This window comes from Zootoca vivipara, chromosome 6 (genome assembly GCF_965207765.1).
Source record: "Zootoca vivipara chromosome 6, rZooViv2.hap1.1, whole genome shotgun sequence".
Taxonomy (NCBI): Eukaryota; Metazoa; Chordata; class Lepidosauria; order Squamata; family Lacertidae; genus Zootoca; species Zootoca vivipara.
In genome coordinates this window covers 59,003,686-59,137,306 of record NC_142589.1, presented here as the reverse complement: position 1 = coordinate 59,137,306, position 133,621 = coordinate 59,003,686, and the positions used below count along the sequence as shown (strand labels likewise).

Below are 133,621 nucleotides of genomic sequence, written 5' to 3'. Positions count from 1 at the left end.
TCCATTGCACCAGAAACAGTTTAGTGCTGCTGGCCACATTACCCGGAAAGCTGTCTGTGGACAAACGCCAGCTCCCTTGGCCTGAAGCAAGACGAGCGCCTTTGACTGGACGTAACCATCCAGGGGTTCTTTACCTTTTCTTTTCTTTTTTCTTTTTTAACCTTTTACTGGCTTTAAGTATAGAAGGATTGGAAAATCCAGCTAAACGAGCCAGAATGGAACCAGTTCATTAAAAAAACACCAGGTGACATTATTTCTCTCATAAAATACAGCAAAAAAAGAGAGAGAAAAAGTCAGATATAAACTGCTTAAGGGTGGATGGTTAAAATCCCAAATATTTGCAGTTGTTCACTACAAAAGTAAGAGAGGAGTGGTGGTCATTATAACCAACAAGTGTCCTTTTGCAATCCGGGCGGGGGGGGGGGAGGTTTTGTGCAATATACCGGTAAGCAGTCATATGCTATTTACATTAGAGATACAGTTATACCTTGGAAGCCAAATGCCTTGGCACTCCTACATTTTGGCTCCCAAATGCCGCAAACCCAGAGGTGAGTGTTTCACTTTGCAAATGTTATTTGGAACTTGATTTTTTTTTATAATAATTTTTTATTAGTTTTATACAAACAAGACACACAAAACATATAATATAACACTGTCCCTTCAATTTCCCTCCACCCACCCGTCCACTTCTGCCACCAGTAGGACCTGTGGGCATTGAGAATCAAAGGGGGTCCATTGTAAGCTGGGTTTGACCTCCCCCCTCCCTCCCCCCCTATCCCCTCCCTGCCACTGAAAGGACAAGGATGGAGGAGCTCTGAGAGTTGGTTTTTCCCCCAGCTTTTTCAAAAAGAAAAACACATTTAAACAAACACACACAACAGTAGGGAAAACATGAATTCCCAAGTTCTTATTGTCTTAACATTGTAATTGTGGCTTCCTCAATACTCTTCCTCCTGGTTTTCCTAACTTCTCAAACTAATTGTGGCGGGTTTTCTATTCCAATTCAAAATCTTTTTCTTATAATATTGACTTAATCCTCCTCCTTTTCCATGCTGCCCTCCCACAGGCCCCCTTCTGCCACAAGAGGGACCTGCAGGGCACAGCACTTCCAAGGTTCCATTTTTTGTGTCTGGGTTTCCTTCCACCCCCTCCTCTCCCCTCCGAGCACCCCCTGCCACTGGGTGTCTCCAAGTAAAGAGAGAAGGGTAGGCAGCTCTCTGCCCAGACACCTATCCTCACAGAAATTAATATTAAACTATAAAATAAAATTCTTTCCTCAGCCATTCTTTTAATTCCCTCCAGAAAACTCAGTTTTCCCCCCCTTAACATCAAATCTCTACACTAAATCTTAACCATATACTTTATTACCCTCTCCTTCCCCCCTCCCTATGTCTTTTCCCCCAATTGGTTCAGCATTTCCGTTAACAAGCCAAGATTTCGAAGACCGTCATTCAAAGCAAAAAAAAAAACCTTTTAACTAAAATTTTCACCCCACACCAGTTCTTTCCCAATTCCATCTCCAGGCCTTTATTCCCCCCTGCCCCTGTCCTTCCCATCCCTGAGTAACACCACTCCACATAATAACTCCTCCAGGATCTTCCATTCCATTAATCTTCATGTCCCTTTGCTTCTCATTTTCTTGCTTTTCTTGTTTTTCTTCCTTTTGAAATCCATGCTTTGCTTCATCCAAAATATATTTTTTGTAGTCCAATTCGCCTTCAGAGTTCTCCTCAGGTTGTTTCTCCTCACACACAGTCTCAGAATCAAAGATCTCAATATCCAAATTGTCCTCTAAATCCTGAACTTGGACTTCAGCCTCTACTGATGATAAATTAGGATGTTGCCGTTCCTTGTAAATGTCCTCCCATATTTGTAGGTAGTTCAGCACAGCCTCCTGGAAGGCTCGAGAATGCTTTGTTTTCATAGTTCTCTTAACCACAAACGAACAGGAGATAGGGAGCAAAGGGTGCTAGAAAATTCCTTCCTGTTTAGACGATCGACTCCATCTTGGCTGATCTTTTCCTTTGTCTTTAGCTCAATCACAAATCCATTCTTAATTCCAATTTAAATAGTTCTACCTCATTTTCAGTCAATTTTTACTTTTCGCAGCAATACAATAAGTCCACCCGGTCTTTTGACAGTTTGACAGCTTTTGACAGCTGTCAAAACACTCTTCCCCTTAACAATGCTGTACCTCAAGGGGTGCCGGACTCGGGAGCTGAGAAGGTTCCGAAAAATCTTTCTTTCTCTCGGGTCTACCGTCCCTGAAACTTTTTCATCATTCGGCTTGGATTTATTTAAAGCGCCTCCCGATTTGCCATTAGGAAGAGATCGACTTCCGTTTCTTTAGAATCTCTCCTATTTTTCCAATTGATGATTTTAAAGTCCAAATAAGTCCAAATAAAAATTCCACTTACTTTATGGAAATCTTTTATTTTGTTTGGAAGAATCCGCCGCTTGCCGGGTCAGGACTCGGAGCTTCACTTCTTGGAGGTAAGATGTAGCCCAAAATGGCTCCCGCGGTTCCACCCCGCCGGCTCTCGATCACTCTACTGAGCTCTCGGGCAGCGGGGGATCCGCAAAACGGAGCAGCCGCTGGGCGTGTGAGTCACCGGGACTCTCTACCCGGTGTTTTTACGGGGAGCCCGCTCGCTCTGCGGACTTCCCCCCCCTCCGCGAAGCCAGGGACTTCGGCACGCGAAGTCCCTGCGTCCTTCTCTCCGCCGCGACGGACCGGAAGCCCCGTTATTTGGAACTTGAACGTCCGTTGCGCCTTGGTTTTACAAACGTTTTGGAAGTCGAACGGACTTCCGGAATGGCTTCCATTCGGCTTCCAAGGTACGACTTGAATATATATCTATGAAATGGTTTTGGTTTGAGTTCCTGGGAAATAGCCACTACCACCTGAAACCTGGTTGCCTGTCTACTTACAAGGAGCCCAATCTATTGGAAATTCCCGTTGTGCTAGCTCTACTGAATTATTAAGAGAACAGCTCATTCATTTTGGTGGGGCTTATGCTGTGCAAGTTCCCTGTCAACTGTGCAAAGCTGCCCATTCCACTTCGGGAAGTGAGGAATTCCATAGTTAAGCAAATTTAATAATAATGATAGTACATGTCTGTCAATATCTACACCTATTCTAATTTGAATTCCCCTTATAAGGGAAATAAAACCTTGAGCTAAAATTTAAGAGCAATTGAAGCAGCCATTACTCTACCTACAGTCCTCAGTTATTCAATACTATGGCAGAATGCCATAGCTTCAATTCAGAGAAAATTAGGTTTTAATAATTCTAAACATAATTCTGTACTAATAATCTTAGGTTTCACCCATTATCCTTTATAATTTGTGTTAGTCTACTGCATTCAATATTTTAGTTATGCACTGTATAAATAAGTAATTTCTTTGACTTAAGTTGATCTTCTATCTATATTAGCTTAATTGCTAGCCATTTTTAAAAACACACACACAAAGGATCTCTTCTGGATCTCTTTTAGAACTGAAAAGCTTGTATGAATTAAAGCTGCCTGTAGCTTCTGAATTTTGCACTTCTCATGCATTGTGAATGCCATATTTAAATAAAACACTTTGAGTGTAATTGCTGTCTTAATTTCAAATTGGGATTTTGCAGAAAGAAAATGCTTTGCAGAACAAGCTAAAAAGATATTTACCCTTGTACTGCTGTTCAAAACTTGCAGCTGCCTTAGTTCAGAATTTTAAAAATTATGAGTTTTTCATGGTTGGACACTTAATCCTTTCTCCATTCCAATTCTCCACTTTGATGCCCATCTCATATTCCTACTCATGCTGGGTGTGGGTAATATGACTGGAGAATTGCCAGAGCCCAGAGTTATGGCAAGAGCCTTTGGCACCTAAGAACTAAAAACTAAAACTAAAAGTAAACCCCCCCCATCCCATCTCTGATTCTCCCTTATAGGTAGCCCCTGAGTCACTCTAATGACAAGCTATAACAGCAATCTTATCTATACTTCCTTGTGAGCTATGCAGAAATCAGTGGGACTAATGAGTAAATGTGGTGTATTTGGGCTGTCAATATATTCTGTATTCATATTATACAAAGTTCATTCATGCTCTCATAATATCTAGGTTAGACTATAGCAACATGGAGCTCCCCTTAAAAAACATTTGGAAACTTCAGTTTGTTTAGAACAGAGCAGTCAGAATACTAATTTCGACATATGAGTTTTAACCTATTTCACCTGTGTCAAAACATCACTGATCATTGTTGTATTTCAGGGCAAAATTCAAGGGTTATCTCATACCAAGTGATCCAGTTTTTAATTAATTTTTTACTTCATGTCATCCAATTGTCTAAAAATTTTGTACACTTACTGAATGATCAAAACTAAGTTTAAATCTAAATTATTTAATTTTTTTTATTTCATCCCATTTTTTTAGTTATAAGGGTTTGAAATTTCAAAAAATTGACAATTTAGACCTTGCTGGACTATATAAAAACCTTAAAAGCTCAGCCCAGAATTGAGATATTTCAAAACTAAAAACACAAATATGATATAGTACATAATGGACTTATTTTAAAGTTAAGTTACAAAATTTAATTTTTAAAAAAATATTTAAAAATTTAAAATCCCCCCCAAAAATGTATTGATTAGTTCATATTCCTAAGAGCTACCTGCAAAATTTCAAATCGGGATCTTAATGGGATCACATTAAAAAAATATTTTTTTACAAACATGTCTTCCTTATTCGGTTCTATTTAGGATAAATGGGTCTTCTTGGAATAAAATATAACAGAAGAAACAAAACTTCAAATGATATTATCAGTTACTTTAGGCATTTCTTTTATTCAGTAAAAGGTATCTGATAAGGTAGCCAGGCTTTTCTTTTAAAAATGAGTTTCAAAGCAGAGTAATAGCTTGCTATTGCATGACAGAATTAACACGGTACATTCAGATCTCAGTTTGTCTAGGGTTGCAATATTTCTAAAAGTGAAAATCCAGAAAATTGTAAAAATTGTGGACCATTCATTTAAGAGGAATCTCAAAAAACGAAAAGAATTTTTGAGCTATTTTTAGTGAAATTCGTCAAAATCGACATGGGCTGCCAGACATTTCCGTGATTTCTCCCCAGACGCTGTTTATGAGGGCTGAATACTGGCTATGTCCGGGAAATTCTGGACACATGGCATCCCTAAGTTTGCCAAATATGCAGATAGTCTCAACAACTCCTTTTCATTTTGGTTTTTAAAAAACTGAGCCCACTTTATATAGCCATGTTAGTTTCTGGCAGCAAAAGTCTTGTAATGCCTTGAAGCCTAAGAAATTAATTGATGGTAGCATAAACTCTCATAGAAATCCCCTACCGCCAAAATATACAGAGCGCTCAAGTGAAATTGGTAAAATATCCAAAGTGTGTGAGAGAGCATGATCCACTCCCAACTTGTAAATAATTGGCAAAACAAGATGATTGGTGTGCCTGAGCAATCACTTCCATGCATGCCTCCAATTACTGTATGTTTTCATCATGCATTTGCTTCCTAGCCTGCTTCCCCCAACCCAGATTATCCTGTTTAGCTCTGCTTGACTGGGGCCATTTACTGCTTTCCTTCCTTCCTTGGGAAGGGGGGTGGGGAGAGGTCGTGGCTCATTTTAGGCCTTTGCATTTATTTTCTGAGACCCCTGGCTTGCCTTGGCCTATTCAACAAGGCATCTCCATCGCCGCCTTTGTCCCCTCGTTCCGCCCAGCCGCTCAACTGGGTGTGGAGGGAGTTCCCTTTTGATTCTTTTCCCATGCCAGGAGCCCTTCTCAGAGCAGCTCCCTGACTTCAACTTGCCTTTCTTTTGAGAAATTAGCCCTTCTCTTGCTTCCCCTTCTCTGGCTTGCCAGCCATCGGCATCTGCTGCCATCAATCAGCTCACTCCTAATGGATGAAGAGACCCCCAGTTTTCCTACCAGAAAAAGAGAGAGAGAAAAAAGTCCTGAGGTGCTTATATCATCCTTGGCTGCAAAACAAGGCCACTTTCAGTTGCAAAAGAACCACCCACAACCCCACACAATGGGCCCCCTGGCCTGTCAACTCGTCTTGCCTGAGGTACCCCAGTCTTGAAGGATTTGCCTCAGCTCCTTGATTAGCATAGGCCAATGGCTTTGCCCTGTTCCTTTTGGCCCAGCCAGGGCTACTTTTCACTCTTTTATCTGGAGGCCAGTCGAGCATTTCCATCTGAGGGATAATCCCTTTTGTCGCTTTTAACCCACTCCTCATTCCAGCCCCTTCGCTTTGTTCAACATTCAAACAGCGCATGAGTCATCATCTGTGCACCCTTCCCATCCACCTCCAAGAATTGTGCTCTGCTGAGGCTAATGTTACCCTTCTGAACTTTTGGGCCATGGGAAATGTTGCCTCAAGGCTGCCAGAAAATGGGGCTAAGGATTCAGCCTTTAGAGCTTTCCCCACTGTCTTGTGAGGACAGATTTCCAGAATTCAACTTCAACTGGAAAAATATATATCTAGAATCCAAGTTCAATTGGAGAACTTATCCAAATATCTAGAAATCAAGTTCAGCTGGATATCTTTTAAAGAATAACCTCGGAAGTTGAACGGAATCCATTTTGGAAGTCCGTTCGACTTCTGAAAAGTTTGGAAACCAAGGCATGGTTTCCAATTGGTTCCTGATTGTGAAGGCATGCCGGAATCAATAGCAGAAGCTGCGCCGGACATCCGACTTCCAAAAACAGTTAGAGAACCGGAACACTCACTTCCAGTTTTCGATCGTTCAGGAGCTGGAATGTTCAACTCCCAAGACGTTTGGGAGCCAAGGTATGACTGTATGGCATAGGCAGGGCCAGCCCACCCATGAGACAAAGTGAGGTGACCACCTCAGGCAGCATGATCCACAGGGGCAGCAGATCTGACCATACGCTGCTACCACCGCCACCACCACAGTGTCAGCAACACCTGTGGCACATTCCTTGGAGGCTGGTTCTGCTGCCTCCTCTGTAGCCTCTTGTTGGGAGGACACCATCCACTCTGACGCTCACCCAAAACACAGGGCTGGGAACGACCATTCATTCATGACTCCAGGCAGCCAGCACTAGCAACCCTGGACCAGATGAACCAACTCACCCAAGTGTAGCATGAGTGCCTAAGCACAGGGCCAGCTGACCGATCCTTACTTAATTTGCCTGGGTTCAGTGTCAAGAGATTCTGATGTATAATTCCACTATTGCCCTGCAAACATATGTCACATTTAAGTACAGTGAATGGAATTTAGCACCCTGATCATCTCTCTCTTTTTTTCCTTCTGTAAAGAGCAAGTTTCTAGCCGCTATGGCTATTTGAAAGGATATATGGGTGACGCCAGGTGAACCTTCAGAGGCTGGCTGAGTAGGACTTCAGCAGAAAGCAGGCAGTGCTTCAGGCCACAAGCCTATACACACTTACCTGGGAGTAAGTCCTGTTGAACTGGGTCTTCTGGGTAAAGATGTGAAATATTGCACTGTCTAAGTCTTGCTTAGGGGTTTTGCCCATCTCCATCACTAGCGGAAAAATAAATTAGGCCTATATTTGAAGAAGTCTTCTGTTTGAAGGGCTGCCAGGTATAAAAAGAAAGCCCTAAGAAAGGGAGAGTAGGGATGGCCCTTGGAAGTTTCCCATGAACAGTTAGCACACTGCAGATGGTGGCAGCAGTCACGAAATTAAAAGATGCCTGCTTCTTGGGAGAAAAGCAGTGGCAAACCTAGACAGCATCTTAAAAAGCAGAGACATCACCTTGCCAACAAAGGTCCGTATAGTTAAAGCTATGGTTTTCCCAGTCAGACACAACTAAACAACAACAACAACAACAACAACAACAACAAATGACGGGCTACAGCTTCTTCATTCCTGCTCTACAGCTGCATGCATTTAAAACACATTTTCCCAATCCCCCCAAATCCTGGGAACTACAGTTTACTCTGCACAAAGCTGTAATTCCCAACACCCTTAACAAACTAGTTCCCAGGATTTTTGCATGTGTGCTTTAAATGCATGGTGTGTACAGTCTATATGTGATGGATGGGGAGAAGGGGGTGTGGTGCCAAGGACCCACTGGAGGAGGTCCAGTCCTCACCACTGACCCCGGAGATGAGCCTGCAGCAGCTGCTGTTCCTCCTTCTCCATCTTTGTGGGTCAGGGGCTGGCCATGAACCCGCACAATGGGCACTGGAGCCTTAGCAACTGCCCAGAGATGCCAGCTAAATGATTTGGTGCAAGGTGTTGACTCATTAGGATTTTATTTTTTAAAAAAGCGTAGAATATGCACAGGCTAGCTCTCATTCAGGCTGTGAGAAAGAGCAAGGCTCTCTCCCCCTCTGTTTCTTAATGACATCAACTGTCCCATCTCATCCTTCTCAGAGACTCCCCCCCCCCAGTTCTTTGTTGTTGTTGTTTAGTCGTTTAGTCGTGTCCGACTCTTCGTGACCCCATGGACCATAGCACGCCAGGCACTCCTGTCTTGCACTGCCTCCCGCAGTTTGGTCAAACTCATGTTCGTAGCTTCGAGAACACTGTCCAACCATCTTGTCCTCTGTCGTCCCCTTCTCCTAGTGCCCTCAATCTTTCCCAACATCAGGGTCTTTTCCAAGGATTCTTCTCTTCTCATGAGGTGGCCAAAGTATTGGAGCCTCAGCTTCACGATCTGTCCTTCCAGGGAGCACTCAGGGCTGATTTCCTTAAGAATGGATAGGTTTGATCTTCTAGCAGTCCATGGGACTCTCAAGAGTCTCCTCCAGCACCATAATTCAAAAGCATCAATTCTTCGACGATCAGCCTTCTTTATGGTCCAGCTCTCACTTCCATACATCACTACTGGGAAAACCATAGCTTTAACTATACGGACCTTTGTTGGCAAGGTGATGTCTCTGCTTTTTAAGATGCTGTCTAGGTTTGTCATTGCTTTTCTCCCAAGAAGCAGGCGTCTTTTAATTTCGTGACTGCTGTCACCATCTGCAGTGATCAAGGAGCCCAAGAAAGTAAAATCTCTCACTGCCTCCATTTCTTCCCCTTCTATTTGCCAGGAGGTGATGGGACCAGTGGCCATGATCTTGGTTTTTTTGATGTTGAGCTTCAGACCATATTTTGCGCTCTCCGCTTTCACCCTCATTAAAAGGTTCTTTAATTCCTCCTCGCTTTCTGCCATCAAGGTTGTGTCATCTGCATATCTGAGGTTGTTGATATTTCTTCCGGCAATCTTAATTCCGGCTTGGGATTCATCTAGTCCAGCCTTTCGCATGATGAATTCTGCATATAAGTTAAATAAGCAGGGAGACAATATACAACCTTGTCGTACTCCTTTCCCAATTTTGAACCAATAAGTTGTTCCATATCCAGTTCTAACTGTAGCTTCTTGTCCCACATAGAGATTTCTCAGGAGACAGATGAGGTGATCAGGCACTCCCATTTCTTTAAGAACTTGCCATAGTTTGCTGTGGTCGACACAGTCAAAGGCTTTTGCATAGTCAATGAAGCAGAAGTAGACGTTTTTCTGGAACTCTCTAGCTTTCTCCATAATCCAGCGCATGTTTGCTATTTGGTCTCTGGTTCCTCTGCCCTTTCGAAATCCAGCTTGCACTTCTGGGAGTTCTCGGTCCACATACTGCCTAAGCCTGCCTTGTAGAATTTTAAGCATAACCTTGCTAGCGTGTGAAATGAGCGCAATTGTGCGGTAGTTGGAGCATTCTTTGGCACTGCCCTTCTTTGGAATTGGGATGTAGACTGATCTTCTCCAATCCTCTGGCCATTGCTGAGTTTTCCAAACTTGCTGGCATATTGGGTGTAGCACCTTAACAGCATCATCTTTTAAAATTTTAAATAGTTCAGCTGGAATATCATCACTTCCACTGGCCTTGTTATTAGCAATGCTTTCTAAGGCCCATTTGACTTCACTCTCCAAGATGTCTGGCTCAAGGTCAGCAACCACACTACCTGGGGTGTATGTGACCTCCATATCTTTCTGGTATAATTCCTCTGTGTATTCTTGCCACCTCTTCTTGATGTCTTCTGCTTCTGTTAGGTCCTTACCACTTTTGTCCTTGATTATGGTCCCCCAGTTCTTAACAGGCGCTTAACAAATGACTTGCCTTCATTTCAAAACCACAGCCCAAACTTCCTGCTTTGCAGTCCAAAGAAAAGGACCTGACCTTCACCCCTTCAGTAACCATAAAAACAGGGGTGATAAATCTAATCTGCCTCCAGAGGCTGTTCCACAGGATCCAATCAGTCCTTCGTTTAGTTTGGATAAGGGTTGTAGAAGTGCCTTGTGTCAGGGCAAGGTCAGGTTCATGGGATTTCTTCCCAGCCTCCCTCCCGGTTCTAGCTAGGGCACAGCTTGGAATCTCAGCAACCGGAGCTGTAATGGCATTGGGGTGTGTGTGCGTGTGTGTGTATTTTACGAGCATCTCGAAGAATAGGAGCTTTGTTGGAGTCCTGAAGGCCTGCGCTGAGAGAGAGTCAAAGGGTTAAGTGAACACACCAGCACATTAATGGGGGGTTGGATTAAGACATTCCAGTACTCCAAAGCAAGCGACTGGAGGCCGGCAGAAGGAGGTGGGCTGCTGCTCAGTCTTATAGTCAGTTTACTTCTACATGGATAATAAGGGACCATTGTTCAGTGGTAGAGGACTTGCTCTGCATACAGACGGTCTCAGGTACTTCCACTTAAAGGGCCTCCTTTAGCCAAGTCTTCTGACTGCTTGTGTTTGATTCTTGCCTTAAAAACTTCCCCAACTCCCCGCAAAATCACTACCAAAACTCCCTGCTTCCTCTAAAAACCTCCTCTTCTTTATCTAAAATGGCCCAAGTCAGCATCCACTTTCCTTGTGATACTACCTCCAGCCAATTCCCCCAGCCCCCATCTCCTAGTTTCTTTCCTCCTCTGCCCTTCTCAGTCCCTTACTAAGTTTACATGTTTCTATGTTGGTCACTTGAATATTAATTCCTTTAAAACTATGAAAGCCTATGCCACTTCACTTCTGTTTCACATATTTTAAATAAAGATGCTCATTCCCTTTTACTTGTTTGATTAATTGGTAATTTTTGTATGTATTATTTTTACTCCATAAATCTTTAAAGTGCCAGTTTTAGGACACATCCAGCTCAAAAGACCCTAAAATGGATGTCAGGGTCACGTGCAAGAATTGTAGGCTCATGTGCAAATTGCTCAGTTCATAAGGAAGCAGCTTTCTAGGCTTTCAGACAGGAGACATTCCCTGCCCTTCCTAGAGATTCAGGAGATTCAGCCAGTCCCTATACCAGAACTGGACTTGATAGCCCAGGTTCAATAGAAATTGTAGCTTTGCTGGAAGTTAGAGTGGAGACACCCTGTCCCCCCAAAAAGGACACAAATGTGCACGTGCAAACTTTATACAGTATGTGTAAATCTTAGAATTGGAAGAGACCACAAGGGCTATCCAATCCAACCCCCTGCCAAGCAGGAAACACCATCAAAGCATTCTTGACATATGCCTGTCAAGCCTCTGCTTAAAGACCTCCAAAGAAGAATAATCCATCACACTCCTTGGTAGCAAATTCCACTGTCGAACAGCTCTTACTGCCAGGAAATTCTTCCTAATGTTTAGGTGGAATCTTCTTTCTTGTAGTTTGAATCCATTGCTCCGTGTCCACTTCTCTGGAGCAGCAGAAAAAAACCTTTCTCCCTCCTCTATATGACCTTTTATATATTTGAACATGGCTTATCACCCCTTAACCTTCGCTTCTCCAGGCTAAACATACCCAGCTCCCTAAGCCGTTCCTCATAAGGCATCGTTTCCAGGCCTTTGACCATTTTGGTTGCCCTCTTCTGGACACGTTCCAGCTTATCAGTATCCTTCTTGAACTGTGGTGCCCAGAACTGGACACAGTACTCCAGGTGAGGTCTGACCAGAGCAGAATACAGTGGTACTATTACTTCCCTAGATCTAGATGCTATACTCCTATTGATGCAGCCCAGAATTGCATTGGCTTTTTTAGCTGCTGCATCACACTGCTGACTCATGTCAAGTCTGTGGTCTACCAAGACTCCTAGGTCCTTTTCACATGTACTGCTCTCAAGCCAGGTGTCACCCATCCTGTATTTGTGCCTTTCATTTTTTTGCCCAAGTGTAGTACTTTACATTTCTCCTTGTTAAAATTCATCTTGTTTGCTTTGGCCCAGTTGTCTAATCTGTTAAGGTCATTTTGAAGTGTGATCCTGTCCTCTGGGGTATTAGCCACCCCTCCCAATTTGGTGTCATCTGCAAACTTGCTCAGGATGCCCTCAAGCCCATCATCCAAGTGTATATATCTTTACTGTCATTTAAATAGGAATAAAGTGGCAAACAGGTGATCCCATTTCCCAGCTCAGTCTTCTGTCCAGGTACCCACTGCTGCTGATGCACACCTCCAACGTCCCTGCTTTCTCTTCTTCTGGTTCATCATCTTTAAACCCGAAAGCCTAGTAGTGGCACTTGGGGGTGGGGAGTCGCCAGTGATTGGTCCCTCAGGGATGGAGACTGACTGGGATGGGGGAGGGGTGAGGAAATACAAAAACCTCTCCATGCCCCTTGACCCAGCTCCTTGCTGCAATATTTTAGTTATTCTCTTGGGAAACTCTGGGGATGCTGAGGGAAAGTTTGAACCTGAAGCTTCAAAGCAGATGTTGACATCTGGCAAACAACTATATTTCCCTCCCCTATAATCTTGGATTTGCCTAAAGGCACCCTTGGTCAATGATGTCTTGTTCTCTGCAACAGTGGAACTTGGGGCAACCAGAAAAGATTCAATCAAATTACCCAAAGTTATAATAGTTAAATAACAATTTGTTCGGTTTCAGTTGTTCTTTAGGGAAAGACATAACAAGTACAGGTGACATGTCTGCATTTTAATGTAAATTAATATTAATAGTTCCATTGTCTTCTTTCTGTACAGATATATACAAATAGGTAAACATAGCAGTTTTATATTTACAAAATAATTAAGTTATTTTTATTAATTAGGCTCTCTGTATATACAAATACACATGTACATAAATAGCACCAGCAAAAGATGCTTCAACATTAGTTGTGTCTTATTTACAGTTGAGAACAGTACGAGGTTGTGTTTGGCAAGGTCATGCCAATGGTGTAACATACACCAACAAGCACCATCTGGGTCTGTGGCAAGATAAAATTTTAAAAAAGGCGAGCGGGGGGACCCTTAACAGTACAGTACTGCAATTTTCTTTACCACACTTGATGCCATTGGTATCAGGCAGATTAGAGGCAGCACGAAGCACACCCAAAGAAAGTGACTGCTCAAAAGGTGTTTTGCATAAAATAAATGTAAAAATAAATAACGATTGTGGTGCACTTATTCCATCAAGAGGTCTGTTCCTGCAGTACTGCACATTGCCCTGCATGCACATGCAGTTGGTGCTCCTTCAATTCCACGTAAGCCATAGCATGTACCAGTGTTTGCTCTCCAGAGAAGTCTGGAAGGACGTCATAGAGCACTCCCTCAAGGAAGTAAGTCAGCATCCCTCCTGCACAGCAGATGGCCCCGTGGCAGCCCCTCCCCACCTTCAAAGGATCCCAGTGTGTAAACAGCAAACCAAGGCAAGCCGATGTCAAACAATGCTGGCCAGCTCTGTGGAGTCTGACTCTGTGCTACTGTTGTTTTCTTCATCTCTGGAGAAGTAAAAAAAGAAAAATATATGATAAGCACACACACAAACAGGTTTGCAGTAGGCACACAGAATGCAGCTGCTAGTGGAAGCCCACGCAGGACGTCTGCTAGTGCAATAGGGCTTCCCCCCCATCATTCCAAGCTTGAGTTGTGTAGGGGGGAAACCCAGAACAGTGCGTGAGCAGAGAGGAGAGGGGAGATTGTTCCTTCTGGTTAGCTAACATGCTTCCGCTGATGGAACAATTGCCATAGCACACTACAATGAATTCCTAACTTTCCAAACAGGGATTAGGTGTTGCTGCCAGAGGCAAAAGTGTCTCTTAAGGCAGCAAAAGTGTCCTTAAGCTGTGTACACACCATACATTTAAAGCACACACCCTATCCCAGGAATCCTGGGAAATGTAGTTTATTAATGTTGCTGGAAATTATACTAGTTATACTTTTGTGAGGAGTAAACCACAGTTCCCAGGATTCTTTTTGGGGGTGCTTTAAAGGTTTGGTGTGTACCAGGCAAGGTGAGATCAGTACCCAATCCAGTGCTCCTGTGTGTTTGCACTATGCTGACCTTGCTCCTGCCTTGTCCCTCCTCCTCTACCTCCTGGGAAGCAGCAGGGACTGCTACTGCTTCAGCAGACCCTCCGCTATTGCCTAAAAGGTGACCTTTAATCTGTCCCATAATGAAGATGCAGGTTGCTTGTTAAGATGCAGCTCATGACTCCCCTAGTGCCCTCTTCCAGAGAGTGCACAGCCTGCTGCTTATGTGACAAATGTCCCTCCCTCTGGGGAATGAAAGAGGTTCACAGTATTGGAAAGGGCTCAGAAAAGGAGAGAAACAGTCTGGTTGGTGGGCCACTGCGACTCACAGGTCACCAGTTGCCTATCCTTGAACTAGAGCTACCCCTACTTCTGAACTATCAGGCAGTTATGTGCCACCACTAATCTTGGAGCAAAAAAGGTACCCGAGGCAACTCTAAACAGTCAGGAATCCCAGCAAGTGAAGATGACACAGAACTATCAGGAAGCCAAACAGTGATTTGTGCATAAAGGGCCAACATTTAGGATCACTCAGCATTTTATATTTAGCTCTCTACACCCTGCCATGGAGTGCTGCATCAGAGAAACTAGACACCCATTTGTCCCAGGGCCATAAATGCCTGCTCTATTTTAAGTTTTGGCAATAAACGAAAAGGGTTATCTGGAGAAAGAGCCACCTGTCCTTGCAGGATTTGAACCTGTTGCCACACACAGGGAATTTTGAAAGAGTGGTGGGGAGATTTTTTCCTGATTCTGGATGGAGCATGAGATCGCATTGTCCCCTTAACTGCAGCATCACACAGACACAGGATTCCAGATACTTTGAAAGCCATCCTTCTCTGGAGCCCCTCCCATGCTCAACCCATGAAACTACAGTGAGCATTTTTGTTCAGAAGGGCGCAAGGAGGCATAGCATCTGTGGCAATCACTCCTGGGCCAACAGCATCCCTGTAAGTGAATGTTCTCCTGCAACTACTGGCTACGGGGTGATAGCCCATCCCATGAGAAAAGTCCCAGTCTGATAGTTGCTCATCTTTGCCAAGTTATAGATGCACTAACCCCTGCCCCACCCCAAGTGGCCATCTGGGGTCTCACCTTAAATCCTGCAGGGCTTTCTTGTTTTTCCGTCGCCTCTCCTCATCAATAGGGTACAGCTTGAAAAGGAGCAGGCCAAGGATGATCAAAGCCACCGGAGCAGCTGACACCAGTATCTTCAATGTCAAGTTCACCTCCTCTGGCTGGGAGCACCCTCGGGTCTTGTAACCAGCAAAGCTACACACCAAGAAAAGAACCGTTATGATGACCAAGTAAAGTGTCCAGTAGCCCAGCGTCGCTCCTTACCACGCCGCCAGGTTAACAAAACCAGAATAAATTAAACAAAATAATAAATTATGCAAATTGGCTCAAATTGCAACAAACAAACCAACACACAAAACAGGTTTCATTACTCTTTTCTTGGGCTGCCTGGGCACAGAATTTTAACATTCTTTTTAACAACATACACTCCTGCTACAGCCCCCGTAACGTCTTTGAACAATCTAGTGAGTTAAGTCTCCATTTTAGAGAAGGCGGACTGCAACTAAGACAGATCAAATTGCCTAATACAGCACACAGGTATGTGACATTAATGGTGACACAAGAGTTTCAAGCCCGGGTATTCCAGGGCTCCCAGGTGATACATTCTAGTCACTGGATCTCACTAGCTCTCCAGTAGATCCATCAGGATCCTCCTCTCCCTAAAATGTCCCCATTCCAGCCATCATGATGAAAACTACCACGCAATTTTAAAGAAAAGGTGTTGGCATTTGATAGTCTTCTTCTCCTTCCCCATTTCCTCTTGCATCGTATCTTTTTTGATTGTAAGGGCAGGGATTGGTTTTGCTTTTATTCAAACAAAGCCACCCTGGAAGCCTTTTTGGCTGAAGAGCAGGGTAAAAATAATGCTTCAAATGATGGCGTTCTGCTATAGATACCACCAAATCCAAAAAGGGAGAGGGGAGAAAGAGACAGGCAGGCAGGCAGACTTACTCTAAACTGAGTGTGGAGATCCCCAGAGACACCCCAGATGCAAACTTGATGAAGAAGACGTAGAAGGAGAAGAAAATCGCTTCATGGCCAGTGGAGTCTGGGTGCTGCAGGTTGAAGTCATCAATGACATCTGGCAACATGGACCTAAATGGAGAGAGAAGCAAACCAGTCAGTTCCATTTCATTCTCCCCAATTGTCCTCAGCTTCCAAACTGGAGATTACAACAAATCAGTAAGATGTCCAGGTACATAGGGCTGCCATACACCCAAGTTCTCCCGGACATACCCAGGATTCAGCTGCCGAAAATAGCGCCTGGGAAGAATTTCTAAAAATTGCAAAAATGTCCGGGAAAACCTGGACGTATGGCAACCGCATGTTGGAAGTGGATTTGGGGGGAGGGGAATTTCCTTAAAAAATAGGTCAAAAAATTAATTTGTTTCAAGATTTTGAAAAAAAAGCTCAACATTTGTCACTGTCTGAAATATGGCAACCCTAAATTACAAATCACACCTTTTCACTCAATGATAACCAGAAAAAACATGTTTTGGAGCTGCCCCATTATTTGCCACTCACATTTCAACACAGAGTTGGGAGTTTCAACATAACATAGTTATTGAGGGTGGGTGTGTGGAAGCATAATCTGCTTTCAGGACTGAAAACACAGTACTATGTTTACTAAACAAACAAACACACACACACACACACTTACCAGGGTAAAAGAAAAGCAGCAGCGACACTGATTCCTGCTGCAACAGCCACTATATAAGTGATAATAAGGTTACTTTCCATGATTATGATCAAGAGGAGGAAAGGAGTTGCAGACTGTGGAATCAAGAGAGAAAATGGTCAAAAAGATAATCATTCGAAGGTTTTCACTGGCTCAAGACATAGTGGATAAAGATTTTTTTAAAAAAAACACATGGTAGTTTAGGCTTTAATTGTTTGCACCTTGAAAACAGTATACAAATATTCATTTATATACCTGCAATACATGCAATATATATTATTAATTTTAAGGAACAAGGTGGGCTAATATTAATAGAGTCACCTCACAACTTACACGTGTTTATGCAATTTCAGCTTTACACGGTTGGTGGCCAACCGGTTAAAACTGAACAAATTAAATGCACAAAAACTGGTGAGCTTAAAAGTTCTTTTTGCACAGAGTTCTCCTGGTGCAGTTACCAGGCTCTGGGAGGCTCTTTCGCGGGCTCTGGGAGGGTCTCGAAAGATCTTGGAAAGCCCCCTAGCGTCTGGTAAGCAAGGCAGAGCGCTTAAAAGCTCTCTGCTCGTTTTTAAGACTCATGTGGTGTGCTGGTTCAGGAAAGTAAGACTGCAGTTCCAAGGAAGTGGTATGTCTATATGGATTTGTGGGTATCCACGCCATCCCCAGAACATAATCACCACGAAAGATGTGAGAAGACTGCATTTCTTGATTTGCAGGCCAATTGCAACGTAGCCCAGCCCTGTTAATAGACTTAGTAACTTACAGGAAGAAAATAGCAGGTATAGGCCAACACTATGTCAGTAGGCCTCAAGCACACGTCTGTTACCCCATAACAAGGCCTTTACACATTGGAACAGCCTTGTTCTGGGGAAAAGTAAAAGGGCCACATGAGGCCCCAAGTCCTGTACTGCCCATAGGCCTTAGATCTGCTGCAAAACAGCCATCTCAGAGAAGAAAACACACAGCGCTAACACTGCACCACTAACAGGCCTCTAGAGAAAACCGTAGAAGAGGCCCAGTGTTTACCCATAATTCCATGGCATGTTTAGTTCTTGGACTTAATCGTTTTATTGAGATCTAGACCACCTCATTTAGAAGCTGCTTGGCAGACCACTTGGGCCACGTCGTTTCCTCGCTCTTGTAGGCTTAGCAGCGCCAAGTGCAAAGACCTGCTCTGTGCGCTACGTTTCCCTGCATGGCTTGGCAACAGGCACAAAACCTCAAGTCGGCTTTGTGCTTCCCCTTGGAGATTTTTCACTCACCGAGATTCCAATGTAGACAGCCGTTTTCTTCCCAAAGCGAGTGAGGAACCACTGCCAAAAGGGGATGGTAAGAGTGGCAGAGAGCTGCAAGAGAGCAACAAGAAGGGGACGGGAGGAAGAGTTGTTACTCGAGTCAGCCAGAGTCAGTCTTTGCAACAGCCTCTCCAAGGGAGCTCTGCGGGAGCCTCGGGCACTTTGTATGCAAGTTCACACGCTTGGATGTGGCATTGATTAACCTGGACTTAAAGCCCTGATTCCCAACACAATCATGCATATGGAATCCACAGTTCGTTCATAAGCATGCACAGAAAGAAGGGGAAATGCTTCTGACAGCAACCATAGCTAAGGACCCACCCCAGGGTAGGTTATGATCATGGGAGATTTTTTTTTTAGGCAGTCGCATAATGGCAGGGAAAAAAACATGCTCAAGTTACATGATGCCCATTTACAAATGGCTGCACCAGCTCCTTGGCTTCTTTCATAGCCAGCACGAATGCCAATTCTATCCCCAGCTGTCCCACCATAGCCTCCTGTTCTCAAACAATCATGTCCAGTCTCCTTCACTGCCCCCTTACGCCTGGAATTCCCTTCCTTTTTTATAATAACTGTTTATTAGTTTTCAGTTAAAGTCCAATAACAGCCTTGTTATAACAATTTATAATACAATTTTTCATGCAATTCGTTCAAATACCGAGTTACAGAATTTAGATAAAGTGCCCCCCCCCTGCATGCTAGATTTGATGGTTTGATGATTTTCTTTATTTCTGCGTTCTATAGCAATAGTGCCAGAACTCCTCAAGGCTTATAAAGCACTGAGTTTCCCACAAGGACTCAGCCAGGGTCAAGCTCCTTTTCCTCATGAAAGTTCCTCTCTCAGGGCAGCGTCTCTGCCCTTTCCCCTTTTAGGACAGGGCAGGAATTTGTTGGTGGCATGTCAAGAACATGCCCCTACGTTCCTTTGCAGTCAGAAAGGGGAAAGAGGAGAGGAGAAATGAAGGGTGGCAGCGTCCTCCGGACTGTTACTTAACAGGGATTGACGTAACTTTTGATTCTGCAAAGGGGGCGTGAACTGGATGGAGTCTGGCCAAGAGAGCTGGCCATGAGGACGACCAAACATGCTCCACACCCCTCTCTAAGGGACATGCAATGAGGGGCTGAGGTCATGGCCGCCTCCGGCATCCAGCAAAGCTAAGCATGTGACTAGAACTAAGGGAAGCTTGAATATCCTACTGAGGGCAAGCACAGCCCCTCATCCATCCTCTCTCAGCAGCACTGTCCCAAAACACCACAGGGAGATGGCACTGCAAATTATAATTACAGGTGAAACTCTGAAAACTAGAATATCGTCGAAAAGTGCACTTATTTCAGTAATGCAACTTAAAGGGTGTAACCAATATACGAGATAAATGCGTGGCATGCAAAGCAAGATATGTCAAGCCTTTATTTGTTGTAATTGTAATTATTTGTCGTTAGGCGGCTCAATTACAAATGGAATGTAATTAATGAAATGTAATAGTGATGTTTATTTTTGTATTATTGTAACTTTGTTTTATTACTGTGGAATTTCCAAAAGAAAGCATTTGTAAAATTTTAAAGAATAAAAAATAATAAGTTGCATTACTGAAATAAATGCACTTTGACGATATTCTAATTTTCCAAGTTTCACCTGTATATAATACAGCTCCATCAGTAGACCCTGAACATAAGCAAAAAAAGTGACTTAAGTCCATGTTCTCCTCCCTTTCCCAGGACAGCACTTGGGTTTGGTTACAGTCAAAAGGATTAAAGGGTTTAAGCCAAAGGCTTAATGGAAAAAGGCGGGTTTTGTGGAATGATTACGTAACAGCCTTTGCCAGCCTGGCACCCTTCAGATGCTTTGGATTACAACTCCTCTCATTCTATGGGATTTGTGCTCCAAAACATCTGGAAGGCACTACGCTGGCAAAGGCTGTTCTGTAAGACAGCTGTGTGTGATCTCACTAGGCAAGGGGCATATGGGGCGGGGAGCATGGGGTAGTGCTGCAGGTCATTGGGCTGGAGCCCATGAACACTCCCTCTCAGGTTTAGGAACACACACTATTTTATGAACTTGCATGGCTCTAAAATAAGATACGGCATGAGTTTTTACTTTCTTCCTCAAATTTGACTTGGCCACGGGGTCCTTAAAAATAAAAAGTGGGTGGCCTAAACTCTCACTAGATAAGCATACTATGAATTTGCTGCAAATGCTCAGGCCACATCATTTGGGTGGGGAGAAAAGACTAAGAATGAATATGCCATGAAACTGCAGGAGACCACACACTGATTAAGCGGCAGCTTTTTGAAAACATAAAAACAAACACCATACTTTTCAGGACTGCCTTATAGAGGCCACACACACACGGCACTGAGAGTCACCATCTGCTATTCAGATACCACAAGGCCCTTTCTTACCATAGCCTCCCTCCTCTCCAAAATATTCAGAGCTCTTCTCCAAATAGTCCAGAGCCCTGTTCATGTTATTCTCCCACAAGAGGCCGGACACACACTCAGCATTCCATGCAGGGTTTGTAATGGCTCTTTGAATGGAAATGGATCAGGTTTCCCCCACCCACTTCTCTAGCATTCATCTCCAACCTCTCCAAAACATCCAATTCATCCTGTTCGGCTCCAGGTGGGTGTGCTACATACGCTGCCCCTGCTTAACTTCAAAACCAGCAATTTCCTTTAGGAACTGTTCTGCAGAATGTGGTCTCTGAAATATGGAATAGTGGCGGCTGCCATTCTGAATGCTCCCCCCTGACGGTGGGGGAGAATGAATCTGAGCATGTGGGAAATTAGCATTATCAGGCTCCATCTGTATTATGCATTTAAAGCAGTATCACACCACTTTAAATAGTTTACTTTAAATGGTTCCACCCCCACCCCACAGAATCCTGAGAAATGTAGTTTCTTATAGGTGCTGAGAATTGTTAAGAGACTCTTATTCCCCTCCCAGAGCTACAATTCCCAAAGTCCCCTGGGAAGAGGGATTGCTTGTTAAACCGCTCTGGGAACTCTGTGGGAGGAATAAGACTCATTCCCCTCCCAGAGTTTAACAACTCCCTGCACCTATAGGATTATTTGGGGAAATCCATTATGGTTTAAAGTGGTGCAATAGTGTCTTAAATGTATAATATGCATAAGGCCTCAGTAATGCACATTCCTGAATGTGTCATTTTAAAATAAAAGAAACTCCCTTGTTTTTTTAGCAATGTGGTGAATATCTATCAATCATCTCCTGTCCTCCTGTTTGAAGTCGTATAGTCCAAGGCATGGCACCTCCTCTATACCATTAATGTGCAGAATTACTTTATATGGAAAACAATGGCACCTTCAAAATACACCATTTCCTTTTGTGTGTTTTGCATTTCTAGGATGGCTTAAGAGTGAATCACTGGATCTGGTACCAGATCAAAAAAAGCTGCCATTTTACCTGCCCCAAGTCTTTAGCTTTTTGTAGCCACGAGAAAACAAACCATTGGCAGGGGGCGTGGAGGAGGTAAACAGAAAGGCAGACTGTGCTCAGGATTTGGCCTATCCTGAGGCTGCTTCACAGAGAAAGATGACAGAGCCCCTTCATCCCCGACAATGAGCTAAATGCACCATTGCATGGTAGTCAGTACCACGCTGCCAGGTTGCAAAGAAATTTTCTTTTTATCACACCATCCGATGAATGTATGTGGCAGTACAGTTGTCTGCAACCAGTGCAATCAAACCTTTTTGTAAATGTGACACACAGGAGAAGGAAGAGGAAGAGAGCAAGTTATTGGTGGGCCTTTACTATGCTACAGTGTCTGCATCAGGCCACAGTTTGACTCCTTTGTGAGCTTGGAGAAGCAGAACAGGGCCTCTTCGCCCATCGCGCTATTACTGCCTGAATTACTTTCAAGTCCCTGTGTTTCCTAAAGGCGTAGATAGGAAGGGGGTTCTTCCCTCTCCCCTCAGTTCACTTACTTTCTAGCCTGGCACAACACAATGCCCCCCCCACTGCCTGCTCCCCACCCCACCCCCTCCTCCCCACATCCATCAGCCTGGAAAGGCTTTCCCAGACAAATCGGCTCCATTCCTTTCATTCAGTGCCTCTCTCCGATAAACACTCAAGGCTCCTTTTTTCTCATGATTAAGGGTAAAAAAAATGGCCGGGTTGGGACAAAAGGCTCACATGGCTTTTATTCTCTGTCCCTTTTCATGGCCTCCTTCAAATGCCTAACAAAGAACACACTGTTCCAGGAACCATGTAAAGGGACTGCCCTTCCCTTCCCTAAGGTTGCCCATCCTTTAGCTTCCTCCAACTCCTGCACAATTGTCAGGCAGCTTAAATGCTTCTATGGTGGCTCTCCAAGGAGTGTGCAGCTCAGTTCTCCAACTTCCACATACTCCTTAGACTCTTTGTACCCTCGCAGCTCAAGACCGGTTCACTGCCGGATGCGCCTCAATTACTTATTGGTTTGCAGTTCCAGCAACTGGTGTTCAGTTGCTGCTGGGCATACCAAATCAAAGCTCTTCAACATTTCCCCAAGATGCCTTAAACAGATACAGAGCTGGATAGTCGGAGTACAACTGTCCAGTTACTTCTGCTCGGAAGGAGAGCAGCATTTTCAAAACTTAGCATCCTTTACCTTCCAGTACTCAAAGCGAGTATTAGGTAAGTAAAATAATGGGGAACCTACAGCCCTCAATAAGATTTTAGACTCCTTCTACCATTAGTTCTCGTCAGCTTGGAAAGCTACAGCTTTCCCCAACACAGATTGGCGTGCATGAGTATTTACAAAATAACCTGGGACACCCACACATAGGATGTCACACCATGTTCATTCTGCACATGTATGAAATTGATTTTTTTTTTTTAGTGTGGAATTCACTGCCTCTGCTGTACTCTTTTTGGCACCTTCTTAAAACCTTTTTTTTTTTACGCAAGTCTATCCAGACACACCACTGTTTTAATCTCTTTTTAGTTTACTACTGATTCTAATTGTTTTCTAAATGCTTTAAATGTTTTCATCTATTTATTGATCATTTTAATTTTTCCGGTAAACCACTTTAGAGGCTTTGTTACAACTGAGCAGTATATAAACGTTGTTAAATGTAATAAAGAAATAAAATGAAAAAGAATTCAATTTGTGAGAGTCCTCTCCCTCATCACACTGGGCAGCTACAGACCCTCATTTCTGTGCTGCTGTATCCTCCTGACTGCAAAAACTGATTACCTGGAGGTCAACTGCTGCCACTTGGATTCTAGCTGGAAATGTGGGCCTTCCCTCTGCCATGAAACTACGCTGGTACAGCCATTTACATGACTACTAAGGAAGTTGCCGGTGGGGACAGGGGACAGGAGAACAACGTTAAAAGCTTGTAAAAAGCAACTGTTCTGCATTAACCTGAACAGAATGAGGGCAGAGGTCAAGATGAAATGGATTCCCCAAAACTACTTAGCAGGTTCTTGATAGAGCTGAATTTTGGACCACCACCAAATCTCCATTTGTGGGTCTCCCCGCCCCCGTCCATAGAGCTCCCCTTTGCAACAGATAATAAGCAAGAGAGAAATGTGAGTAGTATTCATGCTGACTGCCATATACATACCATGATGGCCAGGAGAATGTTCTGGAACTCATTGCGTAAGCCCAAGGTGTACGTACAGAACAAAGCAAAGTTGCCTTCCAGCAGCTGAAAAGAAGTGGAACAGCTGACATTAAGAGAAGAGATCCCAGGAACTCTCATTAAATCTCATTAGAAAGGAAGGGAGGTTCTTGACTTCTGCCTGAAGTAACTTCTTTATCCTGTCTTTCCTCTCTGGAGCTCACAGGAACATACCTAGCTCTTTCCCCCTTATACAATCTATTGTCACAATTACCCAGTGAGGTAGGAGAGAAGGGGAGGGCTGTTCAGTGAGCTTCAAGGCCAAGCGGGGATGTGAACCTGGGTCTCCCCAGTCTTAGTCTAACCCTCTAACCACTATACCTCACTGACTTGCCAACATCCCATAAGGGGTGGAGGTTCAGCTGCAATGTTAAGTGCACTTATGGGACAGGTGGAGAGAGAGCTCCTGAACATACCATATTGGTATGAATGTAAGTCACCCCCAATGATAGGCTGTCCCTAAAGAGTGCTGTAAATTAGCCAGGTGCATTTTGCAACTGGCATGGGTTCAATTGCGGCCACACAGAGATCTCTGGATATTAGGTCAGCAACTAGGGAAAGCAAAATGTCACTTAGAGAAGGGTCTGAAATATTTCCCTTGAAGTATGAATTAGTTTTACCCTGGATTGTTTTATTTTTTTTTCTTTTTAATGTGTTGTAAACCGCGTTGAGATTTGTTCTTTAAAATATGAAGCTGTATAGAAATGAAAGAACAAGAACAACCTTCATCGTGTGTTTGTGTGTGTGTGTGGGGGGGCTACTAGACATTCTATTGTTGTGACCGTAACCTAAGTTAAAGGTGGCATTTGGTAATTAGAATTATATATCTGAGTTTCTAACACTGGCCCTAAAGATATCTTAAATAACAGCTCCTCTATCCAAGAGTGTGCGGAGGTTCATACAAACCAGATTTTTTTTGGGGGGGGGGACAGGGGAGTACAGCCTATATTCAGACCAATACGGTAACTCCAGAAACAGAGGCATGTAAAAATAAACCTCTGTATTGGAACTTGGAGCAGTGTGGTGTGTGTGTGTGTGTGTGTGTGTGTGTGTGTGTGTGTGTAGGGCGCGAAAAAGACGAGAAGTCTACTGGATGACTGCCACAGTCAAGGGGAAGGACGGCTAACAAAAGTGGAAGAATTCAGCAGATTCCCCAAGGCCAGAGAAGAAAAGTCACTATTCACAATTGAGCTGGAAGCTAAAAAAAAAAAAAGCTAAATGAGAAGTATTCAGCCAAGGAGCTAGTTCAGCATTGCTGCTGTTACAGCTTGTTGCTACTAGGGCAGATTCCAGAAAAAGTTAAGAAGTTTGCCTCTTTAGCAAGAATCTGGTATTAAGGACCCATAGACACCCTCTGGTAAAGTTCTTCAGCCTTGTCCGGTGATTGCTTCTATACCAATGCGTCTATAATCCAGAAATAGATCTAGGTCCGAGTTCATTCATTAAGCCCAGCTGTTTTCCTCTGCTCCTCCTTTTGAGGGCAGCCCATTTCATAGCACTCTTTTTGTTAAACCTTAGTCCTTAATATGAGGCCTTAGTATGTATTAACATTCTAGCTAGTAGACATCTTGCCCTGGGTTCTGCCTTATAGCAGCTGCCTGTTTCAAACTAATTTACCTTGTCATTTGCTCAGTTTAGGACACTATCTTGTATTACTGATAGAAAAAGAGCTGAATGGTCCTTCCCCAAATCTAGTCAGAAAAGTGCCATAAACTCAATGGGAACTAAAATGTTATTCTTCTTTTGCAATCTGGCTTCTAACACCACACTTGCTTTCAAGGAAACAGGAGACACACTAGGACACATAACACACTTCTCTGTGGGTGTCTGATCAAATTTAATGATTTGTGGCATTCCTATTACCAACTCAGGTTTCCAAAAGACAACCAGGGTATTATTTAACTAAATGCACCAGGTTTCATTCTTAACTCAGATTTTGTGGGTGTTTTGTCTCCATTTCTGGAAAGAGTTCCAACAACAGTTGTCATAAAAACCCTTCTGGCAGATTATGGTTATTATAACTTATTCCCTTTTTAACAAGAATACTCCTGAACCAATCTATTCTGTCTAAAACAGCACATGACTCTCTGTTATGGCCTGTACTAGGCAATAGAGCTATATGTCTGACTTCTTAGCTACCAATCCCAACATAGGGTCCCAGCAAAGTTGACAAATACTGTAAGACTTGCATTTTATTTTGCCAGCCTGGAAAGAATCCACACGGCAAGGGAGCAAAAACAGTAAGTCTGAAGGCTGCAATGAAATAAACCAGCCTGTGATCTTTGGATGAAGGGCAGTATATTAATTAATTAAGCCAGCCAGCCAGCCAGCCGGCTGCCTGGAGACATCATATAAAATCATCATCTTAAATAGAGGTGGTCAAGGCAGCCCTTGACATAGGAACAAGCAAATTCCACACAGGGCTCACCGATGCAAATCCCAAGTGCCACCTGGCTAGGTGTTGTGGTGGATTTCGGGATTAGGATTCTCCCATCAAGGACACAACAACGTTCTAAGCACTCGGGGAAATGGAAATTCTGTGCTCACCTGGGAACTTCTGTTCTTCTCAAGGAGAGAATATCACCAAGGTGGGGTGGCCTCAAACAGACAGACCTCACCTCAGTTTGGGGAGAGAAAGGACCCCACCTCTGAAAGCTGGGTAGTAACAGTGTGAGCATGTAAAAGATGGTTTCCTTACCATAAAGGCCAGAGAGGTAAAGAGTAAGCCAGCGATCAGCTTGACGTAAGGGCCATAGTTCATCACCAGCTTCAAGCTTTGGAAGAAGGAAACTGGCTCTTCTGGCTGGAGATCGGAAGACTCTGTGGGGAACAAAACAGAAGCAGGCTAGGTCAGGTTATTTCCCATCAGAGAGGCCTTATGCTGCTTTCATGCTAATATTGTGCTGCTGCAAATTTTTTGATTCCCATTTGATTTAGTGAATTGCCTAGAGGACTTGGTTAGTTAGTTGGGCGGTACATAAACACCATAAATAAATTTGAATGCAAAATAAAATGCTGTGAATGAATGCCTTACAAAGCCTTCATTATTTACCTTGTTTTGTGTCATTTCATCATTTTGCTCCTGGTTTTAGGATCTGGCTATGAGGAGCAAGGAGCCCAAGGCTAAGCAGAGAAAAAAATTGCTCAGCCACCTCCCTAACATGCTTCCCACTATCATTGCTGTATAAGGGCTAGTGGCTGTCATCTCATAAGAGCTAAACACTGACCCCCCCCACTATCAGATCCTACCGTATATCCACACTACTGTGGAATTGTACCTTATGTGTTGCTGCATTTTAGCGAGAGAGAGAGAGAGAGAGAGAGAGAGAGAGAGAGAGAGAGAGAGAGAAAGCAAGAAGGGCCAGCCCTCAGAATGCCATGTATGTGGATTAGAAAATAAGTAAGTTATGTAGCAAGGCCAAAAGATCAAGCAATGGAAGTGATAGGTATCTCACAATACTACAGAGAACGGTAATTAATTTGCAAAGGCATAGAGAGAGACAATTTATTTCCTGCAGTGAGCAAATCGTTCCCAGTTCCTATAAGCTCTAGTCTGCGAATGAATTAGGAACACAGGAAACTGCTGAGTCAGACCAGGGGTCCTTCTAGCTCAGTATTGTCCACACTGACTGGCAGTGGCTATCCTGGGATTCAGGATTCCCTTCCAACACTACATGGAGATGCCAGGGATTGAACCTGGGAACTGATTCATGGCCCTTCCATTAAGTTCTAGTTTAGCAGCTTAAAACCAGAGTTTGAAACCTTTCAGGTGGAATACGGCAAAGGGAATGTCCATGCCCTTGCAATATAGTCTGATGGCCAAGGCACTTGCTCTTTGATACTTTCATTACTTGCATATTTTGGATATATATTCCCCCTCAGCCCTACTCACTACAGTCATACCTTGGAAGTTCAACGGAATCTGTTTCAAAACGTTCGGAAACCAAAGCACGGCTTCTGATTGGCTGCAGGAATTTGGACGTTTAGCTTCCCAAAATAGTTTGCAAACTGGAACAGTCACTTCCGGGTTTGCAGCGTTCAGAAGCCAAAACATTTGACAACTAAGCTGTTTGAAAACCAAGGTACAACTGTATTTAGGCTAATAAGTCTATTTTACAATTTGTCCAGGACCCTGCTACATCATGTTGGGGGGCAAGGGGAACGAAAAAGCAAGCAAGCAAACCTATCAGGGAAATCTCCTTGTCAGCAAAACCTCCTCTTCATCTTAAGTTTAGGTCTGTTGACAGATGGATTGCAAGACTCTGGCAGGACTTCCCCTTCAAAGCTGGCTAATTATCATTTCTCGAATGTGGAGTGTTTGGGTGATGATAGGCCTAGTTATTCAAGAAGAGGGACAATATTTTATAGCCGTGGGTGATTCTTTTGATAAGCCCCCTGTAAATGTGGCCTCCAGGACACCTTAAGGCTGAGTGGATTAAAAACCTCAAGAGGAACTTGAGTGACAAGGAGGCCTTTGAGAATGCAGAACAAAGATCACAAAGGCCAGCTTCTCTCCCCAATGGCTGGTTTCAACCAGCAGAAGTCAGGGGCTTTTCCACAAGGAGCTGGAGTTACGTAGGTGACGCTTGGTTTATGCAACGGGAAATTCTTGCAATGGAAATTCTTGCCCTGTGTGTCATTTGCTCTCTTGAAGTCAGCCCATGTATTAAAAGGGATTGGCTCATGTACAAAGAGGCACAATAAGGACATCCATCCCCAAGAGGCAAGGAGTAGATTATTTTGCAACTATCAAACCAGCCTGATTACATGTCCAATGGGAAGGAAAGGCAGAAAGCATGTCTCCTTTTTCTAGCGGGGAAAAAAAGAGATCAGATGCTTATATACCACATTGGGAGTGCACAGAATGTTTCATGGATAATCCTAGTTCTCTCAAACCAGAAAAAAATTATATGAATCGGAAGTATGAGGTGGGTGGAACAGAAGAGGAATGCATGTGAATGGAAATATGCTTTTGAAAGCCAAACCATGGTTTGGTTGTTGCAGATGTAAAATAGGTCTATGTAAGTAATGGGAGGGGGACCTAGCTCCGTGTCAGAGCACACAGTTTGCATTAAACAGGTCGCAGGTTCAATCCCTGGCATCTCCAGGTTGGGCTGGGGAAAAACACCCCACCAAAAACAATGTAGCACTGCTGACAGTCAGAGTAGACACTACGATGTTAAGCAGATAATAATAATACTGCTACAGTGGTACCTCTGGTTAAGAACTTAATTCATTCCAGAGGTCCGTTCTTAACCTGAAACTGTTCTTAACCTGAGGTACCACTTTAGCTAATGGGGTCTCCCACTGCCGCTGTGCCGTGATTTCTGTTCTCATCCTAAAGTAAGTTCTTAACCCGAGGTACTACTTCCGGGTTAGCGGAGTCTGTAACCTGAAGCGTTTGTAACCCGAGGTACCACTGTAATAATAATACTCAGCTAGATGAAGTAAAAGGCAGGTTTCGATGGACTCCTTTGGTATCAAGTATGAATTCTGCACTACTCAACTTGCATCCATCTTTGTCACAAGCAAGTTGATTTCTTGGCAGATTATGCCTGGCCTTTTCCTTTTGGAGCCCATCCCCTCCACCCACTTTGCAGAGATCACTTAAGCTATCCTCCTTGCTCACCTCGTCTTTCTCGAACACCCACAGATAAGACGATAGCACAAAGAATATATATCCCACCGATGACACCAGCTGCGATCATGTAGGCATTTCTCTGTACAAGGATAGGAAACAAGGGTGGGGTGGGGTGGGGAGACAGAAAGATGACACATCCAGATGAGAGGTGATGCTTCATATGGACTTTTCCCCCCAGCATGGCTAGGCACAAATGCATGGGCATCAGGAGAAGAGATTGTGGCAGCTTTGCTTCTCCCTGGCTGCTCTGCAGTTGTGCTGTGCTGAGCTTGGCACATTTCTATAAGCCCGGGCTTATGGTTTAGTCAGTGCTTCCAAACCAAACTTAAGCTGTAAACAATAGGGCAAGCCTTGGTTACAGCTTGTGGTTCGCTTGAAGTCTCTATGCTCTTGCTGAGCCTTGGTTTGGCATGGTGTGACGTGCAAAACAGGCCATCATATGCTTGCCTGACAATGGAGTAAAACAAAAGTCACCATTCCAGGAAAAGCCAACAGCTTTTACCATGTTTCTCCGAAAATAAGACACCGTCTTATATTTATTTTTCCTCAAAAAAAACCCACTATGGCTTATTTTCAGGGGATGTCTTATATTTTTCCTCCTCCTCCTGCCACGGCCGGTATTGCTGTTGTGCCTATCACTATGTCTTATTTTTGGGGTATGGCTTATATTCCTTGAATGCTTAAAAATCCTGCTATGGCTTATTTTAGGACTACGTCTTAAAATAGGAGAAACAGGGTATTACATTTGTATTCTGCTCTTTGCCTAAAGCACATTGAGCATTAAATTAGCACTATGAACAGGCTGAGATGAAAGTGTAGCTTTCCTTTCATATAACTGACCTGGAATTCAATGGGGGGGTGGTATTAAAGCATCAAGAAACAGCATCGGGTTTGATTGCTGCACCTCCAGTTAAGAATGGTTCTATGGAAAAGTTCAATTTAATCAGGGCAAAAGAAACCTGGGATGATAGCATAAGAACGCAAGAACCCAAAGGTTCATCTAGTCCAGGCATGTCAAACCTTCGGCCCTCCAGATGTTTTGGACTACAATTCCCATCTTTCCCAACCACTGGTCCTGCTAGCTAGGGATCATGGGAGTTGTAGGCCAAAACATCTGGAGGGCCGCAGGTTTGACATGCCTGATCTAGTCCAAGGATGGGGAAACCTGTGGCCCTTCAGATGTTACTGGACTGCAACTCCCACCAACCACCATCACTGAGTAAGCGTGTTGGTTGGGGCTGATGGGAAATGAAGTTCAACAAGCTGGAGTGATGCAAATTCCCCATCTCTTTTGTAGTCCATCTTCCTGTTCCACACAGTAGCCAAATATATGTCTCTGGGGAACAAAATAAGACATGGAGGTAAGACATGGAGCCAAGAGCTCTCTCTCCTTTTACTTCTGCCTAGCAGTTGGCATTTGGAGGTATGCTATCTCCCCTGAACCTGGAGCATCAGTGCGTATTCAGCCTGGCTACTAGACAGTCTTCTTGACGAAGAAGCAGGAGGAGGAAGAGTTCTCTCTCTAGCCCAGCTCCGCAGCCATGAGCTTCCACTAAACCCCTTATTATATTATCCCAACCAAGTAGAATTAAGGAATGCTCAAAAGGGATCTGTACCGTGTCCGTGAGTGAGCCAGTGTCATGGGTGATGTTGACCTCTTCCATGGCCACTGAAGAAGTATTGCCAATGTTCAACAAGAGCGGGTCTGGAATGCAAGGTGTGCCCACTTTGCCCACAATTTGCCCTTGGATGGCTGTTCCCAGCACTGTCCCAAGCACTTCCACCGTCATGCCTGCAGGAAAGGGATGCACAAGCTGTGGTTAGGCTAATAAGTGTACTGTTGATCCAGTCTTTACCAGAAATGGCATATGAGAACCTAGTTCACCCAACAAGTTTAACCATCACAAGTTGGCTAAACAAGCCCATTTCTGGTTTAACCCACTTAGCAACTGAGCCTATTTTGCAAAAGGTATTCAGTCATCTCCTGACAGTTTCCTGGGAAGCTATTTCCAAGTAAGCATCTACTTAAAATGGATATTCCCAAATACCCGATGGGGTGTAGATGTTTGGACCAAGAGGACTCAGGTTCAAATCGCCACTTTGACACGAAGTTCACCATTGCTCAGTCTAACCTAACCTACCTCACAGCGTTGTTGTGATGATAAAATAGAGAAGAATTAAGTATTATGTCTTGAGTTTGGAAGAAATGCAGGATACAAATATGGTCAATAAATAAATAAATAAATAAATAAAGTAAATAAATATGAACAGAATCCGGCCCCTCATTTCCTAATCAATAGATAGAATTCCTTTATAATGTAGAAGGAAAATTGGATCCATGAGGAATGTGAACTGCCTCTGAGCATCACCCTTATCTTGTAGTTGCTCAAAAGATCCTCGAGTGAGGTTACATTTTGGTCTCTGGTCTAAATATTAAAATTGTTGAAAATAACTCTTCTACATGTTACGATGTAAAATCTGGACAGTACTACTGTAGTGGGAACAAAGAATTTAATTTTTAATGCTCCCCCATGTGAAAAATTGAGTGGCCTACTTTACTACATATGGGAAGATTGCAAGTGAAGTATGTGAATTACCTCCTCAATGTCCTCCCTACATTTCTAAATGGCACAGCCAGAGTTCTATTGCCCCAGAGCTCTATTGATCTGGGGCTGTTCTGACTAATAGGGTTGCTGGACTCAATAGAGGACGGGACTTCTGTGCCTTTAATTGCCCTGCTCTCTTTTGAGTCTGGAAACCTTAAAGAGAAACCAGCAGACCCTTTGCTTGGAAACTAAACAAAGGGTCTGCTGATTTCTCTTTAAGGTTTCCAGACTCAAAAGAGAGCAGGGCAATTAAAGGCACAGAAGTCCTGTCCTCAATTGAGTCTGGCAACCCTACTGACTAATGTGCAGAACAACCCCAGATCAATGCAAATATATATATTTGTAATCCATTCCAAGGAACTTAACAGTGCTGAACTTCCTGAAACTTGGAAGAGAGCAGAAGTGTAGGACATCCCGGGAATCTTAATGTCCAATTTCCATTGGGGAAAAAAATCTTTTGAATGCAGCAGCAACGAAGTGCTCCTGCCCTGTGTTTTCCAAACTGTCCTGCACAATTCATCCACAATCACTAGGCACTGAGCACTAGCTTTGCAAAGGTGTGTTCTTCCTGTCTTAAGTAAACACTCGGAAGTGGACAGGAATAGCCTGAAAAGTCTCTCCCCTTTTCAGCAAGTTGCTTCCGCTCAAATGCACACCTTACTGCACGTAACAACGATGACGCTCAATCATCAGCAAATGTATAGACCTCCAGTCATAGCAGCCAGCCGCACACACCCAAAATTTCAAGCCTCCACATGCAACTGAGCAGGGCATATGAGCAAATTTCATGCCGAAGTCCCACCAATTCACAATTAAAACACAGATTAGTTGGAGCAAGAGGGCAGGCGGTGGGGGGAAGAAGTAGACAGACTCTCAAATGAATGGAGCAAAAGGATTTCAACATTCAAGGAAGTGGCGGTTCTTACGGTAGGCAGTGGCAGAATCTCTCTCACTCTGCTCCCGGCTAATGAACATGGTGAGGGCCGAGTACGGAACATGGAAACACTGCAGAGGAGAACAAACAAATAAGGAAGTGAGGCCACAATCCCCTTGTCCAACCTGCAATTACAATATACAAAAGGAGAAACGAATGCAAAGCGGATGCTATTTTAGGAGGGTGCAGTGGGGATGGGGTGATGTAGAAGAATAGTTAAGTAAGGCTTCGGGGCCTGACGTGTGCTGAGTTTCCCAACCTGAAGAGGATTGACTCCCTACTGGACAGGCCAAGCCCTCAAAATAAGATAGGGTAACTTTGGAGAACGCTCAACCTGCAAAAATAGAGCATAACTTAAAAACTGCCCAAAACTGTCTAGATCTACCAGGATCCTGTCTTGTGACAAGCAGGAACCCCTCCTCCTCCTCCTCCTCAGGCATTTAAATATGAAAACCAGACCAAGAGGCACAACAACATGTGGCAAGCACATGCCTAGCTAGAAAGGGCCTTAAATCCTTCTCAATGGTACTAGACTATTCCCATTTACAGAAAGTTTTACAACAGCACCTCTCAAACTATCTGATGTGGTGGGCTGGCATCCCCTCCCCAGTGTGCCAGGGGCCAGTAGCATATTTGGTCTCTGAAGCACACACCCCTCAACCTTCTCTGTGGTGCAGTCGCTGCAGACAGGCAGCCAATGGCTCACGGACCTGCTGCTTAGAGGCAAACAAGACCAACAGACACCTTCATACAGTGCACACTTGTTCAGTTTTATTATTTAAGATTAGGGCTGGGCGATATCGGCTTTTCAACATTGCGGTGTATCACCAGCCAAACATCATGGTTTGGCGATATACCAAGGAACTCTTGCACTTGGGGAGTACATTGCAAGGGCTCTGCCAGACCTACGTTCCGCAAAGCACCAAGCAGAGAACTGGCAAAGCCGCTTTCTGTAGGCATTGACGATATACGATCAAGTTGCCCCACAGCAGGGATCCCCAGACTTACCTGGCTTTGGGCCAGTGCCCGCCGCGCCGATTGCGCAGCAGGCTGGAGGACAGGGAGTGTGCGCGCAGCGGGCCGGAGGGCGGGGGAGTGCGCGCCCGTGCGCATGCGCACACACACTTACTGGCGCGGTGGTGCGCTTCCAGGTCGGAAAAAATCACCGAAAATCGTTTGTGCGCATGCGTATGGGCTTCCCCCGACCCGGAAGTGCACCGGAAATGACCTCTTCTGGGTCGGGAGAGGCCCATACGCATGCACACAAACGATTTTCGGCACTTTTTTCCAATCTGGATGCGCGCTGCTGCGCTGCACGCCGTAAAAGCGGGCGGCGGGGGTCATCGCGAGCTAGATTGGGAGGCCAATTCCCCTGCCCCACAGGGAACTCGATTCTGCAGCTGATATGGCCACATCACATATATGATGTCGGTTGTGAGGTAAATGAGGTACAGGTTTGGGGGAGAATGGCCTTCTGGGCCAAATCTGGCCTGTGGGCTGGAAGTTTCCAACCCTAGCTCAAAAGCAAAAGGTAGGCTGTGCACAAGAAGATGAGAGACTCACTGTCACGAGGGTCTGGAAGATGCAGTAGAAGAAGAGATACCACATCACTTGGCCTTGAGAGATGTCGGGCACAAACCATATCAGGAAGTAGGAGATCACAGCAAAAGGAGTGGAGAATATAATCCTGTTGAAAATTAAAGCAAGATGAGAAAAACTTGATATAGTTTGGAGAGAGGAAAAGGAAGAGAAAAGGTATAATTTGATACAAATTAGTCTGGTTTTAAATGCAAGGGACATAGTCCATTGACCACCTCTGCAGAAGTTCTATTGGTCTTGGCCTAACAGGCTTTTCACCTTCCTGTTCCTTTTAGGGTTGCCAGATTCAATAGAGGACGGGACCTCTGTGCCTTTAATTGCCCTGCTCTCTTTGGAGTCTGGAAACCTTAAAGAGAAACCAGCAGACCCTTTGCTTGCAAATTAAACAAAGGGTCTGCTGGTTTCTCTTTAAGGTTTCCAGACTCAGAAGAGAGCAGGGCAATTAAAGGCACAGAAGTCCTGTCCTCTATTGAGTCTGGCAACCCTAGTTCCTTTCAATGGCTGCTGGAGACCAGACCACAGCAGTTCTCATTACCACAGAGGAGTTAAAGCTGATGTCAGTCGTGAACTTACTAGGCCGCCTTGGAAAAGTCACCAGATCCAAGTCCCTGACCTGAATCATAAAGGATAATTACACTGGCCTACTTTTAGGAAGCAAATACTGACACAATCCTTGGGAAGCGATTAGACAACTGGAAACAAACCAAGTATAATTGTTATTCTCTTCACTGTATGGCTGTGGTGTGTATCCCTGTGAGCCCCGCCTCATGGTCAGAACCTTTGGTTCAGCTCCAAGGGATTAGATGGCCTTCAGATTCAGCTTGCAGTCCTACAATCTTATAATTCCAGGCTTGTCAGTGCTTGGGCGGGATTGGGTAGGTAGGAGGAGAGAGAGAGAAGAGGCAAAGTTCCAGAGAGCATAAAGAGCTGAGTAAGGTTTTGTGCAGTGGGGCTTTGACCACACAGTCTCCCTCAATGAGGCAGCAGGAGCAGGCCTGCTGAGCTTTAGAACCTGTTGTGAGCAACAAAGCAGAGATTTGGCAAGAAGGTCCGTCTACTCCAGGAGGAGCTAAGCATTTTGCAGGACTGGGAGGGAGGCAGGGGAAGTCTACATGCTGTGCGTGTGAAGCGAGGAAAGCTAAACCAAGGAACTAAAGTGCCACCTTCTCCACCCAAAGAGAGGAATTCACTACCTCCCTCGCTCAGAAAAGAGAACTGAACTGGCTTTCTTTGCGTATCTACTTCCCATGCAGGACCACATGATAAGACAGACCTTTAAACAGCCACTTGGCCATCCAATGACAAAGAATTAGGTGTAGGCGGCCAGCCTATTTTAAGCCACAGAAAACAGCAAATAAGTGTGGCTTGGCAGGCCAAATATTTCTGCAAGCTAGTCACTCAGGTGGGTTTATTTCCACAAGATACGCGTTCCACGGAAGGAAAAATGGCAATGCTCAGAATTCCTCCCCCAGATAAGCTAAAGATCTGCATACACCCCAGAACAAATAAAAACCCAGGGGGGAAAAATGCATGCTGGAAAGCAGTGGCGTATCCTGCAACGTAGGCAACTTGGGCTACAGTTTTTGTCCTTAACTGGAAACCTAGTTCTTTATCATTCAACGCCTCTGGTCCTCCAGGAAACCAGAATGCGTTGCTGTATGTTCTCTGTAGCAAGGATACGTTATCAACAGGACAGAGGAGTACATAGAGACGGAGGGCGGGAATTGGGGTGAAGAGGCAAAGAGGAAAACATCCATTTATTCCCTAGGAGAGAAATTGCTAAATCCTTTTACAGGAAAGGACCTGGTGAACGTAAGAAAAGCCGGCTAGATCAAGCCAGTAACTGAGCCTCCCGTTCTCACAATGGCTTGCCAGTTGTCTGCAGGAAGCAAGCAAGCCAGACCCGAGCACAACAACCCCTCTCCTCTGCTGTGGTTTTCAGCAACTGGTATTCAGAGGCACAGTGCCTCCGACAGGGGAGGAAGAACCATATTCCTCCTAAGTGAAGTTGGCCCAATGCTCGTCAACTTTTCCCAGCTCTTCAAATCTAATAAGCATGGAGAGTAGGGATCCAACCAAGCAAAACTCCCCCCTCAACACTAAAACAGAGGCTAGCATGAGAAGAGCGGGTGCTCAATCCCGGTGAGGTTGGGGGAGGACTGGCTGGCTCATTCTTGCCTTTCACCTGCTAGCTAACGCACAGAGGCAAAAATCGAAAGTGGCAGCAGGTTACACACATGTACACACCCTTTGATAACTAAACTCAAGGTTGCCAAGAGAGATCTAGAAGACACAACCTATAATGGGAATGTGCTCTTGCATAGGCCTCATTAAAATGAAGAGGACCCTTGCAAGAACACATTTACTGATCTCTAGGTGCAGTTCTCATTCAGTTCAATAAGCCTTTGTGTAGGACTTCTCTGTGGACTGTACACGCTAGAAATGTGTGTACTGTCATTTGGATTTTCTGCATTCTCAAAACCTTCAGCTTGTAGGCCAACCTTGGCCCTCCAGGGGGTCTGAGTTGGTCTGAGAGGCAACTTCCCCCAGAAAACACCCACCCATTCTTCAACTGACTTCAGTTATCTGATGGGCAGGAGGGGGAGGATAAATCCTGTGCTGGCTGTTCATGAATGTTTCTCATGTAGGAACATGGCAGTACAGTATAGCCGAAATGAGCAAGATTCCATACAAACCCCTTCCTGATTCAGGGATGTATTTGAATGGAAACCCCTGGGAAAACAAGTTTTAGCAGTGCCTTGAAAGGGGCTTTGAAGTCCCAACTTTAGCACTTCAAAGCTCTTTGCACTTGATGTCATTGTGATGCCATGTGACCGATAGCTATTGTGGAGAGCTAGTCTGAATTAGTTTCTCTTTTTTAAAAAAGGTGTCTGTGCGCATTTTATGTTGGAATAATAATAAAATGCATGGCCATGGGCAATCCTGGCAGAATTCTTAGGAATCTGATTTCTCTTTTGGGGGCTGCAGCCATGTGGCCGAAAATTAAATTTATCCCCCAGGGTGTGTGCAAGACTACTTTTCTCCATCTGGCAAGGGAGGAGAGCAAGGCAGGCAGACGGAAGAGAGAGAGAGAAATTATTTTAATATGACTCATGGGCCGTTTGCCCCACAGCATGCCAATTCCCATGACGCGGAAAGGAAAGGTGACGTGTGTAGGAAGCTAACACAGTCACAAGCGTCCTGGTATTCTGAACTGCTTCTAGATACTCAGTATTTGCATAGCCTTCATCTTGCTCCTGGGCTTAAAAAAAATCCCCATAAACTCTACATAGCTTGATGGTGCGGAAAGTGGGGGAGTGTTCACACCCTACAGTGGGGATGCCCTTGTGGAGATCCCCGTGTAAAGAACCTTTTAAGCAAGAATGACTGCTACAGAGTTCAAGACCCGGCGGCCAGCTTCATCCGTTTCCTCCTCTTCAACCCATTATAAGAGTGACAGAGTCTCCCAGCAGTTTGACTTCTAGTAACCCCCGATCTGCAGAGATATATGAAACAGGCTAGACAGGCACACACCCTGGCTCTCCATTGGCTGAGCTCCGATGGTGTGTTCCACTGCAATCTCTTCTCCTTCCCCGCCCACCGGCTTTAACCGTTTCCTCTGCCATGTGTGAAATAGCTTCCTTCCACACACATTGCTCTTGGGGAAAGGGGAAAGCGTTTGATTTTCAGCTCTGCTTCAAATCAGAATGGAAAGTGTGAGGTGGGGGCAGGGGGGGAGGAAGGAGATACTATTTTTTTTATAAAAAAAGAGCAATTTTTCAAAAGTAAGTCTCACTTCTATGTTGAAGTGTTTAAAAGCAAACTTTTCACTGTATTATTATTGTTCTATTTATTTATCATTATTAAGATTAAATTTCTATACCAACCTTCATCCTAGGAGCACAGGGCAGTTTACAATGTAAAAACACAAAGATGCATAACATAGTAACAAGCAACAACACCGCCCAGCCACCCAGTACTGTACTGTACTGTACTGTACTGTATTATTATTGAGCAGTAAAACCCTGGCTCAGTTTGCATGAAATGCTATGCTAAACCACAGCTTAGCACAAATGAGCAAGTTTCCCAAGCAAAGATCGCAGCCACAGTGCTTCTTCCGCTGCTACCAGAACCAAACTGGGGCCAGACAAACCAATAAGCTGTAACCCAGGCCTGTTCTTGGTTTACCGCTTGTACAGAGAAGTCCTCAATCACAGAACCCCTGCAAATGATACTGGGGAACCTTGTAGGGTGCATGGAATCAGTCATTGTCTGCAAATTGAGTGTGTGTTCCAGAACCACCCCCCCCCCACACACACCTGTGTTTCTCCTTGTGGCTACTTCTTGGAGAGGGAAGACTCCCCAAAGCCACTGCAGAGAACACGCTAAAGATGTTGTGGGCAATATTAGAATTAGGCTACAAGCCTTCATATGCTAAGCCCCATCATGTGTATAATTTGAAATATTGAATGTGATATAATTGGTTTTAATTGGAAAATTAATAAAAATATTTTTTTTTAAAAAAAAAAAAACATATGCTAAGCCCCATCAAAGACCGTGGGACCTACTTCTAAGGAGATGTGCACAGGATTGCATCGCAGGAGTGAGCCCTGTTCCTTGTAAGCCTGACAGGAGAGACGTGCAATGAAGAGGAAGCCAATTTTAGAGAGGAGCAAGCCGACTCAGGCTGATAAGGACACGACCTCATAAGCCATCTGATCAGCCCACTTACCGCATCAGAAATCACTAAACTTAACTGCTCTCTGACATGTTGCTATTCTGGACTTTCAATATTTGCAACTCGCCATCCGAGATGCAAAAGTGAGGGAGAAGCACTGGTGCTATGGAAGCTAATTAAGCACACTCACACAAACTTCAACTCAACTATAGGAAGCCTTGCCCTTTGTCCCCAGCAATATCTCAGCTGCAATAAACTGCCAGGCAAGTTATTACTAAAATAGGTTTAAAAGAATCAGTTCTAGCTTGACAATGGCCTAGAGACGCTCAATGTCACTGCTAGGGAAGGCTTTCTGTTCTGCAATGAACCCACTTACAAAAGATTTCCATGAGATCATGTACAGGTGAAGATGAAGTCACATTTGTTTCTGCATATTCTTAACACATTCCAGACACTACTGGCAACCTTCTGTCTTTGTGAGTCATATATACTAGCGCCAACAAGGTATCTGGCTGAGCCACTCTCCTAACTGCAGAATTTCATTTGCTTCCCAAGAATAAACTAGTCCACTACTCCCAACAAATTTAATTAGCCCCCACCCACTTCCTGCTGACATCCTGGCCAGCATATCATAAAAAGCCAATGAGGATCTATATTATAAACAGCAAACACGGGGAGCCTGGGCGCTCCAGGGGATGTTGGGGTATAAATCCCATTACAGTCGTACCTCAGCTCCCAAACGCCTTGGGAGACAAACGTTCCGGCTCCCGAATGATCGAAAACCAGAAGTGAGTGTTTCAGTTTTCGAACGTTCTTTCGGAACCCGGACATCCAATGGGGCTTCCGTGGCTTCCAATTGGCTGCAGGAGCTTCCTGCAGCCAATCAGAAGCTGTGATTTGGAAGTCGAACGGACTTCCGGAACGGATTCTGTTCGACTTCCGACTGTATTCCATCGCTGCTATAAAGTATATAAATGGCTAACTGCTTCTTCAATAGCCAATCCCTATACAGCAAAAACAGAAGTACACCCTCACCACAGATGGCATACTTCGGGGAGTGGGGGGTGGGAATAGACGTAAGGACCCTAAGGCCTACAGAAGTACCAAAACAACCACCACAAGGACAACCCGGAGAAAAACCCAATAAGCACTGAGCAGAAAGCTGACCCAGAAAATGAGGAGGCGAAGGGGATAGGAGATGGGAATGAAATGGAATTACATGAAAGGGGGCACAGTTCACTGACAGGTACCCTGAACAACAACATTCCACACAGCAACATTTTGTTGTAGGCCCCTCCAGTCTATGTTAGACGCCAACAGGAGTTTTTTCTGGCTTCTGACTGGCCTGCCTGGACTGAACCCAAATAGCATCATTGCATGCTGGCTGGGCAGACACCCGCCCTTTATTCCAGTCCTGGAACCTCAGCAAAGGCAAGGGCAGTGGGGGAGGGATATTTTGGGCCTGGCTTTAAGGCCAACAGAAGCAAAACAAAAAGCACCAAGTTGCACCAGCAAATTTAAGAACCCCAAAGGGTGGGGTGGAGAGTATAATCATGCCCTACCAAGGAAAGGCATATCTAATTTCTCCCTGGGCAGTTCCTCCCCGCCCAACCCTTTTTTATATGTTATCCACCGTTAGGCTCTTCAGCCAGTGAGCAATGCAATCCTAGTAACAGAAGCAAATGCTTCCCAGATTCAGAGGCTGCCACTATACCTCAGCCATAACTAGCTATTGCTGACTATCAGCTGAAAGAGGATTGGGAGAGTTCAGACACAAGCGGCTGTCTCCTAGGATGCTTTTCCTTATAAATCCCAGGGTGCTAGTCAGCCCTTTTTTTTATTTTGCAGCAACTTCAATTTATCAAGAAGTTCCACTATCCATAGGAATCTGAATAGCCACAATGGTTTCTGGCCCCACTGCAAGTGCTAATTTAAACACATTTCCACCTTTCAGACATCTACTTTCAGACAGCCTCTCTCTTCCCTAATTTCTCCAAGTACTGAAAACAGGAAATATTAGGGTAATATACTGCCTTCCAGATTCTTCTGCACCCAATGTGTGAGGAGTATTGTGGAGACGTAGGCCTGTTAGGAAAGAGGTGGCAGCACTTTCCTAGTCTTCAAGGGGGGAAAGGCTGCTGTTTGCCCAGGCACCAAAAGCTTTCCAGTCATTTACACTCTCCAGTACTAGATGGGAAAAGCTGTAGTTTGAAGGTAGAGCCTTTAAACTTGCATGCTGAAAGGTCCCAGGTTCTATCTCCAGGAAGAGCTGCAACCCTACCTGACAGGGAACCTCTGACTATCAGTGATGACAGTATTATTAAAAGGATCCGTTACCCAGTTTTCACCTATACCAGGGTGGGGAACCTCTGGCCTGGGAGTCACATGTAGCCCTCCAGACTTGGCTATCTGGCCCTCAGGACATTCACCACACCCCTCACTGCCCCTGCATTGCAATGTGTCCTTGTGCTGGGAGATGGCCTCTTGCTTGCCTCATGAGTTTCCCCTACACGGAGACTAGAATGACCAATCTCTGCCATTAAAATTCCACTCTGGGGTTCTTCCTCAGCACGCAGTTAAAAATATCAAAGCCTGTTCACAAATGCAAACTCTTGCCAGAATTAATTAGCAGCCGTTCATCTTCTTACTCTGAATTTCTCCCTTACACTCCTGGTTTAGTCCAAAGATAATTTAAATAAAGTCCATTCAACCTTGTTCTGGGGGGGGGGAGTGCTTAATAAAACATTGTTAAATCCTTTGTTGGACATAAATCAAATGTCTGCCCTCTCTTTTCCTCGTTATCAGACAGAATAACATAGCTACAACTACATACGGCTCATTCATTTTGCAGGGGAGGCTAAGAAGGAAAAGGCCATTTTTCCAGCCTAGGAAGAACGGTCTGAATCCAGACTGCAGAGAGTTAATCCAAAAACTTCTATTCCTGCAGCTGGTGGGGTCCTTTCCTCCCTGCCGCTGATTTAGGGTCATTTGTCCTCATCTCAAACAATGCCTCTTGCTTGCCTCAGGAGTTTCCCCTACACAGGAGACTAAGCCAAGGGGGCGCAGAATTGAGAAGATTGCCAAATTTTGGCTTCATGTGGGGAGCCATATTATGAAAGATCTGCCCCGAGACAGACCCCCCCTCTCCATTCACAAATGCATGTGCTTCTCAACATAGGGACAAGCACTATGCACTGACTAGCTGTACAAATCCCAAATTTCGGCAAAAACCAGCTTACCAGGGCATCAGGCGTCCCAAGCGACTCCATGTCGTCTTACTGATGAAGAAACCCACCAGTGGATCAGTAATGGCATCCCATGCGCGGCCCACAAAAAGGATGATGGATGCATAGAAAGGGTCCAGCTATGCGGGAGAGGAAGAGAGCCAATTCAGGTCGAGCAGTTTAAGACTGAAGGTGTGGAAGCACGCGAGTACAAGATGAGGTTCCATCAGTTATGCTTTCCAAGTGCACCATTTTTCTTTGTCAGGCATCCCCAAACTTTGCCCCTCCAGATGTTTTGGACTACAATTCCCATCTTCCCCAACCACTGGTCCTGTTAGCTAGGGATCATGGGAGTTGTAGGCCAAAACATCTGGAGGGCCGGAGTTTGGGGATGCCTGTTCTTTGTCATCTCAGGTGGTCTTTGTCTGCCCCCACTAAGCTTGAACAACTTGTGACCTGCCACACATTACATAAGCCCAGCAGGCAGGGAGAAATGACACCATAACACAAAGACCAGCAGCTCCAAAATTGCAGCCTGTCAGGAGCTTGGAAAAACCCTTCAAGGCAGGCATCAAAAACTGGAGGGCCCAGGTGGCTAGCAGGGCACATTTTCCTTGGAAGAGAAACGTCCATCATGAGATGCTACTCCTGCGAACAACATAATTTACACAGGAATACAGAAAGCTGCCTTATACTGAGTCAGGACATAGATCCATCTAGCTCAATATTGTCTATTCTGACGGGCAGTGGCTCCCCAGGGTATTCAGACAGGAAGTATTTTCCAGCCCTACCTGCCAGGGATTGAACCTGCCACTTTCTGCATACAATGCAGATGCTCCACCACTGAGCTATGGGCATTCCTCCAACAGTAGAACTCAACCGCTCTCTTATGCTATATCGTTAGCTACAGTATATCCAAAGGCAGCCTTCATGCAAGGGCCTGTCAGGCATAGCGAAAACCCTTCTCCTGAAATGCCAAGTTTTTGTTTTAATTTGCAGGTTATTCAGTGGAATGCTGCATTCCATCATGTTTGGGCCACCCCTCAAAAAGCAGACATACAAGCAGGTCAGACTTACCTGAGCCACATCCAACAGGTAAATCTGCAGAAAGAAGCCCAAGGCGCAGCCAGTGATCTGGTAGGGCGCTCCGCCAATGGCATAACACACTTTGTTGCATATCGATAGCTTTCCTTTGCTTTCTCTCTGGAAAATAGAGGACAGGACGTACTAAATTAGCCACCATCATACCAAACATCTGATATGCCCAGAAGAATGTGTCCCAAGTACCCAGAGAAACTGCCTTTCTTCCTCATGAATCCACCAATTTAAAAAGGCAAGCGATTTCTGTAACATTTATTCTAATTCTTTGGGGGGTGAAGGATAGCAAGCTACACCACTGATTCATCTAGCCCAGTAGCGCCACAAATAGGGTGCCAACATTCAACAAGTGTACAAACTGTGTACACAAATAGTTGAGTTGCACACCAGCACAGTTATCCAGCTGTAATGTTCAATGAGTATATGGTCTGTAGAGAAGTTTTTAGTGTGTGCCCAGAGTTGTTATTATTATGCATTCATAGCAATTTAGCTATACAAATCAGCAAGCATATTGTTTTTCACACAATCGTTTGTACATGTGTAGAGACAATGTGTACCTGTGTTCCATGTAACAGGCGAGTGAGCTTAAACACACAACTAATCCACACAGATCAATCTTGAGAGTGCATTCAGAGAGTTGAGTCCAACTTAAAAGGTTATTTTCAAACGCTGCCTGCATAAAACACATGCAAATCATTCCTGGGCATATTCAGCTTCTTGTGGGAAGGGAACAGCATGGCAACCTAACAACTTTGCAACTAGTTGAGGTTGTTGTTTTTTTAAAATCACTTTCTTGCATTAATCAGTCCAGAGCCTTGAATGACTTCCAAGCAACTTGTCATATCTGGTTGTATTAGCTCAAGGCATATTTGAGTAGACAGCTTTACTACTCCCCACTCTTACCGGTACAAGCAAAGATTTACATTGCTCACTCAATGTTTGCAAACAGCTCTGCCTCAAATGAACAATGGAGATGCATCAAGGACGGACAACAGAAGTTGCCCAGAGTGGGTGTGTTGCTTGCTCGTGCGTGGCAATGCAGTCCACACCACAACACTAATTTCCTGCAAACCAAGTAAAACTCTCCCTGTCTTTTTGTTCCCTGTCTATTCAGGGGGTGGGGTGAAATGTTTATTTTATATATCTTTTACAGGCTGCAGAATATTTACCGTACTTTTAAAAAGCTCATCACGGCATACAAAACTATGGCCATGACAATCCTACTTCTGAAACAGGTAACAATTTCAGAACCGACCAATTTCCCAGTGGTGCAGCAATATCATCATCATCACCATTCATTAAAATGCTAGCACATTTGCAAAGCTAAGCAGGGTCTGGTATGATTTCAAATTGGATGGGGGGGGATGCATGTTGAAATTCCTGCATTGCAGGGGCTTTGGACTAGATGACTCTCAGGGTTCCTTCCAGTTCTATGATTCCATGACCACTGCTTCCCCCCTGCTAGCCTATACCTTGTTCTCTTAATGTTGGGGTGACTGAAGCCCGGCAACATCTGGGGAGCCACAGTTAAACTTCCCAACTGCCAGTGGCTCTCCAGGGTTTCAGAGGGGAGTCTTTGCCAGCCCTACCAGGCGATACTTGGGATTACCTGGAACCTTTTGTATGGTGCTCTCTCTATGCAGCAGCCCTCCCCAAAGGTAGAGCAGTGGACTTGGAAGACTACCTGGTGAACTTTGGTCAGTCACATTCTTTCAGACTGAGCCTACCTCACAGGGTTTTTATGCAGACCAGACCAGTTATGCTACCCCGAGCCTTTGGGAAGACTGAATAACCCTACCCCACACCCAATCAGCAGCAGCAGCAGTCCCAAGTAAAACTGTGTACAGAAGTTCTCAACTTGAGGTAACTCTCCCAGGTTAGCGGAGTTTGCAACCTGAGGCATTTGTAACTCGAGGTATCACTGTACACATGATTACCTTTAAAGCACACAAATCACATTCTTTCCTTCAAAGAATCCTGGGCACAGTGGTTTACCCCTTGCAGTGTTATCATCCCCAGCAACCCTTAGTGAAATGCAGTACCCAGAATTCCTTGAGAAAAAGAATGAGCTTTGAATGCATAGTGTGTACGCAGCTTTGAAGGTACAATCCAAAGAGATCCATCTTGTTTGCTCCTTTCTCAAGAATCAGGGTCTTACAGTTAATCATGCGCACACACAATATCTACTCAGAAGGAAGATGCATTGAGTTCAGTGGGGTTCACTCCTATGGAGTTTGGGATAGGTGTGCAGCCTTAAAGCTTCTGAATATCATGTACCTGCTACAGTTCAGTCTGTGGTCAGATAACGCAATAGTACTCTAACCAGTTACATGAAGTGCTTAAAGATATTTTTTTAAACCCCACATAAAATGGGTTTCCTTCTCCATGAAGCATCTGATGAAGAAGAAGGAGTAGTAGTTTGGATTTGATATCCCGCTTTATCACTACCCAAAGGAGTCTCAAAGCGGCTAACCATCTCCTTTCCCCTCCTCCCCCACAACAAACACTCTGAGGTGAGTGGGGCTGAGAGACTTCAGAGAAGTGTGACTAGCCCAAGGTCACCCAGCAGCTGCATGTGGAGGAGCGGACTTAGGAGTCTACCGCTCTTAATCACTACACCACACTGGCTCTCATGACGACACACTCTGCAGGTGCTGGCTGTCTAAACCAGGACTCCCACCACAAATATATAGTATTTAGCCATATGAACCTTTTCTGGAGAGAAGCACCACAATGTTTCCATCTTAAGTACAGTACCACCTGTGATCCAAGTCCTCATTTCCTGGCGGTGGTGCTCTTTTTAAGGCTGCACTCCTGAAATGCATTTCCTTCCATTAGAGTAAGCCCCATTGATCTCCATATACTTCTGAGTAGATATGTATAGGTTTGCACCACAATTGTTTTTAATCACTACACTGCACTGTACAGCTGGGATAGGGAAACTGTGGCCCTCCTGGAGTCCAACAACACAAGTTACCTCTGCTTACTTCAGAGCACTGAAAAGTCATTGGCTCCCCCAGAAAAGCTTCAGAGCAGCCCCATAAAGCAGGCCAGTATTACTAACACCATTTTTCAGGTGGAGGCACAGCTGAGATACAGAGGGCAACCCACAAAAGCCTACCTACTGAATCTATGGCAAAAGTGAGATTTGAATTGGTGGGCAGGGAGTACGCAAACACACATTTCCTGCCTTACTCTTTCAGTAAGATTATTCAGCATAAGCTCCACGTGGCTGCCTGACAATGCAACTGCTCCATCTATCTATACAGGAAACTCGGAAGCAGAAAAGAAGAACAATGCGCACAGCTCCCTGGATCCACTGGTCTGAATTTAATCTAGAAGATTAACAAAGGGGGATTGACTTACAGATAACAAGCAAACTTCTCTAGAAAGCAGCAAAGCCAACTGCTTTAAATGGAGCCAGTGGACTAACACAAGCCTAATTCTGCAAAGCAATCCAGCTGCCAAGTTTAACGGCACAGCTGCATTCGCAGGGAGAACAGCTGGGGCAGCTACCCGCCCCCCCAAGCCCCGGAATTGGCAATTGGAAAGGGAGAGGCCCTGAAAGAGACACGTACTTCAGCGGCACTGGTGTACACTTTCCCCAGGAGGCGGGCTCCATCAACAGCGCCCTGCGGGAAGTTCTGAGCTACCCCATGCAGCACAGCACAAGGGGCTGCTGTAACAATGAGTCTCCAAAGCCTTTGCAAGGAGTGAGGTCTGGGCTTTCCACTACCAGAAGCCAATCCTGATACTAATTCAACAACAGGCAACCTTGAGCAAGGCACCTCTGTGCTTCTCGCCTTTCCTTTCTGCTGCAAGGAGTCAAACTCTTCAGTAGGGATGTTGCAACTAAGACTGGAAGAAGCCTGCAAAGCATTTCATGGGGTGAGGGATGCTTTTGCCCCCACCATCAGCTGTGTGGCAGGCTCCGTAGGATTGCTCCTCAGGAGCACTTTTACACTATGCACCAAACAATTAAAATGGGTATGAAGCGTGCATGCCAAAGGCAAAAATCCCACCACCCTTTTTAATAACTCTGACCTATGTTGAGTGATAACATTGCTAACTCTGAAGCAACCACACATGCTCTTGTAGCATATTGACTTTTTGCAATTCAAGCTTGAATGAGTGGACCTTTCCCCCTTATAGGGGGGGAAACACACACTGCAAAATAGCACCCCTGCTTTATACAGGCGGCTGGTCCCATTCAAGAAATATTGTGTTTCTCTGCTTTTAACCCAAGGTTCACTGAAAGTCATTGTCTCTAATCCTAACTCATGTGCAGTTCCAAACCCCTTAAATTACACTCCTTACTTCATTCATTCACACAAGAACCTTCTTGGGTAGGTGAAATTTCCACATACATTTTGCACCCATTCAACATACTGCAAACTGTTCAACGATACCCTTTCGAGTCCTGGAATAAGGATCAATACTATCTACTACCAGCACTGGCAGTTTTTATTTAATGCCCAGCTTCTTTTGACCAGCTTCATCACACCTCTGCCCCAGATTCTCCAGAGTTTTCAAGAGTCATAAGAGGAAGCCAACAGGTCAAAATCCCATCTTGGAAGTCATGGTTAGAACTCAAGAATAGTCCTTCTGGATCAGGTCAGTGGCCCATTTAGTCCAGCAGCAAAACTCCCCCCACTTGTGATTCTCAGTGTTCAGAAGAACATTGCCTCTGACAGTGGGGGAGAAGGAACATAGCCATTTCCTCCAAAGTTTAGACTCTAAACTTTAGAGTTAAAAACTAGACATAGAGTTTAGCTTACAAAAACAAATGTATTAAGTTTTTGCATTAGTACAGACACCCCATAAATCAATTACTTTATGCTCCCCATCCTCTTTACTTCCACCTGGACCTCCCACTCCGCTGTGTATATGCATATGACAAAGCGGGAACCAGTCTGATTTTCTAGTTGCCAGGAAGTTAAAACAGCGACCCCCACCCATCGAGAGTAAAGGGAACGCGGCGCCTTTAAGGAAAGTTTGCCCTTGTCTCTAATGAATGAACTTGAACGGCTCGGAGGCCTTTAGAGCCCATTTACTACCATACAGAGGTTGTCTGGGAAAAAAGGCAAGGAGCGCAGGGGGATCCAATGCACCCCTCGCGCAAGAGGCGGTGAGAGACCGCGCTGCGTCCCGCGCACAGAGCTCAGCCCGGAGTAATGGGCCCGGCCCTCCACTCCAGCTGCGCTCGCGCGCTGAGGCGCCTCCCGAGAAAATCCAGCCTTGACAAAGCCGTTCCCCTCCTCTCATCTGGACGGATAAACCTTACAAGGAGTCCTCCCGTCACCCCCCCCCCCACGCCCCAATCCCGACGGGATTCGGATATGCCACATCGCTTTGAAGCCACGATCCTCATCCCGGCGTTAGGGGAATCGCAGGATCGAGAGTCCGGTTTCTGCTCCAAAACCTCTCTCTTGCACACACAATGCACGGCCCTTTGAAGAAGCAGAAGAAACTCACAAAGGCCATCCGGATCCACTCACGTGGACGTGGCAGCCCCGGACTTCCTAGCCATGCCTCCTCGAGAGTAATGCCCGATGGAACTCCCCTCCTCCCCAGCGTGCGATGATCGCGGCTTCAAATCCCTTGGGGATTTCTAAACTCCCACCCCACCCCCGGCCCAACCTCCCAAAGAGGACTCCCCCTCTCCCACATTTTTCCTTACGTACCTTGGGACGTATCAGTTCCTCTTGCTTCAAGATACTTTGCTGCAAAAGACCCGCAGTTGCAACGCTCTCCGCTCCTTCTCCTTTGGCCATTTGGCAAAAAAAGAAAAAAAACCAACCCCAAACCCTGCCCCGATCCTTTCACTGGTCTTTTCTTTCCTTCGTTGCTTGCTTCCTTCGCTTTTTTCGTCTCCTTGTTGCTCGATTGGTCGCTCTTCGCTTTGCCTTTTCGCAGGTGAAAGTACCCCGTCGACAAAGCAGCACGACGTACAGTATTAGATGGCCAGATAAGCGCGCTCGCAAGAACAGAGCGGCGTGGCGTTTCCTTTCGCTTTTCCCAAGGCGAAGATCCCGCTCGAAGCCGCCCAAAAGTGAGTGAATGAATGAACGGCTCGAAGCAGATTGAATTTCAGTCGCACGCTGCTAGCGCAGGCCCCGCCCTCTTACACATGAGACCCGCCCTCTCCCCTCGCCCCAGGGCTGGTGGGTGTGGGCTGGCAGCTGCCCAGCGCACACCCACCAGCCCTGATCCGCTTTTGCTCCTGTACCCATAATTGGAGGCGCCACCCAATATAACGCGAGAGCCAATCAGCGGCTGCGCCGGTGCAAACACCCCCCCCAATTTACCCATAGCCTTCTGCCTTGCCTCCTCCTCGCCGAAGCAGACAATCTCGGATCCTAATTTTAGCCCCTCCACCTGCCTGCCGTTTTTACATTGTGATCACGGCTTTCCGAAGTCCCTGAGACATTATTCTTAAACTGATCTAATCCCATCCGTATCCACTGCTGCTAAAAGCGTCAGGCTTTACCAGATCGCTTACACTAGCACTTCCCAAATTTGGGAGGTGCAAACTGCTTCCTGAAATAAAGAAAAGAGGCACGTCTCATTCGTATCCTCCCCACCCCCAAATATTCATTTATATAGGCCTGGAATGGGGCTGCAGTTGTGGGGCTGCAGACATTGTTGTTGTTGTTGTTTAGTCGTTTAGTCGTGTCCGACTCTTCGTGACCCCATGGACCATAGCACGCCAGGCACTCCTGTCTTGCACCGCCTCCCGCAGTTTGGTTAGACTCATGTTGGTAGCTTCGAGAACACTGTCCAACCATCTCATCCTCTGTTGTGTCCCCTTCTCCTTATGCCCTCAATCTTTCCCAACATCAGGGCTGCAGACATTGCTGGACCACAACTCCCCATCAACTGGACTCATCAACCGCATCTTCTTTAGGCCCTTTGAAAATAGACTTTGTTTCTAGTGCACTGATTATGACATAGGAGCCAACTCCAGGGGGCAGTGGGTGCTTGGGCACCCACAATAAATATAATTGACTATAAAGTTGCAGCGGTGCTATAAGCGGTGCTGCCCCTGAGAGAGAAGCAGTTCAGCTCCACCCTCCTCAGCCAGTCAAAGAGGCACCCTTTGGGGGGGGAGGGGCTCAGATGTGGAGGCAGAGTCTCTCTGCCTCCAAGTCCGAGCCTGTGGAAAAGGGTGCCTTGGTGGCTGTGGAGAGGGGGAGGAAGAGGAGCTGCCGCTGCTGCTAGCTGCAGCAACACAGACATGCAACATCACACGCGCACGCCTGTATGTGATATATAACTATGTGCAGGTATGTGACATCACACGTCCGCGTTGCAGCGACGGGCACCCACAATCTTGAGGGTAAGTTGGCACCCCTGGGTTATAAGGTGAAGTGAGGTGTGTTTGTGTGTGGAGCCACTGTTTGTGCTGGCTCCATTAGGGCAGCAGGGCCTAATGGTTAAAATTGGGAGGAGTCAGGGGTGTGGCCTTTGGATGCTTTCATGGCAGCCCTTCTTAGCCTGGTCCCTTTCAGATCTTATGGGCTACAAAAATTTGTAGCAGCTCCAAAGGAGAATTTCAAAGGAAGGTGTTCTATAATAATAATAATAATAATAATAATAATAATAATAATAATAATAATAATAATTTATTTATACCCCACCCACTCTGGGCGGCTTCCAACAGAAAAATAAAACACAGTAATCAATAAAACACAGTAATCTACTAAAAACTTGACAGAAGTTTGCTTCCCTTCCCCCACCCACCCAGTCATCGTGGCACAGGTGGTTAGGCCTGACCATCTTACTACTGTGTTATGTGTATACAATGTGTGTGTTTACGCTAAACATCTTCCCTATTGTTGAGAGCATCAAGGCTGCTTCAAACATGATGCATTCACTACACAATAGCCTGGGAACATAGGGAGCTAACTAATTCCTGTTGGAAGGGGTTCATTCTGTTAGTGTTAAAATCAAGTAGCCAAGAGGGAGATGAGTGGAGGTGTTGCTTAGCAACTAGGCAGACTGGCATTTGGTCTGATTGGCTGTGCAGTTTTGAGGGTTTCTCTCCCACACCAAATATGTTTGGTTAACTGTCCCTCTGCCCTGAAAAAGGCCTGAACTAAGAAAGTCAAGACCCCCTGGGAACCACATGTTCGCTTCCTTGAATTCCATTTGAGCAGAAGGACTGAAATGTATAACGAATAAATAAATCCAGGTCCAATTCAAACTGTAGCTTTTAAAGACTCATGAAGCTCAGGAGCTCGATATGAACCAGCAATTGTCATCTGAGGCCCCCTCCATGGGAAGTCTGGTGGGTGGCAACACAAGAACGGGCCTTTTCAGTGGTGGCTCCCTGCTTGTGGAGTGCTCGCCCCAGGGAGGCTCGCCTGGTACCTTCATTACATATCTTTAGGCACCTGGCAAAAACATTCCTTCTTCAAGAAAAAGGTGGGGTATTTTAATATAGATTTGTGGGGGGGGGTTTTTTGCTGCTTTCCGTAACTATATATCTTTGTTTGTTGCTAAAAATATTGTATACTTCGAGTTCCAGTGGTAAAGAAAAGGCTAATAAATTTAAATATTAACTAATGAATTAATTCAGCCACATCTCCATCCAAATGCTGATAGGAATGTGCATTACGATACCTACCTGAATGTGCATCCATCTGATGTTGATGACTTACGGGTGCACATCTGATTTACTGCTGCCACTCCTGTGACATATACATCTTCTTTGTACTTTGGACCAGTGCACTTATCCAAGCATTTTCTTCATCTACAAAAATGTAACACTCTGAACAAAAGCTAGCTGAGCATGAGAACTCCTTGTTCTCGAATATCTCTGACAGCTGGAACAGAGTGCTGGAATTCAACAGAGGACATCTTGGGAAGAAAATGACTCTAGGTTATCTTTGCGCATGAGCCCTTGGGAACCTGTTGATCCCATTTATCTGCTCCTTGCACCTGTCTGGGCTTAGAGGGGAAATTATTTCTAGCATTTGGTCATATCAAGTCCTTTATGGGGGGAGGGGGGTGAGTTGCCATTGGGCATTGCTGTCACCTAGCACCAAACCTCTTTTCCTCATTTAGCAGATGTTCCATCAGCTGACCAGATTGATTCCATCTGCCGTAAGATTGATCTAAACGTTCCTCCACACAAAAGTCACTCACAGTCTCGGCAAAACGACGTTATAAAGGCCGGTCTCTTTGAGAGAAGACTTTCAGTGCAGAAACCTGGATTTATTGCTAGAGCAGTCGATGGAAGGATGGAGAAGGAATGTGCGTAGATTTAAATCACTATTCTCTTCCTTTGCGATGTGGACTCTTCCTCTTATTTCCTGGTCACCAGATGATGACTTCAGACATCATGCATGGTGAGAGTTGATAAGGAAATGCTTTAGAATTACATAAGCTGTGGTCAGTTTTGTCAATGCAGGAAATAACAGTACATTTATGGCAAATATTTATTTTAAAGGAAAACGCCTACACATGCGCAGACACACACACAGGTTTCCATGTAGATTACTACTTAATGTCCAGGTAACATAACCACCCCATTTTTATACTTAAGCCTTACGTAATTCTGTGAGCTTTTATTTATTGCATTATTACTACATTTATACAGGGCCAGCCTGCGCATGAGGCAGGCTGAGGCAAAACAGGATGCACCTTGCTTTCACAAAGCTCTAGGTTCTTTCCCGTTCATATTATCCTCACAACAACCCTTTGAGGTAGGTCCAGACTGAGCTGAGGTCACCCAAGTGAGCTTCATGGCCTGGTGGGGATTGGAACTCAAGTCCTAATCTGATACACTAAACCAGGCATCCCCAAACTGTGGCCCTCCAGATGTTTTGGCCTACAGCTCCCATGATCCCTAGCTAACAGGACTAGTGGTCAGGGGAGATTGGAATTGTAGTCCAAAACATCTGGAGGGCCAAAGTTTGGGGATGCCTGCACTAAACACTTTAAAACTAAAAGCAACTGACAGGAGGGAAGAATGAAATTAGGAGCAGATATAGTACCCTAGTAAGATATAGGGGTACTATAGTACTATAGATATAGTACCTATAGTAAGAAGACAGAAGACAGAAAAACGGTAAGTTGCTTAACTCTTTCCCTGCTATCTGCTCAAAAAATCCCTCAACCCAACCAATTTATCCACCCACAGAGGGGGGGGGGAAATGGGGGAACATCTAATCATCTTTTTAAATATTTGCACACTTTTTATATATAATACTGGAGTCAGGCAAAGCTCCCTAGTGATCGATTTCTCCATTTCAAAACCACTGCTTTAATCACAGGGCTTATTAACCTAAGATATATCTCCCTCAAAGTGTGTTGACTCTTGCCAGTAATTTTAGAGGAAGCTAGCATCAGGCTAGCTAATGCTAAGGAGAGGAGGAACAGCTGAGGTTTTATAGGCCAATCATAGCATCCATAACTCTTCCAAGGAAGGATGACTGGATTCTCAAGATCAGCTGACAGGAACAATGTAGAGAGGAAATTCCTCTGGCGGACAGTAAGCCTTTGTTTCTGTAAGAGCTGCGCAACCTTGTTTCAGGTCCCAAGATTGCTGGGAGGTGTTCAGGGTAGCCAGATGTCCTGAAGAGGACAACCCTCTGTCTGCTCTAAGCTCAGTTTAGAGATAAAGAACCCCAAGAAGGTAGAGAAGGAAGGGCTTTGAAGTTGCACATCCACCTTGACAGCAGACAGAGCATGGGCCCTGATCACCCTTAAGTCACAGACCTCTCCCATCAGCTGCCTGGCTGGTGCTGACCCATGACAGGGCCTTTTCAGTGGTAGTTCCCCAGTTGTGGAACGCCCTCCCTAGTGCCTGTCTCCATCATTATTAACTTTAAGGATAAATTTGAAAACATTCTTATTTATGCAGACATTTGACAGCAGAACAAAACTTTTCCAGCCCAGAGATCACCGTTTGCAAATGTTTTAATAGAAAAAGTTCACATGGAAATTTGTCAGCATTTTAGCGCAAATTTCTTATAATATAAACACTCTTGCAAATTAATGTTGCCTAAAACAATGCAATTTCGTTTCACTAAGATATGTACTTTTATGCACACTTTACGTGGCTGGAGGACCCTATTGCTAAATTCGGAGAAGTGCCCACTGAAATCATCATCTTCTAGCCCCTGATAGTGAAGATGCATCCTGTAGGTACTGAGAAATCAAAAGGCACGAAGGTGGTGTCGGTGGTGAAAAATCGTCCTGTCACTTTGCCTGACCTGTAACACTGTTATGGGTTAATGGCTCTCAGCATCCTGTCATTTCCCCCAAAATGTACATGCCTGCCCTCCGGCACACTACATAGGTAACACAAACTTAACCTGCTCCACAACCTTTACTATCACTTGTGATCACACATCATTACACAGTTCTGCAACACACCTACAACACCTCCTGATCGCTGGCAGATTGCGCAGGTCTAGCTCACCTGACAAACTTCAGGGCTAGCATGAAGCAATGTGAAACAACCAGTACTTGGGATGGCAGACTCCATGTGTGTGGTGTGTGGTGTGATCTGTCTCCATCCAATCTCCTTTTTAGTGCCCTTCTCTTAAAAGTCTAGATTAAAGTAGAGATGGCATTGAGATGAATGGACTGCCTTGCCCAGCTCTTGGTGAGGATGCAATTCTCCCCCTCTCTCCCTGCTTATCAGACTGATCATTTGCATGAATTATTGGGGGGGGGGAGCTGTGTATTTGTGCACATGAGAGAGAAAGGGTAGCGACCACACCCACTACTGGCATGTGACCCCTGGAAGGTTCAACTGTGAAGGTGGCCCTTGGGCCCAAGGGGTTAACTACCCCTGGTGTACACAATCACATAATAATCTCATTCGCAGTAATCAGATGTCCAAACACACAATGCAATTATCTCAGGTTAGGGTTGCTCCTGTTCATAATGTCTGTGGGATTGTGATATACTTAATAGCCTTGCTCACAGTAATCAGATGTCCAAACTCACTATGCAATTATCTCGAACCAGGCAAGCAAGAAATATTATCAGAGTTCAAGGACACATTCCAGCCAGGCAAAAACTCTGAAGGAAGGTAGCAGGGAGTGTGGCTCAGGAGAGTCCTGCAGGCAAGACAGGGAAGACTGTGTTTGACCCCTGGGCCTGAGGTTCTTCACCCCTGCCTAAGCCATGAATTCAAGGCCCATCTCTGTGTTTCATGTAACTTGCTAGATGGCTGTTTTATGGAAAAACAGGGTTTTGTGTGTGTGTGTGTGTGTGTGGAGGGCAATTTAGAGCAGAGGCATGAAGAGGCAAAAGCTGCATATGGTCCTTCCTCTGGTCTGATTTTCTACTCCTCTGCAGAAGTCACTTTGCCGTAATTGAAAGTCAGTCGGAGCAGAGCCAGGGAATCCTTCTCAGCCTTAGGACTGCATTCCTTGTTGGGGTACTACCTTCCAGGGTCTACAGGCCAGGGGGTTGGGTGGGTGGAGCCAGAGGCACAAGGAGCAGAGAGTCTGATGTTCTTACCTTTGCAGTGACTTGCCAGCCATGTACGTAGAAATCAGAAGCCTACCAGTCCTCCCTCCAAGTGAGCAGGAGGCATTGTCACAGTTCAAGACACAATTCAAGGAGGTGGGCAGTCAGAAGGCCTGGGAGGGCTGTGGGCTGGTGAGACTGAGAGGGTGTGGCCTAGGGAGTGCCCCAAGGACCAGACAGGCTGCCCTGGGGGGGGGGCTGAATTTGGCCCAGAGAGCCAATGTTCCCCTCAGATTACGTTACCAGATCTTGACTCCAAAGACCCAGGTTCAAATGATGCTAACTGGGCATAGCTGTCAAGTTTTCCCTTTTCTCGCAAGGAAGCCTATTCAGCATAAGTGAATTTCCCTTTTAAAAAGGGAGAACTTGACAGCTATGTAACTGGGTAACCCAGAAACAGACACCTCCCTCATCTACCACACAGGCTTATAGTGAGGATAAAGCAAGAGGCCCTGAGTATATTGGAAGCAGGGTTGGATAAAAACAAAATGAAAGAAGTTACTGTCGGGGTTTCCTCATGCACTTGCTGTGATAAGTATTTGCACCCCCAGGTGGACATTGTTTGGAGAACCAAGGGTGATGTAGTGCATAGTTTGATGCCCATCAAAGGGGCAATCAGTCCCGTCTCTTATCCTGTCTGTCTTTTCTGCCATCAAAACAGTTGTCTGCCCTTTGTCCTGATGCTTGATAAAGGTGAAGATGTGTACAAGTGAGTGGTCCCGTTTTTATCTTAGGAAATGTTGGACTAGGGCTTGTTTGTAATAGCACCTGAGATCAAAGACCTGTGTGTGTTTTTATCAGAGAGCACTGCTGTTTCTTTCCTTCTGCGGGAATTGGAAACATTAATAGCCACAGCGATGCAACCTCTGCTCTGCTCAGACCACCTGCAGTAGGTCCAAAGGTTCTGGCACGTGAAGCTTCTGGCCAGAGGTGGAAACCAAACACCCAGCGTGGCTGTCCATCATAAAGCGTTGAGAAAGATTGCAGTGGCATTTGAAAACGGTAAATATGATTAGTAGGACTCAGGTATCAAATGGCACCAGTGCTGGGTCTATACATTTTGCTGTAGGAAGCCAAAATCTGCACTGCCATTCTCCCCGTCCCCCTCACTCCCGATTGTGATCTCCAAGTAATGTTTTCTTTTTTAAAAAGTGCTACCCAGTGCCTTTGAGAGCTCCTACAAATGCTTCATGCCATTCCACAAGTGCCAACAAAAAGGGCCACCCCCAGGACCCTGGGGGAAGCGCCCAAGCCCAGTTTGGCTCCTGCATCATGATGACAGCGCCCTTTTCCACCAACAGCCCTGTCATAGCTCCAATGAAAGCAGCCAATGTACCCCCAAGTAAGCCTGGACATCAGAAATAAAAGGAACACACCAGTGACCTCTCCCAACAGTGGAGCAAATTCCTATTCAATATTCAATATTCAATAGGGATGGTCCCTATCTTCTGCTCTTTGTCAAATTGCTCTCTCTGTTTTTTGCCTTTCGTGGATGTCAGGAGAATTCATGTTCCTCAGGGGGCACTGAGGTGTGCTCTATGGTCAGTTCACTCCAGCTCACGTTGGTTGGCCCTTGACATCTTGCAGCTTACTAGGCAGAAAGGTGACAGCTTAGCTCAGCAATGTCTGGGACAACTGTCCAATACATCCAACGCATGGAAATATATTAGGAGCAATTTTAACAGCATACAGATCAAACGGAGAACAGTTGTGTTAACTTGGAGGAAACGGCATAGTATTTGGATGTCATAATTCTGCTGAGCTAAAGGGGGGGGGGACAATGACTCAATACACCCTATAAGTGAATCATATATCCACATTTAAGTAAGTAGATTTGTGATGAAATCATGGTGAACGGCACATTTGGGGACTCCAAAACGTGTTGTAATCACAACTCACCATTTCCTGTCTCAACTGAAGTTTCCCCCCTGGGGTGATTGTTCAGGTTTGCTAAAAATAAAATAAAACCCAACAGCAGCAGCAGCAGCAACAACAACAACAAATAAATATAAATAATATCTTTATTACGGTCATAGACCAGCAAAAAAAGAAAAAAGAAAACCAATAATACATAAAATGGATAGTTCTTGAGTATGATCTTTGAACAATACTGTTTCATAATCCTATTTTAAATTAAAAATGGGTTAAAATTTAATGAGGGATAGTTCCCTTTAACTGTTGTCCGCTGAGAATTAATAGGCGGCTTTATCATTGTTATTGATGTCACGGCGTGTCTTAGTCTTGACGCGTAGTAACAGAATTTAGCTACATTCTTCGTGCACTGGGTTAAAATCTGCTAGAAGGTATCTAGTAAGCGTTTCTGTTGAACGGCCTGGTAACAACAAAACTGAGGAGGATCTGAGGAGGATCAGAAGAATTTGAAAATGTGAATGAGAGTTTTGGGACCTTGGGAGAGTCTCGAGGGCTAGACAGAAGGGCTTGGAGAGCTGTGTTTTTCCCTTTGTTTGAGGGTTCCTCCAGGGGTGTGGCATCGGGAGTGCCAGAGGGGCCAAGGACCCAGGTGTGGGTTTCTGAGGGGGCACAAAGTTGGTGCCCCCACACTGGTGCCCCCAGCACAGCACGTCCTCCTCTCCTGGCGTTGGAGGAACCTCTGGGGAATGATGGAGGCCAAAGTGAAGACAGTCTGCTGGAAAGTGTATGCAAAAAAAGGCTCACTGCAGAAATGCTCAAGGGGAGGGGGAGCTCAGAATTCCCCCACCCCACCCCAAGAAATGTACAGCTTTTACATTTAAAAAAGGTTCTGAAATATACATACAAGCATGCTTGACACCCCCTGCACACCCCTTGCTTGTTTCCACCCATTTCAAAATCTGATGTAAACCAGTGGAACAAGATCAGCTGCCTCTTGCTCCATTTGAAAGATTTGAATTGCCCCATTTGCTACTGTCAGCAGTACCCACGAAACCTTACACACCCTCCACTATTGTGCGCCTAAAAATAACTGCCTCAACTCTGCAGCACAGTACTCACTGAGGTGGGAAAACTTGTGCTTGGGCATAGACACAGGTGGAGGCTCACATGTGAGAAATATGGTGGCACACATTCAGGTCTTGAACACATACCCTCCAACATTCCTCAGATGAAAATAGGGACATACCTATTAACCTGAGGAATGTTGGAGGGTATGCGAAGGCTGTGTGATTCAGTGGGTGCTTTACTTGTTAGTAAACAGGCACCAGAAAGGGCTAGAGCCCCACCCCACCCCACTACACAGCCCTCCAGAGCAGGCTGCAGGTCTTCCTCACCCTCCGTACTTCCTTGTCACATCTTTTGTTCCCTATTCAAGATGCCACCCACTGACACACACACACCCACTCCACAGCCCCACCATCTCTCTAGCCAGCACTCTTGAGTTACTTTCCTCACCACAACAACTTCATGTAACTTTTTTGCTTTTGGGTAATTTCCACTTTTTTGCATTTCACGTGTATATTTGCTTTTCATTTGAAGATTGCACTTCACACGTCTAATGGGCTGTGGTCTATGAAAGCCTATGGCAAGCTCCTCAGGGTGCAGAGAGCCAGTGTGGGTTAGTGGTTAAGAGCAGTAGACTCGTAATCTGGGGAACAGGGTTCGTGTCTCCGCTCTTCCACATGCATCTGCTGGGTGACCTTGGGCTAGTCACACTTCTCTGAAGTCTCTCAGCCCCACTCACCTCACAGAGTGTTTGTTGTGGGGGAGGAAGGGAAAGGAGAATGTTAGCCGCTTTGAGACTCCTTTGGGTAGTGATAAAGCGGGATATCAAATCCAAACTCTTCTTCTTCTTCTTCTTCTTCTTCTTCTTCTTCTTCTTCTTCTTCTTCTTCTTCTTCTTCTTCTTCTTCTTCTTCTTCTTCTTCTTCTTCTTCTGCCATAATAAATTTGTCAGTCTTTAAGATGTCACAAAACTCTTTCCTGATTTTCCTTCAAAGAGCAATACAGCGACCCTTTGGCAAATTGTTACACTAGAGGTGTCTTTCTACCATATACGCCAACTGTCCTTATTTACCCTATTTTCTGCTAAGTAGCTGGTAAAATCGATGTCTGTTTTTGCCTGACGAGGATGCCTTGTTAAATAGTTTTAGGGAGAATACCTAGAGTTTTTCAGGGTTCTGCCCCTTCAGCAGGGTCTAGGAGCAGATAACAGCTGCAACATCTCCTGTGAATGATCCCAAAAGTACTGTCCGATACACAAACATTCAATTTCACACACTACAGCTGCTGAAGTAAATTTCTGAACTTTTCATTAACACTTGTAGGACAATCTAGGAAACTCTAGTTCACCCTTCACAGAGCTACAACTCCCAGCACCCTTACAAACTACATGTGTAATAGTGTATGTGTGAGTGTGGGAGAGAGGGAGGGAGGGAGAGAAAGCAGGAGAGAGCTTGGTGTGGAAATTAAGATGTTACAATCATGTCCCTATTTTTGCTTCTGAAATGTTGGCAAGCTCCTCAGAGTGCAGTATCCTGCTGTTGCAGAGAGAAAAAAGTGTCTCTAACTGAAATATTCGTGGGTGGAAAGGGTCTCTCTCTGTGTGTCAGATACTTCCTGCCTGTGCCACACACCAGTGTCTGAATGTCTGAACATGAACATTATGAATCAGAACCACATAACATTCTGTCATTGGTTGGACTAGATGACCCTCAGGGTCCCTTCCAACTCTACAATTCTATGATTTGGCATGCTCCACTGATGAGGCTTACTAATTTCACACACACACAACACACACTTCTGGGTCTTATCAAGCTCTTGTGCTTTTACTTTACTGATATTTCTTAAACAGCATTAATGATACTCAGGATAAGACCTGTTTGAAAGAGCTTTTCTCTCTTGCAATTCAGTTTATGGGTCAAAGTGCATTATGTTAAGGCCCAACAAAGTTTTGCAAATACAGCGCAGCAGAAGAAAACAAAGGCAATGGGGGACCTTCAGTTTATGCTTAAGCCTTCAAAGATAGCATCCACAGGGACCAAGTTACACAATCAGTTGTCTCCCCGCCCTGCCCCCCACAAACACACACAGTCTGACAGGTTTACTCCAAACTACACAAGGGTAAATAGCAGGTCTGAATTCTCCCACGTGGAAAAAAAGATCCCTGCATATAGAAGACTTGCTTGCCTTGGTGAGATCTAGCTTGAACTTTCCTAGCATGTTACACATCTTTGTGCAGTGGTTCTTTGTGCAGCGGGCTTTTGTGAAAGCAAGTGCGTGCTCCTGGGAACCCTCACATAACTTGAGGGCTTGTGAACCAGCCCTACCTTATACGCCCTACCCCTGTATGCCAAATTTGATGTGGTGGATAGGACCGCACACCTGTCCATCAGCTGACATCACAGTGATGTCAGGGTATGTGAAGCCCCTGTGAAGAAAGGCCCTGATCTGCCTTACCTCTAAGCCAGTTTGTCATGTACCTCCTGCAATTCCCTTTCAATGCAAAAAAGGGTACAGTACTTAAGAGGCCATGAAGGACCTGAGCAATTAACTCTGACTGCTTATTGGTCAGGAAGAACCAGGGTCACTCCTCCCATGAGTGGGGAGAAAAGCTTTTAAAAGTTGAGCTGCCCTTGCATCTGTTTCCCCCTGGGATCCAGGGTTCGCTTTTCTACCACCAGAGATCCAAGTTCCCTTTCCCGCAAAAGGGATCCAGGTTCTTTTTCAACATCAAACTTTCAGTGAAGAACAACTACTCTAGGCTAGGATTAGTCCAGTTTTAGAGCGACCATACGGTGGTTTATTTTGTATTCTGTTTCAACCTTCTGCCTGCTTTCCTCCTACTTTTTATTCCCAATAAAGTTTCTTAATTTGTCCAAACCTCAGGGTTTTAGAAATCCCCATGTGCCTAGATCAGGCATCCCCAAACTTTGGCCCTCCAGATGTTTTGGACTACAATTCCCATCTTCCCTGACCACTGGTCCTGTTAGCTAGGGATCATGGGAGTTGTAGGCCAAAACATCTGGAGGGCCGCAGTTTGGGGATGCCTGGCCTAGATGCTTGAAATGCCTGCTACTGAAGATTTAGGACTGGAATTGTAAATTACCAGCACGCTCTTCTGAAGTCTGGGAGAGGCCCAGAAAGTGGTTGGGCTGCCTTTACACTCTGTGTAACGCATAATGGAAGCTTGAATAATAATTTATTTAGTGCATCCCAGTTCCCCTGCCTTCGGGGCCTCAGGAATAAGTGTGACGGTGGGGGCAACAAATACTGGAGAGTAAGACCCACTAGAAACACTGCAGGGCTGTTGTGTTGCAGTTGGGCAATGAAGAGGGTGTGAGAGGCTTATTCTGGGTGCCCCTCCTTCATCACAGCCCCGACAATCAGCTGATGGTTGGTGCTTCAGAAGCCCAGTAAGCAGTGCTGCTGAAGTACTGCTGATCAGTTGATTGGCAGCACTTCAGAAGCCCTTTTAGCCCAGCCTAGCTGCCTTTTAACCTGCCCACACCTGATGCAATATATGATGTTAGGTGATTGGCAGGTGGGCATGGTTTGGCCAAAATGGCCAAATGAGGAGACCTGAGAGGTCTAATTAGGCTTCTGGCCTGCAGGTTCCCCACCCCTGACATAAGCACTCTGCCGGACAACCAGTTTATTTATTTCTAAATAAATAAAATACATTTCCGTTATGCACTTGAATCCCTCCTGCCACAGTAGAGACAGACTGGGGGCATGCAAAATCCAGAAGTGTGGGGCAACAGCCTTGACTCTCCAGCTCCTCTTTGGGGTTTCAATCTGGCAAACTTGGTCTTTCCTTGGCCTCTGCATGAAAGCTGAGGACGCTGGCCTAGCCTGAAAGCAGAAAAAAGACAGCACTGTGTGTGAGACACTGTGAGTGAAGGCAGGCAGGAGATCTATATCCACAGCCCTTCAAGGAAGACTGTGTGTGAATGGGAATGTGGGCAGGCAGAAGGATTTTGGAAACAGTGAAAAGAAGGCCCGGGGTGGGGAAAACAGGATATGTGGAGTGTGCTGGCCTGGGAGGATTCCCCGTGGCCTATTTAAAGTGTCGGTTGCAGAGCGTTTTCCTGACGATGAGGCAAGAAGCCTCTTGGGGTCTTGCTTGGTGGAAATTGTCGATAGTCTTAGCATTCCTGTGTTGTGCGGCCTGAAAAACCCAGGGAAAAGGTGAGTGGCTGCCTCAGGTCTCCCAGGCAAAACCAGATGTGAAATGAACTGTTATGTATTAGTGTATATAGTTTTCCCTCAGGTCCTTGACAGTTGTTTTAGGAGGGAACTTTAGGGGGGGACTTTGAATTATGTTTGATACATTGTTTGAGCCAGCCTCTATAAAGCAGGCCAGCTCGGCAATGCAGTTCTGTTCTGTTCTGGCTTCCGAATGAAGAGCTTCTTGAAGAATCGCTGTGTCGTCTACCCACTATTTAATATGAACAATATCTGGAATAGGGAGGGTTTGTTGCTCTCTTCCCTGGGATCATTTCCAATTTATTCAGTGGCTCTAGATGAAGTTATTATTCAATGCAACTAGGGATGGAGGAAGAATTCACCTTACTCAGATTCCAAACCAGGCTCAACTGATCTAATCCATCATTGACCCAGATTGGCTCAATGGTCAATTTCAAAATCTGCAGTCCAATGGATTCACTTCCAGGGCACACTGAGCAATGGTAACTGATGGCCATTGGGACTGGTAGGGCAGAAGGCAGAGCGACCAAGAGGTGGTGGAGGCAGAACCAAGGACAGCCAACTAATTCAAAGTTTTGCCCCCACCCTCCTCTGAGTTCAACAGAGGCAATACTGAGAGACTACAGAGGAATAAATTAATAGCCAGTGCCCCAGACTGGTTATTTATTTATCTAGTTCTATATATTGCATTTCTATCCCACCTTTTTTCCAAGGAGTTCGAGGTGGCATACATGGTTTCCCTCCTCCTCATTTAATCCCCACAACAACCCTGTGAGGCAGGTTAGAATCATAGAATCATAGAGTTGGAAGAGACCACAAGGGCCATCCAGTCCAACCCCCTGCCAAGCAGGAAACACCATCAAAGCATTCCTGACAGATGGTTGTCAAGCCTCTGCTTAAAGACCTCCAAAGAAGGAGACTCCACCACACTCCTTGGCAGCAAATTCCACTGCCGAACAGCTCTTACTGTCAGGAAGTTCTTCCTAATGTTTAGGTGGAATTTTCTTTCTTGTAGTTTGAATCCGTTGCTCCATGTCCGCTTCTCTGGAGCAGCAGAAAACAACCTTTCTCCCTCCTCTATATGACATCCTTTTATATATTTGAACATGGTTATCATATCACCCCTTAACCTTCTCTTCTCCAGGCTAAACATACCCAGCTCCCTAAGCCGTTCCTCATAAGGCATCGTTTCCAGGCCTTTGACCATTTTGGTTGCCCTCTTCTGGACACGTTCCAGCTCATCAGTATCCTTCTTGAACTGTGGTGCCCAGAACTGGACACAGTACTCCAGGTGAGGTCTGACCAGAGCAGAATACAGTGGTACTATTACTTCCCTTGATCTAGATGCTATACTCCTATTGATGCAGCCCAGAATTGCATTGGCTTTTTTAGCTGCTGCATCACACTGCTGACTCATGTCAAGTTTGTGGTCTACCAAGACTCTACCAGGTTAGGCTGACAGGCAGTGACTGAAGCCCAAGGTGAGCTTCATGACTGAATGAAGATTTGAACACCGGCCTCCCAGGTCCTAGTCCAACACACTAACCATCTATACCACACAGGTTGCAAGTAAGAAGACAGGCAGGTGGGGGCTGAGACTGGTTATCCACAGTTCCCTTGGAAGAAGGACTGACTGTTAAACCACTCTTGGGGAATTATAGGGACAGAACTACCCAAACTGTACAGAAACGTATTCATGTATGCTACTACAGTGCCAAGAATGTTACTTGCCCCAAAATGGAAAGAAGTAGTAGTCCCAGCAAAGGAAGATTGGGTACAAAAACTTACGGAATACGCAGAAATGGGCGAAACGTACCGGAAAAATAAGAGGATAACAAACTTTTTATATAAAAATGGAAATGGTTTATTAAATATTTACAGATAAGTTGTAAACAGATAAAAACATTGACAGGATTATAGTAATAACCTGCAGGGAAGCCCAGGAACCGCTTCTCCCAGTGAGAGAGGGAGGGCAGGCTCTTGGTAAAAATAACCAAGCTGTGACAATTAACAAAGATGTGGCCTGGATTCGAATCTCCCTAGTGAGAGAAGGGAGGCAAGAACCAGGCGAAGGACATGCTAAATGGGGGGACAAGAAAAAGGAAGAACTGGAGTGGGGTTGGCAGAAGGGCTGTTGGAGAGAGGGGGAGAAGCTGGAGTGGTCAAGAGACGGAGTGTGTTGATTACTTTAAGGTATTGTAACTAAAGGACGGATTAAATGGTTGGAAATTGGAAAGTATAAAGGAGCTGGTCGGGATATCCAGGGAAATGTCATCCGGGAGAAGGAGGGGGGATTTAGAAATTAAATTAGGCTGAAGCGATGTATTAGAATTGTTAGAATGGATAAGGAAGAATATTGTTAGTGAAAATTAATAGGCCAAAGGGAGTAATTAGAGGGAATAAATGGTTCATGAATTTGGATAAAAGGATTATAATTAAGTTATTATTTTAAGATTTAAATTGTTAGATTTGGAAGTGTTTAATTATGAAAATTGCTAAGATGGGATATAATCAGACTCGGGAAGGGAGGAATGGGGAAGTCGAAGTTATGACAATGTTATTAAAATGAGAGTGTTTTTTCTTTTTTCTTTTTTTTCTTTTTTTATCTTTCCTTTTTGATTGTATTTTTTCTTCTTCTTTTTTTCCTGGAATTTTCTTTTTCCAGTTTTTTGATGATATGATGTGATGTGATGATGTGATGATCTGTAATCTTAAGTTGAAAAAATTAATAAATACAATTTTAAAATAGTAATAATAATAACCTGCAGTTTCATATGAGTATATATTTAAAGTACATGAATAAATGAACAAAGTAAGTTAATTTGGATATGCAGAAGGTATTAAAAATAAATTTAAGGAATCGTAGAAAGAAGGGGTAGGAAGTCAAGTTTTGAAATGTTAAAATGACTGTAAAATTATTGAAATGTATAAACCTGAAAATTTTAAATAAAATTGGAGGGGGGGGACTGTTAAACCACTCAGAATTGTAGCTCTGTGAGGGGAAACAGAGGCCTCCTAACAGCACTCAGCACCCTTAACAAACTACACTTCCCAGGATTCTTTGGGGGAAGCCATGCCTGTCTAAAGTAGTATGATACTGCTTTAAATATATAGTGCAGCTGGGGGCCTTAGTCGCGTCCATTAATTCCAATGGGCCCATTCTGAGTATGACTCACATGGGATATAACCCGTTGTCTCTCAATGCGACCTACCTCTCAGGGTTGTTTTGAGGATAAAATGGGGGGGGGGAGAACTATATACAGTACATCACTTTGAGGAAGGTGGAGTTTGTATACATATTCCCTCAAACTGTGCAGTGAGTTTCTCCAAAAGAAGGAGGACTCTGAGGCCCTTTCTCTTCCTAACTGTTAGATGTTTGCTTCCAAGGTGTCAGGTAAGAGCCCACTGGGCTTCCTTCTCTTCAGGCTTCCAGGTTCACCTCCTGAATTCCTAGTAATCCTGCCAGGTTGGACATAATCTGTTTGTTTTCTGCGCCAGGTCAGGTCAGAACAGTCAGCTCTGATAAGATTAAATAATCGCACACCAGGTTGTGGATTTTGGCTGATGGGAAGTGAGGGTGGGGTGTGCGGTTATGCTGTGTTATCTGAGAGACATCCCTCCCTCCCCCCACCATCACAATTTCCTCTCAGCAAGCTTATTTGTTTATTTGATATTTTTCTATCCCACCTTTCTTCCCAGCTGGGCTTCAGGTTTTAGTGTGGGGAGCTGCAAATAGAAGTATTCCGTGATACAGGATGGAAATATAACTACTGTAGTAGTGATATTGCAGACGTTCAAATATTGTGCATAGGATGGCTGATGCCACGAGAAGAATGCATACATGGACAAGAGCTTATTTCACAATATAATTGTTAGTCTTTAAGATGCCACAGGACTTTTTGGCAGTTTCACTGTGGAATCCTTACATTTTCTGAAAGTGTATTAGGGATCGATGAATCGCCCACTTTAGTTTCTCTGTTTCTTCCCCCACCCCCCACAAGCTTTAAATACACACCATTGCTGCATGAGTTTGTGATTTTTTTTATTTTAAAAGGTCTGTAATTATAATGTGCATTTTCTTGTTCATTTTTGCCTAATGCTGTACACACATTTTTTGCAAGCAATTGCAGCAAATAGAATGGATTGTTGTACATTGTTGTCATAAATATATGGGTTCCCCCCCACACATTTCACACACTATATCCATTTTTGTATGCATATTCAGGTTGGAGAGCTGCATGGCAAGATTTGGAGAAGGTGCAGATTTTGAAGGATGGTTGCATGTCAGTTCTTGTATTGTTTCAGGAAGTGTGAATTAAGCAAATAAATGCTTTCCCCAACCCTAACTGCATTTCAGATTGCAAATTTCCCCCTTCCTTTGGGTGGGTGGGTAGAATCTAACATTGTGCTCTATTTGACTGGGATAGAATGCAAAGAACAGGATTGCAAGACCAAGGGGTGGGATCCGGGCTGCGAGAAGACTTTTTTTTATTAAAAAAAAAGAGTTTAAAGATCTTTGCCTTCCTAAACCTTTAGCAGAAGAATGGCCAACTTATTTTCAGAGCTTTCTCTGAAATCATGAGAGCTGGTTTCAGAGCTTTCTCTGAAATCATGAGAGCTGTTAGTTTAAAAGGGGGCAAAGAAAACATCTACCAAGGTTTCCTAATGCAGGAAATGAAAAGGGTGCTGAGACCTGGCCTCCCAAGGCCGATTGGAGCACTTCCATCACAGCCAGGTATGTCCCCTCAGAGCCCCCTGACTGAGGATGCGGGCCATCAGGGAGCAATTTGACAAAGTCTCCCTCAAACCTGGAGTTGACCTTGCTGGTTAGCCTGAAAGGAAGGTGTGGGGAACCTTAGGCCCAGGAGCTTAGGCCTTCCTATCTGGCCCGTGGAACTCTCCCCAGGCCACACACCTCACGGGCACTGCTCTTCATCTTCCTCCTGGAGTGTTTTTGCCTGGTTGGAATGAGTTCTTGACAATGCCACTTGCCTGCCTGGATGGAGGATAGAGGGGTAGAAATGCCACTTGCCTGCCTGGATGGAGGATAGAGGGGTAGAAAGATAAATTTTACTGGTACATTCATGGCTCTGCCCAGGTTTGCCTCTGGCTCCTCCCACCACTGCTATGCGGCCCTCCGAAGGTTGCATTGAAGGCAATATGGCCATTGAGTTGATAAAGGTTTCCCACCCCTGCTGAAAGACAGTCACATTTTCCTCAATTAACCTATCTCACAGAAAGTTTAATAGTGGGAGGGCAACAGCCCTTTGTGGGAGCCTAGGTGTGTTACAAGAAAGCAGAAGAATCTGTTTTCATTTGTGAGACATCTGATATGCAGGTTCCCTTGGGGTCTCGGATGGGGAGCCAGGATGTCTCACAAATGAAACCAGACTCCTCAGTTATGCAGCAGAGAGTAAAGAATGGTGGTGGCAGAACAAAGTGTGGTCAGGGGTGTTGTGTATTAAAGCAATAGCACAGCCAAGCATGTATTATAATATAGAATTTATTGTATTGTATTACAGAGTTTGTTTGAATGTACAAAATCCAGCGGGAACGTCTATTATATGCTGGTTCAGGGTGCAGGATTTGGATCCTCTGCCGGATTGGTTTCCGCGAGAGGGAATCCGTGCCATTGGTTCCTGCCAAAATGTATCTTTTCCCTGCTAGTCCTCTGTTATTATATAAGCCCCAGTTTTCCCCCATTCCTGTGTTCTGGCTCTTACCTCTTCTTTGAAGTAAATAGATGTTGTACCAGATCCTCGCCTCCAGCTTCTTATCTGCACTGGGCTGAAATTACTGAATACCCATTACACAACAAGGATGATAGATGAATGGACAGAACTATCAGTCCACTGATAGTTTTGTTATAATTATTATTTGGATATATTATTAATATTGTTCTGTTTATGTTTTTTGTCTTTGGTAATCTTTTTCTTCTTTTTTTCTCTTTCAGTTTCATATTATTTATATTTTGGTTGTTTTGTATGTTTATATTCTCTTTTTAGTATGTTTGTGAGTGTAATGTCTAAATAATTCTAAATAAAGTTTGTTTAATTTTTTTTTATAAAAAAAATAGATGAATGGACAGGGGCTGCTGTGTGAGAGAGCTGTATCGAACCAGGACTTCAAAGTCCATCCATGTTGTCAAACTGCATTCCAAAGGCCACGGGGAACTTTTGGCAACCTCTGTGAAAAGTGAGTTATGGCTCTGCAGATACAGCATCCACGTCTTTCTGTGATTTGCGTCCAATGGATCTGCACAGTTGGATCGTGACTAAACCATAGTGCTATGATCCAGAATAGGCAGGCTCCTCAATGCTACTTCAAACCTCGGCCTAAATGTGTAACAAGAGAACTGCTGACATGTGCATCTCTGCCTAGAAACCTCATGCAAATGTTGACCTGAAGCCTTGCCCCAAAGGCTTGTCTTGGGGGCAAAGGAAAAGCAATCTGCTGCCCCACAACAGAACAGGACTCTTGCACCCTTAATAAAGCTTGTCACGCAAGCCACACTTGCTGAAATCCCCTCTTCTACACAACTATTAAAGGTGCCCGGGTCCTGCTGTATTTTCCCACCTGGCTGTCCAGCAATTGCAGAGAAATATCGCGACAGGGGAAATTACAGCAAAACCTTGCAAATAAGTCCACAAACATTACTTATCCACAAATGACCATGTTAAGCCTGAGGAATGGCCTGGTTGTCAAGCAGTTCACAGAGGTTTCCTGGCCTGCGGAAGAATCCTTTGAAGCCAATTCTAATTCACTACAGATGAGGTGGCAAGTGAATAGCCCGGGTCCCTCCAGGCACCCTTCTTATCGTGCCTTCATGATGATTTGTGCTCATGATGGTATTGAGGCAGATAAAAGTGATCCTGCTTTCCATACTGTTTGTGCAGGCAAATGTTTTCAGGTTGGACATTCAGCTTTGTTTCCAACCAGCACATGTCCCACTGTTTCCTGCTGAAATCCTGTAACTTTTTATATTACAAATGTTCTGGTTGTTTTTGTTTTTTTAAAAAAATTGTGCTTAATGCGGCAATATTGGGAAAGTATTGCAGAACAACTACTAAAGATGTGAGGATGGTCCCTCACTGCAGTATAAATCCACCATACATTATCACATTCAACGACATGTTGCATCAACTCCTCCGTCTGCACAATATTCTGGTGAAGCCTTTTCTGGTTCCTCACTTCTGATGAAGGAGGTTGTCAGAAAAGAGCTCAGCAAATGAGTCTTAGGGCCCATCCACACTTAGATAGATAGATAGTTTATTATGGCCATAGGCCCATATTCAATACCAATATACATTGTACAACAAAGCAAATATGACAAAATAAAACTAAAAAATTAAAATACATATCTAAAATCATAAATTTCTAAATTCCATTAAAATAAGAGCAATACAGCACTTAAAATATCAGATTATCACTATAAATCAGTATTATTTAAGCGAAATCAATAATCATAAAGTAATCCATTTTTTCTCTTATAAGCTGAGACTGTAATCAGAAACCTGGCAAAAAAAAGGGACCTACTCAGATCAGAATCTTGCAGTAAATGTGTTACCTGTGTTTCCAAGGAGTCACCCGAGGTTTCCAATAATAAAGGGGACAAAAATCTGGTCCAAGAAACTGAATACAGTGGACAGCAAAATAGTATATGTTGTAAGGATTCAATAGATCTATTATCACATACACACACAGCTGAAATCTGACCTTTGGAAAATCTATTGTTCATAACATTAGAAGGAAAGGCATTAAATCTTGCCTTAATAAAGGCGTATCTGTGGACCGCTACAGACAAGGAAGTCAAATAAGATGGTATCTGCTGGGAAGGCACTATGCCAAGATTTAGTGGTGAGCAAGTGCCACTACCCAGAATGGTGTTTTGTTGGAGGTCAATCTCCTCAAGTTTTTGAATGAGAGTTCTTTTAGCCGTGGCTAGGTCCAGTTTTAATAGTTCTGATGGGGACAATCCATAGGTCACTACTTTAGAATGGATCTCTCTTGCCCATGGGCTGGGAAAATCATCCCTCCAAAGACATTGAATCAGGTACAGATTCGGGAGCCTATGCCATAAGGACAACCAATAGCAAAGGCTGCGCCTCCAAAGAGTATTTTCTAAAGATGTAGTTTTTAATTCTAAGCGAATAGCCACATTGCTAACGCACTGAGGGAGTTTTAACAGCCGTCTTAGGAATTGGTTTTGAATTACCTCCAAGGGCATAAAATTTACTGCGGTCCCCCATAAAGGGACAGCATATGCCAGTGTCGTGATCACTTTGGCTTTAAATACCTTCAGGGCAGATGGCACATGAAGAGACCCATCGGAAAAGAAAAGGCACAAAAGCGCAAAAGAAAGGGCTTTAGCCTTATTTGAAATATATGCAATATGCGCCTTCCAACCCAGATTGTATTGGAGAAAAACTCCCAAATATTGAAATTTATAAACCTGTTCAATAGGTTTTCCATCTAATTGCCACTTATAGGATTTTTGATTTTTTGAGAAAATTAGTACTTTTGATTTAGATTGATTTATAGTAAGGGAATTGGTTTTACAGTATGAAACAAATATTTTAAGTGCTCTCCTAAGGCCAATTCTTGAAAAGGACAAAATTACTGCATCATCAGCATAGAGTAGTAATGGGCATCGATAGTTTGCAAGACGGGGGGCATGAATGGTTGTCTGAGATTCAGCCAATGGTATCCTCATGTCACTAATAAATAAATTGAAAAGAAAAGGAGCTAGGATACAACCTTGACGGACTCCTCTGTTGATGGGCACAGAGTTTGTGAGATCGCCGGCTGGGGTTATTCTCACCCTAGCAGCTGACCCCTCATGCAGCTGAGTTATTAGCCACAGAAGTCTTCTGTCAATTCCCCATCGAACCAACTTTTCCCAGAGTAACCTCCTGGGGATGCTGTCAAATGCAGCCTTAAGGTCGATAAAAGCCGCACAGAGTTGGCCTTGGTTCGGGCTAGATGGTGCAAAACTAAAACATGGTCCGTTGTTGACTGGTTCGGTCTGAATCCTGCTTGCTCAGGGCCTATCAGTTTCTTTTCTTCAGCCCATTGAGTAAGTCTACTCAACAGAAAACGTGCGTATATCTTTCCAATTATTGACAATAGGCTAATATTCCTGTAATTCTCCAGATCATCTGGGGAGCCTTTTTTATATATAGGAAATATAATAGCATCCTTCCATATTTTTGGTACCCTTCCAGTTGCATTAATGGCATCGAAGGTAACAGCATCCACACTTAGGTTTGTCCCATGATTTCAAGTTACAGGTTCAAGAGGTTTGGTGGTGGTTGCTTTTTTGTCCTGCCATTATCCCTGGGAAAGCCTGCTTTGGGGAACAAGCGTTCCTCACATTGCTGGGCCCTGAAAATGAGCCACCTCCCTCCCATTCTCATGGCACCTTCTGGATTGCTGTGGTCCAGTGGTATACTATGGGTTGCGCCCCTAAGAATTTTTGCACCTGGGGCAACTGCCCCTGTGGTCTCCCCACGCTACACCACTGTTTAAAGGTACAGTATAACATATACCCAGCCTAAGTAGGTGTAGTGGTTAGAATAGGTTAGACTAGGACTGGTGAGACCCCTGCTTTAATTCAGCAGGAGGCTCTTTGAGTGATCTATCTGAGGCCAGTCACTGACCTTGTTCACATGCAATAATAAGCTATTTGTGGGGGTGGAGAACCACAAGTCCAGAAGCTAAATGTGACCCCCCCCTCTGACAGGTGCCACTCTCTGGTGCTTGTGACTCACTCCAGACCCTTCACTGGCCCTGCTCTAAGTTTCGTGCTGTTTTGTAAAACAGCATGTTATTTTGCATTTTAGTATTTCATACCCTCCAACATGTCTCCTATGAAAATAGAGACGTCCTAAGGAAAAGCGGGACAGTCTGGGATCAAATCAGAAACCGGGATGGCTTCTCTAAATCAGGGACGTCCCTGGAAAATAGGGACACTTGGAGGGTCTGGTTTGTTTGTTTGTTTGAATTACACATGAGGGGCACCATAATCTTTTTAGTGCTTAGGGCCTCTAAAGGTCTTAATCTGGCACTGAACCCTGGTCTCCCAGGTGCTCTTTGTCCAACACTTTAACCACTATTGGCTCTCTAAGGTTACAGCTGCACTACTTAAAGCACTCTTATATCACTTTAACAGCCATAGCTCCCCCCAAAGATTCCTGGGATTCCTGCTGTTTGTTAAGAGTGCTAGAAATTGTAGCTCTTTGCATGGGTCTCCCAGCAACTCTCTGCACCCTTAACAAACGTTTGAAGTTGTACAAGAGTGCTTTAAATGTATGGCGTGGGGTGACCGCAATCAGTTCCCCCAACTCTCCACCAGCTTGTCCAGGATTTGCCTGTCCTGGCTGCCTTGACACTGAGCTTCATAGCAGAGGCTAGTTGGAAGGAACCACATTGTTCTTCCTTTGTTGCTGCCAACACAGGCCCGTGGGTGGCCAAGAATGTCTGCATACTTGAGCCAGCCAATCATCTATCAGGATTGTGTTCTGACTTCCTAGGAGCCAATGAAAGACAGGTGCTCTCAAAAGGCAGGAGAGGGTGGTGAAGAGGACCAGGGTGTGCTGGAACACCTGGCCTCTCTTCTAGGGCACAGCTGGCTTCCATCCTATTGAGAGAACCAATGTTTACTCAACCTTTTAAACCTGTCAAGCACTATGTGCAAAGGACTTGTGGTCATTATAACTCTGGGTGCTCCCATGGCAAATGTTTGCAAAGTGTCCCTGGGAGCCTTGATTGAAAACCCTTCAAAAACCAGAGCTTGGATAGTCATGTTGTGTAGTTAAGTCCCCAGCCAAGAGAGACAGAGTCTCTCTGTCTCCCTCTCTCTCCCCCCCTCTCTCTCACACACCCCACTCAAGGGCCAAACTAGTACCCTGCTTGCATAAGAGATAGCTTTCGAAAGACTAAGGCCCCCATCTGCACTGAAGGTAAAGTAGTATAATACCACTTTACACAAAGTGTAAAGTGGGGTGTTAATCCTATTATGTAAAACTTAGTTGACAAACTTAGTTGGTATCTAAGGTGCTACTGGAAGGATTTTTTTTATTTTTTGTTTCGACTACATCAGACCCACACGGCTACCTACCTGTAACCACTTTACACAGTCATAACTTTCTCCAAAGAATCCTGGGAACTGTAGTTTGTTAAGGGTGCCGAGAGTTATTAAGAACCACTGCTTCACTCACAGCAGGGGCGTACCCAGGATCAAAACTAGGGGGGGGGAGCCATGGTCATTCAGGGGCGGGGCCAAGGCACGGGAGGGGAGGGGCCACAAAGTGGGAATGTGGGTGGGGCTGCAGGGCCAGCGGGTCCGACAACACTGCGGTGGCGGCTGCAGCCGCTAAATGAACCCCCTAAACTCTCTCACACGAAATTCCCCTGCTCTGAAGACACCGCTCCCATCCATTTACGGCCTAACCACCCCCCTGAAAAACCCCTTTGGGCTCCGCTTTCCCTCCTCCGGGTCCCCCCGAAGCCTTGCCAGTTCCCACCCTATATATCTGGGATGGGGAAGGGGCTCAGAGGTCTGGGAGGCCTGGGAAGATACCGGGGACCCCCCGCCAAGCTGAGACCCTCAACGAAGAAGAAGAAGCTGCCACCGCCGCCTCCCCATCGCGAGGGAGCAAAAGATGGGAAAGGTGGGGTGGCGCAGCGCAGGCCAGCGAGCGAGCCCCCCCAGCTGCGACCCTATGGCGGCGACAGCAGCTCCCCCACCCTCAACGCCCCTCTCTTGGCAGGGGCAGTGAGGGAGAGCGGCTGTTGGGGGGCGCATTGTAAAGAAGGAAACAGCAGCCAATGCCCGGAGAGGGCAATGCACGCAGGGGGAGCGGAGAGCTGTGCCGCCCCCCAAGGCGGCTCCTTTCCTATTGCCTGGGGTGGGGGGGCAGCGAGGAAGGGTCGCTGCCGCTGGGCTACTCCTGCCGCTGGCAATCCGGCGCAAACTCCCCCCCCCCGCAGCTTCCTTGCAGCAGCTGCGGGCGCCGCCTTCAGGCGCCGCCCCCCGCCCCTCCTTTGCGGGTTTCTGCTGCTTTTGCCCGCCGAGGCTGAACTGGCTCCTGTCGGTGCACTTCCTCTCCCAGCCCAGGAGGAGTCTCAGTAGCAACTCCTAACTCGGGGGGTAGGTGGGGGTGCGGAGGGGGGGAAGGGGGCGATTCCCAGGTCGCTGTGCCGACGATTGCAGTGCAGCCTACCGGGAGGCAGAGCACGGCAGCGGCTGCAACCAATACAGGGAGCCACGTCTCCTTCGCTTGCCAGCCCAGCAGAACTCTTAGGCAGGAGAGGTTGCCACCCGGCAGGGCTTTCCATTGGGAGGCGCGAAGGCTTTAGTGGGTGGGGATTGGTGCAAATGTAGGCAGGGCAGGCTGAGAGGAGGAGCCGCCGCCGAGGAGCCGTGGCACCAGCAGCGTTTCCTCCCCCCCCCGTGTCAACAAGCGGGGCGCCTGCGCCGGGTATTTGCTTCCCTAGTCGCGCCCACGGTTTGGCCTTCTAGGGGGGGCAGATGCCCCCCTGCCCCATGCTGGGTACGCCCATGACTCACAGAGCTATAGTATAGTACAGAGTAGTTTAACAGTGGGTCCCTCTTCCCAGGGAACTCTTGCAACCACAGCTCACCCTTAAAAAACTGTAGTTTCCAGGATTCGTTGGAAGAAGCCACGACTGTTTAAAGTCTGGTGAAGCTTTAAACGTGTCGTGCAGATGGGGCTTAATAAAAGGTGATGGTGGGCTCAAATGCAAGGTAATGGAACATTCATGCTAAATTTGTAATAGGTACAAACTATTGATATCAGTTGGTGGGTACAAGACACCCTGAATCCCAGATCAGTCTAGTGTTAGAATGTAATTAAGGCTTATGTGTTAAAACTGTGTGTCAGACTCTCACGTGTTAGAATCTAATCAAGACCCATGTGTATTAAGCTGTATGTCCAGTGCCACTTTAATCCTGGGAAATCAATAAGAATTAAAAAAAAACTAATTAAGTCATGCTAAGTTCCTTTCATGTGGTAGCCTGGGGATGAGCCAATAAAGCAACATAAAATATCAAGGGCAGATCTCACCTGGAAATGAGTGGACTGCCTCACTTAATTGAGAATTAGTTTAAAAGACAATGCTAGTGTTTTAGGTTAGGTTTTAGGATTGGAGTTAGGAGCTATGCAACCGAATTAGTAAGCAGTGGCTGGAGAGTCAGAGAGCAACATTTGAGAGCAATGGTTGGGGTTGGCTTAAGTCCAAGGCTGTCTTAGCTATGGGAGAAGCCCAGAACCTCTTGGGGTGTTTATGCTGTGAATCCCTCCATTGTAGGCTCCGGTTGTATATACCGTGTTTCCCCTTTTTTAAGACACCGTCTTATAACTTTTTTCCCTCAAAAAAACACACAGTGGCTTATTTTCAGGGGGTGTCTTTTTTTAAAAAAAAAAGTGCTGGTACAACTGGGACCCACTGGCTCAGGATGCTCGGTGCTCTCTTCTGCACATTGCTGGGCGCGTTGTTGGCGCTGCCAGTTCCGAGCGCCTGCAGGGTGGGGTGGGGGTGGCAGTGCTTTAAACCCCCAACCCTGTAGAAAGCAATGGAAGTTATGGACTGTAACAATCCTTAAGAGGCGCAGGTCTTAAAAAACCCCTGGTATCACCCTTGAAGCACAGCCTTCCAAAGTCAGGGGGGAATAGGTCTGTTTAGACAAAGGAAAGGATCGGGGGTGATTCTGTGCCCTGGGACCCACAGAACTACTTTAAAAATCCCAACCTGGGGGGGGGGGTCAAATAGTGAAGCCCCATAGCCCTGTAGCAACAGAAGGCACATTCTGAAGCACCCGAGCTGTTCGGTTCCATAAAAAATCCAGGAATTGTAAAATTAACAACAATAATGGGGGGGCACTCTATCCAAAGAGTTAAGAAGGAATGGGAAAGTGTTGAGTTATATATGGAAAAATATGGAAAGGAAAGTTAGTTAAAGATAAAAAATAAATAATTATCGCAAGGGGAAAAATAACATCATAAAGGGTAATAATATTAAATATAAAATAGACAACACAACAGAAAAAGCAAGTATATGACTAAATGAGATCGCACAGGAGTGAGGGAAGTGGGGAGAGAGGGAGGGGGGTAAGGAATGGAAGGAGGCAATGGTTGGAGGAGGGTATAGGGGGATGAATTAAAGGAAAATTAAGACTGAGAAGCGCATGGTTTTTGTTTTTTAAAGATGCAAAGGCTTGCAATCAGCCAAAGTATAGAGCCCAACTTCTAGGAGACTGCGATCTACTTGCGGATTTATAAACTGGAGGTGATCTACCCCCGTTATATTGGTGTTCAGGTCAGAGTTGTTTTTAGAGAGAGGAAATATCCCATTTTTGAGGTTAAAGTAAAAGTTCCTGACCTTTTTTTTATAATGAGGAAATGCTGCTAAAACCCCGTTCTTCATTCCACGAAGGGGAGAGGGGGCGGGGCCGGGTGCTCAAAGACAAAAGAAATGGAAAAGGAGATAGCGATCAAATCCAGCCTCGCATTCATGCAGCCGTCGGGAGAGGCAGGGGCTGCAGCCGAGTGCTGCTTCACAAACAAACGGGGGAAAGTGCTTAGAACCCAGAGAATCCAGCTGAAAAACACGAAGCAGCAACAGCAATTGCACACACACCATCCCAAGCCAGCACAGTAACCAAGTCCCAAAAGCAAGAAAGGACTCAGCAAACACTGCTGCGGCCGGCGTTGCTGCTGCTGACTCGGGGAGCTCAGTGATCTCTTCCGCACAGCGCCTATCACTATGGCTTATTTTCGGGGTACGGTTTATATTTCTCAAATGCTTAGAAATGCTGCTATGGCTTATTTTATGACTACGCCTTAAAAAGGGGGAAACACGGTATGTGTAAATAAACCATATATCATAAAGACACCACAGTCTCCGCTGTGCCTCATTTCAAAAGGAAACACTGTCCCTGGGTAAGCACACCTTGAACCCCTGAAATCTCGCACTGCTGTGAAAATTGGAGGTGGCATGTAACAGTATGTTCCAGGCAGCTCAGGTTTTGCCAAGGTTCATTGCCAAGAAGCTGGCAATTTTACAAAGAATTGTAAAAGCTTAGGTTTTTCAAGGCCCTGAGGGAGGGAGTGAATTTTGTATAATTAATAAAATAATAAGCCTACATGTTGCACAGAAAGAGCTGGTAAACATCGGAACTGTGATGCTTTAGACTGCAGGCAGCAATCAGTTTGAAAGTTTCCTCAAGTAGAAAAATTCTCAGCCTGAAAAAGGCTATTGCAACAGAAAGAAATATTTAATGTACTGGTAGCCCTTTCCCTGGTGAGACCAACATGTAGACCAACACAGTAGCATAGTGTGTGTTGCCAGTGCCCAGGGCAAGGTTTCACCCCCTAGCCTCCTTGCGTGTGTTGCGCAGGAGGCAACAAGAGGACTTCGTTGTGCCCCTGAAGCATTATTAGGATAATAGAAAACTTTGGTAAGGTGGCAGGTTTTTAATTGAACACGTCAAAGGCGAAATTATTGACCAAAAATGTACCAATTCAAGAAAGGAAAGATTTAGAGGAAATATTTGGGTTGAAAATCTGCAATAAAGCAAAATACCTGGGCACCTGGATTTCTCCAAAGAATATCAATCTGTTTCAGGACAATAACCTGACAGCCTGGGAAGATATTTTTAAAAACCTCGACATTTGGAGCAGGCTAAATGTATTCTTTTCAGGAAGGATCTTGATTATAAAAATGAGTGTGCTTCCCAAATTATTATTTTTATTCCAATCAATTCCAATTCTGGGTGGGGCAGACCCCCTCAAGGAATGGCAACAACGTATATAAAAATTCATCTGGCACAGGAAAAGACCCCAAATTAAACACCAAATCTTAATTGATATTAAGGATAGAGGAGGCTTTTCCCTGCCAGATTTAGGTCTGTATTATGAGGCGGCCTGTCTCACCTGGCTAAAGGAGTGGAACACACTCAAAAACCCAGAACTGTTGGACTTGGAAGGGTATAATAACACGTACGGCTGGCATGCTTACCTGGGTTATGGGAAGGTCAGAGTTCATAGGAACTTTCTGAACCAGAAAATCCCTCTACCTGGTCTGGGAAAAATATAAGGACCTTCTTGAGCCAAAAGTGCCTTGGAAGAACACAAGTGGAAACTGGCCAGTTTACAAATCATTATTAAAAGAAGAAGAAAACCAGCTCAAAGTTAAAAACTTTTTAGAAATAAAAGATCAGGTGTTGGACTGGTTTCAATCTTATCAATTATTTGAAACTTTTAAAAAGGATTTGCGACGGAGATTTCCAATTTTGAATCCAATCTAGTAAACTCTGGACCAAAATCCTTTCTAAAACGTAGTGACTCCTCGTCGAGGAGGAGGTTAAATCAGCAATGATAAAATGAGCGTAAGACCTCGGCCACAACATAGAGATGAGTCAATGGGAACACCTTTGGAAAGTTAATTGGAAATTTACAACATGTTCTACGTTAAGGGAGAATCTCCAAAAGATGCTATACTGTATAGACGGTATTTAACCCCCTGTAAACACTCCAAAATGTATAAAAGTGTACCAAATACATGCTGGAGATGTGGAGAGCCGGGTGGAACTCTGTTCCACATGTGGTGGCTATGCAAAAAGATTAAAACCTTTTGGAATGATATATACATAGAGCTCAAAACAATGCTAAATATAACCTTCCTAAAACAAACCAGAAACATTTTTATTGGGTATAACAGGTCCAGATATTGTCAGGAAGATAAGAAAAGTCTTTCTGTATGCCACCACTGCCACAAGGTTGGCAGGAGCTGGGACCGAGCAATGGGAGCTCCCCTTAAAGAATAAGTGTTGCAACCTGAACTCGGTTGCAGCCTTTGAGTAATCTCTGTGAATAATCTAGGCTAAAGGGGAAAAATAGATATATATACACACACATGAATATTATTATTTTATTATTAATATATTGATAAGCTGAGGCAATAGGTTTATTAGAGTGGGGGGGAATAGAAAGGATGGGAAGTCAAGTTTATGTACCAGAAGCATTGTAGGAAGACTCATATTCTTTTGTTGGACTTTTGTTTTGACAAAATCGATTTATGTGAAATAAGGATGATATGTCTTCGATGTATTGATGTAATTATGGATAATAAAGTAATTAGTGGGTGGGGGGAAAAAGAGACTGGTAATGCGCATCCCCCGCTGGTAGTCTGAAGTGGCACATTCCACTCTCCTACCACATTCTGTTGCACAAGTTGACCCAGCCTAATAAAGCCGTTCTTGTGAATGTCCTTTCCTTTGATGTAACTCCTTCAGCAATTTAAAGTTTTCCCTTAGAGATAATCTTGCTTGGGAAAGCACAGTGAGGAAATAAATGTTAATTAACTAATCCAGAATGCGGCAGCTAGACTGGTGACAGTCTACATTGGCTCCCAGTATGTTTCAGAGCACAATTCAAAGTGTTGGTGCTGACCTTTAAAGCCCTAAACAGTCTCGGCCCAGTATACCTAAAGGAGTGTCTCCACCCCCATCATTCTGCCCGGACACTGAGGTCCAGCGCTGAGGGCCTTCTGGCAGTTACCTCACTGCGAGAAGTGAGGTTACAGGGAACCAGGCAGAGGGCCTTCTCGGTAGTGGCATCCGTCCTGTGGAACGCCCTCCCATCAGATGTCAGGGTAATAAATAACTACCTGACTTTTAGAAGACATCTGATGGCAACCCTGTATCGGGAAATCTTTACTGTCTAATGTTTTGCCCTTTTTTATGTGCTGTAAGCCGCCCAGACTGGCTGGGGAAACCCTGCCGGATGGATGGGGTATAAATAATGAAATTATTCTTATTCTTATTACAGTACTAGCATGTTTGGTAATACCAATTAATACCAAGTTATTCCCTGCAGTGCTGTCTTTGATCTTAAAGCAGGATAGATGGAGATAAGTCCCTGAACCAAAGCCTTCCCAGTAATGGCTGGGGAAGACTGGGATGACATACAGTATCGGCTTATCTGCTAGGAGGAGGCCTGGATTATTCTCTTGCCAACACTTGGTTGTGATATTGAGAAAGTGGCACATATAGATCAGGCTTTGCACCCTCCTCAGAGTCCTTTCAGAGGATGAAGCACAGAACCTCCCCACCTGAATGACTGCATAATGCAGCACAACCTCAAAACAGCTCAGCTTCCACATTTGACTGAAGACGAGGGAGCATGGAGCAAAGGTATTATTCCCCCACATTAAAACAACAAGGCAAGGAGAAAGCTAGAACATCAAGGAAGACAATCTTCTAGCCCAGCCCTCTTCCTCTTGTGCTAGTTTTCTACCTGCAGTGAGGTGGTATTTTTGTGTTTTTTACTTGGGGGATTCAAACTGAGCTCTGAGTTCAGAAGCAAGGGTTATATCACACCATCTGATTTCACCATCTGCTCTGTCATTTTGGCTCCTAGTGGTGTCACTCAGCAGAATGTGCTGTGGAAGGCTTCATAACTCTATGTATCCAGAAATAAAGGGAACAAGAATACCATATTCATATCCGACTCAGCTGGAACTGTGCAGGCCTAAGATACTTTATGGGAAGAGCCTCAAAACAGAATATACGTGAACCTGGGTACAATCTTCTCTTTCTCTCATTTACGCTCTCTCTCTCTCTCTCTCCTTGTTCCGTCTCTCATTTACTCTCTTGTTCCCCCTCTCTTCTTTCCCTTCTCATTTTCTCTCTCGTTCATTTGCTCATTTTCCCTCTGCTTCTCCCTCTTGTTCCCTTTGCCACACCATGCATTTAAAGCACACTCAGTGTACATTTAAAGCACATGACCAAAGAATCCAGGAAACTAGTTTGTTAAGGGTGCTGGGAATTGTAGCTTGGTAGGGGGAGCTACAGTTCCCAGGATTCTTGGGGGGAAGATATGTGATTTAAATTCCCTTTAACTGCATGGTGCAGATGTGACACAACCTGCCCTTTCTCTCCAGTCACGTGATCTTTTGTTGTGTTGTCATCCCTTATCTCTGAGACGCTTCACAACCTGGCATTCCAAAGGTTACACGGCTGCTTGTTCAATTGCTCCCATCAGCGCTTAACCCTGCTTCCAAGGGAATGAGGCTCCTCGGACAGGCTGTGAAAATTGGTTTGCTCTCTGGACCCTGCTCAGAGCCGGAGGGAGAGAAGCACATGGACCACAGCCTGACCCCCCAAAAATGCAGCATCTGGGATTGTGGGGTGGCAAATGTATGTGAACTGAGAAGCAGGTAGCAGTTTTACACATGCATGCCCCCCTGCAGGGGTGCAATTAGGAAATTTTAGAGTTTGGGGGTGGCTGCTGTTTAGATAGCAGTACAGGGTGTCCCTGTGTTCTGCATTACAGAGGACAGTGCTCAATTTGAAGGAGTCCTCTACTTGAAAGCCTTCCTGGTCCAAGTTTGGTTCAAAGATAAAGATTCTAAGAAGGGAGAGCAGGAGGGCCCTTGAAGATCCATAACTTGTTGGCACCTGGGCAGCAGAATGAGAAGATGCACACACAGTTCACCTGTAGGCCAGTGTCTTCCCCACTATGGTGTGATGTGCTGCATTTTGATTTAAACAACGTTTATGTTTTCCAGCCTTGCATCCATATCTATATACACACACACCGTATATTCCAACGTATAAGACGACTGGGCGTATAAGACGACCCCCGACTTTTGAGAATATTTTCCTGGGTTAAAAAGTAGTCTTATACGCAGGAATATACAGTATATAAGTTAACAACACATTCAAATGTTATGGAAGCCCATATCCTCTCCTCTCCTCTTTTTCTGCCACCACATCCAGTTGTCATGTGCTTTACTTCACCATGGAGCAAGCCAGGCCTGCTGCCTTGGTTTGGTGGGTGGGGGAACTCTTGTTCATTCTGCTCAGAGAGGTCCTGGATGTTTGCCCCAAAGCCCTGCCCAGGTGGCACCGCTCCTTCCCAATTCCCAAATGCCATGTGGAAGGGTCAGCGGCAAAACTGGGGTGACCACAAAACACAGTTTCTCTTATCAAGAGCAGAACAGGAAGTTTCAAACTGGATGAGGGACCACATGTTCAGATTCATGCATTTCATGGATTTGGAGTAGAGGGTGCTTGTGGTCCTTTCCAACTCTACAATTCGATAATCTCTTAATACATTTTTGGCAAGGTGCCTTATACTGAGTATTGTCTACACTGGCTGGCAGCAGCTCGCCAGAGTTTCAGGCAAGTCTCTTCCCATCTGTACCTGGATACATCAGGGATAGATCTGGGGACTTTCTGCTTGCAAAGCAAATGCTCTGCCACTGAGCTACGGTCCTTTCATCAATATTGTTTGGGAACACTCACTTGCTGAGGACACTTGGGCAACCGGTGGTGCTTAGGAGGTCCTTTGCCAGTAATGGCCTCTCAAGGGCCCTTTCCCAGCTGCTACGATGACTCTCAGACATAAGAGGATTGTAAAGGGCCACCTTTATCCACCAGGCAATAGGGCTGCCCAGGACACAGTGCACTGCCAGAATGAAAACAGATGACCCGTGTTGGATCACTTTCCACTAAGTAACTTCACAAAGATCATAATTATAAGTATCACCACAAGGCAGTCTAAAAGGACAGCTTAGTAGACTGCTGCCTTAATCCAGCCATGTGTGCAATGAACATGGAAGCAGATTTTTGCACACCTGCGCAAGATGGGGCACTGCATGTGTGCTTCTCTCATACCACATCTCTGGCTCTGCAGGCACATATGGTTAGAGAGAACAAGCAAGCAGGTTAAACCTCCTCCTTTTTGTCTCGCATGCACCTCCTTCGCAACCAACTGGTTGGACCATGGGGAATTTTGAAAGGGAGCTGCTGTTTGATGCATGCCTCACAGGTCCACTCTCCCCACTTACTTTTTGCTGGCTGGGACTGATGGGAATTGTAGTCCACAACATCAGGAGTGCACTAGGCTGGCAAAGGGTGGTCTACAGAGAGTCCTGAGAGCCAAAAAGGGATGCCTGAAAGAGGCACGTTTGACCTCTGGACCTGAGGTTCACTGCCTCTGGTGTAGATAATACAGAGATAGATATGCAGGTCGAAGGCAGCTTCCATTGTTCCTATGAATGCTCAACAAATACATTCTCTGGAAGCAATTCTTGTCTTAACAGTCTAGAGGCAAAGCCTGAACAAAGCTCTGAGATGGTGCCCATATATTTTAATGCACACTGTAATAACGGACTCTTGGGGCAGAATCATAAGGAAGTAAGCAAGCAAGCAGGGATTTGGGGCGCTTCCAGAAAACAAGTTTATTGATCATAATAAATAACAATCCCTTATACAACAACTGCAATATTAATAACTTCTATCCAGGTTGACACATGAAATGACTTATAAAACTACAAGTGAGGAACCCAAACTATATCTTTGTTCTTCCTGTGTGTGGCAATTATTCTGTCCGTGGTGTTTCTTCCTGCAGGCGACCACAGTGCCTGGAGGCAGTCAATTCATTTATGCATGGCAGTGGCCAGAGGAGGAATCACCGCAGGGAGAAGCACAGAGAGAAGAAACGCCATGGTGCATCTGCAGCAGCACATCTGGATGCCTTCATCTGCCCCAGCTGCAACAAAACATGTTTCTCCTGCATCAGTCTCTACAGCCACAGCAGGCGCTGCAACCATCCAACAGCTTGACCTCACCCCTAAAGGCACAATCCTCCATTATCTCCTGAGACAGACAAATGCTAGCATAATTCATTTTAAGGCACATTTCCCCCTGCTATATGCATTTACAATTTTAAACACTGGTTGTTTCAGAAAGTGTGAATTTTATGAATTTGGCTAAAAATGGAAACTTCACTGAATTTCTCCCCCACCCCTATCTACTACTCCCCGTTGGAGAATCTGCTTCTTTCTCCAAAGTCTTTTCACCCAGCCTGTTCCATCTCTCTCTCTCTCTCTGTTGAAAAGGTCCTTGTTAGGCAACACACAGTCTGAGGTGCCCTCTGCTGGCCTGAATGAAGCTCTGCATCCTGAACCCCATTCTATGAGTGCTTCCAGACAATTACTTGGCAAGATGTTTCCCTGCAGGTGAATCAGAATGAATGCTGAATAAGCAGAAGACACCGCCTAACCTCTCTGCAAACTCTGTGCCAACATATCAGGATGAGCGTTCAATAAATAGGTTGTCTCAAAGCAACTCAGCAGGTGATCAGATGCAAGGACAGATAGGGCTTGTTGTCCCTTTCACACAGGGTGGGGAACCTTTGGCCACTCAGATGGCATTGAATTCCAACTTCCACCAACCTCTCAGGTCCAGAGGTCAGGGATGGTGGGAATTGGAGTCCAATGAGAACTCTCACATAGCACACCTGGTCCATTACTTAAAGTAGTCCTGACTGCTCTAAAAGCCAAAAATCCATGATTCTCTGCATCCTGCACTTGGCAGGAATGGGCCAGTGGGCTTTTCCCATGACTGTGCCCAAGTTTTTTACTCTCTCCTTGCAGAAGCACACCCTGGGAAGTGAAGACCTTGTTTAAACAGGCCTTCTACCTGCTAGGATGGTTGATTGACCACTGTCGTCTTTTTATGGGGGTGTATTTACTGCTCTGTTTAATATTTGAATTGTGCTTTTGCTGGCTTCTGACAGTTGTCTTCTATTGTATTGAAATGTCCTGGTGTTACCCACCTTGAGTGCCTAGTGAAGAAAGCAGGGTGGAAAGCTAATTGAACAAACAGGTATCGAGAGGTATTGCACTTAATCATATTGATTTCACTCATTTGTTTGCTTGTAAGGAATTGTATATTTAAAAGTTGTGTATTAATACGGATGATGATAATATGCATTCTTGTAAATATAACTAGCTTAAAGAACTCCCTTGCAAAATTTGGCTAAGTGCAAATTTTGCAACATGGCTGTCTTTTGGTGCTTGTATTGTTTCGAAAAGTGCAAATTTAATAAATATGGATTTAAACAGGAACTGAATTTAAATCCTTATCTCTTTTTATAGCTCGTGGTTTATCTGAGAGAGCTGCTAAACCACACCCCACAGATTAAGATCAAGGCTGCGCAACAGAAGCGAAGTGGCTATACATTCGGCCACACATTCACACTAGGGCATGAACTAGCTTAGCATGTTATCCAAATCAGCCAGCTGCGCTGCTACCCTTCAGTCCCCCACATGGAGTTCTGCTCACTTCCTCCTCCTTCTTCCCAGCAGCACTTGTAGGGGGGGGAAATCCTTAGTTTAAAAGGGCACTCCTCCTGTGGTGACATCATGCTCCCTGTTGTCCTGGCAACATTCCCACTCCCATTTTACATAATCCAACACTGAAATCCTAAACCTGGCCTTTGTCTCTGCTTACCATCGCTGCATGGGAGGGGCTCACACTTCTCTGCTGGCACAAGGTAACTGTGTCAGTGGCCTATTGATTTCTCTCTTACTGCATGATGGTTCTTCTCCCCAGGTAGTTCCTGGCCAGGAATTCCTTCATTGGAGGTTTCTAAACCAGGCGTCCCCAAACTGCGGCCCTCCAGATGTTTTGGCCTACAACTCCCATGATCCCTAGCTAACAGGACCAGTGGTCGGGGAAGATGGGAATTGTAGTCCAAAACATCTGGAGGGCCATATGTCAAGGGATATTTGTCTGTGATTCCTGCATTGCAGGGGGTTGGACTAGATGACCCTTGGGGTGCATTCCAGCTCTACAATTATATGATTTGCTATCTGTGGTTGTCAATTTTCGGTGAGCCACTTTGCACACAATGTATTTGTGGGGAAAGCCATAAATAAATATAAAGTGATTATGACCAAGAAACAGAAACTGATTCAGCCTGCATTTACTAACTTTAGAAATTATTGGGTGGGTGGGAATCCGGGATCCAGGATTTTTAGGTGATCCTTGCCCCCTGCAAACCCATAACAGTATTCCTTAAAATACAGTGACTTCCTCTGCTTCAAAATACAGTACAGAAGTGTGCATGCACACGAAAGCTCATACCAAAATAAAAACTTAGTTGGTCTTTAAGGTGCTACTGAATGATTTTTTTTTATTTTGCTTCTACTCAGACCAACACGGCTACCTACCTGTAACTTCCTCTGCTTCAGTACTCCATTTCTTGGGTGTCAGATGCGACTCTACCTTTGGAGTCATCCCTCCCCCCAAAAAAGAAAAGAAAAAGATGTCACAACAATGCCAGCTCAGTAGAGCTGAGGAAGGAAGCTAGAAGCCGCAGCTCTTCTATATTTGGACATGTCTGTTTGAGGTCGCAGCAGCTGCGTTGCTTGGGTGAACACCAGCTCTTTAAGGCCAAGATGTGAAGCTAAGTTTGAATGTGAAACATCTTTTCATTGTCAAGGCCCAGCCCTGGAACATGTAATAAGGAAAAATATACTTTTATTTATTCTATTCCACTTTTGAGCACATGCAAAGCGCCCTTTGGATTCTAAATGCTAGCGATGTCTCAAGGGTCACCGGTTTCCCATCTTTGCATTATTATTTACTTATTAATTTATTTATTAGATTTATATCCCCCCCTTTTTCTCAAAGGATCCAGTTTAAGATAAAGTTAAAGCATTTAACTTCATTTAAAAACAATAAAACAGTGGAAGACAGGAGTGCCTGGCGTGCTATGGTCCATGGGGTCGCGAAGAGTCGGACACGACTAAACGACTAAACAACAACAACAATCAGATCACCCCTTAACCTTCTCTTCTCCAGGTTGTATGAGGAACCAACAAGCAAAGCCTGAACCACAATCACTTGACATAAGCAGCCTTTTAATGCTTGAAAAGGCCTGTTGAGCCTCAGCTGACCAGCAATTTTTTACGGGGGGGGGGGCTGTACAGTACTTTGTAAGGTTGGCAAGGGGAGCAGCAACAGCAGTGACATGGGGAGTTCATCACCACAGGCAAATCCGCCCCACCATGCTCAGTCCGCCCTCAGCCAGCCAACCGCAACCTAGCTGCCTTCCGACTTGCATCCTATCCAGGGGGTGGCCCTGCCTGTCAGCTTCCTGCTCCACCTCGGCCTCAGAGCCCCCTTTGTAAAACTCAGCAGGGGGAGGACAGGGACCAAAAAAACCCCCAACAACCGAGACTCAGCTGTCTCTGCCTGCCTTTGGCTTTGGCTCCACCTAGGGATGAGCAAATATGTCAACTTTGGTTTCTCAGTTTCTCCAGCCTTAACGTCACTTCTTCATGTTTCTGCACCATTGTGCAATCATTTAAAAAGACCTGGCGAAAATTCACCAGCACTCGAGTGCAACGTTGTTTTAATAGCACGTTTTTGTTTGCAATTTGCCTGATGTACACATTTCTGCAAAGCAATCTCCTCAAATGTAATACTTTTATTGGCGTTATCTTCCAGAGGAGGCTGGTCCATCGGGGTGCCCAGGACCCTGCCGTAGAAGGTTTTCTGTGTCCGCTCTCCTGCTGGGCCTTAACTTCATTCTGCCTTCCCATTTCCATTTCCAGGGGCTGGAAATTGCACTCTCCCCAGACTTGTTTCTCTTCAGCACCTGAAACCAGCCAACCTGCCCTTTTGAACTCCTAGCCAAGAGTCTCCAGGGCAGAAACGAAACACAGGAAGGCAGGAGCACAGGCAGGTGGCCATTGAGCCTTTGGCTGGGGTGGCTCATCCCTCTGAGGTGCCCCTTTTGCCTCCCCTGCCCCCCTCCCACCGCCTCCATTCCTGTCAGTCCAGGCAGGAGAATTCACCTAGCATGTGAGAGGAAGGAAGCATGTGGAGCCGGGGCTATGGCCGCCTATAGCCAATCACAACGCAGGCTGTGAGCACGTGCAGTGCCGCTTCTTACCTGAGGGGGCCACACATGCTGGCTTTCTCTTCTTCATTCTGCTGTTCCTGCCTTGGTTGGGGCCCTGAATTATTTTTTAGTGTTAAAATGTGCCCCCCCTTTTTTTAGGTCATGGGAATGGGGAGATGAATGGCACGTGCTCCCTGTCTTCTTCTTCATGGGGGTGATCTGGCCTGTTGTTATTGAAAGGAAGAAAGAAACGAGGGTGGGGGGACATGGGTGCCATTCCTAGTTGTGGTAAACAAAGGGTGACGGTGCTTTACAGTGAAAGTCTAACCTATTCAGAAGTCCTATTGAGTCCAGTGGGGCTTACTCAGTGATGAATAGCTGCTGGGTGGGAATCAGGACTGGATTTCAAAGAGTGGGAACCCATGCTTTAGACTAAAATTATTTCAACCCTTCCTCTCCTGCCTTGCTTTCCTCCTTGTCTGCCTCTTCTTGGAAGAATATAAATATTATTCTTAAAAATAATTATGCAAAGGCTGACTAGGGCAATTCAGCAATATTAGGAGAAATACTGCATTTTGCATATGCTCCATGGCTCTCTTAATGCATTAAAGCGCTGGTGTTAAAGGCATAGGAGCAGGGCTAGAAATAGGATACCGTGTTTCTCCGAAAATAAGCCACCGTCTTATATTAATTTTTCCTTTAAAAAAAACCAGACTACGGCTTAATTTCAGGGGATGTCTTATTTTTTTCCTCCTCCTCCTGCCACGGCTGGCATTGCTGCTGCGCCTATCACTATGTCTTATTTTCGGGGTATGGCTTATATTCCTTGCTTTAAAAATCCTGCTTTGGTTTATTTTATGACTACGTCTTAAAATAGGGGAAACAGGGTAGCAACCCTACTTGCTGTTGCTCAGCCCATCCCCTTCCTTAGCCTGTATAGATTTGCCCCTGGGCCTCTAAAACACAAGTGGGGAACCTCTGTGTTTCCTAGAGTCCTTGCCTAGTCACTCCTTTGACCTCTTTGGCAGCCAGTAAATATGCATTGTGTGTAATTGGGCCTTTGGCAGCAAAGCCTGAAACAATAGTTAAACAGCCAACTAATTTCCATCCGTCTCTCAAATCTGGCCCAGCTATCTTTATGAACTGCAGTACATTCCCTGGCCGTTCGTTATAAGGGTGGTGCTGTGACACAAGGAATGTCAGGCTGGTGAGTCCCTCTGCAAGATATTTAAGTGCTACATTTTAATAAAACTGCAGTGTTGTGTGTAAGTCACCTGGACTGTCTACCTGAGTCCCTGGTATGAGGGAAATTGGGATGGAGATTCTTATTCCCCTCCCTTTTGTTGTTGTTGTTTAGTCGTTTAGTCGTGTCCGACTCTTCGTGACCCCATGGACCAGAGCACGCCAGGCACTTCTGTCTTCCACTGCCTCCCGCAGTTTGGTCAAACTCATGTCCGTAGCTTCGAGAACACTGTCCAACCCTTTTTTTTAGGTAAGCCTTTTTTCATGATTCCAAACTTGCCTCCCCTCCCCCGATTCAAAACTGGGAGCAAGCAGGCTAGAGAGAGATGTTTATTTCTATTACGATATTCCTTTTTTATTATTATTACGTTTATATTCAACCTTTCCTCAAAGGCTCTGGAGGTGGCACTCATGGTTCTCCTTTCTCCCATGCTATCCTCACCTTTGAGGTAGGTTTGGCTGAGTGAGTGGCTCAAGGTCACACAGCGAGTTTCCTGGCTGATTTTAACCCAGGTCTCCGAGGTCCTAGTCTGTTTAATATTCCTCTACCTTATTCCACAATCTGGGGGAAAAAGATGTAGAAGTGAATAAGCTGAGAGAGGAGAACCATCTTCTCCTACAGGTCTGGTAACTTCTGTTGTCCTATGTTAACAGTCCTGTGTACTGTAGCACTTTTATATCCAGGGGTCCCCAAACTAAGGCCTGGGGGCCGGATGTGGCCCAATCGCCTTTTAAATCTGGCCTCTGGACGGTCCAGGAATCAGCATGTTTTTACATGAGTAGAATGTGTCCTTTTATTTAAAATGTATCTCTGGGTTATTTGTGGGGCATAGGAATTAATTCATATTGTTTTTCAAAATATAGTCTGCCCCCCCACAAGGTCTGAGGGACAGTGGACCAGCCCCCTGCTGAAAAAGTTTGCCGACCCCTGTTTATATCCATTCAGGTTGCAATCCTGTACATACTTATCAGGGAGCAATCCCCATGGGATTCAGTGGAGATTACTTACAGTTTTTATTTGGCATGACTAGAAATTGTGACAGTAGGGTCCTCTTCTGAAACATGGTAAGAAGATATTTAAGTGCTAAATTTTAATAAAATTGCAGTGTTTAAGGCCCAACTCCCCACACCCCGCCAAGGGAGAGGACAGGAAGAAAACCAGAACTGGTGGGATCTACACAAATTTTCACCCAACAGAGAAGCAACTGCAACAACAGGCATCCTTTCTGAATCAAAGAAAGATGCTTTTCAGTTTACTTAAGTTAAATTATGGTGCTCCAGTGTCCACGGTAGGGAGGAGGATGGGGAGAAAACTAGAACAACTTGGCCACACCCCCGTGACTGCTCATTCACCACCCCACTGAGACTTCCTGGCAGTCACACTAGATCTAGTGGGCACCAGCTGCCACTGGGGTAGACCACTGGGCTCAATTTTTTGGCAGTTTATAGAATGCTACTGTTTGAGTGTAGCTTCCTCTGTTGTTGCTGGTCAACCCCATACTGTGTAGCAGTCAGTTGCATGCATTAATTTTCATCTCATTGCCCTGGAGCCACAGGAAGACATTAATAGAGCAGCACAGGACCCAGGAAGGGTAACAACAGGCGACGTAATGTAGAAAAAGTTGTAATAATTTCAAGAGCAAACAAAAGGATGATGAGGGCCAGGATTTAATCTATTGCATCATTCAGCTCCTCAACTTTGGAATACCACGTGGGAGCTCCTGAGCTTCACAGATATGCTCAGGTTCAACGTGTGGCGGAATGCTTCGCTGGCTACCCATGAGCCTTACAGAATTGTAGATTTGGAAGAGACTCCAAAGGTCATCTAGTCCAACCCCCTGTGGTGCATTTTAGACATGGCATTGTCCCTTGGTAGAGAGGCAGTGCTTGATTTTGGTGCCTTTTTTATTTTGCTGCTTTGAAATAGAACTAAAATGTGACCTTGAAGAGTGCAGGATAGTGGTGGCTGAAGGGGTGGGGGGAGAAGGAGGCTACACCAAACAAACACTTCCATTATTTGTTTCAAAGGGTGAGAACTTTGATATAAATATTTAACAGGATTGAATGGAAGAGTACAAGAGTGAAAAACTAAAGTAGTGCTAGTAAAAACAAATAAATCTGTGTCTTGGAACACTTTCAGGTGCCCTTTAGTGCCAAAGCCTCCTCATTGCCTTCCGCAACCTCTGACAATGCTGTAGCCTTTTGGTCAGACCGATGGCAGCATCAACAACTGATGGTGTAGGAGGGAAAGGTCATGAGTTGGGACACTTATGTGAGACTCCCTGGTCTGGAAGATGCTCTGTATAGACTGATATTGCTGGCTGATGGGGCTGGAAAGGAATCTTACCATGTTCACACTTGGCTTAAGCAATGTGGATTGTTTGCCTTCCCTACAGCAATGGATTGCTCTATGGCACCCATGTAAACCCTTTAAGCAATAAAGCTTTTTAAAACTAAATTTCTCTCTTAGTGAGCCCCCCCCCAATGTGTTTCTAAGGCTTTTCATGGATGTTGTTTCACTTGCCTCCTGATCTAGCAGGCAGGGCTTCCATGTCCTCCTGCAGAGCTCTTTGCCTCTTTGCATGGTTAGCAAAAGCAATGGGCTGGTAGGGAGGGGGTGGGAGCCCAAATCCATCATGTTATTTAATGTTCACGCAAGGGATGTTTTGCATAGCCGGAAGATATGATTTAATGTCCACTAATAAGCCGATCACATCTTTTGAGGATAAAATTTCTGAAGGATTGAAATGGCCAGCTCAGGTTAACTATGATCTATTAATTAAAAAACAAATGAGGAATCCAACTGCCATCAACTCACAGAAGCAGGGTGTGAGGGAGCAGAGATGGGGAACCACATATATACTGAGTGATCTGTGGTTCACAACTAAGTATGAGTGTGTGGGGGGGGTCCCCTAGCCTGCTTCCGCTTGATCCTTTGGCACCTGATTCCACAAAGTGAACCCTGCAGCTTCTCAGACCATAATGCTAAAGTCAGCATGTGACCAGCAAGCCCTGGTTGAATTCAGTGTCATCTCCCTAACTGCAGAATGCGAGAGTAGGGAGCCTGAGGTATCCAGGCTCAGGAGCACTTAAAACCTTGATTCCCTCAGGTTGCCTCAGTGACCAGAAGCAGAAGACACCTGCGGACATCTCTGTGCCTTATTCTGAGTCACACTGCTGGCTTATTCAGGGGAGCACTGTCTACTTCTGATAAGCTACTGCTCCCCAAGGCCCACAAGGAAGCCCTTTCCAAGCTCTGGTGCCCAACATCCCTTTATATCTGGCAATGCTGCGGACTGATGTGGGGCCTTCTAGAGACCAACTATGTAGGGTAGAGCTATACAGTGATGGTCTTGTATAAAAAAAGATTTTGGCAAGTGCTATTTGTCATTCCAGAGACCTGCAGGATGAGAAAAGATACCCCTTCAACATTCTCTCTTCTATACAAATGTGAATGGTACAGGAATCCCTACTCCATATTGCCACTGGACACTCCATATAATGTCTTAGTAAGTTCCACAAGTTAATTATGTTGCTGAAATGGAAAATGTGGCCAGGGAGGTGGGTTTGCTGTTTCTGTGCTCTACTGGCCACCACTGGAAACACTGAACTAGATGGACCTTTGGCCTGGTCCAGCAGGACTCGTGTTGAACCATTTATTTAGAATTTTTACTGTTTTGCACAATTCGTTCTGCTTCTGCCAGTCCCAGGAGGGGCAAAGAGTTCTACAGGTTACTGAAACCCCTGCCTCTTGACTTGATTTCCTCCCTCCCCGTTTCTTTTCCTTTTGTGCCATATATTTTAGACTGTCAGGGTTCATCCACACTTCCACTTACCCCATCACTTTCTCCCGGCATAACCCACTGTATTGGTGCAAACATCAGTTGGATTTTCTCCAGATTGACGTTTGCTTCAATTTAGCACTAAAGAACAGGTTTTCCAGGGGAAAGGAGGAGGACAAAAGCAAAACTGCTCAGGCCTGTGCTTTCTAGGCACAGGGCAAGCAGAAGTGTGGACAGCCCTTCAGTCTATGGGAAAGAACCATCTTGTTTGTATTGACACTTGGGATTTATTAATTTTGAGGATAAAAATTCTTTAAATACACATAAATATCTGAACACCTTCTGCAACTGTTTCCTGGCTTTTGATATTTCAGCAAATGTTGCCATACTGTATTTCCAAGCTATTATTTACAACACGTTGCTGGAAATGAAAGGAGTGAGGAAGCAGGAGAGAGAGAGAGAGAGAGAGAGAGAGAGAGAGAGAGAGAGAGAGAGAATAATCATGGAAACCTTGATTCTGCAGCCCAAACTCTGCCATGTTTCTGCCTTTTCATGGGATGGTGGCATACACAAGTATGTTCTTGGGGTCACGGGTAAACCAGACAGGCGTTCCAGAGGTTGCATGTACCACTACAGCTGGTTGAAGGGGACCAAATCCATTTGCCAGTCGATCTGGTTCCTTTTTACCAGCGCCAGGGGCACAAAAGCATACAGGCAAGCACTCACTCCTTTCCCTTCTCTAGCAGCTGCTCTGTGTGGAGTATTCAGTGTTTTTTGCCTGCTCCTGAAAATTGTGTGCCGAGAGCTGAAGAGGAGAGGTCATTCCAGGCAGGGATCCCATCCCAATGATACATACTTCTTAACATTCCATAATGCCAGCCGACTCCATATGGGCATATGAAGAAGTATGTAGGCTCAGGAGGGAGCGGGCAGCTTCATCTCCTGTCTTGAGCCTCACAGAGGAACCCAGCAAGATCCCTGAAAAGTAAGAAAAACCTGTTAGTGGAGGTCAGAGAAACTCATGGGCATGGCCAGCCCTTTCGTTGGGCAGAGTGAGGCAGCTGCCTTAAGCATCCAACGCCATGGAGGTAGAAAGTTGTGGCAAGCTGTGGGAGGACAGAGCAGCGTGGGAAATGCAAGCCTGGCCCCCAAAGCTAGCCTATGGCTCTCAGACGCTGTGGAAGATGCTGTGCTGCTGCTAGTGCTGGAGGGCCAATCTGGTTGGTTTCTGTGTGTGGAATGTAGGGGCCCCACCAAGGACCGGTGCTAGAGTTTTTTACGCCCTAGGAGAGATCACCTTCTGGCGCCCCCCACCTTCCCGCTCAGCGATTGGCTAAGGAGGCATGTGAGGGGAGGAGCCTGGAGTGTGGAGCGTGTCCTCCACCGCCCCGCCCCACCCTGAAGGCCGTGCGCTCTTTTTTCCTTTCCTTTTTTTTAACCCGTCTGCCTAACAACTGGACGCGCGCCCGCTCAGGTTCCCCCGCCTTCCAGCCTGCTTCGATTGATTGGTTTGAGCTCCCCCCCCCCCCGATTTCTGGCTCCGTCGTGTGGCATTGCAGGGAAGCGCCTCTGCAGCAGCAAGCAGCAGCAGGAGCGAAAGTGGTGGCGGCAGCAGAGAGAGTGTTTGCGAGCAGGGAGACACACCAGCGCCCCCTCCATTTTGGCGCCCTAGGCAACTGCCTAGTTCATCTTAATGGACGCACCGGCCCTGGCCCCACCTTGTATTTTGCCTCTAGATGACCTATTGAGCATTCATCCTGATTTGCTCACACAAAGGTTATGCAGAGACTTCACGGTGTCTGTCTTTATCATTATTATTTTTAAAAAACCAAAATGTAAGCTCAGAGTGACTTGCAATATAAAATACTGTAAATAAATAAAACCAATACAAAATTAAACACACAGACACAGACACACACACACACACACACACACACACATGCACACACCTAAAAGGTGGCCTAACACATCCCGCCTACTAAAGGAGCCCATTCATTCTTATTTGCTTGTGGAGTTGTACAACCACAAGCATTTATCCTGATTTCATCCTGATTTGCTTCTGCACCATTTATACATCTTCCTGTTAATCAACCATCTATCCCACACTTTTAAATAATGCACTTCCCTGTGACTTTCCTAACCACAAAAGGCCTGCTGTTTATTTTTAAGTAGATTTGTTGCACCAGAGTGCTTTAATCCACTTTTAATTGCATGAAGCTACATCTCCAGGAATCAGAATTGAATCCCTCCTGCAAAATACTGACACAGTCTGGATGCAACTTCAGGCAGCAAAATGTCTTACGCCAGCCCAGCACATACGGTAGAGGAGATGTTATCAGTGGTGGCTGGTTGGTGTTGGGACTGGTAGGGTGTAAAGTGAGGAGACAAACAGCAGGGGGAGCTAGAGCCAGTGACAGGCAGAGCCAACTCCCTGCTGAGTTCTACAAGGGCAACACTGAGATTAAGGGGCTGGCAGCCAAGGCCACTCTCTGGACTGCTTGTAAGTAAGAAGGCAGGCAAGTGGAGGCTGGCTTAGGGTAGACTAGGGTGGTGACACAGTGCCCCGTCCGCCCAAAGGGACCAGCCTCCGTGGGATGTTCTACCATCATCCATCGGCAAAGATGGCTTTAAAAAACCTCCTTGTCAAAGGCAGTATGCCTCTCTGAATGCCAAATGCTGCATGCAAACAAAAGGAGATGGTCCTCACATTTGTGCCCCCACTCATGAGCTTCTTGGGACATCCAATTTTATCATCCCAACAACCCTGTGAGGTAGGTGAGGCTGAGAGACAGGCCTGATCTACACACAGCCACATAAAGTGGTAGAATGCAGAGGTGGTGGAGAGGGATGCTTGTATTGTTCTCCCATGTACCAGAGAAAGCTAGCACATCAGGGTTGATCTCAAGCATGTGGATGAGTGCAATTTTCTCTTAATATACACATTTTTATTTGCAGATTTGCCTTTTATAAACAGTTTTGCAAAGCAATTTCCCCATATGTATGCTATTTGCACTTTTGTATGCATTTTAATACACACTTCCCTCTAGTATGTGCATTTTACGACACGTTGCTTCGCTGGAGAACTGCACTGGAAAACTCAAGGAAGTGTTTTGGTTTGCATATTGTTTCGGAAAGTGCCAGTTAGGTTTGCCCAAACCTAGCAAACACAAAAGGAGCTCTGGAGTCTAGCTTTGCAGCAGCTCCAGACAGCTGCCCCCATCCTCCCACTTGCCTGCAGAGAAGGTGCTCTTGCCAGCTTCACACTCTCAAGGGGGTTGAGCTGAGAGTTCATCACTTTTCCACTTTGTGATTTTGGATGGCTGGGATCCTGACTGCCCATTTAAGGTAAAGGACCCCTGGACAGTTAAGTCCAGTCGAATTCGACCAAGGGGTGCGGCACTCACGTCTACCTTCAGGCCGAGGGAGCCGGCATTTGTCTGCAGACAAATTTCTGGGTGATGTGGCCGGCATGACTAAACTGCTTCTGGCAGGTAGAAATAAACTTATTACTCAGAAGTCCCAAAGAATCCAGAATGGAAGCTGGATTGGGTTTAGACAAATCTGCAGAAGGCAGATCTCTCAAAAGCCTTTTATCTTGGCAGCTAAGCAGAACCTCCATGGACAGAAGGGGGCTATCCCTGAGTATCAGGCGCTGGGGACAACCTCCCTTCTGTACCCTGCTTTGGCGCTTTCCAAAGGTGCCTGACTCTTTGTTGTTGGATAAGAGGGCTGTGGGTTTGACCCAGTCAGATTATTTTTATGAGATGTTGTTGGCTGCATTCCTAAGATGCTGGCCTACTCTACTGCCTCTGCGTCTGGGATCATATGAACCCTCCCACAAACATAGCAGGAACTGGGTCAAAGTCCCCTCCCTGCACTGCGATTTGTTCCTTGGGTGCAGAACCTAGGGGCAGACCAATCTGTCAGTTTTGGTTCTTTTCAGTTCCTCGGTTTTCCCATTTCAAGTCCAGTTCACACCATTCCCACATCAGTTTGCTTTTTTTTTTAATCACACAAAAATTCCTGTGCACTTTCCTGTTCATTTCTCCCAATATATGAATTATTCTATGCAATTTTGCACACATTTCTGCAATCAATTTCCCCTGATGGAATGCATTCCTGCATTGTTTTCACTAACTTACATGCATTTTGATATATATATATATAGGGGGGGATTGGAGAACATTGCAGGATTTGTAGCTGCGTGAATTTCAAAGGATATCTGCTTTTCAGTTTGTGTATTGGCTTGGAAATGATTAAGGCTGATTGGAAATGATTTGAAATGATTAAGACAAGTATGCATAAGCCCTACAACAGCCCAAATGAGTCCCCTCTAGCTCTTGAATCCAAACCGGAAAAGAGAGTGTGGGATCTCAGACATAGGGGCCAAATACGGCCCTTCACTCCTGTCTATTTGGCCCTTGGGGTGCTTTCCAGGCAACACCCCCTCATTAGCCACAACACCTCTCACCCATGCTGGATTAGGCCCATGGCAGGTGAAGAGCCACTACAGGGTTTTAGCCTGACCTAAGGTGGGCGGCGGCAGCAGGGGAGCATAACTGCATTGCACTCTATGTGGGGCCTCCTTTGCTCTCAGTCCAGAAATTGCAGTTAGTGCACAATGCTGAAGCATGAGCAGTGACAGGAGTAAGACCCTATCAGCATATTACACCCCTGCTCGGAAATCTGCACTGGCTGTTGATTTGTTACCAGGCTAGATTCAATGGGTTACTACCGGTATCAATATATAAAACTCTTAATAGCTTGGGAACAATCACCTCACCTCATATCTACTCACTTGACTGCTGCAGTTTCAGGAACTGGCACTTCTACAAGTGCCACATAATGCTTGTTCAGCACATTTAATCAAACCTATGCTCTGGAACTCGCTGCCTATTGAAATTAGACAGATCCCTTCGCTTTTGGTGCCTGCTGAAACCCTTTTGTGTTTAGGCAAGCCTACTTTGACAGGTAACGTTATTGTGTATATTTGCATTTAAAATCTGTTGATTTTTCATTATTTTGATCATTTTATTACATCTATCAAACCTGTTTTTACTATTTTAATTAATATTTTTAAAGTTTTTACGCAAACTACTTAGAGATATTATTTTGATTAAGCGATATATAATCTTGACATAAACCCACCCATATATATATATATATATGGTAAAGGTAAAGGGACCCCTGACCATTAGGTCCAGTCGTGACCGACTCTGGGGTTGCACGCTCATCTCGCATTATTGGCCGAGGGAGCCGGCGTATAGCTTTCAGGTCATGTGGCCAGCATGACAAAGCCGCTTCTGGCAAACCAGAGCAGCACATGGAAACGCCGTTTACCTTCCCGCTGTAGCGGTTCCTATTTATCTACTTGCATTTTGACGTGCTTTCGAACTGCTAGGTTGGCAGGAGCTGGGACCAAGCAACGGGAGCTCACCCCGTCACAGGGATTCGAACCGCCAACCTTCTGATCAACAAGCCCTAGGCTCAGTGGTTTAACCACAGCGCCACCTGGGTCCCAATATATATATATACAGTCATACCTCAGTTTAAGTACGCTTCGGTTTGAGTACTTTCAGTTTAAGTACTCCACGGACCCATCTGGAACGGATTAATCCACTTTCCATTACTTTCAATGGGAAAGTTCGCTTCAGGTTAAGTACGCTTCAATTTAAGTCCTCCGCGGACTGTTTGGAACGGATTAATCCACTTTCCATTACTTTCAATGGGAAAGTTCACTTCAGGTTAAGTACGCTTCAGGTTAAGGACAGACTTCCGGAACCAATTGTGTACTTAAACCGAGGTACCACTGTATATATAGAGAGAGGAGAGAGCGAGCGAGCGAGTATATTATGAAGTGGGTTCCCAAAATACATGCTTGGGCTCAATATGGGTCCTAGGTGTGGAAACACTGAGGACTATGTATCTAGTATAACACCCTGAGCCTTACAGCAGCCAACCAGTTTCTTCTGGAAAGCTCAGAAGCAGGACATGAAGGCAATTGTCCTCCCCAGCAATTACTCTCTAGCAGCTTTCAATAGCGTATGACCTCTGATCATGGAGGTTCTCAGTAACTAGGGATGGACAGATCAACCTGTTTCTGACTCACATCAGTTTCACACGCTTTCATTCATAAGTCTCTTATGACCCATATCTGAATCATTCTGTGAAGGATAACTATTCTGATCCAGGAACTGCAAATCATTCTGGTTTTTCTTAAAAGTATGGAAATGAAAGTCTCAATCATCCCAACATATAACCATCATGACTTCTCCTCTATCTAATCCCCCTTTAAAGTAACCTAATTGGGTAGCCACCAGTGGCTCGTGTGTCAGTGATTTCTGCAAGCCAACTGTGTACAGTATTGTGTAAAGAAGGCCTCTGCTTTCTCTGAGTCTCCTCTTATCTGGTTTCATTGAATTGTCCCAGTTTCTAATGACCATCGTGAGGAAGAACTTATTTTTGTGCATTTTCTCCACACCAAGGACAGTTTAATACACCTCTATCTTGCCCTCCCTCTTTGTAGACTGCTTACACACCAGACATTTATAGCACATAGGCTTCCGGTTTAGCGCCAGCGCCGTCCGGTGGGGTCTGTCTCGATCTCCGAGGCAGCCCGTCTTTGCGAGGGGGGGGAAGCAGCGGGGGCGACGCTGCACCCCATAGAGCCCTATATCGAGCGTTATAGGGACGAAAAGTCTCAGCGGAGCCCCAATTCGGACTCCCCAACTCTCTGGTAGGCTCTAATAAGAGCTCCAGAGCGAGGAGGGTTGTAGTCGCGGGGCCATTTTGAGCACCATTGTTGCCTTCGCAAAGAGAAGCTCCGTTCCGGAGGCGGAGAGCGCTGAATACTTCCAAAGAAAAAGGATTCAAAAAATAGATTACCGTGAGTAAGAAGGCTAAAAAATTTTTGGGGGGGGGACTTAAATTTGGAGCGGGAGGAGATTTAAAAAACGGAAGCCGATCTCCCCCATATTGATTGAAAGTGGAAACAGTTAAGAAAATACCTATTGCCAAGTCATTTGTGGATTTGTTATATCTATGCATCTGCAAGAACTGTGCTGAAATCCCCCTTGGTGACAAGGTAGAGGGGAGAGTGTGAGATTTAATAAGAGAGAAGAGTCTCTTACTACCGCTGGAATCGGCGGTCCTGACGGATTCAGCAAGATTTGTGTAATAGGGAGTTCTGAAACAATGTTGATAAACTGAGCTGTAAAAGTTGCTTACGAAAACTCCCTTGGATTACAATTTAGAAACAAGTAATGGATTTTAATTTCTGAATACATTGTAACCAGTTTGGAAAAATGGCGATCGAATGAAAAATGCTAACACTTCCTGTGCTCTGGGATTGCACTGTGTCCTTGAGAGGAGTACAAAAATGTCAACATACGATTACACAGTTGGATTTAAAGAAAAAACTCTGAAACTCTTATGGGAACTTACTATTGGAACATATAAACAGATTGCTCAATTAGAGGAAACAAATCGACTTCTTCAAGGGGACAAGGGACAAAAAACGTTGGAACAAGAGAATAAACAAGAAACAGAAGGAAAGCGAGAAACATGTCAGATTTTGGATCAAGAGGAAGTCTGCAATGAGAAGAAAGAGGAAAAAGTTTTTGAGCACGTGAATCAGGGGAATGACGCTCCCATGGAAGGGGGAGCAGAAATTATGTCTGGACTTCAGAATACCCATAGGGAACAAAGACCGTGGGAGAGGTTTACCTACATTGAGTGGATGATACAAACAATAAAGGGGCAACAGCGAGGGAATGGAAAATTTGGATATGTAAAATTTCGCAGAAAGGGAGTGGGGTAAATGGAAAAAGGTTTCTTGTTTAAAGGCTGGCTAAAACGGTTTGAAACTGGTTTATGGACCATGGAATTTGCTGATCCGAGAAGGGAGGTGCCGTGAACAGGGGGGGAATAGGCTAAAATTAGAAGATAAGATTTAAAATGGAATAAGAAAATGATATATAGATTTTATAAAAGTATGAAAGTTCTTGCAGGAAAATTTAGGCAAGGGAGGGAAAGTAGAATAGAGATGTGTGCGTTTTTCTTTTTAGATTTGAAAGGAGATTATTAGTATAGCTGGGAAGAATGAATAATGGGATAGCGGGGTTCTCTAACCCTCCTCCCGTGGTCGTCTCCGTTCTGGGGTTCCCTGGTGGCAGAGAGGGACTCCCGGAGTGGGGGGGAGGGGGGGAGGGGGAGAACCAGCTGGAAAAAGAGCCATCTCTTCCTATCTTCCGTACCCTGGAGGCTCTCAGTGGCAGGGAGAGTTCTGGGGTGTGGGGAGAAGGAGGGGAATGGAAGGAGATATATAAGTAAACAAATAAAAAAAATTATTGATAATTTGATTAATTGGCTAAATGGACAATTTTAAATTAAATGAGATTAGAATGGTTGGTAAATAGTGAAAACTGTAAAGATGGAGTTGGCAAATGAAAATCAACAAAGGGGGGGGTCTGGGGAAGCTCAATAGACAATGTTTAGGAAATTAGATAAGATTTGAATTTTTGATGTTATGTGTTTTGTTTTGTTTTTTTATCATATGCTGTGGGTTTTTTTTTCTTCTGTTTTTTTGTCATTATTTTTATTTTATTTTTAATTTTTTCTTATCGTTTTTGAATGTCAAAGTTAGACAACAGCTGGGTGGATATTCGCCTGTTCCTATCCTTGCCATCCTGGGACCTCTTGGTGGCAGAGGGAGGTTCAGGGGGGAAGGGGGGAGGTGGATAGAGACCCAACTATAAAATGAACCACATTTGATTGCCTTCCTCTCGGGGGGTTCTCTTGTGGGAGGAGAGAGCTCTGGGAGGGGGGTAGGAGAATGTGAAAAATATGTTATGTATGTGTATGGTCTTGTTATTATGTAAAATCTTATTATGTAAAATCAATAAAAAAATAATTAAAAAAAAAAGACATTTACAGCACATACACCCAATCCCAGAATCCTAGGAAAGGTAGTTTCCCCCTCATGGAGCTACAATTCACAGCACCTTTAGTAGACTATGGTTCCCAAAATTTTGGAGGAGAGATAAATGTGTTTTGAATGTGCTTTAAATGTATATTGTGTAGGCAGCCAAAGGCCTTCAGGTTGTTATCCTGAGGCTGATAATGCCATCACCACGAAGAACATAGAGGAAAGGCTGGAAGTCCCTGTTCCCTACACAGCATTTAATGAGGTTTGGCCAGGTCCTTTCAGAGATTGTCAAAAGCACCAGATTTTCTTCCTTGCCTACTTCTGGACACCCACCAAAGACCCATGGCAGCTGCACCAGGTCAGCCCTGTCCTAGATACAGTCTTGGAGGCATGTTTGGGGTGCTGCATCTGAGAATGTTAATTGCTGAGGGTCTTGGGGGGGGTGATGCGGGACACCATTGAGGTTAGGCCAATAATGGCAAAGCAAATCCAGAAAGCAATCATAGCAAGGTCTCTGTGGTTGAAGGCTGGTGCTGAAGGCTTCTCCTGAACCACAGCAGGTTTACAGGACTATCAAATAAGCTGCTCCAGGCAAGAGAGAACTCAGCTCTAGCAAGCATCCCCAGTTCCATTGGCAATCTGGACACACGAACTGGGATGAGCCCGATCCTTCATACTGACAACTGGATCTTGATTCAACTGCTGTGGGGCTTTAACCACTATGTATTTTGGAAACCTGTTCACTGTGCATTTGGCCCCCCTCTTTAAGATATTGTAGCCAAATTTTGCATGCTAGCTCCTGAGATCAAGGAACAGGTTTTTGCATGTTTGGATAAAACTACAGTCATACCTTGGTTTAAGTACGCCTCGGTTTGAGTACTTTCAGTTTAAGTACTCTGCAGACCCGTCTGGAACAGATTAATCCACTTTCCATTACTTTCAATGGGAAAGTACGCTTCAGGTTAAGTACGGACTTCCAGAACCAATTACATACACTCATACTTCGGGTTAAGTACGCTTCAGGTTAAGTACAGACTTCCGGAACCAATTGTGTACTTAAACCGAGGTACCACTGTAGATGCCATTTTGAATCAATATGGTGGACTGAACCATTACACTGGTTTTAACCTCTGGTTTTTGTTGGTGGCAAGGAAAAATAAAAGAGGTCTAAAATAAGAATTCGTGCATGCAAAAATCCAGGTTTGGGGCAAGTACTCTTTGGTGAGGGAACCCCAGCAGAGATTTTAAATCACAAAATACACAGCAAAGTAAAGCATGGAAATATAGACCTTGAAAAATGCCCTTCCATGTTCTTTCCACAGTTTCCCTCTTCCCCAGCATAGAAAACGCCACATGTTTGGTAAGTTAAAAATACTGTAGCTTACTTTCAAACTCTCCAAAGGTCGGATTCATGTGCTTTTCCATACAGCATTCAGAAAAAGTTGCACAGGCAGTAAAACTTGACTTAGTTGCAGTGATTAAATTGTTGGTATAGGAGCAGCAACCAGCTCAGACCTCCTCACATTGCTGAGCTTCTTAAGCCAACTGGAGGGGAACAAGCCTTGATTATCTAGCCCCTCCCAAGGTGAGTTAAGCCTGGAAAGACAGCTTGCTCTATGGCATTAACCCCTTCATGCATTAATTAGACTTGAGCATGTTGGTTATATGAGGCTTTTTGGTTTCTTAGAATTCCTGAGCAACACTGCCTATGAGGTTGCTAGAACACACATAAGAGGGAAGAGTAGGAGTGAGAGCTGTAGCTCAGTGGCAGAGTGCATGCTTTGCCTGCAGAAGGTCCCAGGTTCAATCCCGGGCACCTTCAGTAGGGTAGTCGGATGGATGAAGAGGCCAGTGTTCATGTACCTTTAATTGTAGAATAGGAATCTCAGCAGGTGTGCCTTATGTGAAAAGCCACACTGGCTGAAATTCCTTCTTCATAACTATTAAAGGTGCAGGAGCCCTGTCCTCTTCTTCCATCTTGCCCCTCCTAATCTGCAGGCAGGACTGGGAAAGTCCCCTATACTGAGCTAGATGGTGGCTAAGGTGTCTAAGGTGGCTTCCTGTATCCCCATTTCCTGCTGCCACTGTTGTGAAATGCTCTTCTGCTTCCAGAATACATTAGGTCCACCTAGAAAGGGAGGGTGTTGCAGCATTGTGAGAAGGACTTATGCTGGGGGAAGATAGAGGAGCAAATGTAATAGGGACTGAGTTTGAGCATAATGAGGAAGAAGACTTGCCACTGCTACCCTTCTTGCCTTTTCCAAAGGGGAAGTAAGTGTTCCTGAGCACCTGTAGAATGCCTCTCTTTTGTGATGGGCCAGGTGGCCTCACCTGTAGAGACTGGGAACTATGGAACTGGGTATCCTGTGCTTGGCCCTTGACTAGCTTGTCCATCCAAGGTGGTGGTCCTTCAAGTGTCATATTGCCCTAGGCACCTTTCTTCTCAACTAAGAGTCTTTGGCCTGATCCAGGCAGGACTTTCCTTATACTCACTGGGCTGTAGAAAGGAGGAAGTACAGTGGTACCTCGGTTTAAGTACACAATTGGTTCTGGAAGTCTGTACTTAACCTGAAGCGTACTTAACCTGAAGCGAACTTTCCCATTGAAAGTAATGGAGAGTGGATTAATCCGTTCCAGATGGTCCGCGGAGTACTCAACCTGAAGCATACTTAACCCGAAGTATGAGTGTAATTGGTTCTGGAAGTCCATACTTAATCTGAAGCATACTTAACCTGAAGCGAACTTTCCCATTGATTAATCCGTTCCAGACGGGTCCACGAAGAACTTAAACTGAAAGTACTCAAACCGAAGTGTACTTAAACCGAGGTATGACTGTAGTGGGGATGCACTGGGAAGCACCTAAGGACAGGAGACAGGCACTGTTGTGTTTCAGGTGTGCCCACCTGATACTTCCAGGAGCAGTGGCCTGGAAGATGCACTTTCCCTAAACTCCCCATCCAGCTGCAGACCTTGTTTCTGAAGTAGGCTGGTGAGACATAAAAGAGGACAGGGCTCTTGCACCTCGTCCACCCCACCACTTAATGGATCCAAATGGTTTCCAAAGAGCGGTAGGGGGTGTTTTATCCCATGTTGATGGCCTCTTAGCAGATTCCCTGGTGGCCCATTAGAATGCAGCATTAACCAGGGCTATCGACTGGCTCCGAAGCACCCTCTCCAATTACATGGAGCCCGGATAGCCGCATGGTTTCCCCCAGAGCTGAAGGCAATGAAACAATCGCTAGAGTGCCGGTGGCGGAAAATTCATTCTGAATAGGACCAGACATGGGTTAGAGCTCAACGTCGAGCATACCAAGTGGTGATAGCAACAGCAAATAGGACCTTCTTCACTGCCTCTATTGCATCTGCAGAAAACAGCAGCAGGAGACTCTTTCAGGTGGTTCGCAATCTAACGGAACCACCTCCACCATCGGGGCCTGGTGAGGACTAATAAAAGTTAATTAACTAATCCAGAATGCAGCAGTTAGACTGGTGTCTGGGAGTGACCGCCGAGACTGTTGTGACGTGGGGTTTGTGATTTCAGCTCTCTTGACAAAACATGCTGGAGACAGTTCTCTAGTAACAGCTCTTTATTAAAGTGAACAAGACTGAAGACTGAGGAGAGGAAAGCTACATTTATAGGGACAGGGAACTAGCTAGGAAGGGATACATTTTGGAGGGAACAATATCAAGCAATCACAGTGCTGCCTTTTGGAGGAAACCAATAAGACAGAGGATCCAAATACAGCAGCTTAAATGAACCAATAGTAGCTGTACCCTCTGGAACCAAAAGGCAGTTACTTTATCCTAATGCAAATACAGACAATAATAATACAGATATAAAATCCTTTGACTCAATACACAACACCCCTCCCCCCCTAGTGAGCACAGCAGACGTAATCCCTCAGGTACTGTGGGGTCCTACAACTTCTACCTGATCTCCTGACAACAGGTGTTGCAGGTTCTGGATTGGGTGTTACCTGTGGTGGAGGGGCTGCTATAGGGGTTTCATCAGGAACAGATGGAGTCCCAGACATCTCAGGGTCCCCGACCTGTACCTCGTCATCATGAGGACTAGCAGACCCTGGTTCATTTGCTGAAGCCCCTGGTGACTGTACCTCTGGACCATTTTCACTCTGGTCTTGCAGCTGTGCGTCATTAGCCAGGGATGAATTATCTGACTCCTCCCTGCTGAGCGCCCGGCGCCTCAGCTGATCTATATGTCTCTTCCAAACTTGCCCATTTTCCAAGGTCACATAATAGGACACAGGTCCACTAGCCCGGGTGATCACACCGGCCACCCACCGCGGACCTCGTGAATAGTTCCTCACCCAGACCAGATCTTCAGGGGCGAGATACCTTGTTGTGTCAGTCTCAGCCTGGGGGGTTGCTCTTGAATTACGGTTTGGCATTTTATCTGGGTGGACATAATCCAGCACCGTTACCAGTCTTCTACCTAAGAGCAGCTCGGCTGGCGACTTGCCCGTCGCAGTACACGGCGTCGCATGCTGCAAAAATAACATTCGCGCAATGCGAGCCGACCAGTTACCCTCCATTAAGCGCGCAATGGATTCTTTGGCTGTTCTTACCATGCGCTCAGCCTGCCCATTGGAGGATGGGTGAAAGGGCGCGGATGTGACCCCTCTTATAAAGTTATCAGCCAAGAATGCCCTGAATTCTTGGGATACAAAAGCTGCCCCATTATCTGATACAATGGTCTCAGGTAACCCGTGGGTAGCAAACAGCTGCCTCAACACCTTGATTACGGCAGCTGATGCCATGCTAGGGACCATCGCCACTTCTAACCATTTGGAATATGCATCAACGATAACCAAAAAGACCTTCCCTTGGAATGGCCCTGCAAAATCTATGTGCAGCCGGCTCCAGGGAGTCCTGGACTGCTCCCACCAGTGGACTGGTGCTCTGGCCACTTCTGGCCGCACCTCTTGGCATGCCTTGCATGTTCGTACCCATTGTTCTATGTTCTGGTCCATTCCAGGCCACCACACATAACATCGGGCTAGCGACTTCATCCTGACCATTCCCGGGTGTCCCATGTGAAGCGTCTCAAGAACCCTGTTTCTCAGTGGTGCTGGGATTATCACCCTATCTCCCCATAGGAGACAACCCTTATGCATGGACAATTCGTGCTGCCTTGTCGCATAAGGCCTGAATTTTTCTTCATGCGGACCACCTGGCCACCCCCTCCCCACCCAAGTGAGCACACGGGAGAGAACAGCATCTTTCCTCGTTTTCTCAGCTATATCCGTAGCTGTTACAGGAGCCCCCGGAAGTGTTTCTAGCATCATAATATGCTCCGCCGGAGCAGGATCCTCATTGCTCCCGCCAGGAAGGGGCAAGCGACTCAGCGCATCAGCATGGCACAACTGTTTCCCCGGCACATGGGTCAAGGTGTACTGGAACCCATTCAGGAATATTGACCAACGCAACATTCTGGGGGAGAGAATTTGTGGCGTTTGTTTGTTTGGGTTGAACAACCCTAACAGTGGTTTGTGGTCCGTTTCAATGGAGAAATGGCGACCGTACAAATAATCATAGAACCTTTTGATTCCGGACACAATAGCCAGTGCCTCTTTATCAATTTGAGCATAGTTGCGCTCTGTGGGCGACAACGTACGGGAATAGAAAGAGATGGGCTTTTCCGACCCATCCGGTTCCCTATGACTCAGCACAGCCCCCAGACCGTATTGAGAGGCATCACATGCCAGGACCAGCGGCTTTGACTCATCATAATGAGCAAGGACGCTCCTGCTACTCAGCATTCCTCGCAAGGAGTCAAAAGCCTTCTGCTGCTCCCGCCCCCATCGCCACACATTCTTTTTCTGCAATAGTCTATGTAATGGTTCAGCTACCGAAGCTTTCTGGGGTAAGAACGAATGATAAAAGTTAATAAGTCCCAGGAATGACTGCAACTCCGTCTTGTTCTGTGGTCGTGGTGCCTCGATGATGGCCTTAATCTTAGCATCTGTGGGGTGGATGCCTGATGCATCAATTTTAAACCCCAAGAAATCCACAGTTGGCACCCCAAAACTGCATTTTTCTTTTTTCAGTTGCAACCCCACCTCCTTGAACTTGAGCAACACTGCACGGACACGCGCAACCAGTTCCTGTGGGTCTTTTCCAGCAATCAAAACATCATCAAAAAATGGCAAGACCCCCGGCAGACCTCTTAACAGGCGTTCCATGAGCCCTTGAAAAATCCCTGGGGCCACACAAACTCCGAACTGTAATCTGTTAACTCTGAACGCCCCTTTATGTGTGACAATAGTCTGTGCTTCCGCTGATTGTGGGGTTACTGGCAGCTGTTGGTAAGCTTGTGCCAGGTCAATTTTGGCGAACACCTTGCCCCCAGCCAGTTTAGCCAACAGCTGTGATACGACTGGAATGGGGTATGAGTTTCCCCTGAGTGCCTTATTGATAGTACATTTGTAATCTGCACATATCCTGACTTCCCCATTTGCTTTAAGGGGTGTGACGATTGGAGTCTCCCACTTAGCAGAGTCCACGGGTGAGAGAACTCCCTGCTTGACCAATTTATCCAGCTCTGCCTCGATCTTGGGTTGCAGTGCAAATGGCACTCGCCTTGGTTTGAGTCGGATTGGAGCCACCCCGGGGTCCAACTCGAAGTCAACTGGGGGCCCTTTATAACAACCCAGTTTTCCATTAAAGAGACCAGCAAATTCCTTGCATAATACCTCACTCATCTCAGGGCAGGTTTGGATTGAATTAAGCCCTGAGATACTCAGTCCCAGGGCAGGGAACCAGTCAGTGCCCAGGAGACTGGGGCGACTGCCCTTCGCAATCACCAGTTTGAGTACAGCCTGTTTGTCCCGGAACTGTACTCTCACGGCACACATTCCCATAACATGGATGCGGCCTGCTGAGTACGACTGCAAGGTTGCCGGAAAGGGCTCCAGAGGGGGCAACTTACCCCTGGGGAAGAATGTCTTCGCGGTCTGGTCCGACACGATGGTGAATGCGGATCCGGAGTCCACCTCCATGTCGCACTGCTGACCCTCAATCTTCACCTTGACGTGTGCCTTGCCTTGCGCTGGAAACTGCACGGCCCTCCCGTTGATCTCCGTTACGTAGTGGCAGTCCTTTAGAAAACGAGTTGCTGTGGGCGGTCTGCGATGCTCCAGTCTAGGTGCTCCTGTCGCTCCCGACGCCGCCGATCTACAGACCCTGGCGATGTGACCCGTCTTTCCGCACGTCCGGCAGATAGCATCCCTGAAACGACAACTCTTCCTTTCATGGTTTCCGCCACAACCTGGGCAACTGCCTCGGCGATCTCTGTGCACTGTGCAGGCCTGACGCACCGACTCGACCCCACGGACTGGGCTCTGGCTCGGAGTAGCCTCTAGCTCGTCCATGGCATGCACAACTTCTATCTGTGGCTTAGTGGCCTTGCGACTGGCATCAGGCTCCTCTCTTTCATAATTCTCCGTGGCGGTGGCCTCTTTCAAGGCTGAAGCAAGGGTAACCTCTTCTTTAGCCACGATGCGTCTTCTGGCTTTCTTGCTGCTCAGACCACCAATAAACCGATCCAGGAGAGTCTCTTCCAGATTTTGGAAGCCGCAGTGCTGAGCGAGCTTCCGGAGTTCAGCCAGAAATGTGGATACAGACTCCCCAGCATGCTGCTGCCTCTTATGGAACTCCATCCGCCGGGCCATCTTGGTCTCAGTAGGCGCCAAGTGGCTTGTTAGGCAGGCAAGAATATCTTGGAGAGATGTCTCACTCAGCTTCGCTGGAGCAAGTAATGCCTTGGCTAGCTTGAAGGTCTCGGGCCCACAGTAGCTCAGGAATGTGGCCCTTCTTTTGCTGGCATCGGTGATCCCTTGAGCCACTGCGAAGAACTCGAAGCGTTCGACGTAGTCTTCCCAGGTGTGGGGCTCTGATGGCTGGAAGGGCTCCAATACCCTTGGACTCTCCATTGTCCTAGCGGGCAGGGTCGTCTTCTCAGCTGGCCAGTGAGTCTTGTTCTCAGCTGCAATCCGGACTCTGAGGCAGGGTTGTGTTTAACCGCTCCTCAGCATTCCGGATCCCATCCTCGTCGCCAGTTGTTGTGACGTGGGGTTTGTGATTTCAGCTCTCTTGACAAAACATGCTGGAGACAGTTCTCTAGTAACAGCTCTTTATTAAAGTGAACAAGACTGAAGACTGAGGAGAGGAAAGCTACATTTATAGGGACAGGGAACTAGCTAGGAAGGGATACATTTTGGAGGGAACAATATCAAGCAATCACAGTGCTGCCTTTTGGAGGAAACCAATAAGACAGAGGATCCAAATACAGCAGCTTAAATGAACCAATAGTAGCTGTACCCTCTGGAACCAAAAGGCAGTTACTTTATCCTAATGCAAATACAGACAATAATAATACAGATATAAAATCCTTTGACTCAATACACAACAGAGACCATATAACACCGGTCCTGAAAGCCTACATTGGCTTCCAGTATGTTTCCAAGTATAATTCAAAGTGTTGGTGCTGACCTTTAAAGCCCTAAACAGTATCGGCCCAGTATATCAGAAGGAGCATTTCCATCCCCATCGTTCATCCAGGACACTGAGGTCCAGCTCTGAGGGTCTTCTGGCATTTCCCTCACTGCAAGAAGTGAGGTTACAGGGAACTAGGCAGAGGGCCTTCTCACCCTGTGGAACACCTTCCCACCAGATGTCAAGGAAATAAACAACTAACAGACTTTTAGAAAACATCTGAAGGCAGTCCTGTATCAGAAAACCTTTCATGTCTGATGTTTTACAATTTTTTATATGTGCTATAAGCTGCCCAGAGTGGCCACCTGCAAAATAGCAACTGTCTGGAAGCACCCATTGTTAAGTAAGGGAAGCTTTACAGTTTTAAATAACTGGTGGTGAGGGGGTTGATGCTCAAAATGCCTTTAGTTTCATATGCATGACACATAACTTGAATGCATGCCCCAAACTGGTCACGGATTCTTTGCTTGAAGGAGAAGACAAAGAAGAAAGCTTTAGTGGTGATGTTTAAAAAGTCTGCCCAGGCCACAGAAATGCCCCTCCCCTGCAACCCTCTTCTGAGGCACACGGTGATGCAAAGAATCATGCAGTCTCAAGGGCTCTCACTTGGAAGATGGAGCAAGCTGCTGCTCCAGAGGGCAGGACTCAAAACCAATGGATTGAAATTAAAATGAAAGGAGATTGCAACTAAACATTAAGAAGAACTTTCTGACAGTAAGAGCTGCTTGACAGTTGAACAGGCTACCTTAGAAAGTGCTGGACTCTCTTTCTTTGGAGGGTTTTAAACAGAGGTTTTCTGCTCTGAAGGCTGACAAATCTGCTGAACCCTTGCCAGCTTGGATCGGAAAACTAGTTTGCCCCATGACCTTGCAGAGGCTGGCAATTCTTGGCCAAGGTGGCTCTGTGGGGAGGCGGCAGCTGAGCTGCACTTCAACGCTGGCATCCTTCGACATCTTCCACTGCATCTGGGGGAAGCAGGCCAGCTTAGGAAGGGCAGGGCCAGCCATGTGGCACACACAGCCCTGTTGTCCTTGCCAACACGCCCTGGCACTCTCACCTGAGGCAGCCACCTCACTCTGCCCAATGGTAGTGAAGGCCCCGCCAGCCATCCTTTTATGCAGGGCCAGGGAAGAAAAACTTCTTCCACTGACTAGTTTTCCCCTTGAGGAATTAGGCTGCATTAAAACAAGGGGTTGCTTCTGCATAACGGTGCAGCAGTGGATTGGGGTGAGCAGTGTCAGATGGGAGACAATGCTGAACTCTCTCCCCCAGAAATAAGCTTGTCTTGGGGAGAGGAAATGGTGAGAAGGAAATGGCTTAGAGCAGGGGGGGGGGAAGAGAGACCCATTTTGAGGGACACATTCTCTTCTGGGCAACCTTCCGAGGGCCAAATGCCAGCAGTGCATAGAGTAACAAATGTGAATGTTATCTTTGTACAGTTTCAACACAACACTCACACACCCTTTGCTCTCCTCCAGCCAAGCAAGCATCCTTTCCGACCAGGCAAAAACACTGAAGGGGGGGGGGGGTTTCCAAGCAAGGCCAGTGACCTGAGGGCCAGGCAGAGAGGTCTGGAGGGCCACATTTTGCCCCTGATCCTGAGGTTCCTCGTCCCTGGCTTAGGGGGAAAGGCTGCAAGGGGGTACAGCAATAGGGAAAGAGCATAAGAAGATCCCTGCAGGATCAGGCCAGAGGCCCATCTAGTTCAGCATCCTCTTTTGTCAGTGGCCAACCAGATGCCTCTGGGAAGCGCACAAGTAGGGCATGAGCCCAAGAGCATGCCCTCATTCATGCTCCCCAGCAACTGGTACTCAGAGGCGTACTGTGACAAGTAGCCATTCACAGCCTGATCTGTCGTGAATTTGTCTAATTCCCTTTTAAAGCATCATTGGATAACCTCAGGTTCCAGTATTATGAGAGGGGGAGAAAAACTTCTCTCTGCACCATACCGTGCATACTGTTATACAACTCAGTCATGTCTTGGGATGGGGGAACCAGTCCATTTTGGTTTCTATCAGACTCTCGCTTTCCTGGTCTTAAATTCAGTTCTCACCATTTTCACATCCATTGGTGATTTTTTTTTTAAGTCCTCAAGAAATTTCCCCAGCGTTTAGGCATTACTTTCTCTTTAATATACATGTTTGCGTGCAATCTTTCCTATTATACATATTTTTGCAAAGCAGTGTTCCCTACTACAATGCATTTGTGTATGCTATTTGCACTAACATGCACATTTTTATGTACACTTTACTCTGGCGTGTGCATTTTTATGCACCGCACTCAGCTGGGGAACTGCATTGCAACATTGGCAAAAGTGCAAATTTCAAAGAATAGCTGTCTTGGTTTGCATGTTGTTTCAGAAAGTGCAAATCAGGTAAATTTGTGAACTGAATTGATTTCTCCCCATCCCTAACCACCCTTCCCATTATTTGCCTTTCCCCTCTCAACTAAACAGTCCCTAACACTGTAATCTTTCTCCATAACAGAGATGCTTCAGCCCCTTGGCCATTTTGGTTGCTCTAGTCTATTCTATACATTCGTTAAGAGAAGGATGCAGCACTCATGTCCTTCCACCGCTATCCTTACACATCCTAAATCATCCCACCCACCTGCCAACCTTCGCTCAAAGGTGTGGGTCTTGTTGCAGCGATGCTGCTTCTCACTGTCCTTCAGGGCAGACCCCTTAACTCCCTGGCTCATTCAGCTTAGCTCTACCAGTGACTGTGCAAAGCGCAGCAGAGGAAAGCTAACCTTGGTGTGTACTAGCTACCCTCTCTAGCAGGAGTTAAACTTGTCCTCGTTGCCTGCGAGGAGCAAGGATCCCAGAGGGATGCAAGTGCCTGATGCAGCACCTGATTCAACTGCACACAGCCAACACAGACATGTGCTGCCTCTGTCATTCAGTGGCTTCTGGTAAGAACAAATAAGCACTGGGCACTTCTAGGTGACCAGTTCATTGGCCATTCATCCTGATGATGTTTGCAGAGAGGTCAGATGGAAACTAACATTATTCCACACTTTCTAGTGCTTTTCCTTTCTGCAAAAAGTCCAGTCCCTGCGGGAAGTGGGTTTGTCCAGCAATACCTCCCCGTCAACTCTAATTGTGTGGTGTGAATCTGTCAGTATGTGATTGAATCACCTGAAAATCTGACAGTCTGCAAGCGCCCACAGTCCCTCCAGGTGAACTAATCAACAGTCATTTGCAGTTCTTGAGGAGGTTAGGATCGACCACTTCGCTTTTGCACGTCGAACCCTTTTTGCACACGGTCAAGTACAGCCTTGATATGGGCTCCCTATTCAATTTTGCACATGGAACTAACCTTCCTCCTGCAAATATTCCCTCAAATGCACTGTGGTGGGAAACTTTAAAAGTATCCTATCTGCAATTGCTCTTGGTGCTCAGCCTTTCTTTTGAAATACCACCAGCCCCTCTCCATCCAGATTATTGACCTTGCTCTTCTAGGTGGAACCTTTCACTGGAGGAAGGCCTATTTGAGCCCACCAACCACAGTCTGCCTTCAACCAGCCCCCACCTGCCTGGTTACACCTGGCCCAGGGCGTGGCCCTGATTGTCAACTTCCTCCTCCACAGTACCTGTAGAATTCAACAGGGATGAAGATGGGGACAAAACTAGAATGAGTTGGCCCTGCCTGTCACTGGCTTTGCCTGTCTCTGCCTACCATTTGCTCTGGCTCCACCTACTGTTGGCCTCCCTGCTTTGCAACCTACCAGCTCTAATACTCATCAACCACCATTGGGAACTTCATGTCCTTGCCCCCAATGCACCATTTCATTCATAGAATCATAGAATTGTACACTTGGACGGAACCTTGAGAGCCAATCCCCTGCAATGCAGGAATCTCAACATGTATTTCCCCATCTAATTTGAAGCCATATTGGACCCTGTTTAGTTTTGCAAACGTGCTAGCAGTTTTAGTGCTGCACAACTAGGGTGCCCTCTCAAAGGGATGCTCCCAGACAGATTGCTCGGCTAGTTTACCCTTCCTATCGCCTCTCTCCTGTCCCATTGCCTCCTCTCTTTTTGTTATTTTCTTTAGATCTTCTCAGAAATCTCAGGGAACTTGAGGCCTTGTGATTCCCGCTTCAACCCACTCTTCCATTTTGGGCTCACTTTGGGAGGCTACTTGGACAACCCCAGTTTCCTTGGCTTCGTACCAAGCTTAGAAAAATGTAGATGCTACAAGTGGTGGTGGTGATTATAACCGGGGAAGCACAGATACAGCCAGTATCGGTTCCCATAATAATTGCAATGCTGTCTCAAATCACAAAATGTGCTTCTGGCTGCATTTCACTGACTTTTGTGGATGATTGCAAGTGCTTGCATGACCAAGAATGGCTTGGGACTGTTCAGGTATAGGACAAAGGTCCTCTCAGAAGCATCCTCAAAGCACTTTGTACATTACCAGGGCAGTATATTCAGATTGCTCATTTGCCACTAGACTGGTTCACATGTGCATGGGGAGGAGTTGTGGCTCACTTGTCGAGCACCTGAAGGTCCTGGGCTTAATCCCCAGCATCTCCTGGGAGGCCTGGGGAGAGACTCCTTCCTGAAACCCTGGAGAGCTGCTACCAGTCAGTGTAGACAATTCTGAGCAAGGTGGATCAATGGTAGAAGGCAGCTTCCTATGTTCCTAATTGGTTGTTGCAACCTGACATGATGGATTGCATGAGTGAACAGGCCACTGCAATTCCCACAGACAGAACTTCCATGACACCTTAGCCACAAAGGCTCTTCAGTGGAATCAGTTTACACATGCACAGCTGTCAGTCGTAAAAACTTGCTTCACATACATGTACGTTCAGTGAATGAAACACCAAGCAATGTGCTCTCTCTCTCTTGCTTACCAGTCTCACTTCATTTGGTGGGGGAACTAATTTCAGGGTTGTGAGTTCAAGCCCCATGGTGGGCAAAAGATTCCTGCATTGCAGGGGATTAGGCTATATGACCCTTGTGGTTTCAACAATTCTACAGTCCTATGAATTTAAGGTTTGGGTAGGTTTGCTATTTGAGAAGGTTCTCTCTCAGGTGATTTGTTTCCAAGCCTGGAGTGGTTTTCTTTCTGATGTGAATCTTTCTCCCTGCCTTTGGAAGGTGAAACCCTTCAGCTAGTAAGAACTCGGGCTCAGCTCAGGGGCTGTTTTTGAGATTTTTCAGTTGGGACTGGGAGGCAAATGGAGACAGGCAGAGAGCTGGGAGATTTTGTGCTCAAGCTTAGTTGGAAGTAGCTGGTGGGGAGGGAGCAGCTGCTCTCTCTGGGAATCTGATGCAGGATGGATCAGCAGTAGTTTTCCTGCCTGCTGCAGGAGTCTCTTAGTTTTCACTTGCTTGCATGTTTGTAAATAAAACAGATATGACAAAGACAATCGAAGCCTCCAGTGTCCTTTTTTTCAAGAGAAATAGAAGACATGTAACCCCCTAATCATGTCTTAGCTAGACTACTGCAATCATATCCTTTCTGCTTTTCTCTTGTCTCACCTTGGGCTCATCCAGAGGGTCACTATATTTGGGTGGAATCACATAATGAGAAATTTAGGCTGCACAATTATAGTTGTTTTGGAGGGCTTGTGCAACAATCCTGCTTCCCCAAAAGATCAGACTTTTTGCAATAAGGAAAGTGATGGGAATAACTGGAAAGTTTGGGAATAACACTTGCTTTGATGCAGCGCCATCTATTCTCTCTGCAAACAAATCAGGATGAAGACCTGGAAGACCCTTGTTCCCTAGCCTATATCCAGCTCTCAGCTGCCCAAACCGTTTACCTTTCCCCATGTGCAGTACCTTCAAAAATCCCCCCCCACTGCCTTCCTGTCTGTTCTTGTTGGATCCAGCCCAGCTGCCTTCTTCACTTTGCTGCCCTTGGCCATGCTTCCTTCTCATCTCTCTGCTCTTCTAATTTGATAAGCAAAGGATGAGGAACCTAGTGCCCTCCTGCTGTTGCTGGACCACAACTCCCATAATCCCTGATAGGCCATGCTGACTGAGGCTGATGGGACTTGTGAGTTTAACAGCATCTGCAGCAGGCTCTGGCATCCCCAAACTGCGGCCCTCCAGATGTTTTGGGCTACAACTCCCATGATCCCTAGCTAGCAGGACCAGTGGTCGGGGAAGATGGGAATTGTAGTCCAAAACATCTGGAGGGCCGAAGTTTGGGGATGCCTGATCTGGAGGGTCCCAGGTTCCCCACCCCTGCGATAAACCCCTGCTCATGACTTTCATGTCTCCAGCTCTACCACCTGCAGCCATCTAAAACTCTCCTGCTCTTTCAAAAGACATCATCCTTCCTTGCTGCCCAGATGTGTGGAACTGCTGTGCAGAACACTGCATGAGGTTACCACTTACTTACTTACAATCCCTCTTCAGAGGACACTTATTCCATGAATTCTGTGGCACAGCCCTCTAGTTTCCCATATACTACTGCAGGGGTTGCCAGCTTGGTGCCCACGGACATCCACGCACCTGCCGAAATCTTCCCTGGCACTTGAAGGATCCCCTCCCCTTGCTGAAATTAGCCTTGAAAGCAGCTGTCTGCTGTAGTCAATAGAATAGGTTGTGGCATGTATGTATTTGTGTGTGTGTGTGTGTGTGTGTGTTACCCTGACAGTTTCTCCACCTTGCAAATGTGCTCACAGGCTCCCAAAAGGCTAATGCCCCCTGCACTCCTGTAAGCAAGCCTAAATAAGTTCATCTGAAACAGAGCAGTTTGCATTTACCCCTGCCTCTGTTCCCTCTTCCTCTTCCGCGTCTCCCCAGAATTGATTTTATGGGCAGGGAGCTGTTATGTGCCTGGTAAAGTACCAGGCACATCTATGTTGCACTAGATAGGGCACTTCCATGCCACGATCTATGGTGGATTCATTGCTCCCCATACCTGCAAGCCCTGCACCATCATCCACACAAACACCATCCTCATCAAAATGTTGCCCTGTATTATTTTTCCATTTACACTGGATTCACCATTTCTTCAAAAAATCTGATTCATTTATTTTTAAAAAAATCATGATAAATCTGGGTTAAACACGGAGTGGGTGGGATGGGATTTTGACAAGAGCGATGCCAAGTGGACGCTGCGACAAATTTGCAGGGATGAGCAACACTCAGTGCACAATAAATGGCGTACGAAAGCATAGATAGATGATAGGTAGATAGGAAGGTAGATAGATATAGATATTAGCCCCAAGCTCCTGATCATTTGGGAGAACAAGAGAGCTCTTAATAATGCATTCAGCTGCCAGTCATCAAGGATACACTAATGAACTGCAGGGAAATCGAGTGACATAGATGTACGAAAGACGCACGTAGGAAAAGGCCCCACGCAGCCACATTTCAAGGTCTGCCCTTTCGAAACTGCCTGTTGCCCAACGTTGACACTGCAGTTCATACATTTGAATGAGGCAGAATGAGGAGTGGGAGTGGGGGGGGTGAGGGTCACCCAGACAGCCTAGAACCTGTTTGGGATGCTTGTGAGAAGGGGCATTTTGTTGATTCTGCCGGGCTCAGGAACTGGCGGAAGAATGTTGGGACTGGGGTTCAGTTGCGTGTGAAGCAATAGGGATTCCAGCCAAGCCAAGGCACTGATGAAGTTTCTTGGGGAACCTGCCAAAGGCAGATTGGATGAAGAGAAACACACACACACACACACTCCGTTTGCTGCCCAGCATTTGCTATAAAAGGAAGTCTCTCGCTTTTTAATCCCATCTCCTTCCAGCTCCAACCCTGGGTTTCTGCAGCCACTCACTTAACAGAGATGTTCCAAGTTTCACTACTCATTGCCATTGCTTGGCCCAGTTCCTGTTTCTACTCGTCCCCCCCACCCCCACCCGCCAGCCCTGCTCCTCTGCCAGCTCCATCGATCCCATTATAAAGTGACTGCATTAGCCACTTTATCAGATGAACACATTAAAAAAAAAAGGAGCAGAGAGGTTTCAAGAAAATAAGTCTGGAACTTCTTCAAATCCACACCCTACTCTAAATCAACAAGCTCCGCCAGTTAGGAAGTGAAAAAACCCTAACCTGTCTGCCCGCTTAAACCCACCAAAATTAATTTCACTTGGATCAATTACAGCTGGTCCAGCAAAAGAGATAATCTTTCCAACTGGAGTCAAAGTAGCAAAAATGCGACACCAACATTCAACCACTCAACAGACCTCTGTCATTTCCCTTCCAGCTTCAGAGAATCTACATTTTGCCCACGAGTGTCAAACCAGACTAGAAAAAAAAACATATATGTACAGTATTTAAAGTCTAGCAACCAGCATGAAGTGTTCAGGAGCCCAGTTCAACACAATGCCTCCCTACTACAAGGCCTAATATTCCATTTGCGTTTTTGGATTAAGAGAGAGAATCCCACAGTAAATATTAGGCTTTATCTACATCTTTTTGTACACCCTAATTAAAACAACACAGCAGCGCATTAAGTGCACTCTTGAGATCTATCTATCTATCTATCTTACTCATTTTACAAGTTTCTGTCACTGGACACGTATAAAAAGACTAGCTCCCCCCCCCTCTACCAATTGTCCAAGGTTTTAGGCCTAGGGCTGCAGAAGTAACTTAATATACACACTTGACCAAGATTGGGAGATTCTGCACTTCTGATGCTAGGGCAGCATTGATGGGGGTCAGGACTGTATTAGTCTGCTTAATGAGGGTCGTTAATTCTTCTAGCCCATCTGCATGGGGAAAGAGAGAATGGTGCTGCCCTCAAAGCCACTAAGATGTCTTATGAATTCTGCTTTCCGAATTGAATTTGACACAATAAGTCCCCAAAAGTTACAGACCTGAATGTGACTGGACACCTGATCTGTGTGCTTTACTTGGTGACACTTTCCCTCTGCAAAACTTGATCATGCACCTCATTGCAGAGGGGGGGGGGCAGAAGGGGCAACCTTGCTAGGATGATTTTTTATTTTTTATTAACCACCCTCTCCCTTTTTCTCAGCATTCTGACAAACTCTCTCTGCTGACCCTAATTCTTCCCAAATCCCCTAGAGAGGGTCTCTGTTCTCTGGACCACCCAGAAAGGAGAAAATTGCAGCTCTCAGCAGATGCCGCTTCTTTTCCACCTAGGGCTTTGAGAGATTTCCCCAGCCTCCCCAGAGGAACTCCCCCCTGCCCAAAACACACACACCCTTGCAAAGCTGTCAAATGGTGCTGCTTCCAAAATGTCAAAGGAGGGGGGGTCCCCAGCTCATCCCATCCCATCCCATCCTCCATTTGCAAGAACCCCCAAAAGGTGCCTCTCTCTGGGTGCCCAAGCTTTGCAACACCAGCTCTGTACTGGTGAAGGTTAAACACGCCCAACTCTTCTGCAGTGCCCAGCAATTTTCCCCAATCTCTTTCCCTCTGCTCCTCTCCCGCTTCAGCATCACTTACAGTCCTGGAGGTGATTTCCCATCCTTTCCGGTGGGGGGGTCATCATGGGCCTTTGGGATGGTGCCCCGCAGCCTGCCAAGATCTCTTTCTCTCTCTTCTTCCCCCCTTTCACCGGTGCTCTGATGCTCCTCTTGACTTTGCCACAGAAAAAAAAAACTCCCTGCACATCTCTCTCTCTCTCTCGCCTTCTGCATTCTGTTCCCTGGAAGCCGGCAGCGGCAACAGCGGCAGCAGCAGCAGCAAACCCTCTCGCAGTTCAGCTTGAGAAGTTCCTTCCTTGCAAAGAAGGGGAGGGATTTAAAAGCGGCACAGAAGGCAAGCTGAGCTTTGCAGGGGTTTCCAGGTGCAAAGGAGGTGAGGTGGCTCTCCCCTACTCTGCCTCGCTCCTCATCCATAAAAGAGCTTCTTTCTGTACACTTGGCAGGGGGGTGGGTGTCCCCTCTTCAGTTTCTGCCCCACAACTTAAAGAGCAAAACCAAAATAATAATTAGGGCCACCAACCTCCTCTTTCCCGCATGCTTGTGCAAGTACACACACACACACACACACACACACACACACACACACACACACACACACACACTTTCCAGCTGTCAACCAATGGAACTTTGAGTAGACTTATGCTAATGAAATCCTTGGTGTCTTTATTAACCCGCAAATATTGTCATGGGCGTGCAAACTGCGGAGAGGGGCTCTCTGCTTTCCAGATTTCACCAGCACATGCTAATATGTGAATAGCTCTCCAGAGCTTGCTTGCCTTTTGGCCCCCAAGGCAGGTAGGAAGGATTTTGCCTCATTAAGTGAAATGTTAAAAGCAGCTTTTACTGTATTAACACGTAGATAGCAAGGCTTTGGGCATGGCCAGGGCCACAGAGGGCAACAAAACAGGGCAACTGCCAGGGCCCAAACCTTGTTAAGGGGCTCAGCTGCTGATTGTAGCAACCTCATTCTTTTCCTTGGGGCAGGTCTGTAGTTCAGGAGGAACATAAGAGCCTTACTGCTGGATCAAGTCAGCGGCCCACCTAGTCCAGCATCCTGGGTTCAATTTTTAATTCAGCCATGGAGGCCATGCAGGGGTTTAGTGGACCCACTAACTATCTCTTGATTTACCCTTCCTCTCAAGCTTATGGTGAGGGTAATTATGGTCCTTGTGTCCTTGTTTTATGGAGGGCAGTCGTCTACAGCAGTGCTCCCCAACCTTTTCATCACCGCGGACCAGTCAACGTTTGATAATTTTACTGTGGCCCGCTGAGGGGGGGGCGGCGTTTATTGTTTATATTTTATTTAGATTGTTTTGATTTAATAATTTTAATTTAATTGTATTTAATGATCCTTAGGCGGCCCGGTACCAATTGATCCACGGACCGCTACCGGTCCGTGGCCCGGGGGTTGAAGACCACTGGTCTACAGTATTTGAAAAGCTGTGTCTGGCCCAAGTCCAGTTTAAAGTAAAAAAGAACCACTGGAAGGAAAAGCAGGAGGGGCCTTCGAAGTTGCCCATCACCAGTGAGCAGCACCTGGACCACTGACTGGGCAGGCCAACAGGTCACCAGGTAACAGTTTCCCCACTCTAGTGAGTCATATTGCATTTTAAATTACTCTCTAAATTTGCATCTATGCACATGAATTAGCACATGGACTTTTTTTTTAATGCAAATTGGTGTCCCTGAAGATCAAATGGGCCTCATCCACTATATGGAACTGCCCTGCGGAAGCATGTGGCACCAATATAACAAATCTTTGGGAGGCGGTTTTGATCAGAGGCTTGATTTGGCCTAGCTCAAAGCTAAACTGATCTTACCCACTACACAACATGCCTCTGCTGCTCTCCCCAGGCTGCCTGGGTGCCAAAGATAAGTACAAAGCACTTGTGCGGGTCAGGTGCCAGGTCTGAACCCTGAGAGGAGCCCTATGACTTTCAAAGTTACATAGAAGGGAGAATTTGGCCTAGGGCTGCTTTTCCCATTACAGAGCCCATGGCCCAAACACTCAGCTGCAAACATGCATTCAGTCTTCTGTGGAACTCAGCCCCCATCGTTGTTGCATTTCTCATACTTGGTGAAGACCTTATTTCAGCAAGCATTTTAATTAAATTTTATGGTTAATCTTAACAGATCTTATCACTGTTGTAGCCTTTTTGTAGCCTTATTGTACACCGCTTAGAAACTATGTCATTAAGCAGTAATTGTTGGAATAATAATAATAATATATTAAATTTGTATACCACCCCCCATCCAAAGATCACAGGGTGGTCCATAAGAGGAAAATACAAAATGAGAACTCAAAATACATAACTAAAACAGAAAAACCCCAATAACCCCCCCTCCCATAAACATATTATTTAATATTATTGAATACACAGGTGGGTGGGTATGGCTGATGAGTCTAACTGTACACAAATGGAAAACACCATCTTCTTTGTTTATTTACAGTGATGCTTTTGATGTACACAATATTTTAAAAGGCAGCGAATGGGTGGAGGGGAAAGGAATGTCATAGTGGTGGAGCCAGCAGGCAGTGGTTACCGGGGAAGAGGGGATGAGCCAGATCTCCAACAAATTGTCTCATTTTCTGGCAGACTAACTGTGTCTTTAACAGCTGCACCACAAACAGAAATGCATCCGGTGCAGCCATTCCTGGCAGGGAGGTGCAGTGATAGGGAAAACTTCACTTACTGAATTCCAGCTTGTCATCATTCAGCTGCCAGAATTATTATTATTTCTTTGAACCCTGCAGTGACCCAAACATGTGCCCAGCCCTTTCAAAGAAAATTGCCAGCTGTCCTGGTTGTGTCAAGATAATCCAGAAAAATAGCTATTGTGGCCTGAATAACATCGAGCAAAGGGAAATGTCCCAAATTTTTAATATTTGAAAATAGCAACGATGCGTCTTTTAAGAAAACCTAACGGCACACCTCCCACCCCTAAAACATGCTGCCCCGTTATGTGAGAAAGCAGAGTTTCTTCCCACAAGGTAGCTGCTACACTACTTTGTCAAGAAGAAAACGCAGATGTTGTGATGAGGACGGCAGCCATTTTGTTCACAGTCAGTGAAGTTCTGAAGGTGGCAGTGCCTTCCCTCTCAAACAAACAATAAAAAGCCATCAAGGCTACCCTAAGTCAAGGTGCATTAATTTACAAGGCCCTCAACAACTCAGGCTCAGGATATCTCAAGGACCACTCGATCCCTTATACCCCCTGCCTGATCACTGAGGTCTTGTGGAGGGTGCCGGTTTAATCTCAGTCACATGACAAAGACCTTCTTGTTCCAGCAGGCATTTGAAGGCAGTCAGTGTTTGGTTTTATGATGCCTTTTTATTGTTTTGTTCTCTTATATGGTTCATTTTTATTCACATCACTTATAAATGCTAATGACTAAGCAGTATGTAAATGCCATAAATAAATAAAGAGTTTGTATCCAAGTTTGGTTGCGTTGTTTTGGCGTCTAAGACAGAAAAGGCCACAAACACAGCTCCCTGAGAGTAAAAATACAACAGCAATAAGTTGAATTATTCACAGAGTCCACAGAATCTAACCATAGTGCTTCAGTTGGAGGATAAGGGGCCAGGAACAAACTTTCCTCTATAACCAGGCATTTGGCCTTTAACAGTCTGTGGACTTTTAGAAGTGGATGGGATGTTTTTAATGCTCTGTCCTTGGCATAGCTGCCAAGTTTTCCCTTTTCTCGCGAGGAAGCCTATTCAGCATAATGGAAAATCCCTGAAAAAAAGGGATAACTTGGCAGCTATGGTCCTTGGTTTTACTGTATCTGTGTAGAGGAGGGTTTTTGTTTTTTTTCTAAGTTGCTTTGGGTTGCCTTGGGCAAGATAAAATGACCAACAAATTTAAAACAACAACAACAATGCTATCAGTGGGTTTCTAGTGGGGAGGTGGAGCCTGGGCTTTTTGTTTGCCTGGGGGACTGAGGGAGGGTTGAGAACATGAGAGGGGCTTGATTGGTTTTGATGCAGCAAGAGTTGCAAAATCAGATTGGTTTTGATGCAGCAAGAGTTGCAATATCATAGAGAACAGCAGGAGGGGAACTCCAGGAGGCTAAGGCAGGCAAGAGCCCACAGCCCAGTAAACTAGCTCTGAAAGAAGGGGTGTGATTCCTCAGCTGGAGTAGGCGAGGAACAGGTGAGGCTCACATGCCTCATCAAGGCCAGATGCTGCAGTCAGCAGGCCAAGTATACAAGGGCAGCAGAGCTGAGGTGCTGGGGTTGCTCAACTGCCCATGTTGATGGACCTGGACTTGGGTGCTCCTGGACCTCCATGGGACTGTGTTTTGGGTTTGACTCTGGACTGTATCCTGACTGCAGGACTTTGGACTTGGCTACATGGATCACCCCTGAACCTCTTTTCCTGAGCTTCAGTCTTTGGATTTCGCTTGTGTGGATCAACCCTCGGACTTTGAAGTTTGGACTCGGCATACTGACTTGCTGCCAGGTAGGCCAGGGGTTCAGGGCAGTTACCAAGGCAGACCATTCACCTGCTTAGCTCAGTATCTGCTATACTCACCAGGATTTCACTCAGGGGTCTCCCCCAGCCCTGAACCTGACACCTTCTACAATCTACATACAAAGCTGCGTACAAAGTTGGCCTACCACTGGGCTACGTGGCCCTTCCCCAATTGAATCTTACTTCAACACAGCTTCATAGGTGAGCAGGGATCTGAAGCTAGATTCCCCTTGTCCTAATCTGATACTCTAACCACTATACCACACTGACATTCTCACATGCATGTCTTGCGCCCAGGAAAATGCACTTGAGAACATTGCAGCCCCAGTGTGTGTATCTGCACTCTTTGCACCCCACTTTCTCCATTCCTACACAGCCACAGCAGGCGCTGTAACTCTCCAGCTGTTAGACTTCACCCTGAAGGTGCACTCTTCCGTTGTCAACAGACCAACATAGTTAGAGGGTTTTGGTATCCTTGTTCATGGTCTCCTAACTTTCCAAAGTATAAGCTAGACCTGTGATTTATTTCCTATTAAAATTAATATTGAACTGCCCATATCACAGAAGCCAGTGAGAGAAAAGGACCACAGTCAAGTTGAGAAGCACCCCTTCTCCCCCTCCACTATCTGCTTCTCATTCTCCTCCCCCCCCCAATCATCTTTTTACCCCATGTAACTATCTAGCTTGGCTGGAGTCAGTCCCAGTTCTACCATTAGGGAGAAGGAAGCAACAGCCTCAGGCAGCAGAGAGGCATTGGAGATATGTGCCATGCCACACCCCCTACATTGGGTGTGGTACAGAAATCTGCCCTGCTGCAAATGCCAGAATAATATTCAGCTGGAAGTACACATGGACTGTGTGCATGTGGGCAGGCCGTCTTAAGCACATCCAGTGCCGTGGCGCAAATATCCCTCCGGTTCCCCCTCCCTTTCCCAGAATTTAGAACTCGGGGCCCAACTTGTGGACCACCTTACAGCCCTGGGAGCCGCCGCCCACAGAGGATGCTGCCGATGTGGTGGCCGCGGCATGGCTGGCCAGACCGCCGGAACCTCGCGCTTGCTTGTGAGGCTCTGGGGCGCCTCCTCCTCCTCCGCTGCCTGACAATGACAGCCCACTGCCGGTGCTCTCGCTGCTGCCCAGCGGCCTGAGGAGCAGGAGGCGGTTGCCACACCGCCACCTGTGCCCGAGAAGTGGTGGTGGGGCAGTGGGCACTGGTGACCCAGAGGAGGCCCCTCAGGAGCCACTCCCACCACCACTGCTCCTGCCGCTCCCTCAGACGACAGCGCTTGGCGGGTGGCGGCTGAGGGGATTCCAGCGGCTGAGGGAGAGGAGGCGGTGGCAGCAGAGGAGCCATAGGGCTTAGTGGCTCGTTGCGCCCCACCAACCATTTGACGGGCGTGCAGGGAAAGGGGAGGCCGCCGGCAAAGCTGCGCAGCTCCCCCACTCGCTGGGGCGCCCTTGAGAGGCCGGCGCCCTGGCGCAACGAGCCACTAGGCCCTATGAGAAAGACGTCTCTGCATGTGGGGGAGATCTTGTCCTTCACCTTGGGAAAGCAAGGTGGGTTTCAAATCTCTGCTGGTGACCAATGGCCTCCCTGGGTGGCCTCAGTCAAGCTGTCTATATCTCAGCCTCAGGCTGTGAACACACCATACATTTAAAGCACCTTTAAAGCACGCGCCCCTCCCCAAGACTCCTGTAGTTTATCCCTCACTGAGCAGCAATTCCCAGAACCCTTAAAAAACCACATTTCCCAGCATTCTTGATAGCTCTCTTTCTGTGTGTGTTTTAAATACTGTATATGTTATGTAGCAGCCTCAGTTGCCCAATTTGTAAAATGCAGTAGTAAGTGCTGGATGGCCTATTTATTGAGCATTCCTCCTGAAGCATTTGTGTAAATTTATATGACTTGTCAAAGCAAGCATTACCCTCACATACACTTTCCTGTGCATTTCCTGCTCACTTTGCTTAACGCAAAAAACTGTGATCTTTTGAGGAAGTGGGTTAATTGCATAAGACCTCCCAAACAACTTTGGTTGTGCAAAATTTGCTGGTATGTGATTGAATCCCACCCCAAAGAGAGCAGCAGTTTGAAAGTGTCCTAACCTGCAAGGAAATGCTGGAAATAACTACCTTCGGAAAGGAGATAGCTTCTGAAGTTACAAAATCCTGATTCCTACCTTCGAGTTTGTTATCCTTGCTACACGGCCCCCCCACAGACAGCACGATGTGGGAGCTGAAGGCGGCTGTTCTTCTTCCACAGAGTCCAAAATATTAAACACACAACTCAAATCTGAAGGCCCATTCAAGGCTGTGTTCTGGGATGGATAAAACACTTCGCTTAAGCAGAGCAAGACTGGGACATACCTTTCTCTGTCTCTTTGCTCTCCCCAACCCCAACCCCCTCCCCTCACTCCCCACACCATACAATGTTTGCTTGCTATTTTTGGCAGGTTCCTCAAAACTCTGCTCCGCCTATTAATAAGGAGAGTGAGAAATCCTTTTGGCCTCTGCTATATAAGGAAAGGTAGAAGCTTCCACCACAGCTAAATATACTGGAAGCTTGCAAGGGGTGGGGGGAGAAGGGGGGAGCCACGCTTTTGGCACAGCACGTGGAAAAGAGATTGTGTCAGGACAATTCAGAGATAGGCCCCTTTGCGCACGTACAGTGTGTAAGAGAGAGACAATTCTCAACATGCAGCCAACTCTGTGTCATCCAAGGGCCTTCAGCCTTCTGTCGCTTCTGACACTCGCTGTGCAGATGGAAAAGTGACAGTCCCAACATCTCACAGCTGCAAAGAGGGAGATTGCTGTCCTGCATGCCTGTGACATCCTTCTTCATCACACACTAAGGATTGCAACCTAAACGTGTGATCCACCCCCCCCCAGACAGATTTTAAAAAGTATTGTAGTGGATTGTTAAACTATGGAACTCACTTCCACAGGAGGCAGTGAGAACCACCAACTTGAATGGCTTTATAAGAGGACTGGACAATTTCAAGGAGGATAAGGCTATCAATGGCTACTAGCCGCAATGGCTATACTCTCTGTCCTCCACGGTTGGAGGCAGCAATGCTTCTGAACGCCAGTTGCTGGAAACCACAGGAGGGGAGAGGGCTCTTGTGCTCAAATCCTGCTTGTGTGTTTCCCCCAGGCATCCAGTTTGCCCCTCTGGGAACAGGATGCTGGAACAGCAAGGTTTCCAGACCTCCAGAGATGACCTGGAATCTCCAGGTTTGTCTGACCTCCTCCAGGTGGCAGGTGAACGGCTTGAATCTCCAAGTGGCTGAGAAAAGTGCCTTAAAAAATAATAATATTAGGCATGCAGCTTGTAACCTTGGTAAAATGGTAGGAGCATTTAAACCCTTCTGGCCATAAGCAAGTAGGCTAGATTAAATACTGACTACCTAGGCACCCTAAGCAGGTGAGAAGGAACGGGTCCCCTTACTTCAACTGAAAGGTGGGAACACCCACTTTAGCTAAGGTTTCTATCTTAATTTCCAACAATGACCTATTTGCTCGTTTGTTAAACTTTGGCTTTTAAAAAAATGGAATGGCATGCTCTGTGGTCCATGCTTCCTGTGCCATGCTTAATGGCATCACCAGGGTCTGCCCCCCGTAACTTCACCAAGGGTTGCCCTTCATTATCATCACCAGAGGCAGCCCCTAGGTTTCACAATTGGGTCCTGAAATCTCAGCATCTTGGATGCTCCTGACCTGGCAGCCCTACCCCATTGCTGAAAGCTCTGCTGCATCCAGTGGCAACCCTCTTCTTTGCAATAGCCTGCCCTCTGCTGATGTACATGGAGCAGATTGTGGCCTTTTTAGCCCACCCTTCTTTGGGGTAAGCATAAATCCTTTCACAGACAGAATTTTCACTTAGTAGTACATTGGATTCCACCCATTATTATCAATTATATTTGATGCATTTATACTAATTATTTTTTTAAAAAAAAATTAACTTATTATTATAAAATTAAACATCATTAGTTTGTGGGTTCTCTTGCTACAAGAGCCAATATGATGTAGTGGTTAGAGCAGAGAGGAGAAATCTGTGGTCTCTTGGACTACAACTCCCAACAGTCCCTGCCAGCACTGGCAATGTTCAGGGACGAAGGGAACCAACTTACTGTACTGTTAGCAAAGTCACTTAAATAATGCACAGTTCAGAGAGAATAAAAATCCTGGTAACGCTTTACTGAGGAATCTGAATAAAAACAAATGTATAATTTGAGGAGAAAAGAACGAAGGGGTTTTGACTTTCTTACTCCAGGTAGCAGGGAGATATTCAACTATACAGTACAGAGGAAAACTCCCTCAGAACTACTCAGCTAATCAGAGTGTGTGTTACCTCAGTGAGAATCATTCCATTCTGCTTGCCAAACAACACCTCCACTGTCACAGCCCTTTGGTTAGTTGCCTTATAAACCACAGAATTAACCCTTAAGTCCCATACTGGATGATCTTTGCTGTTGTACCACACCTTTTGCTACCTTCTTATTCTATGACTGTCAGATGATTCTAAAAAAACTGTGCATTGTCCAATGACTCTTTGGTATATCCACCACAATAAGGAATGGATTGACACAGCTGCCTGTGTTTTGGGGGTCTCCTTGTGGGTGTGACAGTGGGGGCTCTCGAGATGACCTCCTGCACTTCAGACACTGCAGCTCCTGAAGCATATTACACATTTCCTTTCAAAGGCATCTCCACTTGCTAATGAGCAGGCCATTAACATCAACAGGACTGGTGCAAACTCGTTAGCAAAAACAGTCTCATTAGGGCCCAAGGATAAAGAAAGACACAGACGAGAGCAAAGCAAGCTTTGCAACCTTGAAACCCTTTGATTTATTTACATTTGGTCACAATAATGTTTGTGTAATAAAGAAGGGTTGTGGTGTTTCCAGAGCACCGACACTTTTTTTACGATGGTAGCAATGAGGACAACAAATGCATTTTGTTGAAAATTATTAACGACAAATTGCAACCATTATTGCCTTTGCTAATTGGCAGCAGCGTCAAATGTCGTTTTGCTGCTCTATCTTGGAAACTGGAAGGCGTAAGGGAGAAAATAGGATGCTGTGATTCGGAGTGGGAGACCCGTTTGTTTTGTATTTTAAGGCAAGCATTCCAACCACAGATGGGGAACCTGTGGCCAGTTTGCCGCATTAGGCTGCTGTCTGCTGACCACGCCCACCTAGTGCCATACAGTGGGACCTCAACTTACGAGCTCCTTGACACCCGACGTTTTCAACTTACGAGCGGAAAAAGTAGCCGTGTGCTTACAATTTTTCTGACATCCAAACAGAAAACCCATTTGCGGCTAGATGCGGTTTCCTCGACTTACGAGTTTTTAGATGCATTTTCCTTGACTTACAAATTTTTTCGTTTCCAATGCATTCCTATGGGAAACTTCTTTTCCTATGGGAAACTCGACTTACGAAGTTTTCGACCTACGAGTGTGCATTCGGAACGGATTAAATTCATAAGTCAAGGTCCCACTGTATATGATGTCAGGTGTGGGGCAGGGATAGACAAGGCCGGACCAGCTGTGTGACCAGGTTCTGCATGGAGAACTCCATTGCACAGCCATTCCCTGCAAAAGGCAGGGCTGGTCAGCTGGCAGGCAGTGAGTTCAAGACTGCTTTCTGCAAGGATTGGCTGCGTGACTGTGTTTTGTGCGGGGAACTTGGTCATGCAGCCAAAGCTTTGTTGACAGATTTGCCAGGCTTACGCTGGAGCACAGGTTTGGCCAAGCCCCTTGTGCTGCAGTTCCCTAGTGCCTGACAAGCCAGCTGGATGTTCGGCACTTGGGAACTGTTGCACAAGGGACTTTGGTAGGTTGACCAATTGTCAGTCAGTCATCTGATGTCATAATGATGCTGGGTGTTTGGCAGGTGGGTTGTCCCGCCCACTTGTCAAAGTTGGCCTGCAGGGCTGGGGGACAGAAACGTCCCCCATCCCTGAATTATAAGTTAGATCACAAAAGGGGGGGGGAAACCTTTTCGCCTGTTGAAGGCCAGGGTGAAAATGGAATGCACACATGAACAGTAGGAATCCTTCCTTGCAAGGGTGCAGTAGGCCTCGGCAGGGAGATTCATGGCACCTCCTGGAACCTTGTAACAAGCCAGCCCTTTCCTCACACGAGTTCCGCCCATTAACAATGGGCATTTTATTGGTAGTAAGGATATGAGCCTGCCATACTGGGCTTGTGCAAAGTTTATTGAGATGTGAAGCAAAAAGAGTCCCTGCATAAAATGGTGAATTATATACCTCTCCCAACCACAACTCAACCCTTCGTCTGATTTTTTGCCCCTTTCCTTGGGTACTGCAGTGCTGAAAAATGCCTTTGCTTAACCGGCAGACTGGGCAGCCTTCGTTAATTTTCTTCAAGGACTCCACTAATTAATCAAGGTTTTTCAGCTTCATTTAGAGGCGGTGACATCCTGCACGCTTATGCAGTTTGCTGAAGGTTGATCCCTGAAGCTTCAGCATTTTTTGCTTCCTCCTGGTGAAATCAATAGCTTTCATCTGCATCTCGGCTGCCTTCTCTACAAACAGAATCTATGGCTGCTGCTGTTTTTCCCCCACCCCTATTTCTGCCCAGAGATCCTAATTGCTTAGAAGAGAGGTTTTGGCGAAAGAGATGAGTGGCAGCCCCTTCTGCCCATGGCCAGGATGTCACAGGCTGCCAACTCTGGACATAGGGCAGAAGCAGGAAGCCTGTGGCCTTATAGATGTTTCCATAGAATCATAGTACTGTGGAAAGGACCCCAAGGGTCATCTAGTCCAACCCTCTGCAATGCAGGAATTACACCTAGAGCATCCCTATCAAATGGCCACCCAACCTCTGTTTAAAAACATCCTATGAAGGAGAGTCCTGAGGGAGTCCATTTCGCTGTCAAATAGCTCTTATGGTCAGAAAGTTCCTCCTAATTGTAGCTAAAAATCTCCTTTCTTTTCATTTGAATCCATTGGTTCACTTCCCACACTCTGGAGCAGCAGAAAAAAGGCTTGCTCCATCTTCCATGTGACAGCCCCTCAGATATTTGAAGATGGCTATCATATCACCTCTCAGTCTTCTCTTCTTCAGGCTAAACACACCTCAGCCTGGATAGGTCAGCTGGTTAGAGTGTGGTGCTCATACCGCCAAGGTTGCAAGTTCAAACCCAGTAAGGGACAGCTGCATATTTGGTTTGGACTAGATAATCCTCAAGGGACGTGGGTGGCGCTGTGGGTTAAACCACAGAGCCTAGGGTTTGCCGATCAGAAGGTCAGCGGTTTGAATCCCCGTGATGGGGTGAGCTCCCGTTGCTCGGTCCCAGTTCCTGCCAACCTAGCAGTTCGAAAGCACGTCAAAGTGAAAGTAGATAGATACCGCTACAGCGGGAAGGTAAACGGCGTTTTCGTGTGCTGCTCTGGTTCGCCAGAAGTGGCTTTGTCATGCTGGCCACATGACCTGGAAGCTATATGCTGACTCCCTCGGCCAATAACATGAGATGAGCGCCGCAACCCCAGAGTTGGTCACGACTGGACCTAATGGTCAGGAGTCCTTTTACCTTAGACCACGGGTGTCAAACACAAGGCCCGGGGGCCAAATCCGGCCCGCCAGACCTCGTCATATGGCCCGCCGAGCGCCCCAGCCAGTGGGACCCAGCAGTGGGACTTTGCTGCTGAAGCGCCGCGCCAACAAAGCGCCGACAAACAGCTGGGGCCGGGGAAATGCTTTTTGCCCCTGGGTCCCTTTGCGCTCTTTTCTGGCGCTGAATCAAGGCGGCCCCCCCTTCCCTTTCTTTCTTCCTCTCTCTCGTTCTTATTCTTTCTTTCCCTCTACTTCCTTCCTTCTTTCTCCCTTTCCGTCTTCTCTCCCTCTTTCTTTTTCTTTCCTTCTTTATTCTCTTCCTTATTTACTACTCTTCTTTCTCTCCCCTCTTTCCTTCCTTCCTTCCTCTCTCCCTCCCACTCCCTCTTTTCTTTCTTTCTTTCTTTCTTCCTTCCTTCCTTCATCCCCTCCCCTCCCTCTCCCTCTCCCTCTCCTCAGAAACATAGGATGCTGCTTTATACTTCTGGCCCTTAAACCCTGGAACCAGGAGCAAGGGCGTACCCACCACGGGGCAAGTTAGGGCAGCTGCCCTACTCTAGAAGCCAGCTGCCCCCCCCCACAAGGGCGTACCCACCGCGGGGCAAGTGGGCCGCAGGCTGCCCCTCCCTAGAAGCAGGGCTGGTGGGCAGAGGCGGAGCACAGCCCGGCGGAGCGCGAGTTCGCCATTCCCGCCGCGCCGCGCCGCACCCTCCCTCCAGCTC

The 133,621-nt window shown here is 45.8% G+C and overlaps 1 protein-coding gene and 3 long non-coding RNA genes across 6 annotated transcripts; 1 reads left to right on the top strand and 3 right to left on the bottom strand.

Annotated features, from left to right (window-relative positions):
• Positions 1-12,860: 12,860 nt before the first annotated feature.
• Positions 12,861-49,746, bottom strand: MFSD2A (MFSD2 lysolipid transporter A, lysophospholipid). Of its 2 annotated transcripts, none has more exons than XM_035119051.3 (14): positions 49,331-49,746; positions 43,626-43,751; positions 42,564-42,688; positions 34,611-34,734; positions 33,040-33,118; positions 31,124-31,299; positions 29,496-29,586; positions 26,565-26,686; positions 23,810-23,893; positions 18,209-18,292; positions 16,929-17,041; positions 16,220-16,363; positions 15,287-15,463; positions 12,861-13,659 (listed from the first exon to the last, which is right to left on the bottom strand). In XM_035119051.3, exons 1-14 carry the CDS (start codon positions 49,418-49,420, stop codon positions 13,599-13,601), a joined length of 1,596 nt encoding a protein of 531 aa, XP_034974942.3. In that variant the 5' UTR covers positions 49,421-49,746; the 3' UTR covers positions 12,861-13,598. The 2 variants fall into 2 exon arrangements, with proteins under 2 accessions (XP_034974942.3, XP_060131796.2); XM_060275813.2 differs by lacking the exon at positions 49,331-49,746 and adding an exon at positions 49,122-49,223.
• Positions 49,747-50,747: 1,001 nt separating this feature from the next.
• On the top strand, positions 50,748-86,217 carry LOC118087900 (uncharacterized). Of its 2 annotated transcripts, none has more exons than XR_009557747.2 (4): positions 50,748-50,985; positions 52,716-52,999; positions 69,355-69,473; positions 84,719-86,217. It is a non-coding gene; the product is annotated as an uncharacterized LOC118087900 (long non-coding RNA). The 2 variants fall into 2 exon arrangements; XR_004692876.3 differs by having other exon boundaries at positions 50,784-50,985; positions 52,719-52,999.
• Positions 84,531-90,681, bottom strand: LOC148685361 (uncharacterized). The gene is made up of 2 exons (XR_015950332.1): positions 87,327-90,681; positions 84,531-84,859 (listed from the first exon to the last, which is right to left on the bottom strand). It is a non-coding gene; the product is annotated as an uncharacterized LOC148685361 (long non-coding RNA).
• Positions 90,682-90,816: 135 nt separating this feature from the next.
• Positions 90,817-127,749, bottom strand: LOC132592363 (uncharacterized). Its single transcript, XR_015950331.1, has 3 exons — positions 127,498-127,749; positions 120,864-121,139; positions 90,817-95,007 (listed from the first exon to the last, which is right to left on the bottom strand). It is a non-coding gene; the product is annotated as an uncharacterized LOC132592363 (long non-coding RNA).
• Positions 127,750-133,621: the final 5,872 nt, after the last annotated feature.

Excerpts from the sequence above, each read along its gene's own strand:
- MFSD2A (XM_035119051.3), bottom strand. The coding sequence starts at position 49,420 with ATGGCCAAAGGAGAAGGAGCGGAGAGCGTTGCAACTGCGGGTCTTTTG. Across the intron at positions 26,687-29,495 it reads GGGTGTTCGAGAAAGACGAG|AGTCTTCCGATCTCCAGCCA; the intron begins GTGAGCAAGGAG and ends TGTTCCCCACAG. Across the intron at positions 17,042-18,208 it reads CTGTCTACATTGGAATCTCG|TCTGCAACTCCTTTCCTCCT; the intron begins GTGAGTGAAAAA and ends TTGATTCCACAG.